This window comes from Pan troglodytes, chromosome 4 (genome assembly GCF_028858775.2).
Source record: "Pan troglodytes isolate AG18354 chromosome 4, NHGRI_mPanTro3-v2.0_pri, whole genome shotgun sequence".
Lineage (NCBI taxonomy): Eukaryota > Metazoa > Chordata > Mammalia > Primates > Hominidae > Pan > Pan troglodytes.
In genome coordinates, this window is record NC_072402.2 from 89240166 (window position 1) to 89384344 (window position 144179).

The 144179-nt window shown below is 37.0% G+C and overlaps 1 protein-coding gene and 1 long non-coding RNA gene across 7 annotated transcripts; one reads left to right on the forward strand and one right to left on the reverse strand.

Annotated features, from left to right (window-relative positions):
* Positions 1 to 6816: 6816 nt before the first annotated feature.
* Positions 6817 to 91649, reverse strand: PRDM9 (PR/SET domain 9). 6 transcript variants are annotated; one of them, XM_054684440.2, is made up of 14 exons: positions 91503 to 91588; positions 72332 to 72467; positions 41444 to 41588; positions 25781 to 25933; positions 25290 to 25413; positions 24856 to 24963; positions 16985 to 17034; positions 13734 to 13890; positions 12507 to 12608; positions 12027 to 12298; positions 11554 to 11621; positions 10381 to 10574; positions 9543 to 9626; positions 6817 to 8675 (listed from the first exon to the last, which is right to left on the reverse strand). In XM_054684440.2, the coding sequence occupies exons 4-14, from the start codon at positions 25847 to 25849 to the stop codon at positions 7156 to 7158; spliced, it is 2748 nt and encodes a 915-aa protein (XP_054540415.2). In that variant the 5' UTR covers positions 25850 to 25933; positions 41444 to 41588; positions 72332 to 72467; positions 91503 to 91588; the 3' UTR covers positions 6817 to 7155. The 6 variants fall into 6 exon arrangements, with proteins under 6 accessions (XP_054540415.2, XP_054540416.2, XP_054540418.2 ...); XM_054684441.2 differs by lacking the exon at positions 72332 to 72467 and having other exon boundaries at positions 91503 to 91649; XM_054684443.2 differs by lacking the exon at positions 9543 to 9626 and having other exon boundaries at positions 91503 to 91641.
* LOC104006486 (uncharacterized) lies at positions 77850 to 96085 on the forward strand. Its single transcript, XR_010157269.1, has 4 exons — positions 77850 to 77953; positions 79058 to 79179; positions 95069 to 95146; positions 95355 to 96085. It is a non-coding gene; the product is annotated as an uncharacterized LOC104006486 (long non-coding RNA).
* The last annotated feature ends 48094 nt before the right edge of the window (positions 96086 to 144179 follow it).

The window sequence follows — 144179 nt, forward strand, 5'->3', positions numbered from 1 at the left end:
ATAATTAAGGGCTAAATTTCTGATGTGCCTCGGGAAAATTTAAGAGGCTATTACTTGGACATCCTTTTGAACTTTCAAGTCAATGAAGTACCTAAAATTTTGAACTCTGGGTTTCTACTCCTACAAATGATGAGTGATTTTTAGAGTACCCGAAAATTTTCTGTATATCAGGTATTATTAGTAGAAATAAAGAATGCAAGCTTAACTAGTTCCATTCATGAATTATCATAGATAAATTACATTTATTATTGCAATAGAATTAAGCAGTAATTCAAAATTATACCTGAGTAGCAAGTGTTCTAGAATAGCATCATTTTTTTAAATAAAAGCTTTCTCCGCTTTGGTCATTATTTGAAGTTTTGAAATTTTATAACATATTATGTACCCTATAACCTGCCAAATTGAAAACTAAGAGCAATATTACTAATTACATTAAGGCAGGGCATAATAGTCATGATAAAAAAAATTACACAACTTTTAAGGACAGCAATCCATGATAAAAAAAATAATATGTAGAGTTTAGCTAGCATAGAAACTCACATTGAATTTCACAAAGTCCTATTGAGTAACATTCTTTTGTATGTAACACAACACTACATGTTTAGTATTCTAAAAATAAATGGTAAGCTTACAAAATAAGTAATAACTACAAATTATATGTATGATACTTGAAATACAGCTTACAATTTAAAAATGAATTCTGACACATAACATTTAAATTCATTATCCTTTTTTGTAAATAGATTTAAATATGTTCTGAGATACATGTCCTCTTCACTATTTAAACAATTTTGCTTTTCCCCAGGTTTGTAAATTATAATAAGTCCTTCATTTTGTTTACTTGTCACAACTTGTTCAGAGATATTCAAAATATAGTACTTAGTAAATACATGATTTAAGAAGAAAATCAATAATTTTTGACAGAATTTTCTTATGTTTGTTTATTCTTTTTTCCTTAATTTTTACAAGAGTTTACATTTCTAAAAAAGTAATTTATTGTCTGATTAAGGAAGGAATAATAGACTTTTAATTGTTCGTCTTGTTTTCATTTTTGTCACCCATCAGTCCATTCTCCAGACAGGATCCAAAGGGATTCTTTCAATAAAGTCAAAGCTCTGTATTGAAGTGTGCAGGGGTCTCTGGGTTCAGACTCCTCATTAGCCTACACCACATGTTTGTTAGATGTACTCTGCTTACATTCACTTTCTAACCCTTGATCAGGAGAGACTTTTTTCTACCCCGGGGACTTTGTACAACCTCTTGTATCTACATAGAACATTCTTTTCCCAGATCTTCGCAGCATGGCTGTTTCTTGTCACTTGGCCTCAACTCCTGACTCCCATTATAAAGTACATCCCTCAGCTTAGGTCTCTCATTCAGCTTTCTCACATTAGTATATTAATTTTTTCTCATAGAAATTATCACTGTAAGAAGTTATTAATTTATATTAATCTCTATCTCCACCAGAATAAAAGCACCGTAAGACAGTGACTAGTTTGCTCTTTGGACCCACATCAGAGACAGTCTTTGACATCTGTAAACCACTACAAAATTTAGGACAAATTAATGACAGTGAACAAGGAAAGGAAAAATTGGAGTGGGAATTAGATCTATGTACATATTAACTCTGTGAATGAGAAGCTAAGGAAAATAATTTAGTTTTGCTTGATTTCTTTTTGCTCACTATTAAAATGAGGATTTTTAATTAAGCAAATTTGAAAGTCTCTTCTTTAAGGAGTCTCCACACTCTTTTCCATAGTGGTTGTACTAGTTTATATTCCCACCAGCAGTCTAGAAGTGTTCCCTTTTCACTGCATCCATGCCAACATCTATTATTTTTTATTTTTTTCATTATTGCCATTCTCGCAGGAATAAGCTCATCTCTCTAAAATTGTAATACTAGACAATTTTAAGTTGGTAATAATGCTATCAGACAAAGTATAGACTTTAGTCACGTATCTTTTTTTCTGTAGAAGGCGGTTGGATAAAAGTAGTATAAAATGTCTTACAAAAAAAGGGAAATTATCATGTCATATATCTAAGGCGGAAGCACAATGCTTGCTCAGAGAATTTTTTGATGAAAATGTGCTAGTTAAGTAATATTTCACAGATAATGAATTTAAGTGATGGTCATTAAATATTCTGCCCCTTTACAGATAGGATGTTTAATTTAAATATATGGATTTGTTGAATAGGTTAATAAAAATCTTTCTTTGTTTTCTATTAACTTTCTCTACCTCTTATACCTATTATTAAGTCAAATCTTTTCTTTTTTGATTGAACATAGAGAAAGAATTTATTTTAGGACAACTTTTAAAGTATCGTAGATGTGATTTTTAACAAAAGGAGAAAAGCATAATCCGAAAATGTAAAGAGAAATGAAGGAAGTTCTCTGGAGTTCTCCTCTATAAAAAACTTGATTATGGATGAAGGATATAGATGAGATCTACCCTATGGATGTTCCAAGTTTATAGATTTCTTTTCTTCCCTTTTATTTTTAGTTTACATTTAATAATTGTACATATTAATGGAATACAAAAGGATAATTCAATACATGTATACAATGCATACATCTCAAATGTTTATTATTTCTTTGTGTTGGGAACATTCAAAATCCTTTTTTCCAGCTTTTTGGAAATTATTGTTAACTATATACACCCTACAGTGCTATAGTGCACTAGAGAGTATTCTTATCTAGCTATAATGTTGTATCCGTTAACTAACCTCTCTCTATCTTCTTCTCCCTGAAACCTTTCTAGCTTCTAGTAATATTTTTTCTGCTCTCTACTTCTGAGCTCAGCTATTTTTTTAGCTCCAACATATAAGTGAAAATATGTGGTATTTATCTTGCTGTACCTTGACTTATTTCACTTAACATAGTGTCCTCTATGCTTATCCATGTTTCTGGGAATGACAAGATTTCATTTTTTATAGCTCAATAATATTTCATTATATATAATCACATTTTCTTTATCCAATTATCTGTTGATGGGAATTTAGGTATATTTTGTATCTTAGCTATTGTGAATAGTGCTGCAATAAATATGGAGGGTACAGGTATATATTTGATATACTGATTTCTTTTCTTTTGAATAAATACAAAATAGTGGGAACCTGAGTCTTTCGGCAGTTCTATTTTTAGTTTGAGAAACCTCCATACTGTTTCTATAATGAATGTATTAATTTCTGTGTCCACTAACAATGTATAACAACCCCCTTTACTCCACATCCTTGCCAGCATTTGCTAGTTTTCATGTTCTTAATAGTCATTCTAACTGGGATGGGAGGTAGAATCTCATTTTGATTTTGATTTGCATTTCCCTGATGATTAGTGATGTTGAATTTTTTCTTCATCTGTTTATTGGCCATTTGTATGTCTTTCTATGAGAAATGTCTATTTATATTCTTTGCCCATTTTGTAATCAATTTTTTTTTATGTTGAGTTGTTTGAGTTCCTAGTATATTCTGAACAGAAATCCCTTGTCAGAGGAATAATTTACAAATATCTTCTCCTATTCTGCAGATTGTCTCTTCATTCTGTTGGCTGCTTCCTTTGCTGTGCAGAATGCTTTAAGTTTGATATAATCCCATTTGTCTATTTGTGTTTCTGTTGTTTGTACTTTCAAAGACTTATGCATGAAATATTTGCCTAGACTGATGTCCTGAAGCATTTCCCCCATAGAAGTATTTTTATAGTTTCAGGTCATAAATTTAAGTATTTAATTCATTTTGAGTTGATTTATGTATACAGTGAGAGATAAGAAGTTAGTTTATTCTTCTGCATATTGATATTTAGTTTTGCCCACATAATTTATTGAAGAATGTATTTTTCTCAATGCATATTTTTGGCAAATTTGTCAAAAATCAATTGCCTCTAAATACCTGAATTTATTTCTGAGTACTCTGCTCTGTTTCATGGGTCTGTGCATCTGTTTGTATACCAATACCATGCTGTTTTGGTTAAGATAGCTTTGTATATATTTTGAGGTGAAGTAGTGTAATGTCTCCTGCTTTGCTGTTTTGCTCAGGATTGCTTTGTCTATTCTGAGTCTTTTTTGATTCCATATAAATTTTAGGGCTATTTTTTTCTACCTCTGTGAGGAATGTCATTGGTATTTTAAGAGAGATTCTGCTGACCTTGTAGATTGCTTTGTGTAGTATGATTATCTTAACAATGTAATTCTTCCAATTCATAAGCATGATATGCCTTTTTATTTTAGGGGTTCTCTTCAATTTTTTTCATTGGTGGTTTTGAGTTTTATTGTAGAGATTTTCATTCACCTCCTCAGTTCAATTTATTCCTAAGTATTTTTTTCATAGCTACTATAAATGAGATCACTTTTTTGATTTATTTTTCTGGTAGTTTGTTATTGGAATATAGGAGTACTGAAGATTTGTGTGTACTGATACTGTATCCTGCAATTTTACTGAATTTATTTCTCAGTTTTAAGAGGATTTTTTTGTTGTTTTTTGGTAGAGTCTTTAGGCTTTTCTATGTATATAAGATTATATCATATGCAAATAGAAATAATTTGACTTCTTATTTTTCAATATGTATGCCATTTATTTATTTATATTGCCTAATTGCTTTGTCTAAAATTTTCAGTACCGTGGTGAATAACTGTTGTGATATTAGGTATCCTAATCTTACTTCATTTCTCAGAGGAAAGGCTTTTAAGCTTTTCCCCATTCTCTCCCCGTTCATCTGCATCTCGTTATTGGGCTGTGAGAACAAGCAGCCCGACCCTCGGTTTGATCCGGGAACATAGTCATGGCTTAGATCACTGCAGTGGAACAGAAAATATCATTATATTTAACTATAATGATAGTTAAATATAGATCTGAAGCTGCTTCACTTGAAATGCCTCTGAACTAGCTGATATGTAGGACAATCCTTTACATGTTCTAGATTGTAAAAGAAGACAAGAAAAGAAAAATAGCTCAGAGCAGTCTGAGCTATGAGAGGTGTGCAAATTTTATCGGGCCCAGAGTGACATAAGTGTGGGACTTCAATCATGATCTCTACACCTATGCCTGGGGGCAATTGTTTAAAGGCATCTAGAAATCCTCTCCACTGACTGCCCTGTGGACTCAGAAACTGAGTTTCCAACTATTAGCCTTTGTTTTTGTTTATTTTCATAGAAATGTCCTCTCATTAAATGCCTGATGGCTAGTACCATCTAGCAGATACCACCTACTACCAAGTCCCAACTGAGGATTCTGCTGGCTTTAACTGAATGAGAAAAGGGACTTAGATTGTTCAAAGCTGGGAACTGACTCGATTTTGAGCACTCCATTTCCCCTCTTGACTCTACATGCCCTGGGGACATTTTGGTCTGAGAACCCTTCTCTCACCTCAAGAATCAGATTCAGAATCAAAGGCTGAGCTTGTTCAAGGCAGCAAAGCTGATGGCCCGTGTATCTGGGGCACTTCCTGCTTCTCTGCACCACCCCTGTTCAACTTTCTTCTGAGGGAAACTTCAGCACATTTCAGTCATGTGTCTGCTGGGATGTATACGGAGGCTTGATTCCGAAGCCCTTCCAGGAGGACAGGAAGGCTTCTTCCTAGGCCTGCAGGGATGGTCTGTCTTCCCTCCTCGAGCTTGGCTGGGTCTTGACAGACAGTGTGGATCTTAATTAAAAAAAAAAAAATCCCTTTATTTATTTTCATAATCTTTTGTTAAAAAAGAGTAAGGTGTTTGTTTTTACATTTTTGTTGCTCTGTGGAAAGAGAATGAGGATCTAGGATTCCCCTGGAAGAAGCAGGGGCATTCCTTCTCTGATTGGTGCCCTCAACTGGACACACACATGCACACACAAGTACCTGCACATACGTGTGCAGATACACACACATGCACACACACCTGTGGGATATGATGAGGTTTCTCTTCAAATAATCTGATCAATCTTTTATTCTTTAATTCATAGTACCCCCCCTCCTTTCTCCTTTTTCTTCTGTTTTCCTTTCTGACTTTGTTAGATGCCCAGGCACACCACAGTACTAGGCGTTATGAGTACCACCAGCTCACATTCCTTTCCTTATTTGGAAAGAGGACTAACTTCCTAGCTCATTACAGACACCCCTTCCCCTTCGTCTCCATTTTTTTTTTTAACTTGCCCACCTTATCTAAAAAAATCAAATCTTTAGCCAACTGGGATTAGTTTAGATTGTACGACCCGACCCCAGCCAATGGAAAAAGGTACAGGGGCAGGACTTGTGTCAGGAATAAAGGCTCTCCTGCCTCTTTGTTCAGGTGTGCTCTCATGGCGACTGGCCAAGGAGGCACCCCTCTGCACAGAAGTAAAATTGCTTTGCTAAGAATCCTTTGTTCGAGTGTTCAATTTCCTTAGGATTTTGAGCGTTGTTCCTAACACACACTTGAAACCCCCCACACTCACACAGTTACCTACACGGAGGGCACATACCCCCACACCCGAACACATATATACACACACGGGTGTTCTTGTCTGGCTTTCACATCTTGGGCTACAGAGATTGGAGGAGATCAGGAGAGGAGACTGGGGAGCCAAGGGAGAGTATGGCAGCAGAGGAGAGGGGTCCATTAGGAGAAGAGGCCACACTTCCCAGGAGACCAGGGAACTCCCTTTCCTGCTGCGACTTTCTAGAATCTTACATTTCTCTTCCTGGACTTGGGAATTGATTCTCCAATAATTAAACCAGACGGACTCCAAGTTTATGTCTTTCTGGGGGTTGAATTCCTGTGGAGTCTTGAGCTGAACACATGAGTTCTCTGTGGCCCTTCTGGACTCTTCTTGCCTTCAGTGATAAGGGAATAATGAGGTACACACTTGGGGTTCAGATTTGTATGGAGACAAAATTTATTAGAACAGGAGCAAAAAACAAACAAAAAATGGAGGGGATTGGTGCGGGAAAGAACCACACATGCTGATGTCCCCCGAACACTTACAGAACTATCCCCTGTTCTTCCTCATCTCTAGTCATGAAAGTGGCGGATTTGTTTAATTAGTTATTTCCGATCTCTTTATACTCTCGGTGAATATAAGGGGTCAGCAGACTTCCGCTGAAGCCACCTCACAGCTGGGGTGTGCAAGTGTGTGGTGACCACATTTGTCTTCTTGTGGCTATTGAGATGAGGTTTTATTACTAATGACTTACTCATCCTCCCTGCAGACCTAGGGCTTCTCCCCTGTGTGTGTCCTCTGGTGAATGAGGAGGGCTGACTGCCGGCTAAAGCCCCGCCCACACTCCCTGCAGACATAGGGCTTCTCCCCTGTGTGTGTCCTCTGGTGTCTGAGGAGGTGTGACTGCTGGCTAAAGCCCCGCTCACACTCCCTGCAGACATAGGGCTTCTCCCCTGTGTGTGTCCTCTGGTGACTGAGGAGGCTTGACTTAACGCTAAAGCCCCGCCCACACTCCCTGCAGACATAGGGCTTCTCCCCTGTGTGTGTCCTCTGGTGTCTGAGGAGGTGTGACTGCTGGCTAAAGCCCCGCCCACACTCCCTGCAGACATAGGGCTTCTCCCCTGTGTGTGTCCTCTGGTGACTGAGGAGGTGTGACTGCTGGCTAAAGCCCCGCCCACACTCCCTGCAGACATAGGGCTTCTCCCCTGTGTGTGTCCTCTGGTGTCTGAGGAGGTGTGACTGCTGGCTAAAGCCCCGCTCACACTCCCTGCAGACATAGGGCTTCTCCCCTGTGTGTGTCCTCTGGTGACTGAGGAGGCTTGACTTAACGCTAAAGCCCCGCCCACACTCCCTGCAGACATAGGGCTTCTCCCCTGTGTGTGTCCTCTGGTGACTGAGGAGGCTTGACTTAACGCTAAAGCCCCGCCCACACTCCCTGCAGACATAGGGCTTCTCCCCTGTGTGTGTCCTCTGGTGACTGAGGAGGCTTGACTTAACGCTAAAGCCCCGCCCACACTCCCTGCATACGTAGGGCTTCTCCCCTGTGTGTGTCCTCTGGTGACTGAGGAGGTTTGACTGCTGGCTAAAGCCCCGCCCACACTCCCTGCAGACATAGGGCTTCTCCCCTGTGTGTGTCCTCTGGTGACTGAGGAGGCTTGACTTAACGCTAAAGCCCCGCCCACACTCCCTGCAGACATAGGGCTTCTCCCCTGTGTGTGTCCTCTGGTGACTGAGGAGGTGTGACTTCCAGCTAAAGCCCCGCCCACACTCCCTGCAGACATAGGGCTTCTCCCCTGTATGTGTTCTTTGGTGTGTAATAACATCTGATTTAACACTGAAACCTTGCCCACACTCTCCATACTTGACTTTTGCAATTCTTGAGATTCCTACCCCCACAAATAATTTGGCTGTGTTCCCTGGATTCACTTTCTGGCCTGTTCTGGACTCTTCTTCCATTATTCTTTTTCCCACTCTACAGCTCCCCATTTGTCCTTTGGGTGGGCTAGAAAAGGCCCTTGAAATCTCCCTCTGCCATGTCCTTTTATTCAAGAGTTTGGACCTTTCTTTGATCTCTTGACCTTTGGTTTTGTCATTACGGCTGCGTGGATCAGGATATTGCTGCTCCTGATTCTGATCCCCTGGGCAGGGATTCTCTGGTTGGAGGAGTTTTCTTGCAGATGGTCCTGGGAAGTTCTGAGAGGAGTGATTGCGTTCTACATGTTGACTGAGAAATTTCTGACTTGAAAAGGCCAGACAGCATGAGGGACATGGATGGATCTCTGGCTTTGGTTCTGAAAGAGGAAGTTTTTGGTCAGGGTAGATGTTTTGTTCAGGCCTTACCACATATGCAGGTATGAAGATCAAATGAAGAAACAATCATTCTTCATATGTTAACAATGCAAGCTGTTTCCCACCAAGTGCTGGATGGACCTTTACAGTCCATTTTTCCATTCCACTTTTATTCACTACATCTTAAAAAATCCAGAAATCCCACATCTTGGGCCTTTTCTACATATCTGCCAGACTAGGTAACCTCAACCAGCATCAGGGCAGTGTCACTCCTTACATAGATGGAACTGCAGTGACCTTTTCCCCACATTGCAGGTATTTTCCAAGTCCTATAAAGCCTTCCCTGATCACCCTCTGCCACATCCTCCCTCCCTGGTCCCTGGGCACTTTTGCTGACATGAGGTCTTCAGCTATTTTATTCTATTGAGAAATAACACTCTTGATGACTTAGGTGAGATTGTCCTTAGTGACTTCCTAAGAGGGGAAAAGGATCTATTAACAGCCCTCAGTCTGGAGATCCACAAATGTGGTTAAAGAGAAGATGTGCGAGCAAATCTGAATTTGAGTCTCCTCATTCAAAAGGACATATTTAATTGAGGACTGTTATGTGCCTGGTTCTCCATCAGGAAGTGGGATTCAGGTTGGCCAACACAGAGTGGTCCAGGTCCCACTGACTAAAGGACTCTGGGTCCTGCTACCCCAACTAGGTGCATGGATTCCATTTCAGATTCCACAAATCATGAAATGAGAATATGTTCTCTCTCAGGCTGCCCATCAAGTATTCATTTTTGACATATTTCATTCAGTCTGAGCCCATTTCAAATACAATAGGAAGTCTTGTTTCAAAATATATCCCTACTCAGACTTACCTCCGTGCTCCCCACCTTCATCCTGCCAACCATTCTCTCTCATCTGGAAACCGGAGCAGCTCTGAGGGGATGACCCACTGCAGCCTATTTTCCAAAAATGAACCAAAGCTGAACTCTTTCTGGCCTTAGGACCATTGCACTAGCTGCGCCCTGTGCCTGGAACCCTTGGCCCACAGGCACTTGCACTTCTCAAATGCTGTCTCCTAAGAGAAATCTTCCCTGACAATCCCCTGCAACACTCTACTCTCACCTCACACGGATCCCCAGGTATTCTTTCTGGATTCATTTTCTTCAAAGCACTAATCACTGTCTGATATTACACATATGTCTGTATGTAATCATATGGTTCCCTAATTCACATGTCAAGAGCAGTTTTTCTGATTGTCTTGATCAATCTGTATTTACACTTCCTGCAACATGGTCTGGCACTGAGTAGGAATTCACATGACAGCTAATTGAGGTAATTAATGAATGAATAACAACACATGCATATCATTAGGAAATATCAAGGAAATGCCAGAAGAAACTACCTTGTTGGGAGAGCTGGTAGGTATTTGAGAACTTGATTTTTCTCTTTAAGTCTTTCAGCACTATATGCTGTTATATACTTTGTGCATGAAGTACTTAGAATATAAAATCAGAACAAAGATTTAAAAATATAAAAATTGTTCCAAAGAGGCAAAGGTATATAACGTGAATGTTTAATTTTGGAAGCCACTGATTTGAAATCTTACTGACTTTAGATGGCATTTTACTGTACTTAAGAGTTAAACCATGAAAATTCTCTAGGATAATTCTTTCTTTCCTGTCCTTTTAAAAGAGTAATAGTGATGCCTACCTCTCCCTGCCATGAGCTCTTTCTTCCACTTGCTGCCCCACTTGATGCCCAGTTCCTGGCCATATTCATCCCCATACCAGACCAGCAGTTCACAGCCTGGCCTAATGACTCGGCAGGTTCTATAGAAGATCTGCCTGTGGTACTGGAAGGCCACCAGGTTCTGCTCTTCATCATCCCGGGCACAGTTCACATACCTGGGGTCAAGGCAGGCAAAGGGAAAGAAAAGAGGCAGTGAGTTCCCAGTATCTGTCAGATCCAGGTCTGGCCCATCACCTGCTGGTCTAGGCCTCCATGGTCTAGTGCTGACCACTCCCCCACCACTCCTCCGGGAACCTTCTGCTCATTCCTAAATCTCTTTCACAATGTCATATGAACTTGCACTTCTGACTACAGTGTTCATCCTGCCTAGAATGTTTCCCTGCCATGCCTAATCAACCATTTTTTCAAAGCCCAACTCCAGACTTACCTCCACCTTGACTGGCCATAAAACACATTGACTTCTAGCTTCTCTAAACTCTAAATTAATTCTGTTTTATACCACAGAACTTGGTGCTTGATCATGTACTCTGCTTCTAGATTAGTGCACATCATTCTATACTCAGCCCAAGTCCATCTTTCTTTGACAGGCCTTCCTCTAATCACCCTACAGTTCATTCAGGTGCCATTCACCTGACTTCCCCAGAATCCCAGAGAAACTTAGAAGTCTCTTTCTCTCGGCCCAATAACATAGAACAGTAATAGTTGATTCATTTTTCTATTCTCTGATAGAACGAGAGCCCATTGTGGAAAGGGGCTGAGTCATCCTGCAGCTCACTTCTGTTCAAGTAGTGAACCTCACTTCCTAACCTGGAACATACAAAGTGCTTAATGAACGTGGATTACATAAATTAAAGCATGAATTCAGAGTCCCCCGTGAATCTAGGCTTCTCAAGGTTTATCTTGGTGCCTCAATTTTGTCTAGCATACATATTTATGTTTTGATACCAATAAATCGTAATATCTATATTTTTATTTTTTATTTCTAAATGTTGATAGTATAAAACAGCATTATATGGAGAAAAATAGAAATAGGGAATGTGAAAATCATTGAGGGAGGCATAATGATAAGGAAGGAAATCCAGCTTTGTGAGAGATGAAGGTTCTCTCTGAAACTCAGAGAGCTACTGGCCTTACCTCATCCAGTTGGCCCAGGATTTATCTTTTCCGTCCACATACTCATAGCAGTTTCTCCCCTTGGTGATCTGAGTTTCAGAAAAATAAGGCAAAGGCTTTTTAGAGGGTAAAAATCAGAAGAATTATTTTACTCCACTGTCATCAATGGCCTTTGGGCCTGCATAGCTTCAGCTGCCAATTGAGACCACATGGTATGCACCTTAGTCATCATCTATCTACACATCTGAGTTGGTTTGTCCAATCAGAGCAGAAGCTCCACAGGGAGCATGCACTTCTTTGTCTTTGTACCACTCTGCTCCCATGTAACCTCTGATCTCTAAATAGGAGTTCCACGTTCATGCAAAGACCCTTGAGTATACAGAGCTAACCATGTTATCCTTACCTATATACTAACATGTAGAAGATTATGTCCCACCAAAGGCACAGAAGGGATGTGGGAAGACAGAACAGGGGAAATGGCAGGCTCTTCTTACCAGCCAGGAGTATCCATTGTTGGCCGCCTCTTCGTCTTCTGTAATTCGGCCCTTATAGGGGCCAAAGTGCAGACCCAGCGGCAGATCAGATGCCTCATTCCATACTCCAAGCCCAGCCTGAGGGATGCCTGATGGCCCAATTCTCAGCCCTGGGGGCAGACTGAGGGCTGAACGGTTGGGGTGCCCCTTGTCCACTGCACTGTCCTTTACAAATGTAGGGGGCCCATGGGCAGCACAGCTGTCAATGAAGAAGTTCTGACACATCTCACAATCTGGAAGTGAGGGAAGCAGAGATTAGGAAAGTTGTAATGCATGTTCCTTGATATAAGAGCTTCAGAAAGAGCTTGGCATTCACATTATTTAGCCCTAATCCTGTACTCTAATTCATTAGAGTAAGGGAATGATTTGTGGGCCAAATGATGAAATTATTGCACCAGGACATAACAGCAAGCTGTGTGAGTGGCCAAAAGTGTCACTTACAGAGGTAATCATCATCCTGCGGCTCGCTGACCTCTTTGTATGCATGACCCTTTCTTTCTCTCAGGCTATACATTTTTCCTTCAGTCTCCTTCTTCTTGAGTTCTAGGTTGGAGAAGAGTAGATGGGTAAAATTGGGAATCTGGGGTGTTTGTCCTTGTTTCATAAGAAAATGTGAAATCTACCATCAAATTAGCATCTACCTTTCTACATACTCTAGTGTCCCCCTCTTTAACGACTGCTTCAGAGAGACTTAGACCCCATACCCACACTGACTGCAGATGCCTATTTAATATTAGTTTCTGGCTGTTCTCATTATACCATTAACTTCCCAACATTCCTACTTACAAAATGGTTCATTCATGCATTTATTCATTTGGAAGATATTTCTTGAGGTCACATTACATCTTAGGCATTGAACAAAGGCCTGGACATACAACACTAAGATAAAGTATGATCTCTATAGGGGATCTTCTACAAACTAGTAGACATGTGATGGAAGAGGAAATGTAGAAATGCACAAAAGAATATCTATTATCAGAGAGGTACTTATTGGACACCTTGCATGTATCGGTTCATTTATATTTAATTTAATGCTTTCAAACAATATACTTGGTCTATATATACTTGGTCTCATTTTACAGATTACCATTCAGGAGCTCAGAGAATTTATAAGATTTGCCCAAGGCCCCAGTGCTTCTATGTAGATTATAACCCAAGTGAATGACTTCAAAGTTAATGTTCTTACATGCTATTCAATACTGTATCCAAGGCTGGGCATGGTGGCTCAAGTCTGTAATCCCAGCATTTTGGGAGGCTGAAGTGAGCAGATCTCTTGAGGCCAGGAGTTTGAGACCAGCCTGGTCAACAAGGTGAAACCCTGTCTCTACTAAAAATACAAAAATCAGCCGGGCACAGTGGCGCACGCCTATAATCCCAGCTACTCGGGTGACTGAGGCAAGAAAACATCTATTTTCATGGAGGCAGAGGTTGCAGTGAACCGAGATTGCGCCACTGCACTCCAGCCTGGGCAACAGAGTGAGACTCTGTCTCAGTGAACAAATAAATAAATAATTTTAACAAAATACTGCATCTACCTTCTGGTCTCACAGTTGAGTCCAGCTTAAGCCCAGGCCTATGCAAAGTCCACCCCACATGGGTAGACCATACTCATCAACCTTTCTAGAGGACATAGAGGGACTAAAGTCCCCCCCAAATATTTTTTCTTACCCAGTTTTAGTCTTGAGTGCTGTCCAGAGGTACTTGCTTCTCCAGGAGGGGACACTGGTTTCTGAGCCTGCTCTGAGCCACTTGCATTCAGTAAATTTGCTGTTCTTGACAATTCTTTCAAACTAGATTCATTACTGAATGATGCCTTGGGCATTCCCTTTAATGTGAGAGTCACATATTAAAAGACAACATGAATTTCTTTAGTTCTTTACGGTGCAACATGTTTTCATATGCATGACTCTAGTTAATGTTCAAACCTTGAAAATACCTAGAGTGTCTAAATACTAGAGGGAAAAGAGAAGGTCTAAGTGAGTAGTGAATCTGGGACTCTAACCCATGTCTTAAGGCTCTTTCTTTCAACTTTCTCTAAAATGTTCTGTGTAAGTCAAAGGGAAGGAGGAGGAATACTTGGGAAGACTAGCTGGAGAATCAACAAGATCTGTGAAAGAAGGGGGTAAGGGCTTACAAAGAGAAGGAGGGAATCTTCCATAAACTAGTAGACTTTTGATGGAAGGGGAAATGTAGAAAAGCACAGAGGGACAAAGCACATCTGGAAAATGAGGTAATAGAGCAGTAAGATTGGGAACAGAACAAAGAGACAATTGGCAAAAATATATCTAGACAACCAAGAAAATGATGTCAAAGTTGCATGTTGCCATATCCTGGAAAGAATATTTGGCTTTGGAATTAGATTAATTAGTTCCTGTACCAATTCTGCTTGTCTGCTTGAATAAGGGTGTATTGTTAGCTAATTCTCTTTAGTTTCCTGATCCAGAAATTGGCATACATGTTTTTTGTTTGTTTGTTTGTTTGTTTGTTTTTAGAAGGAGTCTCGCTCTGTTGCCTAGGCTGAAGTGCAGTGGCACGATATCAGCTCACTGCAGCCTCCACCTCCCAAGTTCAAGAGATTCTTCTACCTCAGCCTCCCGAGAAGCTAGGATTACAGGCATGTGCCACCATACCCAGCTAATTTTTGTATATTTATTAGAGATGGGGTTTCACTAGGTTGGCCAGGATGGTCTCGAACTCCTCACCTCAAGTGATCCACCCACCTCAACCTCCCAAAGTGCTGGGATTATAGGCATGAGCCCCCGCACTCAGACCATGCTAATTCTTTTTTTTTTTTTTTTTTGAGAGGGAGTCTCACTTTGTTGCCTAAGCTCTAGTGCAGTGGCACGATCTCAGCTCACTGCAGCCTCCACCTCCCAGGTTCAAGCAATTCTCCTGCTTCAGCCTCCCGAGTAGTTGGGATTACAGGTGTCCACCACCATGCCCAGCTGATTTTTGTAGTTTTAGTAGAGATGGGGTTTCACCATGTTGGCCAGGCTGGTCTCGAACTCCTGACTTTGGGTGATCTGCCCACCTCCACCTCTCAAAGTGCTGGGATTACAGGTGTAAGCCACTGCCCCTGGCGCTAAATCTTAATATTGTAGTGAACATGAAAGATAATAATGTTCACCAAAGTGTTTTTTGAACTACTTACTACAGTATGAATGTGAGATTAATAATTTTTCTCACCAGGTGCAGTGGCTCACACCTGTAATCCCAGCACTTTGGGAGGCCAAGGCAGGTGGATCACCTGAGGTCAGGAGTTTCAGACCAGTCTAGCCAACCCCGTATCTACAAAAAATACAAAAAACTAGCCAGGTGTGGTGGCAGGTGCCTGTAATCCCAGCTACTTGGGAGGCTGAGGCAGGAGAACAACTTGAACCCAGGAGGTGGAGGTTAAAGTGAGCCGAGATCACGCCACTGCACTCCAGCCTGGGTGACAAGAGTGAAACTCTGTCTCAAAAAAAGAAAAGAAAAAATAATTTTTCTCACAGACTGGGTGCAATGGTTCACATCTGTAATCCCAGCACTTTGGGAGGCCAAGGTGGGAGGATGGCTTGAGCCCAGAAGTTCAAGACCAGCCTGAGCTACATGGCAAAACCCTGTCTCTACAAAAAATGTAAAAATGAGCCAGGCATGGTGGTGCATGCCTATGGTCCCAGCTACTCAGGAGGCTGAGGCAGGAGGATCGCACTAATCTAGGAGATGGAGGCTGCAGTAAGCCGAGATTGAGTCATTGCACTCCAGCCTGGGCGAAAGAGCCAGACTCTGTCTCAAATCACCCCCCTACCACCCAGAAAAATAACAAACAAATGAAAATTATCTCATAGTCCTGATAACATCTCTACAGTTGAAATCTAACTCAAAGATATTTTCAGCATTCCTTGACCCTGTTACTTATCGTTTAATTCATAAACTTGGAATCAGTCATTCAGAAAACACTAAGGAGGCTCTCAGAGGCCCTGATCTGGGCTTGGGAGTTCTGAGAAGAATCAGATATGGACCAGACTCCTGAAGAGCTCACAATGAAGAGGCAGCAGGCAGGCTAAACAAATAATTCCAAACAACATGACAGTTCCCTAATTGGAGCCCAGAGGAAGGAGCTGTTACTGCCTTCTGCAGGAATGAGCATTTGAAATCAGTTCCAGAAGAATATATTTTTACTTAATAGGATGTAACCTATATGAAGTCCTAAACCATTTTCTTATTTGTTGTTTCTCAGTCTTCAAACCTGAAACTCCTCAGGGCTGGAAGCTGTTTCCTCTGATCAGAATGGGTCCCTTATGAGGGTAGGGACCCTATCTCCTTCTGGGACCAAACACAGTATGAACTGTCTATTTACCTGGAAGCTTCCCTTAATCAGAGTGTTTTAGTGCAAATCTCACTTTACCATAACAGAGAAAAACTGAAGTTGAAAAGTCAGTTGGACGAATGATGTAACACATACGGGTAAGACAGCATAAACTTTATAAAACTATGAAACTTTTAATGATCTTGTGTTAATGATCTTGTAAGTGCTTTAGAGAAGGAGTTTTGGATTAGACTGCACCAACATTGAATGTGAACCCAGGGATATAACTGAATATTTTTATACCTCAGTTTTCTCATCTGTAAAATGGCTATAGTTACAACATCTACTTAATAGGTACTATATATAAAGTTGAATAGGAACTATATGTAAAGTTTATTCATGTAAAATGCTTAAAATAAAGTCTGAAAATACTGAGAAAATAACACCATGGTAGCAATTATTGTTGCTGTTCTTATTAACTCTTAAAATAATGATGATGTCAGACACTGTGCTAAAGAGATCAGGAAAAGAAGGCATTAGTTCCTATGATAGTCTGTACATTCTCCTCCTCTTACCTGTGTTTGGATCCATGAGGAAGGTTTCTTGTCAATAGGATTTGGGAAATACTTACCTTCTGGTGTTTACGCTGTTCCACTCTTAAGGCCATCAAAGGAGGTTTGACTAAAAGGTGATGAGAAATCAGTGGTTTGGTTGGTAAATGTTTCCAAACACTAGAGATTCTCTCTTCTATTTTTTATTTTTATTTTTTATTTTTGAGACGGAGTCTCCCTCTGTCGCCCAGGCTGGAGTGCAGTGGCTCAATCTCCACTCACTGCAACCTCCCTCTCCCGGATTCAAGCGATTCTCCTGCCTCAGCCTTGCGAGTTGTTGGGAACTACAGGTGTACGCCACCACACCCGGCTAATTTTTGTATTTTTAGTAGAGACAGGGTTTCTCCATGTTGGCGATGCTGGTCTCAAACTCCTGACCTCAGGTGATCCACCTGCCTCCGCCTCCCAAAGTGCTGAGATTACAGGCGTGAGCCACCATGCCGGGCCTAACTCTGGAGTTTCTCATTAGAGACAGAGAATTCTGAATCAGAGAGTGATGATTCCAAGTATTATCCAAAGGCGATTTGGAAATGTTTTCTGAAGTATCATTAAGGCCTATGTTTCTATTAGAGGCATTGCTAATTTTCTTAAGACTTAAAAAAATAGATAAAACTTCATCTTTGTTTCATCCTGTCTATTAAGGTATACCTAATAAGGTATCTATTACATTAATTTTTAAAATGTAAATTGACCTTTCACGACAAACACACTGAACAAACTAGGAATAGAAGGAAATCACTTTAACATAAAAAGGTCATAAAAGAAAAGCCCCCCCAACCTTTTTTTTTTTGAGACGGAGTCTCGCTCTGTCACCCAGGCTGGAGTGCAGTGGTGCAATCTTGGCTCACTGCAAGCTCCGCCTCGTGGGTTCATGCCATTCTCCTGCCTCAGCCTCCTGAGTAGCTAGGACTACAGGCGCCCACCACCATGCCCAGCTAATTTTTTAAATTTTTAAATTTTTTATTTTTAGTAGAGACAGGGTTTCACCATGTTAGCCAGGATGGTCTTGATCTCCTGACCTCCTGATCTGCCCATCTTGGCCTCCCAAAGTGCTAGGATTACAGGTGTGGTGGTGGGCGCCTGTAGTCCCAGCTACTTGGGAGGCTGAGGCAGGAGAATCGCTTGAATCTGGGAGGCAGAGGTTGCAGTGAACCAAGATAGTGCCACTGCACTCCAGCCTGGGCAACAGAGCAAGACCCCATCTTAAAAATAAAAAAAAAGAAAACTATAAAGATTTTTACCAAAAAATTGTTAGAAGTAATACATGAATTCGGGCCGAGCATGGTGGCTCACGCCTGTAATCTCAGCACTTTGGGAGGTTGAGGTGCGCAGATCACGAGGTCAGGAGATCGAGACCATCCTGGCTAACACGGTGAAACCCCGTCTCTACTAAAAATACAAACAATTATCCAGGCATGGTGGCGGGTGCCTGTAGTCCCAGCTACTCGGGAGGCTGAGGCAGGAGAATGGCGTGAACCAGGGAAGTGGAGCTTGCGGTGAGCCAATATCACACCACTGCACTCCAGCCTGGGCAACAGAGCCAGATTCCGTCTAAAAAAAAAAAAAAATACATGAATTCACCATACAAGATCAACACCCCAAATCAGTTGTGTTTCTATTTAGTAACAATGAGCAATCCACAAAGGAAATTAAGAAAAATATCCCAACCACAATAGCATCAAAAAGAATAGAATAATTACAAATAAACTTAACCAAGGAGGCAAAAAACTTGAACACTAAAAACTACAAAACGGTGCCGACAGAAATTTAAGGAGACACAAATAAATGGAAGGACATCTTGTGTTCATGGATTTGAAGACTTAATATTGTTAACATGTTCATACTATCAAAATGATCTATAGATTCAATGCCATCTCTATCAAAATGCCAATGCCATTATTTTCAGAAATGGAAAAATATCCAAAAATTCATATAGAATCTCTAAGGACTCAGAATAGCTGAACCAATCTTGAAAAAGAAGAATAAAGTTAAAGGCCTCATAGTTCCTGATTTCAAAGCGTATTACAAAGCTACAGCAATCAGAAAAGTGTGGTACTGGTATAAAGACAGATATATAGACCAATGGAACAGAATAGAGAGGCCAGAAATAAACCCTTGTGTATACGGTCAAATGATCTTCAGCAAGGATGCCAAGACTACACAATGGAGGAAAGGACAGTCTGCAAGAAATGGTGTTGGGAAAATTGGATATACATATGCAAAAGAGAAGACAGACTCTTACCACATATCTCATATAAAAATTAACTCAAAATAGATTAAAGACTGAAATGTAAAACCTATAAGTACAGAACCTCAAGAAGAAAATACAGAGGAAAAGCTTATGACATTGAAATGAACAATAACTTCTTGTATATGACACCAAAAGCATAAGCAATAAAAGCAAAAATAGACAAATAAGACTACATCAAATTTAAAAACTTCTGTGTAGCAAAGAAAACATTCAACAGAGTGGGAAGGCATCCTGCAGAGTGGAAGAAAATATATGCAAACCATATATTTGATAAAGGGTTAATGTTGCTGAGTGCAGTGGCACATGACTATAGTTCAGCTATTCAGAGGCTCAGGTGGGAGGATAACTTGAACCCAGGAGTTCGAGACCAGCCAGAGCAACATAGTGAGACCTCTGACTCAAAAAAAGAAGATAAAGAGTTAATATCCAGGCCAGGCGCTGTGGCTCTTGCCTGTAATCCCAGCACTTTGGGTGGCCGAGGCAGATGGATCACTTGAGGTCAGGAGTTCATCACCAGCCTGGCCAACATGGTGAAACCCTGCCTCTACTAAAAATACAAAAAATTAGCTGGGCGTGGTGGTATGTGCCTGTAATCCCAGCTACTCGGGAGGCTGAGGCAGAATAATCGGTGGAACCTGGGAGGTGGAGGTTGCAGTGAGCTGAGATCGCTCCATTGCACTCCAGCCTGGGCGACAGGAGCGAAACTCTGTCCCAAAAAAAAAAAAAAAAAAAAAAGAGTTAATATTCAGAATATATGAAGAGCTCCTATAATACAACAACAACAAAACAAATAATTAAATAATGAGTGCTATGGACTGAATTTTGTTTCCCCCAAATTCATATGCAGAAGCATATTTAATACCTCAATATGATGGTATTTAAAGATGGAGCCACTGGTAGGTAATTAGGGATAGGTGATGTCATGAGGGTGGGACCCTTAGGATGACATTAGTGCTTTTGGCCTGGCGCAGTGGCTCATGCCTATAATCCCAGCACTTTGGGAGGCCGAGGAGGTGGGCAGATAATTTGAGGCCAGGAGTTTGAGACCAGCCTGGTCAACATGGTAAAACCCCATCTCTACTGAAAATACAAAAATTAGCTGGTGTGCCCCTGTAGTCCCAGCTACGTGGGGGGCTGAGGCAGGAGAATTGCTTGAACCCAGGAGGTGGAGTTTGCAGTGAGCTGAGATCGCACTACTGAACTCCAGCCTGGGGCAACAGCGTGAGGCTGTCTAAAAAAAAAAATCTTCTAGTAGATATTATTGCTTTTATAAGAAGAGGAAGAAATTCCTTCTCCTTCCTGATGTGGGAACACAAATAATTCACGTAAATACACAGTGAGATGGAGGTTGCCCACAAGTCAGGAAGAGACCCCTCACCAGAACCCAACCATGCTGGCACTCTGATTTTTTACTTCCAGGCTTCAGAAATGTCAGAAAATAAATTTCTGTTGTTTAAGCCACCCAGTGTGTGGTATTTTCTTGTGGCAGCCTGGGCTGACTAATACAATGGGCAAAAAACTCGAATAGACCTTTCTCAAAAGAAGATATGCAAATGGCTAAGAAGCATATAAAAATATGCTTAACATCACTAATCATCAGGGAAATGAAAATTAAAACCACAGCGAGATGTCACTTATCCTGTTATGATAGCCTCTGTCAAAAAAACAGAAAATAGCAAGTGTTGGCGAAGATGCGGAGAAATTTAGAACACTTGCTTATTGTTGGTAGGTGGCTTAGTCTGTTTTCTGCTGCTTTCCTAGAATGTAACAGAGTGGGTAATTTATGTGTGTGTGTGGTTTTTTTTGTTTTTGTTTTGACACGGCATCTCGTTCTGTTGCCCAGGCTGCAGTACAGTGGTGTGATCTCGGCTCACTGAAACCTCTGCCTCCCGGGTTCAAGTGATTCTTCTACTTCAGCCTACCGAGTAGCTGGGATTATAGGTGCATGCCACCATGCCCGGCTAATTTTGTATTTTTAGTAGAGATGGGGTTTCATCAAGCTGGCCAGGCTGGTCTCGAACTCCTGACCTCATGATCCACCTGCCTCGGCCTACCAAAGTGCTAGGATTACAGGCATGAGCCACCATGCCTGGCCCAGAGTGGGTAATTTATAAGGAGAAGAATTATTTGGCTTGTGGTTCTGGAGGCTGGGAAGTTGAAGAGCATGGCCCTGGCATCTTGCAAGGGGCTTCAAACCGCATCATGAAATGGTGGAAGGGTAAGTGTGCTTGTGAGACAGAGAGAAAGACAGGGAAGGGCCCAACTCATCCTTTTCATCAGGAACCCACTCCTGCAATAACTAACCCACTCCTGTGATAGTGTCATTAATCCATTCATGAGGTTGGAGCTATCATTACCTAATTCACCTCTTAAAGGCTCCACCTCTTAATACTGTTACAATGGCAATTAAGTTTCCCATACATGAACTTCCACACATTCAAACCATAGTAGTGGGAATGTAAAATGGTGCAGACACTGTAAAATACAGTATAGCACTTCCGCAAAAAATTAAAACCAGAACTACCTTATGATCCAGAAATTCCACTTCTGGGTATACAATATATTAAAAAGAATTAAAAACAGGATCTCAAAGAGATATTTGCACACTGATAGTTATTACAGCATTACTCACAATAGACAAGAGGTGAAGCAACCTAATATCCATTGACAAATGAATGGATTTTAAAAATGTGGTATATACATGGAGTGGAATATTATTCAGCCTTAAAAAAGAAGAAAATCTTGTCACATGCTATGACATGGGTGAATCTTGGGGACATTATGCTAAGTTATTAAATAAGCCAGTCACAAAAAGACAAATATTTAATGGCTGATTCCATGTATATGAGGTATCTAAAGTAATCAAATTTATAGAAACAGAATTGCAGTTGCCAGGAGCTGCAGGGAGGAGGAAATGGGGTGTTATTGTTCAATGGGTATAGGGTTTTAGTCATGCAAGATAAAAAGTTCTAGGGATCTATTTCACAACAATGTGCATATAATTAATAAAGTTGTACACTTAAAAATTGTTAGAAGAGTAAATATATGTTATATGATTTCTTATCACAGTAAAAAATAAATTAACTTAAATTGGGGATTTTAACTGAGTTCAGATAAAGATGTATAGATGTGTGGTAAACCACGGGAGATAGATTCCCTCTAAAGAGCCATTCTTTTCATGTCAAAACATTGGCAGAAAAGCAAACACTGGCCTTTCATACCTCTTACACCATTTTTAGGTCCTAAGGAATCTAAAATCCATAGATGGGGAAATCGTAGACCCAATCCAAGTTGCTTTCTCTAGTTTGGGCAGATTGACTCTTTTTACTTCTAAACTCTCCTAACCAAGCAGTAGAAGAGGAAATGAGCTTCACACTTCTATTTTATAATTATGATACATTATTTTATTTACCTGATGCTGTCTCTGGTCAGTGACATATGGGAAAGATCAGGGAAACTAAACAGCTCTCTCAAACCCGCTCCAGAATCGAGACAAAGAAGTAGATTCATTTTGGTATAAGAGGATTACATAGTATGATTAAATGTACATAAATGATATATCTTTACTTAATATTATTTCTTCTAAGAAATTTAAATCAATAACTAAACTATTATGAGATTGGTATTAGAAGGCTTTTTCGTGGATTTACAGTTTAATTAAGTTTGCTTTCATTGTTCTATGATGTATTAACAATGTTTAGCAAAAACAATTTAAAAAAATGACAAATTTTAAACATATAGAAAACAATGGAGAATGGTACTGGAAAACCTATACATCCATCACCATTCAGTCCAATGTCAACATTCTGTCACGATTGTTTCAGATCTTTTTATGTTTACTTCAAAATTTAAAAACAAAAATAAAAACATATAAAAAAAACTAACCAAGCCACAGTGAAGCCACCTGCCAGCCCTTCCTTCTTTTGTTGTGATGATAAATGTTCTGAATTTGGCACTCTTATTCACATTTAGGTTTTATACATTTACCACTTATTATTGTATCTATAAATACTATATATATTTTACAAGTTTTAAAACTTTATATGAGGCCTGGGGTGGTGGCTCATGTCTGTAATTCCAGCACTTTGGGAGACCAAGGCGGGTGGACTGAGGTGGGTAAGGAGTTAAAGACCAGCCTGGCTAATATGGCAAAACCCCATCTCCACCAAAAATACAAAAATTAGCCTGGCGCGGTGGCACATGCCTGTAGTCCCAGCTATTCAGGAGACTGAGACAGGAAAATCGCTTGAACTTGGGAGGTGGAGGTTGCAGTGAGCTGATATTGTGCCACTGCACTCCAGCCTGGGCAACAGAATGAGACTCTATCTCAAAAACAAAAACAAAAACAAAAAACAAACAAACAAACAACGTTATATGAATAACCTCTTACTGTATATACTGTCTTGCATTTTGCTTGTTTGTTGAACATTTATGCTTTTGAGGGAAGATTCTTTTTCCTTTGTTAAATTCTGAAATGTAGCTGAGACCTAAACCCAGGCTGGTTTCAGGAGGTCACTATTTTTCCCCGCCCTGAGATGGAGTCTTCTCATTCTGTTGCCCAGGCTGGAGGGTGGTGGCACAATTTAGGCACACTGCCACCTCTGCCTCACAGGTTCAAGCTATTCCCCAGCCTCAGCCTCCTGAGTAGTTGGGGTTATAGGCACCCACCACCAGACCCGGCTAATTTTTTTTTTTTTCTGTATTTTTAGTGCAGACGGGGTTTCACCATATTGGCCAGGCTTGTCTCAAATGCCAGACCTCAAGTGATACGACCACCTTGGCCTCCCAAAGTGCTGGGATTACAGGTGTGAGCCACGGTGCCTGGCCAGGAGGTCACTTCTAATTCTTCCTGGGGGCTATGCACGGTGCCTCATGCCTGTAATCCTAGCACTTTGGGAAGCTGAGGTGGGAGGATCGCTTAAGCCCAGGAGTTTGAGGCTGCAGTGAGTTATGACTGCACCACTGCACTCCAGCCTGGGTGACAGAGTGAGACCTTGTCTGTAATAATAGTAACAATCATCATCATCATCATCATCATCCCAGCACTTTGGGAGGCCAAGGCAGGCGGATCACTTGAGGCCAGGAATTCAAGACCAGCCTGGCCAACATGGTGAAACCCCAGCTCTACAAAAAATACAAAAATTAGCTGGGCATGGTGGTGCACATCTGTAGTCCCAGCTACTCGAGAAGCTGAGGTGGGAGAATTGTTTAACCCGGAAGGCAGAGGCTGCAGTGAGCCGAGATTGCACCACTGTACTCCAGCCTGGACAACAGAGGGAGACCCTGGTCTCAAAAAAATAAAAAATAAAAATAGGCCAGGTGTGGTGGCTCATGGCTGTAATCCCAGCACCTTGGAAGGCCAAGATGGGTAGATCACCTGAGGTCAGGAGTTCGAGACCAGCTTGACCAACACGGAGAAACCCCATCTCTACTAAAAAAAATTTACAAAAAATTAGCTGGGCGTAGTGGTGGATGCTTGTAATCCCAGTTACTTGGGAGGCTGAGGCAGGAGAATCGCTTGAACCTGGGAGGTGGAGACTGCAGTGAGCCAAGATCACGCCATTGCACCCCAGCCTGGGCAAAAAGAGCAAAACTCCATCTCAAAAAAAAAAAAAAAATCCTACTTCCCTTCCCTCTTACCTTGCTGCCTAGGGGTCCATTCTTCATCAGAATCTTCTGTGTCATCCACCTGGAGTTTGATGGCCTGCCTTCGGTGACACATGAAAGCTGGTCGAGTGGCTCTGAGACCTGAAAAGAAGCAAAAATTTTGTTCTAAAATGGAAGAGCTGGGAGAAGGAACAAAGGGCAGTGGCAATGGAAAGCACCACAAAGCCAGTGCTGCTCAGTCTGATGAGCTGGGAGAGTCTTGAACAAGGTCAAGATGTGACCTCTGCATGGTCAATATCCACACTCAGCCCCACACTGATGCAAAATAACAAAATTTCCCTCCAGATTTGTCTACATGGAAAAGGGAATTGTGGGCAGATGCCGCCACCTGAGAACTAAAATAATATAGGGACCAAAGACCTGTTTTATGTCTCCCAGGCTGGTCTGTTCCCAGAACTTCCTGTTACCTATAGTAATCAGTGCATTATAGTTCCTTTTCACATTCCTATAGCGAGTTTTCTCCCAGTCTCCCATCTCTGCCCATTCTTCCTTGGTGAAGTATATGGAAATGTCTTTGAAGGCATCTTTGACCTAGAGGAAGTAACAGATTCCATCAGTGATTTACTAGTACACATCAAGATGGTCCTTTTCCTCTACCCTGTGTGTAGGACATAGCCTGGGGCCTCTGGGAGTCTCTGTGAAACATAAAGATCTTCCCTCCTTCTCCAGATTGTGTCCCGTTTAACTGAGCAGACCCTGAGCATTTTCCTAGCTCTCTGCTAACACAGAGCAGTTGCTGATGCTAGTGTTCTTTTCTCCCCCATGTCCTGGCCAGGACCAGCTGCCCCCATTCCATGCACATTCAGATAGGGTCCCCCAAGGGTACAGGCCAGGAGTCTGCAGCACTCCAGAGATCAGCTCCTGCTAGGAGTCCAGCTTCGCCTCCTCCACTTCTCACCATGGGCTTCCGCTCTGTTCTCTCTGTGTCTTCTTCTGGGCTCTCCTCTTGGGACCTTTCAGGGCTCATGGTGCTGGGACTGTCTCGAAGGCCCTGCTCCAATTCTGAGTGTGAGAAGGGCCCTGAGTCTCCCAGCTCCTAGGCCAAAGGCTCCTGTGGAAGGAGAAGGTGCTGAGAGGGGGCAACAGCCCTGAGCACTACCCAGAACCAGGCTCTGTCTTCTCCATCTGGCTGGGTGTTCAGAGCAGGAAGATGTGGGTTCCTGGTGAGGTCTCGAGCACCCCAAGGAGATTTGAGGGTACTGATGGGATGGGAAGGCCTCCACTGGCCATGAGCTACCACCTAATGTAAGCTGGATTTTGTTCTTTTAGTTCCCCTGCAGCTAGGCTCATTTGGAGAAGGGTGGCACAGGTGCCTGGAGGGTTGTAGCTACCGGTGTTTGAGGGGAGTCCTGAGGTGTGAGAGCCAGAGGAGTCCCAAGGAGACCTTGAGGCCCCCCGACTGCTGAGACTTGGGTCAGACTGAGGGGCAGAGTTCTGTTTCAGCGAGGCAAAATGAACATTTCGCATAGACAGGATTTGGGGACCTCTACCTGAGGATTCTAGAAAAATCCAGGAGTAAAGCAGTCTGCATCTCTAAGGGGAAGTTATTTCTCAGGTTGAGATTTGGGGTCCCTCAGGCTGAGGGGATTTGAGATGTCTTAGACTAAAGAAATTGGGGTTTCTCAGGTTGAGGGAATTTGGGGTATCTCGAGCTGAGGAGCTTTGGTATCCCTCAGGCTGATAGTATCTGTGGTTTTTTCAGGATGAGATTTGGGGTCTTTTAAGCTGAAGAGATTTGGAGTGCTCAAGCTGACAGGATTTGAGATTCCTCAGGTTAAGGGGATTTGGGGTTCCTCAGGATGAAAGGATTTGGGATCTTTGAGGCTGAGGAAATTCTGGGTCTCAGGTAAAGGAGATTTGGATCTCTCATTAAGGGGTTTTAGGGTCTTTGACACTGAGGTTATTTGCTCCTTGAAGCTGAAGGGATTGAGTTTTCAGGCTATTTAGGTTATCTGAGGTTGGGGAAATTTGGTCTGTCTGTGGGTGAGATATTTAGGGTTCCTCAGGCTGAGGGATTTGGGTTGCCTTAGGGTGAGGGGAATTGCGGCTTCTCAGGCTCAGAATATTTGGTGCTCTAAGCATTAGGAGATTCGCTGTTCCCCTGGGTGAAGGGATTTGGAGTCTCTGAAGCTGAGGTACTTTGGGGGTTTCATGCTGAGGGGATTTTAAATCCCTCAAGGTGGCAGGATTTGGGGTCTCTTGAGGCTGAGAGAATTTGGAGCTTCCCAGGGTGAGGGGATCTGGGGTCTCCCAAGCTAAAATTTGAAGGTCTCGGGATGAGGGTTTACAAGGGTTTCACGCTGCACGACAAAGGCTCCCCATGCTCTTCACAGTCTCCCGTGCTCTCCTGCCGCGGTATTCACCCTGGCCGGGCGTCCTCTCAGAGTCCCTCACGAGGTGAGATGTGGTGGAGGGCGAAGTGCCAGGCTGTACAGCTGCCAGCCAATCAGCACGGAGACCAAGGCGAGCCCGCCATTCGGCAGTCAGGAGGCGCTAAATGGGCGGGGAGTAGGGCGGAGCCTTGCCTGTCAGTCACGGGCACAACCCGGTTTTGGGCTCAGGAGGTGGGGGAGGGGCCTGGCTCTTCTCGCCCCTGAGGAAGGTCCCTCGCCTCCCAGAGGCGATTGCGTGTAACCCTCCGGCGCACAGGCGCAGTTTCGAGGGTTTTATTACTTGGTTTTCCCCAACTCCGGTGTTTGCGACTGAGTCGGGAGTCGGGGCTGCTCCTCACGTCCCTCCGCAGGCCTGGGTCTTCTAAGGGGACACTGCGTCTTTTTGAATTGCCAGAGTTCTTGCACTGATTCTCATCTGGGAGGGTTGGTGTTCCTTTAACTGTGCTGTAAGTTGGGTATTGTCAGCTGGCTTCGTTTCTGGATGCTTCATAGGGCCAGGGTTCTGTACAGGACCCTTACGTGTGGGTGAATTGTGCTTGGTTTCACAGATGTTGTATTAGCTGGCCAATTTTGGTGTTGTAGTTAGGGCTGTGATCCAATAGATGGTGCTTAAGAGGAACGGCTGCTATCTCCGGTAGCAAGGCTCTTTTGTACTTTGCGTTCGCAGGCGTGCTTTGCGGTGAGACGGGAGAGCAATAGCCCTTTACCAGCTCCTGGGCCTTGGGGGAGCCTCCTGTGATCACTGGCGGCTGCCTGCGTTTCTTTTGTTAGGTGTTCTGGGCTGCGGGGCTCCCTCGGGCAGAGGCTGCATAGGTCGCCCCTTTTCTGGACTGGCCCTCTGGAGGGAGGCATGCCTCGCTCCCTCGCTGCCCAGTGTCCCAAATGTCTCACCTCTCTCAGTGCTCTGAGAGTGGGGGCTCCTCCCCCCGTTCAAGCGCTGGCCACAGATCTCCCCCCCCCCCGCCCCCGGTATCCCTAGCTACGTGCCACAGCCCTGGGGACACCAAGAAGTATGGCTTGAGGTTGGGCTCTCGCTGTGCTGGGGAATCCAATGTACTCCTGGGTCACGGGGAAGGTACTCAGGTGGAGCGATGCACTCAGGCTGGGCTGCAGAGGCTGCACTGTGTGTGCACCTGCTCTTGCAGAGTGGCTAGGCATGGGCCCTGGGAGGGGCCAGTGGGCAGGAGGACTTGCAGAACAGAGGCACCCAAGTCCCACAGGGAAGCTGCCCCTGCTGTCTCCTGGGTCAGAGGTCAGCTAATGCCAGAGTCTCCTGCAAGGAGATACGGAGCCTGGGGGATTGGCATCTGTATTAGTCCGTTCTCGCACTGCTATAAAGAAATACCTAAGACTGTAATTTCTAATGAAAATAGATTTAATTGGCTTATTGTTCGGCAGGCTGTACAGGAAGCATGATGCTGGCACCTGCTTGGCTTCTTGGGAGACTTACACTCATGGCGGAAGGTGAAAGGGGAGTCAGCACTTCACGTGGCCAGAGCAGGAGGAAGAGAGAAAGGCGGGGAGGTGCTATACACTTTTAAACAACCAGATCTCACTATACAGTTCCAAAGAGGGATGGTGCTAAACCATTCATAAGAAGTTTGTCCTGTGATCCAATCACCTCCCACCAGGCCCCACCTCCAACACTGGCGATTACATTTCAGCATAAGATTTGGACAGGGACACAGATCCAAACCATATCATTCCATTATATGGAATGCTACCGTATGATGCATTATCTATTATCATTAACTCAAAATAAATTAAAGACTGAAATCTAAGACCTAAAAGTACAGAACTCCAAGAAGAAAAAAAGTAAAATCTTTATAACATTGGAATGAGCAATTACTTTCTGGATATGACACCAAAAGCATAAGCAACCAAAGCAAAATTAGATAGATGGGAGTACGTCAAACTTAACGTCTGTGTAGCAAAGGAAACAATCAACAGTGACAAGGCAACCTATATAGAACGGGAGAAAACATTTGCAAATCATATAACTGATAAGGAGTTAATATCCAGAAACTTATAAAAAAAGTCTTAAAGCTCAAAAACAAAAAATAACTTGATTAAAACATCAAAGGTGGGATGCAGTGACCTATGCCTGTAATCCCAACACTTTGGGAGGCCAAGGAGGGAGGACTCTTTGAGGCCAGGAGTTTCAGATTAGCCTGGGCAACATATTGAGGCCCATCTCTACCAAATTATGTTTTTTTAATTAGCTGGGTGTTGTGGTCCGTGCCTTAAGTCCAAGCTACATGGGAGGCTGAGGTGGGAGGGTCACTTGAGCCCAGGAGTTCAAGACTAGCCTGGGCAACATAGGGAGATCCCGACTACAAAAAATTAAAAAATTAGCTGGGAGTGAGACTCCATCTCAAAACAAAACAAAAAACAAAACCAAACAAAAAACCCCCCAAAACCTAGGAGTGCCTCTATGGTGAGAGTATGTTTAACTTTAATAAAAACTGCCATATTGTTTTCTGAAGTTGCTGTATCATTATGCATTCCACTAGCATTGAACGAGAGTTCCTGTTGCAACTTATTTTAATTTTATTTATTTATTTGTTTTTTTGAGAGAGAGTCTTGCTCTGTAGCCCAGGCTGAGTGCAGTGGTGCGAACACTGCTCACTGCTGCCTCTACCTTCCAGGCTCAAGCAATTCTCCCACCTCAGCTGGGATTACAGGTGTGTGCCACCAGGGCTGGTTAATTTTATTTTATTTTTTAATTTTTGGTAAAGATGGGGGTCTCACATGTTGCCCAGGCTGGTCTTGAACTCCTGGTTTCAAGTGATCCTCCCGACTTTGCTTCTCAAAGTGATGGGATTACAGGGATGAGCCACTGTTCCCAGCCTCCTGTTGTAATTTTTATTACATTAAAAAAAGGTTTTAGTCACATTAGTAGATGCTCAGTGGTATACCATTGTTGCATTAATTTGCTTTTCCCTATGACAAGTGCCATGAGCATTCTTTTGGATGCTTGTTTGTTGTCTTATCTTTTTTAGTGAGGTGTCTACCTTTTAATTGTGTTGTCTTCTTGCTGAGCATTAGAATTTCTTTGTATATTTTGCATATAAATCCCTTTCAGGTTTGTTTTATAAATATTTTCTCTCAGTCTGTGGCTTGGTTTTTCATTCTCGTAGCAGGATGTTTCAGAGTAGACATTTCAAATTTTAATAAAGTCCACATCATCAATTTTTTTTCTTTTATGGACTTGCTTTTGCTATTGTATCTAAAAATTTATCACCAACCCAAATCCATGTAGGTTTTCTTCTATAACTTTTACAATTTTATATTTGGAAATTTAAGTCTATAGATTATCTTGAGTGATTTTTTGGTTGAGCCATGAAGTTTGTGTCTTTGTGGGTAATTTATAAAGAAAAGAGGTTTAATTGGCTCATGGTTCTGCAGGCTGTCCAGAAAGCATGGCTTGGGAGGCCTCAGGAAATTTACAATCACGGTGAAAGGCAAAGAGGAAGGAGGCATGTCTTACATGGCTGGAGCAGGAGGAAGAGGGTGAAGGCACAAGTTCTACCCATTTTTAAACAACCAGATCTAATGGGAACTTATTATCACAAGGACAGCAAGAGAGAATTTACCACCATGATGTAATTACCTGCCAACAGGTCCCTCCTTCAACATACGGGATTACAATACGACATGAGATTTGGGCAGGGACACCAATCCAAACCATATCACAAGCATAAGAGAAATGTGTTATCTTTCATTGCTTCAAGTATGTATGTGTGTGTTTCTTTGTAAAAAAAAAAAAAAACATTTTTATCTCTTGCCATGTCAGTGGGGGAATCTATACAGCTACAATTATAGACCATACTTTAAAAGAGTTAGTTGTAAGTTTAAGATGAATAAAACCTGAAGCAAATGAAAATCCATACTTTCTCCAGGATTTTATAAAGTGTTAGAGGATAGTGGTTTCATATCAGTCTCTTTAAGTGCAAACCGTATGCCAATTTTGTAAAAACCTGCATTAATAAAGCATTATTTTAAGGATCATTGGGGAGATGAAAAATAAAGGATAAATTATCTTATTTCTTAATGCACAATTTAGTAGATGAAAAGACATACTTCAATAAATTGGTATTTGTACTTTTTAGTTTGCTAATTTTATCTTTATTTTTCCAAATGAAGAGTAACCATGCTTTTTAATGTGTTAAACAAAACTGCTATTACCTTATATGTGAGATTCAAGTTCTAAAGATTCAAAAGCTTTAACTCAAATTTCAATAATGTTTGAAAATATCTTGCTGAACTTTAAAGAAATGTGTGCAATTTGTGCAATCAATAACAGTGTGGCAAACTTACTTTGCATATTGCTTTTTTTTTTTTTTTTTTTTTTAGATGGAGTCTCACTCAGTTGCCAGGCTGGAGTCCAGTGGCACAATCTCGGCTCACTGCAATCTCTGCCCCCTGGGTTCAAGTGATTCTCCTGCCTCAGCCTCCCGAGTAGCTGGGATTACAGGCACACACTACCACACTCAGCTAATTTGTGTATTTTTAGTACAGACGAGGTTTCACCATGTTGGCCAGGATGGTCTCAATCTCCTGACCTCGTGATCCGCCTACCTTGGCTTCCCAAAGTGCTGGGATTACAGGCGTGAACCACTATGCCTGGCCCACATACTGCTTTTATGTAACTTTGTTTTATATCAGTAAACTTCTGATTTATTTCTCCTACAACCCACCATGAAAAACATCAATGAGATAACTAGAATATCTGCTTTTCCTTATGACCAATTATTGTGTGTCCTAGAAGGATTAATCCTCCTGCAAAAACAAAGCCACACTAATGACCTTACCAGGTTCCACTTGAAAGAAAGAATAGGCAATACACAGAAGGGAGATTCAAGACCGTTCTTTTTTTTATCTCTTTCCCTGTCGTATACTCAGGCGACCAAAGAGCATATGAAGACATGATTAAATATCCTTTTGGTCATCAGCTTCCAAAACTTCCTGCCAGCCAAAGCTGGAATTTCCTTCTAAAAAGGAGGAGAAAATTATACTCTCAGACCTAAATATTAAAAAGTTGAAATTGCAAATGGTATACTGGGGGGCATCTTGAGTACCTTCAAGAAATAAAATTATCACTGCCCTAACTAAGGCATGAATGAAGCCACCAAAGGATGAATAATTACGGGTGAGTTTGGAGGGTCACATCAAAAGATGTAAGATAGAAGAATCAAAAGAACTTGGAGACCAATTAGGTATGGAATTTGAAGAGGAAGGTGTAATCAAGTATAATTCACATTTTCCATCATAGCTATTCACTAAGATGATGTTTCTTCAAAACAAATTTTAAAAGACATACATAAGCATTATTTATTTTAAACACTTGCATAGTAAGTCTTTTAGTACATAGTTGCACATACAGGAAGACAGGGACCATTTATTTATTTAAAGCTTGTCAAGAATTCAGCCATATATTTCCCAAATATTTACTGAAGGCAACTATGTACCAGGCACTGGTTTTGGTTTGGATATGAAACGGGCAACTAAGTTACAGTTTCTCTTTTACTTATAGTGCTTGTATTTTACTTAATACTACATTCTCAATCAAATTGTTACCCAAATAAATTTGTGTTAAATTCTATGAAGGAAGAATGTGTATTGTGCTAAAAGTTCATAACTGAAGGATCCTCTGCTAGTGGGGCAGGATAAAGGGTACAGGAAGCAACATTAGAACCAGGGTCTGAAAGATGACAATACACTAGCCTACAGGGTAAAATCAGTCTGATGGGAAGAGGGAGAGAAGGTGAAAGTATTTCACATGGCACCAATGTCATGGAAAATGTAAAAAAAGATGAAGATAAAAATGCAAGTGGGGGCCGGGCGCGGTGGCTCACGCCTGTAATCTCAGCACTTTGGGAGGCCGAGGCGGGCGGATCACGAGGTCAGGAGATCGAGACCATCCTGGCTAACACGGTGAAACCCCGTCTCCACTAAAAAAATACAAAAAATTAGCCGGGCGTGGTAGCGGGCGCCTGTAGTCCCAGCTACTCGGGAGGCTGAGGCAGGAGAATGGCGTGAACCCGGGAGGCGGAGCTTGCAGTGAGCCGAGATCGCGCCACTGCACTCCAGCCTGGGCGACAGAGCGAGACTCCATCTCAAAAAAAAAAAAAAAAAAAAAAAAAAAAAAAAAATGCAATTGGGAGATAGACCATATGGGTACATATAAATTTTATTCTCAGTTGTATTACAAGTAGTGTTTTGACTGGCAGTATAATACGCATAACCACAGCTTATGAATGTCAGAAACTGTACACTTGGCTATAAACAACCATATGCCAACAAATCGAAAAGCCTGAAGAAAATGGGTAAGTTTCTAGACACATTCAACCTGCCAAAAATGAACCAAGAAGAAATAACAAACCTGAATAGATGAATAAGTTGTAACAAGTTTGTGTCAGTAATAAAAAGTTTCCCAACAAAAAAAAGCCCAGGACCTGATGGCTTTACTTCTGAATTCTATCAAACTTTTAAAGAACTAACACCAATCCTCAAACTATTCAAAAATATTGAAGAGGAGGGAATTCTTCCTAATTCATCCTATGAGGCCAGCATTAGCCTGATACAAAAACTAAACAAGGACACAAAAACAACAAAAGCTAAAGGCTAATATCCATGATTAACATAGAAGTAAACATCCTTAACAAGATACTAGTAAACAAAATTCAACAGCACATCAACAAGACAATATACCAGGATCAAGATAATTTATTCTAGGGATGCAAGGATTCTTCAATATACACAAATAAATAAATACGATACACCATGTCAAAAGAATAAAGGACAAAAGCCGTAAGATCATCTCAATAGAAGCATGAAGAGCATTTGATAAAGTGCAAGACCTATTCATGAAAAAAACTCTCAATAAATTAGTTATAGAATAAACATACCTCAACACAGAGTGCAAAGTTTGGAATATGTGCAGTCTGGCAAAGTGGTAGGAAAAAAAATAAATTTCTGCAGAAGAATTCAAGCCAGATGCTGAAATCTGTGTAAGTAAAAAGTAGCCAAATGTTGATAACAAAGATAATGGAGAAAACGGGCATTTTAGAGACCTTCATGGCAGCTCCTCCCATTAGAGGCCTGGAGGCCTAGGAAGGAAGAAAGATTTCATGGGTCCAGGGCCCCACTGTTCTGTGAAGCCCCGGAACATGTGCCCTACAGCCCAGGCACACCAACTTTAGTCATTACTAAAAGGCCCCAGATACATCTCAGCCTGAAGCTCCAGAAGATGTAAACAATAAGCCTTGGTGGCTTCCAGGTGGTGCTAAGCCTATAGGTGCAGAGAGGGAAAGAGTTGAAGCTTGGGAGCCTCTGCTTAGGTTTCAGAAGATGTATGGAAATGCCTGGATGTCCAGGCAGAAGTCTACTGCAGGGGTAGAGCCTTCATTAAGAACCTACTTCAGCAGTTCAGAGGGGAATTGTGGGGATGGAGCCACCACACAGAATCCCCAATGGGGCACTGACTAGTGGAGCTGTCAGAAGTAGGCCACCATCTGCCAGATCCCAGAATGGTAGATTCATCATCAGCTTGCATAATGTGCCTGGGAAAGCCACAGGCAGTCAATGTCAGCCCGTAAAAGCAGCTGAGGAAGCTATACCCTGCAGAGCCCAAGGGGCAGAGCTGCCCAAGGTTTGGAATCTCACCCTTATATCACTGTGGCCGGGTGTGAAACATGGAGTCAAAGGAGATCATTTTGGAGTTTTAAGATTTAATTACTGCTCTGCTAGTTTTCAGACTTGCATGGAGCCTGTATCCATTTTGTTTGGCTGATTTCTCTCCTTTGGAATGGGTGTATTTACCCAATGCTTGCAACCCCATTGTATCTTGGAAGGAAGTAATTTGTTATTGATTTTACAGGCTCATAGGTGGAAGAAACTTTCCTTGCTTCAGATGAGATTCTGGATTGTGGAGTTTTGAGTTAATGCTGAACTGGGATAAGACTTGGAGGACTGTTCAGAAGGGATAAATGTATTTTGCAATGTGAGAAGGACATGAGATTTGAGAGGGGCTAGGGTCAGGATGATATGGTTTAGATTTGTTTCCCACTCAAATCTCATGTCAAGTTTTATTCCCCAGTGTTGGAGGAGAAGCCTTCTGGGAGGTGATTGGATTATGGGGATGGATTTCTCCCTTGCTGTTCTCATAATAGTGAGTGAGTTCTCCTGAGATCTGGTTGTTTGAAAGTCTGTAACACTTTACCTTTTGCCTCTTCCTCCTGCTTCAGCCATGTAAAACGTGCCTTGAACTGTGAGTCAATTAAACTTCTTTTCTTTATAAATTGCCCCATCTCAAGTAGTTCTTTATAGCAATGCAAGAACAGACTAATACAGCTTACTTATGTGTTATAATATATCTTGTATGTAAGGCTAACGTGTTGGGCCCTATTAACATGTTGAATAATCCGTTACTCAAAATCCCCCCAATGAACAAGCATATGTCATGTGAAACAAGCATATGTCCTGGGTCCATGTTATTTGACATGTAGATTATGAAAGATGGTAAGTTAAAACAACAAATCTTTGACTCTTCTTTGCCACATCTATTGTTTTTTCCTTTGGCCAGTTTGTTTATTTACAAAAAAATACCACATCAACCTCTCTACACACATATACCTTTCTGATTGAAAAATGTTATGAAGAAGAAAATTATTTCTTGAGGCTAAGAAGACGATTGTATGTTTCTCATATCTTAAGGACTCATTTAAGGGTTGCAAGTAAAGAACAATGTGCATAATCACATTCCAGTTGTCCGAAATCTAGCTGAAGTTAGGAATCATGTTTCCTTAATTTTTTTAAGGCTATGCTATTAATATTTTGAGTAAGTGCATTAATTTTTTAAAATTTATTAAAGACTGAGATTGTCATCTGTATTTAATAAAATAAACATTTAAATACTGATCAGTTTATAATTTGTATCATTATTTCTATTTTTATACCTACTTAAAGTATATATTTATATTATCTCTTTGGAGCATCTCTTTTACTAGCAGATTTTTTACTCAGTTTAAATTTCACAAACCAAATGGAGGATTTGTTGTGCTCCCTGTGTTGCCTCATAACTCTTAATTAAAGATTTATGCGTAGTCCATGGAAAGTAGAAAGCCTGTCATTAAAATTAAGAATCATCACCCTCCATTGAATTTTGTCAGGTGCATACTGTGTCACTGAGAAAGCATTCTGATTCTTATCAATGCAAATTTGCAAAGCTGAGAAATAACCAGGGGAAAAGAGAACATTCTTGAATAAAGAGCAAATATAGCAATCTTTGTTTTATCTAGATTAGCAAAAAATTACATTAAATAACCCATATAGATAATTACTAAATTCAGCACCCCAAAACATTTTGTCAGATTGAGTAACTAGCTTTAAGGTGGTTCTTTTACTTCTTTTTTCTTTACCAATTCTAGAAAAAAGATTAAAGAATATTGATAGAAAAATTTCTGGTAGCATGGGGAAACCATAAATGAGTTATAATAATGCCCTGGTTCCAAAGGACCCAATTTTTTTCTCCCCATTATTCATCACCATGTCCTAAGCCTTTAAAGCATTACCTGAATCATACTAGATTCCCATAAATATCTCTCTCATTGTTGGACCATCTGTTTATTTGGAGTATTTTTCTAAAATGCAAAATACGCTTTCTCGAACATAAGCACAATTTACATAGTAATATAAAAAGAAGCATAAGCAGAGAAGTTATGTCCTTGACTTTCCCTCTTCCTGTCTCTGCCAAATCACTGTCATGTGTATGCTATTTATTATTTTCTTTATTTTTCTCAAATATTTTAAGCAAATGAAATTATATTTTTATCTGTATACCTTTTGGAATAAAGGAGAACACTATATATAATATTTAGAAGCTGATCTTTCAGTTTATCAACATATCCTGGTGAGTTTTTCCTAGTAAAAATAAATTCCTATATTCATTTTTTTCTGCCTTTTTTTTCTTTTAGAGGACTATAACCCATTTTCTATTAATGAGCTCATGGAATCTTTATTGTATTTTTCTATTATAAACACTTCTACAATAATTGTGCCTGCATAAGATTTATTCTATATTTATACTGCTGTATTTCTGAAATAGAATTCCAAAATTCATAATTTTGTCAGGTACTGCCAGATATTCCTCAATAAATGCTGTTCTATTTTCTACCCACACAATGAACGCATTAAAATGCTGTCTCCCTAGAGTGTTACAGGTGTGAATTGCTGGGTTTTACTTGCATTTATCTTACCATGAGGCAACTTGACCACTTTTTCATATATATCAATGCTGTTGCTACTTTTTCTGCTTTCCTGTGCCTTCAGCCCATTATTTTTAAATCAGCATGTTGGTCAGTTTCTTCTGAATTGTAGGTGTTCTGTGCAATGTGGGAATATTACTCCTTTATTTGTAGTATGAATTGCGAATATTTTTCTAGTTTGTTATTTTTACCTATCTCTTTTTTGCTCGCGATGTTTTTAACAGCTTCTACATTGAAACAGATATTACATATTTCATTATTGTAAAAATGTCACAATACTTTTTATACTTCATGGTTTAATGTTTTACAAGTAAGTTCTTAACTATTTGACATTTATCTTATAATGTAGAAAGAAAAATTCTGAATCTAAATTACCTTCCAGTTATCTCAATATCTTTTACTAGGAAGTCATTTTACAAACTCACTGATTTTAAATGCTTTCTTTGTCTTATATAAATTGTCTATTTATGAATATATACATTTAAAAATATATGTATTAATTGTATTATATGAAATAGACATGTACTCTGTTCATGTTTCAATATCATAATGGCTTAAATATTGGTAAATTATACCATGTTTTAATTATTGAAGGTCTAATACTTCCCACCAACCACTTAACATTTTTTTTGTGCTAGAAAATTTCTAGAAAGGTTTCCTTGTTTACTTCTGCATGTGTCGGTGTCAGCTTGTCTACTTACAAAAACAGAGATTAATTAAATTAATTTAAATGAATGAATTCAAATTAAATTCATGAAATAATTAAATTAAATTAAATTAAAATTTAATTCATTAATTTATATTTGACTAATTTTAAATTATGTTATAGACCATTTCTTTATATACATTTTACATATATTTTGTAGTTTTTACTTGTTCTTGTTAATATTGATGATGTAACATAGATCTCCTTTATACTTTAAAGCCAGTTCTTGCTTGCATGCATGTGTATATCTGTGCATGTGTGTGCACTCACACGTTTGTAAAGTCTATTCATATTTATATGTAAAATCTATTGTTTATATTTTATCTATATATGTATGTATATATGATATATAAAAATCATATATGTGAAAATAACATATTTATATAGTTTATTGATGCTAGTATATTTGTTTTATATCTCACTAATAAAACATTTCTTGTCATTTTAATTTGGTCTTATAGAACTTCCACTTTTATTTTCATATGATCTAAAAGAAAGATATAATTTTATATTTTTCTAATTCTTTAATTGCAACTTTAATATCTATAAGTTGTTTATTGCATTCATTCTCTAACACTTCCATTATAGTCATGAATACATTACTTTTGAAAGCCTATCTCAAATAATCCTTTATTGATAAGAAAACTTGATTTTGAGATATACATATATATTTGGGTATACATGTATACACATATATATGTTACAGATATAGATATATGAAATAATGATTTAAAAGAATTTTCATTAACTTATATTGATGTAATAGTTATGACTCAACAGTTTTGGATATTGCCAAGTGACTTTTCAGTATATTAGGTAATATTTATGTGATTTTTTTTCCTCCTGGGATCTCTTAGTGTGATAAAGTATATTAAAACATTTTCAAATGTTGAGTTATCCTTTTGTTCCCAGACTAAATCCCACTTTAATATCATGCTGTATTGTTTCATCTACATGTAAGTGAGATGTACTTAACAGATTTTTAAGAACCAGTTAACAGAGTTTGTATAAATAGCACATTCACTTCTTATAAAGCTTTTAAATATTTATCTTTCTCTGTCTATCTCTTTCAACAAGATCTGGAATTCTTAATAGCACTGAGAAAATCTTCTCTTAAACTTTGATAGTGTATATTATAATCTAGTAAATATAAATGAGCCAGGCACATGGAGAAGGAAGCCTGTTCTAGGGATAGTAGTATTTGAAAAATATTATTTATTTATTCTAGATATTTTTCCCATATACATTTTGTCTCTTGTTCAACATTACGAAATTTATATTTTTCTAAAAATTATCTATTTTTTGCATATAGCTGTGCAAAGTATCTGATAATTTTTTAAATTTTCTCTATTTTCTTGATTAATTTTCTCTTCTCATTTTTATGAATGATGTGTATGTTTGTATACCCTTCCCCTTTAAGGCTGCCTAGATTAGCTTGTGATAGAACCATTTTGCAGAGTTTTCAAAGGACAAGCTTTATAATGTATTCACTTTACTTTTTTCTAGGTCTTTAATTTCTTCCTCATTCTTCATTAAATCTTTTGTCTTTTCTTTGGTTTGTTTTTTCTGTTTGTTATTGAAATTATGAAATTTTAAAATCATTTTTTACATTTTGCTTTATATTGATCTAAGATTTCAAGCTACAGGTTTTTTTCTGAATGAATTTTGTCTAAATACACTGTGTTTTCATTATCCCTGGCTTAGAGAAATATAACACTTTCAGTTTGAATTTCTATTTTGACCTAAAATGATCTGTTTAATAAAAGCATTTAAAAATTTGCATTAAAAAGTCTGAATTTTTTGAATATATATGTGGTAATATCCTGTTTTGATTTTCATTTCTACTTATTCTCTGTGTATTTTTGAGATAGTAGTATAGAGGTCGTAAGCTTAAATAAAGATGGAATGTGTTAAGAACTGCACCCTCACTCCCCAGGACAGCACCAGTAATATTGCTGGTACTGAATAAATGTTTTCTGATTCAATATTGACAAAGCAAATTACATTTTCTTCTGAACTTTCACCAATCATGTTAGCTTCCTAAGGGAAGAAATTTTGAATTCTGCATATATAGAATATTATTACTTTCTTTATCTCTATGTAAATATTGTTATACTTTACACACACACACACACAAACAAGAAAAAGCAAATAACAGTATTACTTAGAGGGATAGAATTCATTTTACCACAATATCTTTTCCATCATTGTTTGCTTTTTTCCTGTATTTTCTATACTAACATAAGTCAGACTACTAATTATGTACAAAGAATTAAAAATTGTCAGAGAAGGAATAAATACAGGTAAAATAAATGTTTTTTTAAAATATTAATTAACCAACCCATTAACCACTAAAAAATAACATTTGCTTAAAGCAGTGATAATAACAATGTATTATGTAAACATATAATGTGAATAAGTAAAATGAAAGGTACAATGTCAAAAGGATGGGAGGTAAGAATTAGAAACACTGTGTCATAGTGTCCCTGCACTATATGTGAAACGGTATTTTTATTTGAAAGTAGACTTATACGGATTACAAATCTATACCGTCAACTGTAGGGTAGCCACTAAAAAATTAAAAAATAAATACGTATATGTGATCTACTAAGAAAGAAGATAAAATAGAATCACATAAAATGCTCAACTGAAATTATTCAAGTCAGGAAAAGAAAAATAACAAAGAACAAATGCCACAAGTAGACAACAGTTACAAAAATAGATCTATTAATCCAATTTCATCAATATTGTGAATGATCAAAATATACCAATCAAGATAAAAAGATTGTAAGAGTGGACCAAAAAACAAAAAGACCCAATTGTGCTGTTACAAGAAACTCACTTTTCTATAATTACTAAAATAAGTTAAAAGTAGAGTTGAAGCCAATGGCAACTAGCACACATAGTGACCCATATTTTGATTTCCAACACTATTCTATGACAAAAAGACCCAGAGCTCCTTGGTGAAATGATTGATACCAGGTTTGAGTCAGGAAATATACAAGATAAGCATAGATCATAGTGTACCATCAGTAATTACACGATGCTGGTGGGGGTGGAGAAGATTATGATATGTCAAAAGGATACTGAGCACTTTGGAAAGCTGAGATGAGACGTTTGTTTGAGGCCAAGAGTTCAAGACAAACCTGGGCAACATAGAAAGTCCCCATCTCAACAGAAGATATACAAATTACCTGGGTATGGTGGCATGTGTCTGTAGTTTCAGCTATTCGGGAGGCTGCAGTGGGAGATTCACTTGAGCCCAGAGGTCGAGGCTGCAGTGAGCCGTGATGGTGCCAATGTGATCCAGCTCTGGCAACAGAGCAGCAGACACTGTCTCTTAAAAATAAAATAAAAAATGGTATAAAAGACATCTGAAAGACACCCCTGACCACCACCACCAATGGCCAAGCATTCTGAACAACATAAATAAAGTAGGTTGGCTTAAAACCTAAAATGTAAAACAAATATTAACAGAATCATTCTAATATTAATAAATGATTGAATAAAAAATTGATGGGAAAATAATCAAATATACTATGTAAAATTCCAAATAATTTATGAAAACACTCCCGTGGCAAGGAGGTAGAGAATAAATCCCCACTATTTAAGTGGGCTGTGCACAGTGCTTTTCTTCCAGCGAATACAGCACAGAAAGGGAAGAAAAACACAAAAGCAATTTCACATTGGGGAAAAATGAAAAATACTACCTCAAGCCAAATATAAGGTTCACATCAAAGTGATGTCATATGAAAAGTGTTGATCCCTGAGAAACCAGGAGCCAAGATGGCTGACTAGATGCAGCAAGGACAAATAGCTGTCCAAAGGAGACCAGGACATTGGGAAGACTAGTACACTCTAGACATATTCATGTAAGATGGACAGAGGACACCGTCGCTGATCTAGAGAGGAAGGAAGCTGGGAACCCTGCATGGGTCTACCAAGCATCAGGATTTGTTCCTGGCTCCCAGAGATTCCTGACGAAGGGGTGAATTAAACAGGCAAGGAGTGACTCACTCTTGTCACAGCCTTCCAGGATCCTGGCATCAGGGGACTCCACAACCCCAACAGACACCTGAGCTGCTACAAAGAACTGTTTGTCTAGGTGGTAGGGGTAGGACCCCACCCTCTGTGGAGCCCAGAGTGTTTGGTGCAGGAGTGTCTGCTATGGAGCACAGGCAGGGACACCCATCCCCCCAAGGCTTATCATGCTCCTCTAGGAAGGTTTAGTTTTGGAATGACTGTTGAACCTGAACAGGGCAGTAGAGGTCTTGCCCATGGGATGGGGCCAGTCTGATCTGAGGACGCCCCCATCTGCTGTCCTCTCCTGGGGCCTCAGCCTAGCTGCTTCCATGTGCAGTGCATCCTAGGACATCTAACCAGGGTGTTTCTTGGGGGCCCTCATCATAACTCGTTGGCTGGTAAACCACGCTTGACCATTGGAAAGCTCCAGCAGAGTGGCCCCTGCCAATGTTCACCAGGCCACCCACACTCTCCCTCCACAACAACCTCCCCCACACCTTGCTGGCACACACTCGCCCAAGGCCATCACCCACTGATATTACCCATGCCTGCATACACACACATGCAATTAGCTTCCTCTCACCAGTGGGCACACAAGCGCCACTCTGCACAACTCCTGCCACTACGAGATGATCACATCCCAAAGAGCCCCTACTCCATGACATGTGGGGACCCAGCTGCCATAGCTGGTACCAACAGGGAACAAACCCTAAAAATTCTGCCTCACTTGTGCTGACATGCAGCTGCAGCAAAGTGTGCACAGACACTGGCAACCCTGTCCTCACCTGCACCGTGCCCCCACCACACCACCAGTGCAAGCACACGGGAACACTGCAGCTCTGCTTCCCAGGTGACCACCCACCCAGTCAACACACATGCACAACTGCTGCACTGCTGTGGCTGCTGGCATGCACAAGTGAGAACAGATCCCACTGCCAGTGGGTGACAAAGCCCTTTAGCCATCATCACCCATCAGACTGCTGTGGCCAGCAGATTGGAAACACCTCGGATCTTCCAGTGCAGCATGTTTTTAAATTCAAGGGGCCAGATAACAAAGCTGGGACTCCGTGCCAATCCCCGAGAGTTAGAGTACATATTCCAGGAGTGCTGTGCTGAATCTTGGCCCCCTAAAATCTTTCAGAAATGGGGCCAGTCAACTGAACCCACCATATACCACAATCAAACCTCCAAGTGCACCAAAGAAGATAAAAGAAAAAAAAAAAACACACTCAAAGGACAACATAAAAGACTGAAGGAACACCAGGCCACAAAGATGAGAAAGAAACAGTACAAGAACTCTGAAAACTTGCAAAGCCAGACTGTCTTCTCACCTCCAGGCAATGACACTAGTTCCTCAGCAATGGTCCTTAACAATTAAAATGAATGAAGCAATAGAAATAGAATTCATAATATAAACAGAAAAAAGCTCATCAAGAATCAGGATGAAGTCTAAACTCAATCGAAAGACTTTAAGAATATAATAAAATGATCAGGAGATGAAAGAGAAAATGGTCATTTTTCAGAAAGAACCAAACTGATCTGATACTGCTTACAAACTTACTTCAAGAATTGCATAACACAATTGCAAGCATTAACAGCAGAATTGACCAAGCTGAGGAACTTCAGAGCTAGAAGACCGGTTGTCCAAAATAACTCAGACCAAAATAAAGAAAAAGCAATGAAGAAGAAAGAAAAACCTTCAAGAAATATGGAATTACGTAAAGAGACCAAATCTATGACATTGGCATCTCTGAAAGAGAGAGACAGCAAGCAACTTGGAAAAAAGACTTTTAGGAAATTGTCCATGAAAATTTCGCTAACCTTACTAGAGAGGCCAACATTCAAATTTAGGAAATGCAGACAACACCTGAGAGATGCCATTCAAGATGGCCATACCCAAGACACATTGGCATGAAATTTTTCACATTTGAAATTTAAAAAAAAAAAATGTTATGTGAAGCTAGATAAAAGAGGCAGGTCACTTTCAGAAGGAACACCCCTAGGCTAACAGCAGAACTTTCAGTAGAAACCCTACAAGCCAGAAGAGATTGAGACCCTACATTTAGCTTATTAAAAAAATAAATTCCACCCAAGAATTTCATATCCAGTCATACAAGCTTAATAATCAAAGAAGAAATATAATCCTTTTCAGACAGGTAGATTTTGAAATAATTCATTACCATTCAACCTGTCTTACAAGAGGTCCTTAAGGAAGTGCTAAATATGGAAAGACCATTATTGACCACCACAAAAATGCGCTTACATACATAGAGCATTGCCACTATAAAGCAACCCCACAATCAAGTCTGCACAAAAACCAGCTAACAACATAATGGCAAGATCAAATCTGCATATGTTAATATTAACCTTGAATGTAAATGGGATATATGCTTCAATTAAAAGGCACAGAGTAGCATATTGGATAAAGAAGCAAGACTCAAGAGATCCATTTCACATGCAATGATACCCATAGGCTCAAAGTAAAGGGATGAAGAAAAATCTGCCAACCAAACAGAAAACAGAAAAGAGCAGAAGTTGATATTCTAATTTTAGAAAAAAACCAGACTTTTAGCCATGATCAAAAAAGACAAAAAGAGGAGCATTACATAAAAGTGAAGTGTTCAACTGAACAGTAAGATCTAAATATCCTAAATATATATTCACCCAACACAGGAGCACCCAGATTCATAAAGTAAGTTCTTAGAGACCTATGAAGAGACTTATATAACCGCATAATAATAGTGGGAGACTTCACCACCACACTGACAATATTAGACAGATCATATAGGCAGAAAGCTAACAAAGATAGCTGGGACCTAAACTTGATATTTGACCAAATGGACTTAGGAGACATCTACAGAACTCTCTATTCAAAACCAACACATTACATACGTTCTTCTTTTTTCGCATATAGAAAATACTCTAAAGTCCACCACACAATCAAACATAAAACAATTCTCTAAAAATTAAAAAAAAAACTAAAATAACACCAAACAAACTCTCAGACCACAGTGCAACAAAAATAGAAATCAATACTAAGAAAATTGCTCAAAACCATTGCGTTGCATGGAAATCAAACAACCTGCCCCTGAATAACTTCTCAGTAAGTAATGAAATTGAGGGAGAAATCAAGAAGTTATCTGAAACTAATGAGAACAAAGATACAACATACCAGAATCTCTAGGACACAGGTAAAGCAGTGTTTAGAGGGAAACATTTAACTCTAAACACACACATCAAAAAGTTAGAAAGATCCCGGCCGGGCGCGGTGGCTCACGCCTGTAATCCCAGCACTTTGGGAGGCTAAGGCGGGCGGATCACGACATCAGGAGATCGAGACCACCCTGGCTAAGATGGTGAAACCCCGTCTCTACTAAAAATACAAAAAACTTAGCCGGGCGTCTTGGCGGGCTCCTGCAGTCCCAGCTACTTGGGAGGCTGAGGCAGGAGAATGGCGTGAACCCGGGAGGCGGAGCTTGCAGTGAGCCGAGATTGCGCCACTGCACTCCAGCCTGGGCGGCAGAGCGAGACTCCTTCTCAAAAAAAAAAAAAAAAAAAAAAGTTAGAAAGATCCCAAATTACCAACTTAACATTAAAACTAGAGAAACTGGAGAAACAAGAGCAACCCAGCCCCAAAGCTAGTAGGAGAAAAGAAATAACCTAAATCAGAACTGAAGTGAAGGAAATTGTGATATGAAAGAAAAACCATAAGAAAGGCCAATGAATCCAGTAGTTGGTTCTTTGAACGACTAATACGATAGATAGACCACTAGCTAGACTAATAAAGAAAAGACAGAGCAAGACTCCATCTCAAAAAAGAAAAAAAGAAAAAGAAAAAGAAAAACAGAATAACCAAATAAACACAATCATAAATGACAAAGGGCACATTACCATCAACCCCATAGAAATAAAAACACCCTCAGAGGCTACTATGAGCACCTCTTTGTACACAAACTAGAAAACCTAGAAGAGGTGGATACATTCCTCAAAATGTACAACCTTCCATGATCGAACCAGCAGGAAACTGAATCCCTGAATAGACCAACAACAAGTTCTGAAATTGAATCTGTAATAATAAGCCTACGGACCAGAAAAAGCTCAGGACCACATGGGTTTATAGCTTAATTCTTCAAAACATAAAGAGCTAGTATCATTCACACTGAAACTATTCCAAAAAATTGAGAAGATACTCCTCTGTAATTCATTCATTGACGCCAACATCACCTTGATACCAAAACTTGGCAAAGACACAAGAAAAAGAAAAAAAACTTAAGGCCAATAACCCTGAGGAACACTGATGCAAAAATCCTCAACAAAATACTTGCAACCAGAATCCAGCAGCACATCAAAACGCTAATCCACTAAAATTAAGTAGTCTTTATCCTGAGATTCAACATTGTTTTAACTCACATAAGTCTATAGACATGATATATCACACAAACAGAACTAAAAACAAAAACTACCTGATAACTTCAATAGACTTAAAAAAGCCTTTTGATAAAATTTAGCATCCCTTCATATTAAAAACCCTCAATGAACTAAGCATTGAAGGAACATACCTCAACATAGCAACAATCATCTATAACAAACCCACAGCCAACATCAAACTGAATGTGAAAAAGCTGGAAGCATTCCCCTTGAGAACAGGAACAATCCAAGGATGCCCAGTCTCACCACTCCCATAAAATATATACTGGAAATCTTAGCCAGAGCAATCAGGCAAGAGAAAGAAATAAAAGTTATCCAAAATAGAAAGAGAGAAAGTCAAACTGTCTCTGTTTTTACACAATATGATTTCATACTTAGAAAACTGAATAGTTTCTGCCCAAAAGCTCATAGATTTGATAAACAAGTTCAGCAAAGTTTTGGGATATAAATCAATATACAAAAATTAGCATTTCTATACACCAACAACATCCAAGCTGAAAGTAAAATCAAGACTGTAATCTGGTTCACTATAGCCACAAAAAGAATAAAATAGCTAGGGATACAACTAACTAAGGAGGAGAAAGATCTCTATAATGGGAATTATAAAATGTTGCTCAAAGAAATCAGAGCTAACATAAATAAATGGAAAAATATTTAATGCTCATGGATAGGAATAATCAACATTGTTAAAATGGCCATACTGCCCAAAGCAATTTACAGATTCAGTGTTTTTCCTCTCAAACTACCAGTGATATTTTTCATAGAATTAGGAAAAAAAATATTTTAAAATGTATATCAAACCAAATAAGATCCTGGATACTCAAGGCAATCCTAAGCAAAAAGAAAAAAGCTGGAGCCATCATGCTACCTGACTTCAAACTATACCACAAGGCTACAGTAACCAAGACAGCATGGTACTGGTACAAACACAGACACATAAATCAATGGAATAGAATAGAAAGCCCAGAAATAATGTTATACACCTACAACCATCTGATTTTCTACAACATTGACAAAAACAAGCAATGGGGAAAAGAATCCCTATTCAATAAATGATGTTGGGATAACTGGCTAAACATATGCAGAAGATTGAAACTGAATCCCTTCCTTACACCATATACAAAAAACAAAACAAACTAAACCACAAGATGGATTAGAGACTTAATAGTAAAATCTAAATCTATAAAAACCCAGGAAGGTAATCTTTGAAATATTATTCTAGACATAGGCCCTAGCAAAAATTTTATGATGAAGATACCAGAAGCAATTGCTACAAAAACAAAAATTGACAAAAGGGACCGAATTAAACTAAAGAGTTTCAGCAGATCAAAAGAAACTAACAGAGTAAACAGGCAATCTGTATGATGGGAGAAAATATTTTCAAATTATGCCTCTCACAAAGGTGTAATATCCAGAATCTACGGGAACTTAAATAAATTAACTAGCAAAAACAATCCCATTAAAAAGTGGACAAAGAGCACAGACACTTTTCTTTTTTTTTTTGAGACAGAGTCAGTCCATGACCCAAGCTGAAGTGCAGTGGCTTGATATCGACTCACTGCACTGCAACCTCAGCCTCCTGGGTTCAAGCAATTCTCCTGACTCAGCCTCCTGAGTAGCTAGGATTACAGGCACACGCCACCACACTCGGCTCTTCTTTTGTTTTTTGTAATTTTTTTTGTTTTTTATTTGTAGTAGAGACGGGGTTTAGCCATGTTAGCCAGGCTGGTCTCAAACTCCTGACCTCAAGTGATCCACCCGCCTTGGCCTCCCAAAATGCTGGGATTATAGGCATGAGCCACCACGCCCAGCCAGGAACAGATGCTTTTCAAAAGAAGACATACCCATGGCCAACAAGCACATGAAACAATGTTCAACATCACTAGTCATCAGAGCAACACAAATGAAAACCACAATGAGATACCATCTCATACTAGTCAGAATGACTATTATTAAAATGTCAAAAAATTACAGATGGCAAGTTTATGGGAATAAGGAATGCTTATACTGCTGGTGGGAATGTAAATTAGTTTAGCCATTGTAGAAAGCAGTTTTTGGAGATTTCTCAAAGAACTTAAAACAGAACTACTATTTGACCCAGCAATCATATACCCAAAGGACCATAAATTGTTCTACCATCAAGACATGCATGCATATGTGCATCACAGCACTAGTCACAATAGTGAAGACATGGAATCAACCTAGATTCCCATCAACAGTGGAATGGTTAAAGAAAATGTCATACCATATACATCATGGAATACTATATGGCCAGGAAAATAATGAAATCATGTTCTTGGAAGCCATACAAATGGCGCTAGAGGCCATTATCCTAAGTGAATTAATGCAGAAACAGTAAATCAAATACTGCATGCTCTCACTTATAAGTGGGATTTTAACCTTGAGTACACATGGACCCAAAGAAGAGATCAACAGACACTGGGTTGACTTGAGTGGAGGGTGTTAGAGGGTAAGGATCAAGAAACTACCTATTGGGTACTATGCTTATTGCCTGGGTGATAAAATAGTCTGTACACCAAACCTCCATTACATGCAATTTACCTATGTAACAAACGTACACGTATACCCCTGAACCTAAAATAAAAGTTAGAGACAAAAAAGATTATGTAGCCTTGATATAATGTGGTGAAAATACCACTTTATCTCTGTGGTCTTCCTCTGGAAAACACATTATTGCAGTGTATAGTTTCCCAGGGCGGCTAAATTCCTAAGAATTGAGTGTTTTAAAATAAGAGGAACTTATTCTCTTACAATTCTGGAGGCTAGATGTTTCAATAAGTTTTACTGGATTGAAATCCAGGTGTCCATAGGGCAGTACTTTCTTCAGGAGCCTAGTAGATAATCTGTTTTTTGCCTCTTTCATCTTCTGGTGGCTGCAGCATTCCTTTGCTTGTGGCTACACAGCTCCTATCTCTGCCTCTGTCTCCTCGTCTTCTATGTGTATAATGTCTCCATCTTATCTCTCCTAAAGAACATTTGTTATTGGATTTAGGTCCAAATAAATAATTCAGGATAATCTCCTTATGTCAGTGTTCTTAACTAAATGATATCTTTAAAAACTTTTTGTAGGAAGGTAATATTTTTATGTTCCAGTCATTGGAAACTGATATCTTTTGGTTTTTTTTTTTTTTTTTTTTTTGAGACAGCATCTCACTCTGTCACCCAGGCTAGAGTGCAGTAGTGCAATCCTGACTCACTGCAGCCTCCAACTCCCAGGATCAGGTGATCCTTCCACTTCAGCCTCCCAAGGATCTTGTACTACAGGCAAGTGTCACTACGCTTGGCAAATTTTTGTAGAGATGGGGTTTTGCCATGTTGCCCAGGCTGGTCTCGAACTCCTGAACTCAAGTGATGTGCCCATCTCAGCCTTCCAAGTGCTAGAATTACAGGCATGGACCACCAATGCATGGCCTGGGTGGTCATTATTAAATCTACTACCAAAAGTCTAACATGAGTGAAACATTTAAAAGATCTCAATTGAAAACACTCTCAGTAATCTACCAGTCATCAAGGTCATCAAAAATAAGAAAAGTCTGTGAAACTGTCACAACCAAGAGGAGACTGAGGACACACGACTACTAGATATAATGTAATATCCTGATTGTGATCTTGAAAAAATAACAACAAAAAAAGACATTAGGAAAAATGTGAAAATTCTGATTAAAATATGGATTTTAGTTAACAATGATGTAGAAATATTGTTTCATTGTTTATGACAAATTTACTATAATTATTTAAATAATTATAAAAAACTGGGTATGGATATATGAAAACTATACTATTTTTGTAATTATTCTGCAAATATAAAAATGTTCTAGTAATACTTATTAAAATAAAAAATTGTATTTAAATTTTCAAAAATTGAATCAGCATTTACAAGTATACTGGCTGTTTCTTGCAGGACTGCTATGAAACTATGTAGAACAGTAGCATGTGTTAGATGCCCTGCTTCTCTTTTGCCTTCTTCCCGCTGCAGCCCGCTCTCAGTGTGACAGCAGGAATTGTGACTAGTACGGTCTTACTGACTCACCATTGCCCCATATAGCCTTGTGTACAGAGGTGAAACATAATAATAAATGACAGGGAAAAGAAGTGAGAGTAGCTAAGAGAATGCAATTTTCTCAAATTGGATTACTAACCAGTGATAAATGAAGACATATGGACATTTTTTCCATCAACATAAATTGTGTCATCCTTTTAAATATAGGCCTTATAAATATAATATGTAGAATAAAATTATCAAATTTAAATGTAAAACTCTTGGTTGTAAAATAGTGATGATGCACTGCACATATATACATAAAATGAAAATGGGTACTGTTTATATGTTTCTTAATATTGTTATAGAAATAGATATTATAAATAAAATTTTCTCAAGATTCATAAAGGGGTTGAGATTTATTTGTACCTGCAAACTAATGAGTGAGCCACCTACAATAACAGTATTATGAATGCTGACAGAAGACACGGGACTCACGGGTCAGAGATAAATGAATTTATCATTCTTTACAATAGCAGTAGCCAGAGTATTAGTATTTGTACCAGTTCCTCAAGATTTAGTTTCCTCAGTTTCTCCCACTGATATGAAGAGAACAAAATGATAACAGAATGAATATAGTTACATATATTCAGAGAGACAGAGAGAAAAAAATTTTTGTAAGGACTTTGCTTACATTATTATGGAAACTGACAGATCCCAAGAACTGCAGGGTGCATTGGAAGGCTTGAGATTCAGGAGAAATGGTGTAGTTCTATCCCAAAAACTGGCAGGATCAATACTCAAGACGAGCCAATGTTTCAGTTCAAGTCAAAGGCAGAGAAAAAGCTGATGTCCCAATTCAAAGGTAGCTAGAGAATTTTCCTCTTAAACATCATTTTAGTTCTATTTAGTGCCTCAACTGATGAGATGAAGTGTTCCCACATTAGGGAGGGCAATCTACTTTACTCAGTATATCAATTCAAATGTTAATCTCAGCCAGAAATACTCTCACGGACACACCCAGAATAATATTTAATCAGATACAGTCATGCATAGCATAGCGATGTTTCAGTCTAGGATGAATTGCACATCCAACAGTGGTCCCGTAAGTTTATAAGACCATATTTTTACCAGAACTTTTCTGTGTTTAGACACACAAATATTTATAAATGTGTTACAATTGCCTACAGTATTGACTGCAGTAACACGCTGTTCAGATTTGTAGCCCAGGAGCAATAGGCTATACCATATAGGCCAGGTGTGCAGTAGGCTGCACCATCTAGGTTTGGTGATTATACTCTATAATGTTCACACAAAAATGGAATTGCCTAACAATGCATTTCTCAGAAGGTATCTCCATCATTAAATGGTGCATGACTGTATCTGGACACCCCATGGCACCGCTGAGTTGACATATAAAATTAACTGTCACAGGCTGTCAGCCTTCCTGAATTTGGCTCCAAAGGAGATATTAAGCTAATTTGACAAGTAAGCCTGTTATTGCCTCTAGTGGAGACACGATCTCTAATTTCAAGGCAGCTGTTGCCAAACACATCCTTGAAATGATGGTCTAGACCAAAGGCAGGCACTATCTCTGCTCACAAGACATGCAAAAATACAAGAGATTATGGAGAATTGTTTACCAACAAATTTGAGATCTTCTTGTCTCCATAACTAAAAATATCCAAATGGACAAGTATTTTATACGTGTAATGGAATGCTTTTGGCATTTGATTTGATGAGGTTAGAAGTACAAACTTACATACGTAGGAGAGATTGGGGAAAGTGCTTCCCAAACTACATATGCAAGTAATGATATAAGTTGTAAAAGTTTTAAAATTTGCCAGCAATTCCACACATAAACGTGAATATAGAACCATGGCTATGAAGAAGTGATTTGCCAGAACATTACAGAACTTAATTTTGAAACCCAGTTTTAGGTAAATTGTTCCCATAGTGTGGTATAAAAATACTTCATCATTTTTACTTGTACATAGTTTAATAGAAAGAATATCCAGTTAATATTACATAAATATTTTATGTTTCATTTGTATTAGATAATGAACAAATTAGGTCAGGTTGATGAATGTGTTCATTTTTCCAAATTATCTTCCTGAAAAATAAAAACAACAAACCAATAAGCCTTCTCCTAATAATACCTAAATTAAAAATAGTGAAGATTTCTTCACATCTTTAAGGGATACTTATTTATGTCTTTAAAGAATACCAGTCTCTCAACAGGTTTTGAAAGATCCATCAGCAAATTCACAATAGAGCAACATTTTTGTTAGAATTTATTTGAAGCTAATTTTCAAATTAACATTTTACTTTCTTACATACAGTATATTGCCTGCCAACTCTAAATTATAAAAACATTATTTTATTTTTATATAAATATATTCTCCAATACTATTGGCAATAAAAATAAATATACTAACTATAATGAAACATATTTCATTATTACCTGAGGTCCACATTTTTTTAAGGAAAAACCATCCAATTTACTACATAAAGCATGATAAAAACTTTCATGAAGACATCCCCAAAGTTATTTTCTTTTACACATTTATGAGCCATTACTCCTTGCTTTTTATTATTACTTTTTATATATGCGTGAAATCATAGTAAAATAGGATTATGGTTTGTATATTTGGAACATTGCATAATTGTATAATCCTGTATGTACACAGTACTGTGTACCAAGAAAGTGTATTGCAACTAATATTTTTAACCCAAAATTATATTGTAGATATATCTTTGATGAAGAAAACAGCTGCAATCCATTCATTTTCATTGTTACATTGTAACCTACTTTATGAATTCACCTCATTATATGAATCTGTTCTTCTGACAACAGACATTTGGTATGGTTCTACTACCTGTCATAACAAACGACATCTCTAAAAACATACTTGTATGCATATTAATGCACACGAGCAGTGATTTCTCTAGAGCTTATACCTAGGATACTTATTGCAGAGAATTAATTTACATGCATCTTTAATTTTACAAGCTAAATTCAAAGTGATCTCCAGATAGTTATAACAATTTACCAGCAGGGAGCAAGCATTTCCATATTCCTATATTCTTTCCAGTACCTAGAATTGCCTGGATTTTTAAAAATCTTTGACCAAGCTGTTATGCTCAACTTTTATATTTTATTTGCCATTTTTTATTCTTTTCTAAAACAATTGTTAGTTGTTTCTTAAACTTAACTCTCCAGGGCCCACATAAAACATTTCTACTATAACATGATGTTTTTCTCTCTCTAGAATGCTTTATGAGGATTTTTAAGTTATTTGTTAAATATATGATACTAGTATTATGCATGCATCAAAACTTTCATATTTTGAGAAATTTTATTTCATATTTTAAGAAGAATGATAATACTATTATTCATCATTCAGATTTAAATACTTTAAATATGTCCTAAAAAATTATGGAGCAAAGCTGGGCATGGTGGCTCATGCCCGCAATCCTAGCAATTTGGCAGACCAAGGCTTGAGGATCATTTGAAGTCAAGAGTTTCAGAACAGCCGGGATGGCAAAGTAAGACAACAACTCTACAAAGAAAAAACAAAAAACTAATTAAAAAATTAAAAAATTAGATGGGCATTGTGTCACATGCCTGTAGTCTTAGCTTCTTGGGAGGCAGAGGCGGGAGGATCACTTGAGCCCAGAAGTTTGATACTACAGTGAGGTATGATGGCTTCACTGCACTCCAGCCGAGGGAGTGTGCTATTCTATTTCATTATTTCCTTATATACCAATCTAATTTATCCATTCATAGCCTATTCTGATTACTTGTTCATATGAGGTCCTCCTCTTGTTTTATTTTGTATTTTTATTTTTGTTCTTATGTTTCCAACATTTACTCAATCTTCATGCTATAAATACTGAACTTGACAGTATCTTTGCAAATTATGTAGTATTCTCTTTAAAATAAAAATAATCTACAGCAATAGTCCATCATCCCAACCCTACTCTTTTACTAATTTTGTGATTCACCCTTGTGATATGCTTTCCTCTATCTGTCCAATCTATCTCTATCTATGTATCTCTATCTCATCTATCTATCTACCTATGTATCTATTTAGGTATTTAAAAAGAGAGAGAGAGGAAGAGATAGTTTGTAAATCTTACAATTATCTCCAATTCCTTGTCTTGCAAAATATGTTACAATAAAATAATCCTGTATTTCTCCTTATGAGAATTTTCTAGGATATGTATTAGAGATCAATACATCTGGATCAAATGGCAAAAATACATTTTATTTTATTAGAATAAATGAAACATCAACCCACATTCCATTCATACACTAAATATTTATAAGTACCCTACTATGTTCCAGGCATAATTATTAGTGCTAGGAATACTTCTGGAACAAATATTCTTAAAAAGAAAGAAACTGCTTTAGGAAGACTCACATATTAATAAGTGTATAAAAACATTAAACATAATTAAGTTTCAATATTTATTATAATGTTACAAGAGCCATAAAAAGTAGTAGAGAAGGTTTTGGAAGTCCTGGAATATAAGAGGAAGCGTGTTCATATTATGCCTCCTATAGTTTGACCGGAGACTTGATGGATTCATGCTGATATATGGAAGGGGAACATTCCTGGCACATGGAACAGACATTTCAAAAGCCCTGTGGTGGAAATATAGCTTAATGTTCAAATGACAGATATAAGCTGATGTGGCTGAAGCAGAGTGACCCAATGTAGAAGTGAAATACAAGAATACTGGAGAAGGTGGAAGAATGTGTGGAGCCTTGTAGGCTTTTACTTAGAAAGACATGAAGAGTCACTGGTGGAGTTCGAGCAGAAAAGTTACATCTTCTGACTCTTCTATCAACAACATCAATAAAGCTGCTGTGTTGAGAATATGTTGTACAATGAAGATGGTGGATATAGGAGAATGCAATAGGAGGCCATTTTAATAGTAGAGGAATAAAATCATTGTAGCATGGAAAGTATGATTTTAGTAGAAAATGGAAAGTGATTAAATTCTAAATATATTTCAAAATTTGATCCAAGAGAATCTTCGAAAGATGTAATGTGGGGTATCAGAAAAATATGACTCGAATATTTTTGAGCAGTAACTAAAGAAAGACCAATGAATAGTGCATATATTGCAGAGTGTGTGAAGAGGGTTGAAGAAGTTAACTTTTGGGTATGCTAACTTTGAGATTACTGCAGATGCCCCTTCATTTATGATGGGATTATTTCTCAAAAAGTCTATTGTAAGTTGAAAATATCATAAGTGGAAAATACATTTAACACACCTAACCTAACGAACACTATAGCCTAGCCTAGCCTAAATTAAACATACTCAGAACACGTCTATTAGTCTACAGTTAGACGATATTATCTACCACAAACCTATTTTCTAATAAAGTGTTGAGTAGCTCATGTAATTTATTGAATACTGTACTAAAAGCAAAAAACAGAATGGTTATGGGTACCCATAGTACAAGTTCTACTGAACATGTATCACTTTCACACCATCATAAAATCAAAACATCATAAACTGAACAGTTGTAAATCTCTACTAGCCATACACATAGAGATCTAAAATTAGAAAGTGAATATATATATATATATATATATATATATCCTGAATTCAGGAAGAGATCCCATAGATCATTTAAATATGTGAGCCATTAGTAAAAAGACAGTACTTAAAGCAAAGGATTAGATGAGATTACAGAGGCAAAGTACCTAGATAGAGAATATAGGAGGTCCAAAGATTGAACATTGAGGTAATCCCAAATGAAAAGGATGAAGTTTGCCAGCAAACAAAATAGCCATTGAGACTGAAAGAAAAGTACGTGTGTGTTGTCTTGGACACACTCTAACAAAAAACTGCTGATAAATAGAGTAAAACATGGACTAAGAAACAATGACTGGATTAAGAATGTGCATCAGCAGTACACATGAATTTGCATTGCCCTACTTTCTCACAAGCATATTGTGGACAATCTGATTTTTAAAAATTATTTAGTGCTGTTTATAATCGTGATCTTTCATTGCTAATGAGTTTGATAATTTTTTCATAATGTCATAAGATCATTTCCCTCGTTCTAGCACAGAAACCCTAAATTTTGATTTAATTCAGTATATCAATATATACCTTCTATTTCACACTTTTTGCGTCTTGTATTTTTTTTAAAAATGCTGTCCAAAATTTATTTTATCTGTTGTATTAGTATGTTTTCGTGCTGCTGATAAAGACATACCCAAGACTGGGTAATTTATAACAAAAAAGAGATTTAACGGACTCATGGTTCCACATAACTGAAGAGGCCTCACAATCATGGCAGAAGGTGAAAGGCATGTCTTACACGGAGGCAGGCAAAGACAGAATGAGAGCCAAGCAAAAGTAGAAACCCTTTATAAAATTATCAGCTATTGTGCGACTTATTCACTACCACGAGAACAGTGTAGGGGAAACCACCTCCGTGATTCAATTAGCTCCCTCTGGATTCCTCCTATGACACATGGGAATTATGGGACACATTAGTTTGAAATGAGATTTGGGTGGGGACACAGCCAAACCATATTACCTGTCCATATTTAATTATTATTACACTAGTAACCCAACCTTCATTTGAGGTGTAAAATCCAACCTACTTTTCTCTTTACTGAGAACCATTTTTGATAATGACATCTCTTAAATAATTCACTCTTATTAATTTGTGCACTTTTAATTTTATGTTAGATTCTCACATATGCATAGTTTTCTTTGGTATTCTCTATTCTGTTCTGTTGGTCTATTTTTCTTTTCCTGTGCCAATACCACATTGTTTTTCATTGATATACTTTTACAGTATTTCTTAATATCTTATATACAGAGTCCACAATTTTTGCTCTATTTCAAAATTGACTTAACTATTCATAGACATTTCCTCAAATATAATTTTGTACCAAGTTCCCAGGGTTAATTTTGGTGACATGTATATTGTTTATGGACTGATGCTGTGACAGAAAATAGAATCTTGGGACCCCAAACTCACTATGCCAAGGGAAAGTTAAGCTTGGGAACTGAGTCATGCAACACTGCCTTCCTTTTCTTCCCAAATAGCTGTAATTTTACAACCCTGTGTCACAGCCCCATCCATAAGCCATGTTCCCACAACACAGAAGGCCACATAACTCCCCAGATGGGCTCCCTCACAAATTGCTTGGAAGGAAATGCCTCGAACTTTGCTTAAATCAACCTCTATCAATTAAGACACCTGCTCCAGTCATTTTTTGGTTAACACTACAAACAGATTTTAATACCTTTAAAATGCTAGATCATTTTGTCTGTGTTCATATTGTACGTCTGATTTTTCATATGTTCTGTTATATCTTTCATAGATGTTTATATTTTTTGTATGAGGCCTATGCATTACTTACCATTAACTTTCAGCTAATTTATAGAGCTTCTTTGCTACTATAAATACATATTAATTTATATTACATTTTCTAGTAGGTTTTGCTGAGATGAAAACATCACTGCTGACTTTTTATAATTAATTTTGTATCTGAAATAATTGCTGAGCTTGTCATTTATTTCAATATTTTGTAAGTTAATCATGTTGGGATTTCTGAATAGATGATTATATCATCCTCCCCTTAAATCTCTCTCTCTTAGTTTTTATAATGTCCACCAAAATCTCCAGTGCCTTACTAAGTTGCCTTCACATTTTCCCGTTTTTTTCTGCTGCTCAATATTTAATGTTGATGAAAATGTGGAGAAAAGGGATCCCTTGTACACTGTAGGTGGGAAAGTAAACTTGGTATAGCCACTATGGAAAACAATACAGTGATTACTCAAAAAATTAAAAGGTAATTTCCATGAGAAGAGAAAGAAAGAAAGACTTCTGTCTACCTGATGAGGCCAGAATCATAACTCACTTCATCCACCATGAAGTTTCTCAAAGCATGCATGTATGTGTGTGTGCGCATGTGCATGTACTTTCCCTCAGACTCAATTTCCCTGTTACATCTGTCAGAGTTGCCTAGCCATATTATTTGGTTATCTTGTCTGCATCATGATACAAAATGTTAGCTCTGAAATTATTTGATAATACTGAAGCTCTTTTTAGTCTATTCATATTTTATACTATTTAAGTTTAATAAAAATATAAAGACTAATTCCAGGTATATCTCTATATATTTTCTAAATTTCAAAGAGAAATACGTAGTTTCCAATTTTTCTAACAAGTCATAAAGTTGAAATTTTTCAATGCCCTTTCCTCCAGTTGGCATGCTGATGTACTTCTCTTAAGCAACAAATACAATAGTATATAAATGAGTATAGTAAATAAGTAACAATTTTAAGGATTTAAAACTATATCTATAGATGTACAGTAAAATACTGCAATTAAAATAACTCTACATTTTGTAGAAATCTGCATACAAATCACAATTATGCAAATAAATCAGAAGTTGTGAACTTTCCTTGCAATGATTAAAGTTAAAAATAGGTTCCAGATCTAAAAAACAAATCATATTGATTTTCTTCAATGATTTTGTTTCCATACTGACACAGCATTCAAAGCAAAAAGTAAAACAAGAAATGAGGATGCCAAAAGACCATTTGAAAGGCAATCTTAGAAAAGAGGCAAGCAGAAAAAAAGCAATATAATTGCTCAACATCAATGTTACTGCTATTTAATTCATGAGACTGTATTCTCTAGCAATGACCGAGAAACATGCTTATGTCCTTCATATTTGTTCATATAAAGAACAGAAGACTAGAGCATTTACCCATCTACTACAGCACATATCAATTGAGGCTTATCGCTAAAAATATTAAGTCTTACATAGTTTCAAGTTGTGCCTCAGTAGGCTTGCATTGTTTCAAAGAAAGCCCTGTGACTGAAAATGAGACATACAGTGTGTATTCCAGGTGACATTATCAATATAAGGCAGAAATGTTATGGAATTGACCAGCTACAGCTAAAATCAGGTTAAGCCAAATGGATATGACTATGGTCTACCAAAAGAAAGAGCTATAATTCATCAATTACACTAAATTTACTATGACTTTATTTTATTATTTTGACACAGGGTCTCACTCTGCCACCCAGGCTGGAGTATGGCGGCACAATCATGGCTCACTGCAGATTCCACCTGCTAGGCCCAAATGAATGTCTCACCTCAGCCTCCTGAGTAGCTGGGACTATATACTACCACTTTAAATTCACTTTGTCATTGGGTCTTCAAGACATTGTTTACATCAAATTAAAAAAAAAAAAAACTTCATAAAGAAAGGTTATAACAGTCTCTGCTCTCATGAAAATTAGATGGATATGCAGGTAAGAATTACATATATACACACACACACAATGTGTCATTCTGATAGTAGATGAGAATAGGCATGACAATGAATATGCAGTAAGTATAAGGATAAAAAAATAGTGGTGATATTTGCGTGGATGTTCATGAGATTTAGTAATTCCAGCCCCCTTAAAAGACTAGCTTATTTAATGCTAGGTTTGACTTAATACTCAATCTCTAGGTCTAGAACATCTTCTAATGAAAACCTCAATAAATGTATATTGCCTAAAGAGGTTAGGATATAATAAAACCCATTTTGGATTATGGAAATAACAAGTCATCAGTGCATTCTGAAGAAGGTATATTTATCTTAAGCAAATGCATAGTGACATTTTCATTTTTAGTTTAGAAAATTTATGTATATAGTTCTTGCTGAAGGAAAAGAAGCAGAAAATTCACTATGTATTTACACTTGATCATCTGTTAGCAGAGCTGAAAAATATGTAAATAGAATGAGTTGGTTGCATATATTACAACCTCTTCTTATGATTCCACTTTCATTTCACCATAAAACTGAGAAGCTTCTGAGAATTGAAAGATCTCAGCTTGCTCTTGGTTACTTACTTTCATCGTTGATGAAGCACTTAGATTACAAAACACCTGCATATTTTTGAAACGTTTTGCTTTACAGTTTGCAATAGACTGTAAGAATGTGTGCATATGTTTATGGCCACAGGTAACAAGATGCAATAATGAGAAGGAGAATAATGCAATAAAATATTATTAGTGATCTCTCAGCAGAATTTCATATAGATGATAGCATATATTCTGTCACTACAGACAAGAGTATCTAGAAATCAACTACAGAACAATGGTTAACAGTTTATTTAATACCTGAAGTGTTTTCAGTAGCACTTTGGAAAGACACTGTTCTGAGTGAATGATAAGGCAGCTTTCATCTAGATAACCTTAGGGAAATAATGGTTTTCACTGCACACATAAATTTTTCTCACATCAATGAGGTGTTCTTAACACAGCTAAGAAATTGTCACTTTTTAAAATAAATTGAGTAACTTTCTGTTATCTATTAAATAAGTGAAATTACTCATCTGAAGTAAATAACAATTTACCATTTGTGACTGATCAAGAATAGAAATTTCAGTCTTGCCATCTGTGCCAAAATCAAAGTCAAATACAAAATAAAAATGAGCTTAGGAAGGAGCACCAAAGACAAACAGTAGATGTAATATGGCAACCTAAGGATAGATTGTACAGTACATATTGGCATATACACTGGCTTCAGGCCATCAGTTGATAGGCACTGTCATTTATTTTTGTGGCTAACAGAAGTCAGTTAAATTAAGGTTGGGCAATTCCCATGGAGAAATACACATAATTAGAGACAAGAAGAGGAATGAAGCATGTGTACGGTGATGAATTAATCAGTGTGAACCTGCCTCAGAATTCACTTATCTGGCTCTACCTTTTAAAACAATCCTGTATCTCTAGTCCAGGTGTTTACAAATTATACTCTCTGTTTTTAATTTTAACACTGTTTTGGAAACTGATACTACTTTTATATGATGATCTTTTCATAGCAAACTATCTCTGTTTTTTGAGGGTTTCTATCATTTGTACTCTCTGCTATTAATTATTGAAAATGATGAGACTCAGGCTGGGCATGGTGGCTCACGCCTGTAATCCCAGCACTTTGGGAGTCCAAGGCGGGTGGACACAAGGTCAGGAGATCTAGACCATCCTGGCCAACATGGTGAAACTCTGTCTCTACTTTAGATCTACTAAAAACGCATAATTAGCCAGGTGTGGTGGTGCACGCCTGTAGTCCCAGCTACTCAGGAGGCTGAGGCAGGAAAATCGCTTAAACCCTGGAGGCAGAGGTTGCAGTGAGCAAAGATCGCACCACTGCACTCCAGCCCGGGCAACAGTGTGAGATTCCATCTAAAAAAAAAAAAAAAAGAAAAGAAAAGAAAATGATTTGACTCTCACACTCCTTCTGAAATTAGATATATTTACTTTTAATATATTAAATTATATATATATACTTATGTATTCAATCTATATTTATTTATTAAACTTCTGTGAATTAGTCTTTTTCCCTTTCACCCTCTCAAAGCCAGTTTTTGAGAAAGTAGCCTCCATAGAAGTATGACTAGATTCTTTAAAGTTTTCCCCTAACTGGATACGTGGTTTACAAATATTTTCTGGCAATCTGTAGACTTTTTGTTTTGACTGTTTCCTTTGACTTGCAAAGTTATCTTGATGTATTATCACTGGTTTTATTTTTTTTTTGTTTTGTTGCTTATGCTTTGGGTGAAGTAGCCAAAGAAATCGTCTCCCAGATCAACATCGAGGAGCTTTTTCCCCATGTTTTCTTCTAGGAATATATTCCAAGTCTTATGTTCAGGACTTTAATTATTTTGAGTTCATTTTTTGTGCTTGGTGTAAGATATGTATTCAATTTTATTCTTTTGTGGGTGAATATTCAGTTTTCCCAGCACCATTTACTGAAGAGACTATTATTTACATATCGTGTTTCCTTGGGCCCTTGCTGTAAATTAGTAGACTGTATAATAAGCTTATGTTTATTTGGGGGCTATTATTCTGTTCCATTTTTCTAGTGTCTTTTTTTATGTCAGTGCCATATTATATTGATTACTGTAACTGTGTAATATTATATTGATTACTGTAACTGTGTAATATAACCTGAAATCAGAAAGTGTGATAACTCCAACTTTTTTCTTTTTTCTTAAAATAGTATTGGCTACTCAGGGTCTTTTGTGGCTCCATGTAACTTTTAAATTTATTTAAATTAAAAACTGTCATTGGAATTTTGATAGAGATTGCTTTGGGTAGTATGGACTTTCAAGAATATTAATCTTTTTAACCCATGAATATAAGAGACCTTTCCATTTATTTGTGTATTCTCCAATTTTGTATTAATGTTTTAAAGCAATAAAAACCTCAAAAATTATGCAAAAAACCAGAATAGACTTTTTTTAAAGAAGGCATAAAAATGGCCAACAGACAGATGAAAATCTGTTCAACATTACAAATCACCAAAGAAATGCAAACAAAAGTACATGAGATGTCGTGTTACATCTGTTAGCATGGCTATTACTTTTAAAAAGCCCTATAAATTAATGTTGGCAAGAGTGTGGGGAAAAGGGTACCCTTGTACACTCATGAAAAATAATATGAAGGTTTCTTACAAAATAAAAAATAAAACTAACATGTGAACCAGTAATCCCTTTTCTGGGTATACATTCAAAGGAAATGAGATCAGTACTTTGTGGAGATTTCTAAGTTCCCATGTTCATTGCAACATTATTCACAATAGCCAAGATACAGAATCAACCTAAGTGTACATCAACTAATAAATACAGAAAGAAAATGTGGTGTGTGTGTGTGTGTGTATATATATATATGTATATATATGTGTGTGTGTGTGTGTATACATATATATATATATATATATATAATGGGATATTAGTCAGCCTTTACAAAGAAAGAAATGCTGTCATTTGCAACAACATAGATCAAACTAGAGAACATTATGTTAATTGAAATAACACAGGTACAGAAAGACAAAAACTACATGATCTCACTTATATGGTATCTAAAAGTATCCAATCCATAGAAACAGACAGAGAGTGGAACCATGGTTAATAAGTGACATTCTATGAATATGTCCCTTAAAGTTCATGTGTAGGAAACTTAATCCTCAATGCTGTTAAGAGGTGGGATTTTAGGGGTGATTAGATCACAGAGTCTTTGTCCTCATTAACAGATTACTACCATTGTTGCAGAACTGAATTTTTTATCTCAAGAGTAAGGTCCTTATGAAGGATAAATGCAGCCCCCTTTCTCCATCTCTTGCTATGTGTACCATCAGCAATGTTATAATGTAGCAAGAAGGCCCTGTCAGATGCAAGCCCTCAATCTTGGACTTTCCAGTCTCCAGAGTTGCAAACCAATAAATTTCTGGTCTTTATAAATTACCTATTGTCAGATATTCTGTTACAGAAATACAGAACAGACTAAGACACCAGGAGTAAAGAGAAGGAGGAAATGAGGAGACACAGGTCAAAGGATCCAAAATTGCAGTTACGTATGATGAATAAGTTGAGTAATCGAAGGTACAGCATGATGGCTGTAGTTAAGAATAGTGCATTGTGTACCAATGAATTCCTAGGAGAGTAGATTTCAGGTGTGCTACCACCAAAATAAATGGTGGTAATTGTGAAGAGATGGATATGTTAATTCACTTGACTATAGTAATAATTTCACTATGGGTATGTATATTAAAGCATCATGCTGTACACCATCAATATCTACAATAAAATATAAAAGAAATGTGAATAACCTGTGTCCACCATGATGTGAGAAGCACAAGGACATGGAGGATAGATGGAATATCAGATATTGTGTGGACAGAAATATTAGCCAAGAGACTAGATATGTCAATAAAGAAGCAATTTTTGATGTCAGATCTCTAACATCAACCACCCTCTGCCTGCTTCAGAACCCTGACGGGTACACACCCCATGTGATGCCAGGTAGATAACAGATGAATGATGAAATGAGCCCATCCAAAATTCCTGACATATTGTGAGCAGCATTAAATCACTGTTTTAACCCATTATATTTACAGACAGGTTAGCATGGAGTAACATATAAGCAGACATTACTGATCTGATACAATTATCATACACAAATTTTGTTGCCACATGTTTCACTATATTCATTTATTTTCTAGTTTATTCACGATACAGAGGCCATTTTCTCCTTGAGTAGCTCATCAAAACATAAGTCCTAGGTCTGCACAATGATTCTGAAAAGTCTTGTCCCTATAATGACAAAATAAAGTATTTGACTCTATTTAACCCAGATCCTTGGTGTTGAATTTAATATCCGGGCCCGAAAGTCAGAGGCCAATCTTTAATTGTTACGAACATAAAATTCTAAGTTCTAGCTTTTGCTGTTCTTGGAACCCTAGCATTGCTAAAGGTTCTCCGTGGTTCAATCTTAAGCCCCTTGATGGAAACTATTAAGTACATTGTTGACAGATGGTGTTCCCTGTGTAAGACTTTTGAAAACTCTGACTTAAATGTTCTAATGGTACTTCAAATTCAGCATTTTCTAACTGAAAAAAAAACCTCTATATATTCACTTAATATTTTCTAACTTTTTCTTTTTTATTGCAGTTGCCTTGATTATTCAGTAACTATCAAATTTGTTACTGTTTTCCATATATTTTTCTTCTAAATATTTGTTTAATGCACTCTTTCTTCTCCATTACCACTGACTTCTTTCTGAGACATACAAGACATATTTATGTCTGTGTTACCATATAATCTATAGATTTTTATAGTTTTCAGTAGTCCATCTTTATGTAAACATGCCCAGCTATTTCAATTGTACAATTTTTATTATATTATATGTAGGTTGAAAGTCCATTCATAGTTACACTCTAACATTGACAGTTCAAACTTCATTAAATCAAACTAAAAAAACCAGCACGTGTCAGAATAACATCTCTTATGGATTGAATGTCCGTGTCCCCTGAAAACTCATAGGCTAACATTTCAATCCACAATATGCTGACATTAGAAGATGTGGCCTTTGGGACGTGATTAGGTGATTAGGTCATGAGGGGAGAATCCCCATGAATGGGACTAGTGCCCCATACAAGGAGGAATAAGAGCTCTCTCTTCTCCCCTGAACACCTCCTCTCCTGCCATGTGAGAATTCAATGAGAATTTGTCAGTCTGCAATCCAGGAGAGGGCACTCAACTGAACTTGACCATTGTGGCCCCCTAATCTCAGATTTCCAACCTTCAAAATTGTGAAAAATAATTTTCTATTGTTTGTGAGGCACCTTCAAGTTTATGGTTTTTTTGTTATACCAGCCTGAACTGACTGAGGTCACATCTAAAAACATTACTACTGCTTATGGCAACAACCACATATTTTTTGAAAAGTTTACCAGGCCTTTTATAATCTGCTCTTAGTTTATTTTTCCTCTCTCACATTATTTTCTTTGACTTGTTTGATCAACTCAAAGAAAAGTTTGTAATTCCTTAATCTTATCAAGTTCATCCACAGCTTCAGATCTTTGCATACCATGTTCTCTCGGCCTGGAGCATCCCTAGTTCTCTTCAACGCCTCTGTTTTTGACTTTGTAAATGTTATTCAATCAGTGTGGGTTTAGCTCCCGTTTCATGAAGAAAGCCTTCTCAGGTTTCCTGCATTTTGGTTTATTGCTCATCTAATGTATTATTTACTGTTAAGTAATCACAATAAAAATGGGAGTGACTTTATTTATTAATGTATCTTTATCATCTAGCCTCTGTGGTAAATTTTCAAACAATATTTGCTAAAGCACAGAATGAGTAAATTAATTGACTACTCTCTAAATTTTCTGAATGATTAATGTTCCAATAAGTAAATGAATTAATCTACTAATCAATACTTGGAAAGTGCTCACCTCTTTTAAACTTGGCAATAGTTCTCTCTCTCTCTCTCTCTGTGTCTTTCTTTTTTTTTTTTTTTGTTAGCTCTTACAGCGAAGGATAAATCTCTACAACTTTAAGGGATTTGGATATACTTAGCACGAAAACACCTCTTTATGCCTAGAGAAGTTAAATCTTTTGCCTAAGGCCATGTAACATATTAAAAGCAAACTGTATCACAACATTCCAGGGGGATTTCTCCACTGAAAGACATCGGTACATTAGTAGTTGCATTAGTGCTGTCTTGATGCTTCACAAATCACCACAAACTTAAGAGCTGAAAGCAACATGTATTTACTGTCAGGCCTCTGAGCCCAAGCTAAGCCATCACATCCCTTGTGACCTGCATGTATACATCCAGATGGCCTGAAGCAACTGAAGATCCACAAAAGAAGTGAAAATACCCTTAACTGATGACATTCCACCAATGCGATTTGTTCCTGCCCCACCCTAACTGATACAATATATTCTCCCCTGCCTTAAGAAGGTACTTTGTAATATTCTCCCCCGGCCCCATTAAGAAGGTACTTTGTAATAATATTCTCCTATTCTCCCCCGCCCTTAAGAAGGTATTTTGCAATATTCTCCCTGCCCTTGAGATTGTACTTTGTATGTCTATCCCAAACCTATAAGAACTAATGATAGTCCCAGCACCCTTTACTGACCCCTTTTTCGGACTCAGCCCACCTGCACCCACGTGAAATAAACAGCCTTGTTGCTCACACAAAGCCTGTTTGGTGGTCTCTTTACATGGATACGCGTCACATTTACTATCTTGCAAGTTCCATAGTCCTGTGCTTAGGATCTCACAAGGATGTATTCAGGGTGTCAGCTGGGGCTGAGGTTTTATCTTAGGCTCAAGATACTCTTTTAAGTTCACAAGGTTGTTGGCAGTACTCAGTTCCTTGGTTAGAAACTGATGACTTGTTTCTTTAATACCAGCAGAAGAGCACTTCTGTTCCTTCCAGGCTCTACACTTTAAAGGGTTCAACTCATTAGGAGGTGAGATCTACTCTGGATGATATTCCTTTTTGGAGGGAAGTAGGAGAGACCTGAGAATATAATGGGATATCAATTCCACTATTTTTTATCTTATATGTAAAGAGATTTTGCAGATGGAATTAATATCCTTAATTAGTTAAGTATTCTACTTGACTAATTTTAGTCAAGTGTAATACTCAGGTCTCTCCTACTTGCCAGGGAACGGGATTACACTAGGGCAGGAATCATTGGGCTTACAAGAGAGGTAGTAGGGTTTTCTTTTAAATATTTTTAATAAAACTTCTGTTAGTTTCATTTGTTTAATGAAAGAGAATATTGATGTTAAAGTTGATACACTTTTTGACCACCTATTTCTAGTAGCATTTGCCTTCAATCACACTGAGACAACCACTATCACAAATTTGATAGATATGCACAACAGCTTTATATATGAACAAATGATAGATAATAATATTACTTGTAATTATCTTAAATTATACAAAAAATACCATTTACTTTATGTTATTGTAATAGCCCAACTGGTTTATCTTGCCCACTGCCCAGAAAAGCTAATGCACTGAGAACAGCAGGTTTTTGCAGCAAAGAGAGTTTAATTAACACAGCACTAGCCAAGTGAAAGACAGAGTTTGTTATTCAAATTAGCCTCCCCAAGAATTCAGAGGTTAGGTTTTTTAATGGATAATTTGTCAGACAAGGGGCTAGGGAATGTGTGCTACTGATTGGTTGAGGATGAAATCATAGGGGTGTGGAAAACAGTGCTTATGCCCTGAATCAGACTGTGGGTGGAGGTCACGAGATTGATTGAATTATGAATCCCAGGTCCAGGATTGAGTCATAAATCACAGGTCCAGGCAGAGTCAGTGTGTAATCAGTTTAAAAAAAATTGCAAAATGCCAATCTTGGGTTTTACAATGGTGATATTATCCATAGGAACAAGTGGGGAAGTTACAAAGTTTTTGACCTATGGTGTGGTAAGCAATTATGTAAAGGCAAGCTATGCATGCATTCTGCTCTACCTGCCCAGTAATCCTAACATGTGGCCTTTCATTAGTCTTACAAAGGCAGTTTCAGTCCCTGAACAAGGAGTGAGTCAGTTTAGGGAGGGCCTACTATCATCCTTGCTTCAAAGGGAAACTATAATCTAAATTCCTGCCATGGTTAGCTTGGCTTAATGCCCAGGAATGTGAGAGGAAAGCCATCTTGTGAGGCTAGAAGCGATATGGAGTAAGCCATGCTAGACTCTTTCACTGTCATAATATTTGCAAAGGTGGTTTCATTATGTTGCTTTAAAATTGGTCTTTTTTTAAAAAATGTATATTTTGGGATAGTCTCTAGTGTATGTAAATTAAAATTATCTATGAAGTATTAGCTCAATGTTTTAATCTGGTGCATAGAAATTTTCTGCATTCCTAATGATTTCATAACTGCCTAACTGCTAACTTTCTTTTAAATAAGAGTTTTTTCAACATATCTGCAAATTTGTAACCTTCTGGTTTTTTGTTTGTTTGTTTGTTTGTTTGTTTTTGAGTCTTGCTGTGTTGCCCAGGCTGGAGTACAGTAGTGAGATCTTGGCTCACTGCAACATCTGCCTCCCGGGTTCAAACAATTCTACTCCCTCCTGAGTAGTTGGGATTACTAGCAGCTGTCACCTCACCTGGCTAATTTTTTGTATTTTTAGTAGAGATTAGGTTTCACCATGTTGGCCAGGCTGGTCTTGAACTCCTGATCTCAAATGATCTTCCTGCCTTGGCCTCCTAAAGTGCTGGATTACAAGGTGTGAGCCACCACACCTGGCAACTCCTAGTATTTTGCTGTGTTTTTCTAATTTCATATTTTGCCTCTGGAGTTAGGTGCACATACATTCATGGTTTCCACTTTTTAATTACTGTTTCTTTGTTAAATATGAAATTCTGTTGATCCATATGTATTCACAGATTTTGTATTTGCAAAATTCTACATGCTAAAATTTATCTGCAAACTCAAAATAAATTCTGATGACACTTTTTATTCTTATCTGTAGACATGCTGAGAGTGACACAAAATGTTAGTCTTCTGATGTGTCCATTCCTAGCTGAAGTCAAACAAAGTGATACTGTGCCTTCTTTTTTCAGCTCTCTGATGAGTTGACCAGAGTGTGGAGACTGTCCAATCAGGGTGCTGTAGTGTGCCAAGCTCCAGCTCTGGGAACCAGTGGGATGGGGTTTGGATCCCAACTCTGACTGACATCTGCTAATAGGATGTATTTATTTGTCAAACATATCTACCATTTTAATAGGCAACATATATTCCTTTATTTTCATTGCAATTACTGATATTTTTGTATAATTTCCACATGCTTATTTTTTCCAGTGATTAATATTTGCTACTTCTTCACGTTATTTTTATTTTTCTTGGCGTTTTTCCTAACCTGGTGAATGCTTTCTGCCCTTTTTCTGCTTCTTTCAAGTTAGAAATTTTTTTATATTCCCACTTTAAAAAAGTGCTACTATGTATTTTACTAATTATTGCTTGAGCAATTTAGTGCCATGGGAGGGAGGTGCAGGATGCATTTAAATACTTTTTGTATTTAATTTGCAAATAGTTAAAGAATATTTGTATATCAATAAATATTGTACATGTAAGTATAAAAACTGACAATAACAGTGATGCCAAAAGCATGCATAGAAAGGGTATAATTAGCTTTATCCCTGGATGACATATTTTAACTGGAAACAACTCTAGATATTACAGGTAAAAGAGATGAGGAGTTTAATTTCTTTTTTAAAAAAATTTTATTATTATTATACTTTAAGTTTTAGGGTACATGTGCACAATGTGCAGGTTAGTTACATATGTATACATGTGCCATGCTGGTGTGCTGCACCCATTAAGTAGTCATCCCTTCCCCCTCCCCCCTCCCCTCTCCTCCCATTCCACAACAGTTCCCAGAGTGTGATGTTCCCCTTCCTGTGTCCATGTGTTCTCATTGTTCAATTCCCACCTATGAGTGAGAACGTGTGGTGTTTGGTTTTTTGTCCTTGCGATAGTTTACTGAGAATGATGATTTCCAATTTCATCCATGTCCCTACAAAGGACATGAACTCATCATTTTTTATGGCTGCATAGTATTCCATGGTGTATATGTGCCACATTTTCTTAATCCAGTCTATCATTGTTGGACATTTGGGTTGGTTCCAAGTCTTTGCTATTGTGAAGAGTGCTGCAGTAAACATACGTGTGCATGTGTCTTTATAGCAGCATGATTTATAGTCCTTTTCTTATCACTTCAATACCTTTAATCGTTGGCTACAAGTATTGATGTCTTTTATATGAACTGTACAGATGTTAACAATCACTTTTATCACAGTCAGAAAGTGATTGGAGTTTAGCATGAATTGTTACTTCAGCTTTTAATGCTTTTTTTAGTAATTTATGCAATTATTTGGGTCAACTATAAGAATCTTTACTTTTCTTCTGATCTTAGTCATAACAAAATTTTGTTTATATCTCAAATAAATCATGAAAGTTTTTAGGTATTTTATCAGGAATACTTTATAAGAAAGTAACATAATTTAGAAACATTATAATTTATTTATCTATGTGTCAAGGCAATTCAATATAATTTATTTTAATAAGGTAAAGCCAAGTATTTGAGAAAAATCAATTATTAGTTTTAAGGGATTGGAAAATAAAAAATATTATGCTCAATTTTCTGTAATTATTTTAATAACTATGCTTTTTTACAACTCTCAGGCTTCTAAACTGGAAATTTAATTGGGTTTAAATGTTAAAAATCAAACACTTTCCAGTTATTTATTTACATATTTTTATTTTATTTATTTTTTTGAGATGGTATTTCACTCTTGTTGCCCAGGCTGGAGTGCAATGGCGCGATCTCAGCTCACCACAAACTCCGCCTCCCGGGTTCAAGCAATTCTCTTGCCACAGCCTCCCGAGTAGCTGGGATTACAGGCATGCACCACCATGCCCCGCTAATTTTGTATTTTTAGTAGAGATGGGGTTTCTCCATGTTGGTCAGGCTGGTCTTGAACTCATGACCTCAGGTGATCCCCTGCCTCGACCTCCCAGAGTGCTGGGATTACAGGTGTGAGCCACCGTGCCCAGCCACTCTCCAGTTATTAAGAAAATCTTAGAGATATATAAATTCTGTAATATGAAATTTGGGATATAGTTTCAAAATTATTTTTTTCAAATATTACCTTTTACTCTTCCTGCCACACATACATTGATAATAAAAGCATACAGTCTTCCCTTTCTTACACAAACAATATTTGAATCTTAAACTTCATATAGTTTATTGACCGCTCCAGCACTATAGTGCTGCCACAGGTTGTTTAAATGTAACGCTTATGTTGATCATTTATTTTCTTGCCTCTTAAAATCTTTAATTTTCATTTGTTAGTCACTATAGTAATGAAGCTGCAAAATGCTGTACTTACTCAGAATGATCTCTAAGTGAATTTAAAAGCATATGTTCTCATCTTAATTAGACATTCTGTTTCAATGAGATATATTGATGAAAAATGTCATTATGTAACATGTTGTCTTTATATTCTAGAAGAACATAATGTAGCATTGTATTTGGGAGTTAATTTTCATTTGCTTTCTCTAGGTTATGTTCAACTTTCTCTACTCTGCTCTACCTCGAAAGATACCTTGACTCCGCCAGAGAGCATCAGCCCAAATGTGCTTGATCTCTGGCTTCGTCTTGGGTTCAGTCAATCAGAGTTACAGATCAGAGACAAAGGCAAGAACTGTTAGAACCATCTCCTCTCCAATTCTCCCATCTTCATAGACCACCTCAGGATCTATATCATTACTTACCTTACTTCACGATCTAGTAACAAGATGTTTGCTTCCTGCCTCTGCAGGCCTAAGGGTGGTATAAAAAGCTTCACATTTTTTATATGCCCTGGATATTTCAACATTCTTGTGAGTCCTCTTGATACTGTCCAGATCTCTGTAAACAGACAGAGATCTTAGTCATAACAAAATTTTGTGTATGTCTCTCAAACAAATCGGGCCAGGCGCGGTGGCTCACGCCTGTAATCCCAGCACTTCGGGAGGCCGAGACGGCAGGATCACGAGGTCAGGAGATCAAGACCATCCTGGCTAACACGGTGAAACCCCGTTCCTACTAAGAATACAAAAAAAATTAGCTGGGCTTCGTGGCGGGCCCCTGTAGTCGCAGCTACTCGGGAGGCTGAGGCAGGAGAATGGCATGAACTCGGTAGGCGGAGCTTGCAGTGAACCGAGATCGCGCCACTGCACTGCAGCCTGGGTGACAGAGCGAGAAAAAAAAAATCACAAAAGTTATTGAATACTGGATCATGAGGAATAATCTACTAGAAAGTAACATTAAATTATGCTCAAATTCTACCCAGTCTGCATCCTGCTATTTGCCAAAAACCAGATTTAATTGATTTGGTAGGTATCCTCTCATGCTTCCCATCCCCTGCAATCAGAATAAAATAATCTCAGCCACGTCTTGTCACCTGATGTTCTTAGAAGTAAATAATTACATTAAATTTTATACAATTTGTCTTTAATCGAAATATGTTTTACACTTTAAATATAGGTCAAATCAAAAACTAATTTATAATAGGTCTAAAGTGTTTGAAAGTTAATGTGAACACATAATTGCCATGCCACTGTTAGCAATGCTTTTATTAAGTGCCTAATTTTTCGCTGTGCTTCATCAAATGCTTAATATGGAAAATATTTAGTAACAATTTATGTTATTTCCATAACTTATGATGTTATCCTGTTTCCCTACTTTTTTCCCAATGTACATATTATGCAATCTCTTATGTGATTGTTTCTACAGCTCAATGAATTACAAATGATTAACTCCAGTCTCTGAGGAAGGTCATAGTCCTTGTCATGTCATTTGGCATTACTTTAATATGGGAGGACACTACAAAACCAATACAAACTGTTCTAACTGGATTAGCTCATTCAGTTAATCTGTCTTAAAAGATGTTCTTCAAAATATATGTGCTCAAAATCTCAAACCCAGAGAGATCACTATTCCTCTAGATAGAGGTCCAAAGTAGTAGGGGTTGGAAATTAAAATATAAACACACACACACACACACATGCACTTTAACTAAAAATATTAATAAGATGTATGTACTCTTGTGATTTTTTTAACTTACATTTCTCTCCACTCAATATAAGTCTCCAACTGAAGAAACAGTTACTGAACAATGCATCAATATGGAGATCAGATTTTCATTAAGATGACAGTATGTTACTACGAAGATTAAAGAACAAATTGGAGCCTTTCACTCAAAACATGTAAAATCTATTCAAACTGCTGAGTTCTACTTCATCCTCCCCTGCCTCAACACTACATCATTGTCAGATCTTTTTCTTATTCAAGCAACTAAAGAGGGAATTGCTGTGTCTGAAATTAGATTGTCATAGTAATAGCATTAATCTTAATCTCAACTGTTTAAGAATGCTCTTCAAATTTTGATTTTCAACGTATATGAAGAATGAAATAATTTTTTACTGTTTGAAAAATCATGACAAAGACCACATAACATAAACTTTACCTTCTGAACTATTTTTGAGTGTACAGTTCAGTAATGGTAACTATATTAACGTTGTCGTGCAAAAGAGCTCTAGAACTTTTCCCTCTTGCAAAACTGAAACTCTATGTCCATTATAACAACTCCCATTCTTTCTCTCCTCTCAGCCCCAGAAGCTAAAATTCTGTTTTCTGTTTTGATGAGTTTGACTATTGTAGACACACTACAGCATTATTCACAATAGCCAAAGTGACAACAACCCAAATGTCTATCAACTGATACATTGATAAGGAAAATGTTTTCACACATTTTAGGTAAGAAAATGGCAGTTAGAGAGACGCCCCAACATATTTGTTCTTTCAAATGTACCTTAAAATCCCTTAATATTTTTCCTTACAAGATCCTTTTTGAAATTGTACAACTAAACAAATAATTAAATCCCTATGAAACTGGCTCCTTGACCTTGACCCTCTGTGGCAACTATTCAAATGTTGCATCCCATTCCAAAGAAAGTAGACACAAGATTTTCATTCATTCTTAAGTGTTCAATTCAAAATCTGCAGATATATTTTTCTATTTAAACACAAACTCCCACCAAGCATGCATGCATGCATGCATGCAGAAAAACACCTATACAAATAACACCACTTCATAAACTAAGACACAAACCAACAAACCAAAGGCAAATGAGAAAAGCAATCTCTATACATGTTTTTCTTGAATAGTCTCCTTGGCCATTATTTAATTTATATTTCCACTATTTCAGTATTTTAGCTCAAATTTCTCCAAAATTGTTCCTGACACCCTACACCAATCAAAACCACTTCATGTCTATAATTTGGCCAGAAAAAATATTAAAATTGTTATAGGCTATTATTTTCACACAATAAACATATACACAAAAAGAGAGAAAATCAATCATGAGCTTTGAAAACTTTTATTGATGACTATATTTTCCATGCCAGTGTTCTAATTCATCCTTAAAATAATTCATAGAGGCATCATGTATAATGCGGCTAAACACTCCCAACTGACTGCCTCCTCTACCCAAGACGATTACGTTAAATGTATTCTTTCCTCACACAAAGAACAGAGGATAAGATTTTTTTTCCTGTTAATGAAACTGTAACTATAATGACAATAAACTTAATTTTAGATAAATCACTGAATAAATACAGGCTACTTCTGACTAGTACTCATTTTTTAATTAAGCTAAGAAATATAACAAATAATAGGTGCAGATGATTATTTTATTCTATAGGATTTGTTACATTTTTGTACCCTGATGCGAGTACATAAACACAACCTTTTCCAGTAGTCTCAAAAAATGCACTGCTCTAAAGAATGTGTTCTTCTTGGAGAAATTTATTTTTTAAGTGTGATTAACAGTATTGAAATACCTTATAAATTACTGAAATTAGAATAATCTGTAGAAGATGTCGCTTTGAAGAGTAAAGTCATACCAGTAGAATACCATTTTCAAATTTTACTTGTTCCTTGAACTTCAGCACAGCTACTAGGAGGTTGGGTATGGTCATTAATTTGTGTTCAGTAGTGATATGGTTTGGCTCTGTGTCCCCACCTAAGTTTCACGTTGAATTGAAATCCCCATTGTTGGAGGTGGGGCCTGGTAGGAGGTGATTGAATCATAGGGGTGGTTTCTAATGGTTTAACATCATACCCCTCCAGCAATCTCGTGATAGAGGTCTCAGGAGATCTGGTTGTTTGAAAAGGTTTAGCATCTCCCTTTTCACTCTCTCTCTCTCTCAACTGACAGCTATGTGGGTATGTGCTTGCTTCCCCTTCACCATCCACCATGATTGTAAGTTTCCTGAGAGATCCCCAAAAGCAGATCCTTACAGAACAGTAAGCCAATGAAACCTCTTTTCTTTATAAATTAAGCAGTCTCAGGTAGTTCTTTTTTAGCAGTGTGAGAACAGACTAATAAAAGCAATATCAATGTACAAGGACTGACATAAAAGACCATCATTTTTGTAGAATTTTTATGTAAACACAGAGAAATTTTCTTTAATGGGGTCCATCCTGTAGAGTTGCCAAAAGAAAAAAAAAAAAGGAATTTCCAAGTGCAAAAGCCACAAGCCTGGTAAGCCTCTCACAATTTCATCAACTTTCAGTTTCTAAAATATAGTTTCATTCACCTATATTTTTGAGGAAAATTATAAAATTAATGTCACTGTTATTTATACTTTTACTACTACAGATATTATTAATGGTAACTATTCATGTAACATTGATTCTTGTGATGGAGTGATCATTATCCCTTAATATTCTTTATAGCCTTTTCCTAACTTTACAAAAATCTAGAGTTTCAGGTTGTCATCAGATCACTCAGAATAAATATTACATTTCCAAGCCTTTCTTGAAGCTAAGTGTCCCCAGATGTCCCAGTTTCACTCAGTAGGATATAATATAGGTGTCCTATGGCAGCTTCCAGGAATCTTTCTTAAGAAATAACTAATATTTGCCTTTCTCTTCCTTTTTGGATGCCAATACTTAGAATGAGTATGTCATAGCTATAGCCTGATCCCAAATTATATAATAAAGGCCCCCTAGAAAAAGCTGAAACCTGAGGAAGTGGGAATCCTCTGTTACAACACAGAGAAAATACTTTACTTTCCCACCAAAGTAATTATAGAATAATTAAGCTTATGAAGGAAGTTACCAGCTTACCTCTCTTGTATACAAGCACTTTTATTAAAATTCATTGATATAAATGTATGCTAATTTCACACTTAGACCTTGGTTGGTGAATTGTACTTTAAAAAATTCATTCAGCTGTGGATATTTGTGTCACACACACATAGATCTTCAGCTACATTTGGACACAGGATGCTTCTTTGTGTCCTAGCTGACTGAACATACCACAGGTGGAGTTTACCATATCTAAAGTTTTCTGAGAAAAGGTTCTTTCCCCAAATGCCAAGGTCTCAAGAAGCAGATCAGGCTTGGTTACTGACTAGACCAAGATAAACAATGGGGCCTAGAAAACCACAAGGTCTGGAATAATTGGTCTGTTTGGGAAGGATCATGGTAATTAGCTCAGCTGATGAGATAAACTTTTTCTTTAACTAGAAAGTAAGACGAATTGCTTGTTCTAAATGAGTGAATACGACAGTAAAGTCCTCTAGAGAAACAGAACTGCTTAGTGAGAGAGAGAGAAGGAAGAATCAGGTAGGTCCTCAAGTTGGTTTATTAGGTTGATGCAAAAGTTATTGTGGGTTTGTCATTACTCTTAATGGCAAAACACGTAATTACTTTTCTACTAACAAAATAGGTCCTGAATGACTTTTCATTCTCAGAATAAGTGATATATTTTTACATATTTTTAAATAAATATTTACTTTTTCTTATAACTAAAGGAAAGTCACACAGGGGACTGAGTAGAGTGACTATTGTAAATAAATATGGCACTAGCTGTGGTTTCAAGGCAGGGCATGACTCAATGAATAAATCTTCATTCTTATATGGCAAATGTAGTTTATACTGATGAAGGTGGTAATTAATCAGGTGTTTGTTATCACCTGGGACCAGAAAATCAGCCTGTTAATGGTGAGAATGGAAAAATGTTGTCTCTGCCTTTCATAAACACTAAAAGAATAAGGAGTAAAAATATCCTATCTAATGGCTTCTTCTCAGAGCAAAAGGCAATTAATAGCGAAATAAAGAAAAATTCCCAAACAGCTTGCCTGCTTACAAAGATAAGGGAATTCAGTATCACTTTGTGAGCAAAGCAGTATTCTTCTCTGTGACCTCATACAATAAGAAGAGAATATTACCCAATGTCCAGGACATCACTTGTCTGATTGTCATTACCATTCACGCCACTGCCTACTTTTGTGACACAGAGTTGTTCCTTGTGAGGCACCATGAACAGAAAATAAACCCAGAGGTAATTCTTCTCTCAGAGAGCAAAATCAGCTATCTTCCTGACTTTGGTCATGTCATACCAGTAGACTAAACAAGTCTTGACACCAAAAAAACCTTTTGACTTTTTCTGGCTGTAAGTTTCTTCCAAGTTTTTCACTGAAACTTCTCAACAATTTCCAGTGACCTCTGCAACTAATCTTATTTACAGAGATGTTTTCTCATTATTTATAAAGAGAAATATGAATAGGGCAGAAATATGAATAGGCAGATACGCGGCATAGATCTGAGTAGTTGTGCACCAGTTTCTACTAGCAATGTTTCTTCTGGTTTCTTGTGGTAATGTCAAATGCCTTCAATTCCTCCAGCTGGCTCTGCAGATGATTAGTGCTCCCTTGGAGGAACTGAATGGTTTGAGAAAGACTAAGAACATTTCGCTGTGAAGTATTGTTGCCAGTCAACAAGGTTTGCTTATCTTTCTTCCAGCTACCTTGCTAGGACATCTAATTGTAGGTATAACTTTGTGAGTGGTCCATTTATATGCCACAGAATCTCAGCTTTTTAAATCAATTACTCAGTGTCCTGGAAGTGCTCGGAATTGGTTGTGAACCTCTGAAAAGAATCCTACAACTCAAGATCTAATTCAGTAAGATGTTTCCGCAGACTGTCAAGCCGCAAATTTTGTTGGAGGTTGTGCTGGGAGTGGTCACACCAGTGCTTTTCCTCTATCTCAAGTGCCTTCCCCACCTGCCAGGTCCATCACCACGTCAGTTGCATCTTCCAGGGAAGCAGGCTCCCAGTACTTTAGTCAGCCCCAGTGGCTGCCCCATGTTTCCCAACAGGCTCTTCCATGTCAGGTGAGAACTGATTTCGGAGGCCCTTCTCTATCTAAGCTATGCCTCATAGGTGTAAGTACCACATCTCTCCCCACAGCCTGGAAATTACCAATTGCAAGTGGTTTTGCAAACTATTTACCACAATCCTATTAGAAAAACATCAAAAATTAACTGCATCAGAAAAATTATAGAAAATGGTTACTATGTAGAACAATGGCCTGTGCCAGCTTGAGAAGTGATTGAAATCACTTCTCATATATATGTCACTCATGTCACTGCATTCCTGGTTCCAGGTAGTTTGGTGGACAACCTAAGGAGGGAATGAACATTTGCTATTCCTCTCTCCATAATCCCTTTGCTGATGTTGTGTGTCTCATAAATCTTCTGCTTATTCTCCAAACCAAACAGCATACAAGTGAGTTTATAATTGTAGTTTAGAATATTTTCATAACAAGTAATAAATGTGTACTTTTATTCATATTGGATTACACTTTCTTTCATAAAATCATCTCCAGGAATTTATGAAGTGGTAAAAAGGAAAATGATTTGTAAGAATCTCTGGTCTTTTAAGTTAATTGACATCAAATAGCACTAAAAATCACCACAACTTGTAATCTATTGTAATCTACTGCATAGCCTTAGTAGGCTGAGTGAGGAGAATCAGAGACTGTGATAGGTGAAATTAAAAAGATAGATAGTTTTGTGACTAGAAGAGCTTTCTTAATACTTAAAACTGAGCGGGGAAGTGCCTAGTTTTGACTGATATTTAGACATTTTTCCTGCGAATGTCCTCAAAGAATTTAAATTTTTAATACAAAAATACTTCTCACAAACTTCAGAAAGAAAAACTTTTGCTAGATTCAGGAAAATCTTGCCTGAAACTTTTAAGTTTTTTGTTTGTTTGTTTTTGTTTTTTCTCTAATGGAGATGGAACTAGGAGAGTAGAACTGAGAAGAGTTTTAAGAGATTTTGGTCATCTAGGTGGCTGGAAGCTAAAAATTGCCTGCATGTCTATTTATCTTATCTTAACCAAAATTTTACTTGTTTTCCTTCTTAATTTGACTTTATTTTCAGCCTAAGGAAAGAATATCTTCTGTAGATAAAGCCGGGTAAGAAGAAGAAGGAAAAAATATAATATTAGTGCATATTTGCAATTAACTTGCTGTCGTGAAGGTTAATTAATAATCAGGGAATTAAAAGCTGAGGAGAAGCAAGATTTTGTCAAGAAGCATATGGCAAAAAGCATGTGACATACAGGGTGTCTTAAAAGATAGCATCCTGGGAATTACCATCAGCAATAGAATAGAGTTAAAGAAAACTTCATTGCTTTACTTAACATGCATTTAGTAAAGTCCACCTCATTTAAGTCAAGGTTACTCAACCTTTGTGTCATTGACATTCTGGGTCAAATAATTCTTTTTTTGTGGGGGTTGTTCTGTGCATTTCAGGATGCTGAACCACATTCCTGGCCTCTACTCAAGAGTTACCAATGTTTCCCTCCCTCATACCCCTCTAGTAGAGACAATCAAAAACGGACTTAAACGTGACCGTATGTTCCCTTTGGTACAAAATCACTCCATTTGAGAACTTTTAGTAAAAAATAATATGTGTTTTTCTCCAATTGGGTTTCTGCACATACAGAAGGAAAATTTGAAAGTATCGAGAAATCTACTTGCAGGAAAATTGACCAATCATTTTTATTTGTATAACCTTTTACGGAAGTATAATATACATACAAAAAAGTACATATATCCTCAATGAACAGACCAGTGAATTTTAACACACTGAGCACACCTGGGAAACTAGCACTGAGATCAAGAAATAGAACATAACCCACAACAGTTGGTTCACCTTGTGCCCTTTCCCACATTCCACCTTCCAGGGGTAACGATTTTCCTGACCTCTAACAGCCCAGATTGATTTTGCCTGCCTTTGTCCTTTCTGTGAATGAAATCAGAGGGTCAGTAGTCTTATGTCTGGGTGTTTTTCCTCTCAATATTGTTTTTATAAGATTCATTCTCCATGTGGTTTTACATTATTTTCATTAATGCTTAGTGTCAGATTCTATAAAGTAGCTCTATCTACATGCTATAAATAAGCATTTGAGTAGCTTTCTTTTCTTTGTTTATCATGAATGAAGCTGCGATAAATACATTTAGACAATGTTGTGTGTATGTGTGGGTGTGCATGTGCTGTGTGTATGTATAAATATGCTTCCATTTCTATTTAGCGTTCACTCAGGAGTAGAACTGCTAGACAATCAGAAATGTGTTTGTCCACATTCATAGCCAATATACCTAACACAATGTACGAAAAAGATTGGCTTTTCCCCACTGTAACAGTGTTGTCTTTTTGATAAATCAGGTAAACACATGTATATTGATCTATTTATAGACTTTCAATTCTTTTCCATTATTCAGTTTGATATTTGTTATTGTGAGTCTTTCTGCTTTGTTCTTCTTTGAGGCTGCCATGAAAATGTTTGCCTTCTAAAACACCATACAAATTTAGGAATCAGCTCGTCAATTTACACACAGACATACAAACTGTAGATTTCTGGCATTTTGATAATGATTGCATATACTGTACTCTAATTTATAGATCGTTTCCATCTTTAAAATATCAAGTCTTTCCATCTATTTGTGTGATATATACTCAATTTCTTTAAGTATTCTTATATTTGTTGAGTTTTATAGTTCTCAAGATAGAGCCCTAAATATGTTTTCTTGGATTTATTTCTCAGCATGTTATATTTTTGATGCTGCTATAAATATATCTTTTCAATTTGTATTCAATTTAATTGGTCTGTTCTTATCTTTATTATTTATTTTCTTCTACTTTCTATAAACATGTTTTGCTGTTTTTTGCTTAGTTTCTTATGGTGAAATCTTAAGTAATTTAATTTTAGCCTATGTTTTTTGAAAATATATAGCATTTATGGCCATGAATTTTTCCATAAGCACTTCTTTAGCTTTATGCCATTTATTTCAGTACATTATTTTTACTATAATCCACTTAAGAATATTTTCTAATTTTTGTTTTAGTATTTCAGCCATTCTTTATTTAGAAATGTGCATTTTGTCATATGGTCATTATGCCAGCAACCCTAGAAAATTCACTTTCGGATTCTAACATTTGTCTTTAGATTATTTTGAATTTTACATAGTGTACCATCACATACTCTGTGATTAATAACAGTTTTTACCCTTCTTTTCCAATTCTTATGTTTTTCTCCCCCTATTGTTCACACTACAATGGCTAGGACCTTAACTGTTAGGCAATACAATCTAGTTATCATTCCAATCCCATCAAATATGGAGCTGGATTGGAATGGATTGCAGGCTTAGTAAGAATTTTCTGGCTTGCTGTTCTTTCTAGAGTGGTACCCACCTAGACTTTTGACTGTGAGTATGAAGGCACCCTCACCTCAGCCATGAAGGAAGATTCAGTGATACCCTGTGATATTCCCAGGCCATTTCTCCGCTTGTCACCACACACTGCTGCAAATTCCAGCAAATATTTTACAAGGGATACAACGGTGAATATGTTGGAAGCACCACTCTTAGCATGTCTTTGTTTTCTGGGCATCTAATGACTACTGGAGATTTTATTCTGCCAGTTTGAAAGATTGGCCAGTCTTAAGTCTTCTCTGTGCTCCAGAACTCAGGAAACTACCACTGATAATCTTGGTAGTATGCTTGAAAGTCCTTGAGATTTTAGTTTTTTTTCTCCAGCCCTCCTCTAACACTTAGAGCTTTGCTGGCATCTGTCCCCTGGGAATGGACCTCTGCCTCAACTAAGCTAGACCTTTAGCTCCTGCCCAGGTGTGACCAGCGTCCCCTGGTTGGAAAAACTAGCCAATAACAATTAGCTCAATCCAGAAAGTTTCTTTTTCTTTGTAATTTTAGTTCAACAAGTCATCATAGTTTCTACAGATCTTGGATACCACAAAAAAAACCACAATTCTTGTCATTTATGTGACATAGTTTTCTGGTTCTTGCAACAAATATTGGCCTTCATCTTCCTACAGTACTCTTCTTTGGTAGCAGAAATCTCCCAATCACTTTTTTCTTAAATATTTCTGTCACTAAAGTGAAATTAATATAACAAAACCTATGAAAGAACACAATTTAGTGGCACTTATTTTCAGAATGGTGTGCAACTAGCACTTTTAATACTCCAAAAACGTTTTTATCACCTAAAAAGAAAATCTACTTATTAAGCACTCATTCCCACTTTCTCCCTCTTCACTCAAGCTCTGAGGACTACCAATCTGTCTAAAGATTAATGTACTCTGGATACCTCATGTCAAAGGAATTGTGAAAGGAAAATAAATCTTGGGGCCCCAAAATCACTAAATTAAAAGGAAAAGTCAAGCTGGGAACTGCTTAGGGCAAACCTGCCTCCCGTTCTATTCAAAGTCACCCCTCTGCTCACTGAGATCAACGCATATCTGATTGCCTCCTTTGCAGTGGATAATCAGAAACTCAAAAGAAGGCAACCATTTGTCTCTTATCTACCTATGACCTGGAAGCCTCCTCCCTGTTTCAAGTCTTCCAGCCTTTGCTTCAAGTTGTCCCATCTTGATTGATGTCTCATGTCTCCCTAAAATGTATAAAATCAAACTGTGCTCTAACCACCTTGGGCACATGTCATCAGGACATCCTGAGGCTATGTCACAGGCGCACGTCTTCAGCCTTGGCAAAATAAAGTGTGTAAATTAACTGAGTCCTGTCTTAAATTTTGGGGGTTCACATACAAGTGACCTTTTTACTTATTTTATTAGCATAATGTTTTCATTGTTCACCCATGTTGTATCAAGTATCAGAACTTCATTCCTTTTTGTAGTTGAATTTCATTGTATGTATATGCCAAATTATTCTTCTTCTAATGATGGACATGAGTTACTTCCACTATTTTGCTGTTGTAAATAATGCTGCCATAAACATCTTTGTACAAGTACTTCTTTGAATACCTGTTTTTGATTCTTTTGGGTTGATACATAGGAGTGATTCATAGGGGTGATACATAGAAGTAATGGGTCATGTGGTAAGTCTATGTGTAACTTTTGAAGAGCAGGCATATTTTTTTGTTTAACTTTTTTAAGGAAATAGTTGATTTGAAGTCTTTATCTAGTAAGTCCAAAGTCTGTGCTTCTGCAGGGACGTTTTCTATTAATTTATCCTGTGAAAGGATCATTTTATCTTGCTTCTTCAAACACTTTGCATTTTGTTGTTTTTGTTAAGAAAGAGGACTTTCTAAACAGTGTAATGTGCTAACTCTGGAAATCAAAATGATCCCCTTGCCCAGTGTTTTGTTGTTGTTTTTACCCTTTGGCCTGGGATGTAGTTGTTTGCTTGTTTAGTTATTTTTATAACTGTTAAAATGACCGTATTCCTCACATACGGTCTCTAAAATCTGTTTCTTTAGCTTGTGGACAAATAGTGTTTGCTCAGAGATTTCTTTGAACATCGGAGACAATAATAATAATGATGATTTAAAAAACAGTGTTGGGATACGTTTTCAGCTTTCAGCCAGGGCCTCTACATACCTGTCTTAGCCTTTGCTTCCTGCTTGCATTGAGCCTAAAGATCTGCCACAAATGAAAGCCTAGGTCTTTTCTAAGTATGTATGCTTTCCTAGGCTCTCTGTGGTTTACTAAATTTTTAGTACAGAAGAGTGCTTTATAACGCCCTAATTCTAAGAGTCTCTCATCCTCCTCCCACGTTTTCAGCATATCTCATTTGGCTCCGTAGTAACCATTTGCCCCAGGCAGCAGCAAATTGTTCATTTCCCTTTCACTATTTTTGAGTGATGCCCTCTGCCTAGTAGCTAGTTTTCTGCTCTGAGAGACTTCCAAATTAGGTGAAACAAAGACGAGCTTCTTGCTTCTGTCTTTCCGGTAGTCCCAAAACTGGTCAAAACAAATATGCAATTCTCTGAGAACAAGGTCTGCTCTGCTCCCTCTGGAACCGCGGACTGGAAACACAGATCGCTGTATTCAAGGCTACTGCCAAGCTGGGGTTGGGGGCAGCGACAAAGGAAAGCTAAACTGCTGCAAAACTTATTTTCTAAATCCACTGATTCTTGATTCAGCACTTGCTTGCTCTAAACCTTTGAACTTTTTGACTATTTTTCAGTTTCAACAAAGTTGATTGACAGTTTTTGATTTTTGCTTTTTGTGTGTGTGTGCATGTTGTTTCTGTGATGGGACAAGTTCTTGGAACTACCTGCTCTGCCATTTTCAGTGACTGCACTTCCTATTTTTGTTTCACCCAACTTCAAAGTCTTTGCCCTAGAGAGCTACTATTAACTTCTTATGAATCACTGCCCATTACTGACATGCAGTACCGAGGTTACTGTCTCCTAGCTCTCTCCTGATCCTTTCAGAATTCTCTAACAAATTTAAAGTGGTTAGTTGCATCTCCTCCCAACCATTTTTGAGTGCACAACTGGTACATACCAAACCGAATGACATAGTCTTACGACTTGGAAATGATATGGAAACATATATACCTATATATCTATATGGAAATTATGTATACACACAGACATATACACTCTCACACACACAGTACACACATACTTGGACATTAATTATGACTGGAATACATACATGGAAATTATATATGACTGGCAGCAAGGAGAGTTGGTACATGCTATATTACTAAATATTTTAAAAAGTTGTCTCAAATAAGATGATACTCTTAGCTGTCCTATTTATTCTTTGTAACTTTAGAGGACTGGGACATGAAAAGGTTTAATTGGTAACATATGCAGCAATTCCAACTAACTTTATTCAGTTTCTGAATCCCTGAAGGAGATTTGACTGTCAAATCTGTAGTAGTTTAAGAAGGAAACTTGAGTCACTCTTTCTCTTCCTCGTAGAGCAATGGCTGAGTTCAATCTGTAGAGATTAAGAAGGTTTAATAAAAAGAATAAAGATGCTGTACTTTGCATAATTTTTATTTAGGACATTCCAAAAATGGAGAAAAATTTTACATTGATTAAGATATCTCTATGAGAACTTTAATGAAGGGAAGAAATTTATATTTAATCTGGGGTAGAGCTCAATTTACTGTCTGGGCTTTGCTATCATGAAGGAATCTATATATGACTTCTTCCTTCATATCAGTCTCTATATGAGTGGTTAGGTTGTTCAGTGTAAGTAAATAAACAAAAGAATGCTCTCATGATATCAATAAGGCACCAAATAATTGTGTACATTTCTAATATAGTGACATCTGCACAGTAATGTTTAACAAACTTTTTGGAAAAAGATAATGCAAAGATGTCTAAAATTAGCAGCTTCTTTGCATAGAATGTAAATGCAAACCTAAAATTTTAGCAAAAACAATGAATTGTCATTACAAGTTTAGTATCAAAAAGCTGTTACTTCTGTTAGAAGAAACACTTTAGACAAATTTAATTTAACAATTTAATTGCATAAAGAATGATTTGCAAATTGGGTAGCCCTTCAACCAGAAGAGAGTCAAAGCTACTCTGGCACTGGTGTCATAAGCATTTGAACCAGAATGACACCATCTTGAATAAGGCCTGGGTGAAATAAGGCTGAGACCTACTGGGCTGCACTTCCAGGAGGTTAGGCATTCTAAGTCACAGGATGAGATAGGAGGTCAGCACAAAATACACATCATAAAGACCTTGCTGATAAGACAGATTGCACTAAAGAAGCCAGGTAAATCCCACCAAAACCATGATGGCAAGGAAAGTCACTTCTGGTCATCCTTATTGCCCATTATATGCTAATTATAATGCATCAGCATGGGAAAAGACACCCCCACCAGCACCATGACGGTTTACAAATGCCATGACAAGGTCAGGAAGCTACACAGTATGGTTTAAAAAGGGGAGGAACCCACAGTTCCAGGAATTGCCCACCCCTTTCCCAGAAAACTCATGAGTAATTTACCCCTTGTTTAACATATAATCAAGAACTAAGTATAAATATCCTTAGTCCAGCAGCCCAAGCTACTGCTCTGCCTATGGAGCAGCCAATCTTTTATTCCTTTAATTTCTGAATAAACTTGCTTTCACTTTATGGATTCTCCTCCAAATTTTTTCTTGCATGAGATCCAATAACCCTCTTTTGGGGTCTGGATCAGGACCCCTTTCCAGTAACACTGATGCTGAGTCAAAGAGGATTTATGGATAAAAAAAGAAAAATGATGTAAATAAATGGAAATGAGATACAGAAACAGCTGGATTGGTTACAACTTGGCGTTTGCCTTATTTGAACTTGGTTTAAACAGTTGGCTTCCTTTAATTGCCTGAAACTTGGTAATTGCTACAAGAATAGGGTACAGGTTGTTTGTACATTCAGATTGGCTATAGTTTGCTTTTACAAAGAAATCTTTATGTCAATCTTAAAATATATAAGGAAGCAACTTTAGGCTAAATTCAATTTAACACTTTTTATAGCTTAATATTAAATGTGGCAAAGTTAATATCCTTAAGTCTATCAACTTCTAGATTGTTCTTCTGATCACTATATTGAAAATACATAATAATAAATAGAAATTCACATTCATCTGAGTATGATGGAGGAAAAAACAAAATTTGGCTAGCTTTGCCCATACAGAGGCATCAACTTATAAGATTACTTTTATTTCTGATAACAGTAGGATCAAAGACAGACAGCTTCCCCTTTGTTCTATGAAGACTCACCAAAAATGAAGTGGCAATAGGCAGATTAATAGGAGAAAAGATATGCAAAATATATTTACCAAACATAACATGGAGGAATTACATGAGTATAATTACCCAATAACCCAATGAGGTCCAGATGTTTATCGGTTCTTCTTCTTAGGACAAGGGAACAGGAGAGGTATAGAAGTAAATGTATTTTAGGGAAAAAAGAATGAGCTCAAAGAATAATGACCTGGGACAAAGTTTCCCTGAGGTCTGGGGGAGGTGGCAGGAAGGTGAGTGGCAGAACTTTGCTTTGAACAAAGGTCGTCTTATTGTGAAAATAAAGGCCCTCAAGTAAACCCTTGGAGCAGCCCTTAGAGGAAGAGATGAAAAGTCTCTCTGGTCATGGTGAGGACTCCTAGCTTCTTCTCTTTGCTGTGGTAACTCTTTCCTGATTATTTGATGAGATTACTAGGAAAAGGGTCTTAAGACAATTGCATTTCTTTTATAGATAGGCTTTTTTTAGTCAGATAAGAAATTTATTTTTCCAGAAAGAATTCCTCCATGTGCTTCAGGAAAGAAAGGATCAGAGATGGGAAGGGGAAGGTCTTAGACTTTGGTTCTGAGGCATATTTCTGAAGCCTTTTAATTTTCTTTAATTCTAACACTTAAAATGCCAAAGCATTGTATTTTGAGGTATCATTTTCTGTGCCCCAACATAATCAAATTAAATCCTTACACCCTCAGCTTCAGGACTTGTAGTGGGTAAGGTGTTAGGGTTCTACCCTTGAAGCAATCAAAAGCAGTGTACAATACTTGATGAAGGTGCTTTTACGATATTATCAGAAACAGGCCTGAGATGGTTATAATCACATTGCAGAAGTTTTAAATATGGCCCTAAGGTTCTTCTCCACTCTTCACATTGAGAGAGGGGTTTTATATCTTCCCCGTCAGTCTAGGCCTCTATGGCCAATAGAATATGGGAGAAGTGACACTGTGCTGTGTCAATTTCCTGTCCAGACATTAAAAAAGCAAAACAAACAAACAACCCAGCAGTTTCAACTTTCTAAGTCTAAGGAATTTGTTCTTGGAATCCAGCCATGATGCTGTAAGAAGGCCAAGCTTCCCATGAGAAGTCCACATGGAGAGAAACCAAAAGCTATCACAAACTTGCCGGCTATGGTCACAACACGTGGAGGAGAGATGAGCTATCCCCATTAAGCCTTGCCCAGATGACAGATTGCTAAGCAAAATAAACAGTTATTGTTTTAAGATACAAGATATAGATTGTTTGTTACGGAGCAATAGATAACAAGAGCACACCTACACATACGCACACACATAAATTTCTTATTATGTCTCAAACATATGTTGCTAAGCAAATTTACTTGAGAAAAAAATATGTTCTTATAAACTTAAATCTGAAAATGTCACCATAAAGAAATGCACTAAACTTGCAAGATAAATCACAAAATTCTACTAAATTTCTAACTGAATATTATTTTCCATTGAAATTAATGTACAAAAAACATTAATTTCAACATATTATCTGCATAAGAAAGACCTTTATATCAAGTATCATGTAGAAAACCCTTGTACACTCAAAGAATGTTTATTTGGTATATTATTGAGATGGTTTTTCAAGTTAAAAACAAATCTACTTTCCTTGCAAGTTAACATTGGTTGTCTTTAAGTTTGGTTGAGAATTATTTGCAAGCATGTCATAGTTGTATTTTGTTGTTTCATTTGAACGTCTTCAGTGACAGCAGGATTCTCAGATCTCTTGTGTGACATCTTGTTTTTATTTGGCTGGAGAGTAATAATAAATGTAGCTAATAATTTCCTTTTCATAGCCAGTATTTGTAATACACTGCTCTGTGCTACAATTACTTTTGAAGCACACAATTGGAAGGTAAGAACAACTAATCACCCCTAGATTGCATCATATTTGTTCTATTTTCAATGAAAATCACATGACACATTTCTGTACCAATTCTTTAAATGCCTTTCCTACCAAATTCTCTGTTTATAACCATTTGCAACCTGATATATGTATCAGCAAATAATGCAAGTGGAAAGGTAGTTACATTATTATTAACACACTCTTATTCAACATTCAAAAGAAACTTGGCTTGTCTATTCATGTTCATTTTCATGCTTCATCTGATATTCATGATACAGAATAATAAATTTAATATCAGTGAACATATTTTTGCCTAAAAGAATAAAAATCAGAAGAAATTGCTCACTAATATATATTCTAGAAGTAATTCTATATCTAGTCCCAAGAGCTTGAGGAAAATGAAAGCAAATTTTTATTTTCAATAGTGACAATGAAACAATCATTTGAACAAACTTACTGATCAGATTTTAAATTTCATGTGCTCTTCCATAGATTTCACAGTTTAAACATTCTTCTAATTCTTCAGTGAAGATAGATGACAAATTTAATAGCATATTTTCCTTTTTTATTAAAAAATTATTGTACATGCTGCAATAAATAGCAACATTGATTCAGTGAAATGAAAATGCAATATATAAAATATCTTATTTTTATTGAAAGCTGTAGTAGTTATATTTGACATACAATGTAACACATATATTTAAAATTACAGCTTGAATTTTTTTTTTTTTTTTTTTTGAGAAGGAGTCTCACTCTGTCGCCCAGGCTGGAGTGTAGTGATGCCATCTCAGTTCACTGCAACCTCCGCCTCCTGGGTTCAAGCGTTTCTCCTGCCTCAGCCTCCTGAGTAGCTGGAATTACAGGCGTGAGCCACCCGCCCGGCCACATCTTAACATTTTTTTACACATGTATACACAGGTGAAACAATTATTCCCATCAAAATAATAAACATAGCAACCATCTACAAACTTTTCCTCCTACCCTTTTATTACTTCCTTCGTACTTCATTCCAGATTCCTCCAGATAACTAATAGATCTGCTTTCAACCACTATAACTATGTTTCATTATCTAAAACACATAGTTTATTTTATTTATTTATTTTTGTGATGGAGTCTTGCACTGTCGCCCAGGCTGGAGTGCAGTGGCACAATCTCGGCTCACTGCAACCTCCGCCTCCTAGGTTCAAGCGATTCTCCTGCCTCAGCCTCCCGAGTAGCTGGGATTACAAACGCATGCCACCACACCCAGCTAATTTTTTGTATTTTTACTGGAGAAGGGGTTTCACTATGTTGGCCAGGCTAGTCTTGAACTGACACCGTGATCCGCCCACCTCGGCGTCCCAAAGTCCTGGGGTTACAGGCCTGAGCCACCACACCTGGCCTAAGTATAGTTTATAAGAATCGAATTGTACAGGATACACTTTCTTCACATATTTGTCTTTTTAAAAACTTGTAGCTATCTTAGTGCGTGTGTGTATATGTATAAATGCTGGTATCGAACTCTGGGTCTACATTTTTCAAATGACTAACGACGTTGAGGAACTTTGCACATGCATATTTAATAGTCATCCATAGATCTACTCTGGTGAAGTGCTTGTTGAAATCTTTGGCCAGTTTTTCATTTGGTTGTTTATTTTCTTATTGTTGATCTTTGAGTCTTTTATGTATTCTGGATACAAATCTTTTGTCAGATATATACTTTGTAAAGATAATTTCCCAGGACATGGCTTGCATTTTTATTATCTTAAATTTTTACTTTTGATATGTGTTTTAGTCCATTTTCACACTGCTATAAAGATACTACTGAGGCTGAGCGCAGTGGCTCATGCCTGTTATCCCAGCACTTTGGGAGGCCGAGGGGAGTGGATTGCTTGAGGTCAGGGGTTGAAGACCAGCCTGACCAACATTGTGAAACCCCCTCTCTACTAAAAATACAAAAATATCTGGGCGTGGTGGCGGGCGCCTGTAGTCCCAGTTACTCACGAGGCTGAGGCAGGAGAATCGTTTGAACCTGGGAGGAGGAAGTTTCAGTGAGCCAAGATCGCGCCACTGCACTCTAGCCTGGGCGACAAGGCAAGACTCGGTTTCAAAAAAAAAAAAAAAAAAGAAAAAAGAAAAGAAAAAAGAAAAAGATGCTACTGAGACAGGGTAATTTATAAAGGAAAGAGATTAAATGGACTCACAGTTCTGCATGGCTGGGAGACCTCGGGAAACTTCCAGTCATGGCGGAAGGCAAAGGGGAAGCAACTACTGTCTTCACAAGGCAGCAGGAGAAAGAGAGAGAGCAGGAAAAACTGCCACTTTTAAACCATCAGATCTCCTGAGAACTCCCTATCACGAGAACTCCCTATCACGAGAACAGCATGGGGGAACCGCCCCCATGATTCAGTCACCTCCCACCAAGTCCCTCCCTTAACACCTGGGGATTACAATTCCAGATAAGATTTCAGTGGCGACACAGAGCCAAACCATATCCATGTGTATGATTTATCAACATTTTCCTTTCATGGATCTTGTTTTTGTTGACATATATGAAAATTCTACTTAACCAAAAGCCATAGGATTTTTTCACCTATGTTCTCTTATGTATTTTTTATAGTTTTATCATTGACATCTAGCTCTGTGATTAATTTTGAGTTTTTTTAATGTAAGTTTTGGTTTTGGTTTCTGTATTGTTTGTATTTTTTGCTTATTTGCCTATAGACATCTAATTTTCCCAGCACAAATTTTTTGTAATGTCTATTTTTTTTTTTTTTTTTTTTTTGCCCTTAAATTAACTTGGCATCTTTGTAGAAAATCAATTGACTGAAAAGGTAAGCCTTTATTTCTGGACTCTCAGTTATACTCATGGACCTATTTGATTATAATTTTGGTAATAACATGCTACCTTTATTATCCAAATTGTACAGTGTATTCAGACTTAAGGTGGTATAAGTCCTCCAATTTTTTTTTTTCAAAGTGGTTTTGGCTAGGCTCAATCTTTTACATTTCCACATAATTTTTAAAATCACCTTGTCATTTTCTATTATAAAATAACGTGCTGAGATTTTGACAGGAAGTTCGTGTAATCTACAGAACAGTTTGAGAAGAGTTCTCATCTTAACGATTCTGAGTCATTCCATGAACATGAGATACCTCATCATTTACTTAGGTCTTCTGTACTTTCAGCAATACTTTGTAGTTTTTAATTGTTGTCTTAAATATATTTTTATTGTAGCTTCTAATGTAAATGTGAATAAAGCTTTTTTCTGAGATTTTATTTTTATGTCTCTTATTGCTAGAATTCCACAGTGCATTATTGTACATTAATCTTGTATCCTGTGATTTTTGCAAACTGTATTTCTTTGTTTTCTTTCTGAGTGTATGTATTCCTTAGGATTTTCTATCTATAGGATTATGTCATTTGCAAATAATAACTATCTTACTTCTCCTTATTACTATGCATGCTTGTTATTTAAGTTCATTTTTATCATTTTATTTTTGCCATATAACACTGGCTAGACCCATAGCATGACATTTAATAGAATGGGAGGAGAAGACATTTTTTACTTTTTCTCTATAATAGGAAAAGGAGTGTTCAACCTTTCACAACTAAACATGATATTAATTGTCATTTTTTTGTTTGTTTGTGGTATGTGTCCTTTATCTAGTTGAGAAAGTTCACTTCCATTTCTTAACTTTGAGAGTTTTTACTATGAAGCAGTGTTAGATTTTCTTCAATTATCATTTTTTGGTGTCTTTTAAGATGATTATGTGTATTTTTGTGCTTCACTCTCTTAATATACTATACTAATAAATTTATAGATATTAAATTACCTGTTCAGTTCTTGAATTAACCCCATTTGGTATAGTATATAATTCTTTATTTGTTTCTTTCTTTTTTTTTTTTTGACAGAGTCTTGCTCTGTCACCAGGCTGGAGTGCAGCGGCGCGATCTCAGCTCACTGCAACCTCCCCCTCCTGGGTTCAAGTGATTCTCCTGCCTCAGCTGCCTGAGTAGCTGGGACTACAGGCACATGCCACCATGCCCAGCTAATTTTTTTGTATTTTTAGTAGAGACGAGATTTCACCATGTTAGCTAGGATGGTCTCAATCTCCTGACCTGGTGATCCGCCCACCTCGGCCCCCGAAAGTGCTGGGATTACAGGCATGAGCTACACGCCCGGCCAGTATAGTATATCATTCTTATATTATGCTGAATATAATTGGCTAATATCTTAAGATTTTACGCATTTATGTTTATAAGGTTATTGCACTATGAATTACTTTTCTTGTGATTTTTTGTTTGGTTTTGGAATACACTAACCTCTTGGAGATGTGATTAACACTGTCCCCTTCTGTTCTCTAGAAGTGTTTGAGTAGATATGGTATTTTTTCTTCTTTAAATATTTGATGAAATTTACCAGAGAAGCCATCTGGGCTGGCCTTATGTTTTGTTGTTGTTGTTGTTGTTGCTGTTGTTCTTTTCTTGAGAGGTTGGTTATGCTTTGGAAAAGATTTTTAATTTCAAACTTTTTTACGGATGTAAGTTTTATTCAGGTTTTCTATTTTTTCTTGAATTAGTTTTGGTAACTTCTTACTTTGTCAGACTTCGGGTGGATTAGACTCGGTATTGGTTAGAACCTAATAAAACCTTGCTGCAGTTTCATTAGAGGTCCACTCATAGTTTGTCCTGAAAGTTGGGAGAGGAGAAATTCTCCTAATGAGCAAATCTTTGGTCATTCACGTTATATGGAAAGAGAAGCAGACTAGTGACAGAATGTATGCAGAATCATGGGGTGTGGCAAATAGCTTAGCAGGTTTTTGGAAAGTCTGCAAAAAAAAAAATGAGACTAAGAACAAGAATGTCTGGAGAACCACATGTCAATTAACCTACAGGAGTGGACATGATATATGATCTTTGTAGTATATGATAATACCCAACAAAAGGCATGTGCCATTGACAATGCACTAAACAACCAGACAGAAACAATGACTCAGCCATTTGATGTAAGAAAGTCTCAATGGCCCCTTTAGTCCTGAAAGGATAAGTGCATAATAATAAAGTTGCTATAGTGGCAAGGGTGGTCATGAATGAACCTAGTGACATAGATTCCAACTCACTAAGGCTGACCTAGCTACTATGGCTTCAGAATGTCCAATATTCAAACATAAAAGCCCAATTCAGAACCCATGATATGCCCTCATACATGAAGAGACCACATGTACTCTACAGTAGCAAGTTAATTACAGTGGAGTCCTTTGACACCAGAGGTGAAAGCATCAAAACCTATCCCAGGTACAGTTCCTGCCTTCAGGGTCTCAATTAGCATCATCATTCAAGGAATTACAAATTGATATAGGACTAGCACAGCCTCAGAACCTACTTTAGAGCAAAACAGTGTATCAGTGTACAGTTTACTGTGGCATCAACTACTTCTGTTATGCACACATACGCACACACACACACACGCACATGCACCCCACCCAGAAGCTGTTAATCAGAGAGAGAAATATAAATGTAACAGTCTATGAAAAGCACAACTAATGTGCCTGTTTAAGGATAATACTCTGATAAGGTAGAACACTGTATTTCAAAATGCAATATATCCCCTAAATCAATAGCTCTCATATGGTGCTAGGATAAAAAAGTTGAGATATATGGATTTGATAGCTGAGAGTGGTTCTCAGTAAGTAACTGAACTTATTTTTATTTCCAGCTACCCAATTAAGAGGTTTTTACTTATTTCTTTTTTTTTTTTTTCCTCAGAGATCTGGGTTCCTGTGGAAGAAGACTTTCACCAGAGTACACAGCAAGAGTCCCTTTAAACTTCAATCCTTAGCTGTTGTACGTATACTTCAGGACTTGTTGTCAAAATACCAATAATCAAGAGAAGGTGTCACAATCTAAGTAGTAGTAATTATCTTGATCATCATAAAGAGATAGAAATGTTATGCAGTGAGGTCAGAAAACAACATGCTTGATACTGATGTCCTCCCTGAGATATCTCTTGACATTTTCTTACCCAATTTTATTGTTTAATGCTCATGTACAGTAGGCTGAGGGAAGCATGAAGACCTGGAGTTCAAACCCCCTTGGGAGTGAATAACTTCTTGGTCAACATACGAATAAGACCCTAAGCCAGTGAAGATGCTAGTTAAAATTGACGGGAATCTAGAACTGGTTTTTAAAAAAGAAAAAAAAAAGAGAGAGAGAGAGAGAAGCAAATTATGTCTTCAAGACCAGCTACAGTGGTGATGTTGAAGTTTTTTCCACTAAACTTCCTGTTGCAATTTACCCCAAGAAATATGAACAGTGCAAATCTTGAATGAAGAGTTTCCAAAATGTATTACATAAAGTATGTGGAGCTGAAGAAAGCAAAAGGTTGGACTATAATGGATGCTCTTTTGTGCCTCCAAGATACACCCTTCAGTTCTGAGGCTTTCATTTGTCCGCCCCCTGAGATTATTGCTGCCTGATGTCTTTCTCCTGAGCCTTGAGACTTATGAATTGTCCTTGGGCAAAGGGAGCTGCCTTACCAGAAGAGACCCTCTTTCTCTAGGACACTACTTATCAAATGGCTATTGATATGATAGTGTAAATGCTTGTGCCCCTATATAAAAGCAGAATTCTAAAGAACCATTTTAGCAGAGCTGCCCAAGAGATTGGCCAAGGCCTCCTTGAGACTGTTTCACAGTTCAAGTTCTTTTTCTCGATCTTAATTTTTTTATTTCTCAATAGGTATTAATCCTGAGAACTCTCCTTAATAAAATTATTATGTGCAAATTTTCATCTCCAGATCTGTTTACTGAGAAACTTTGCTATATCTGAACACAGCACATAACGAAATCATCACTCTATTCTAATCAATAAACAGAAAATAACAATGGACTATTTCCTCTGCTAGCATATCTGATAGGGCAATAGTGTATTTGGGTTAAAATATTATAAATTTAGACATAATAGGTCTAAATTTTAGATAAATTATAGGGTCTATTTATTCAAAATAAGAGGTTCAATACACTTGTGATTCTGTAATCATTATCCTACTTCATAATGTGGCTCACTAATGTTGATCACGTGGGGACAGTGGGCAAGAGTAAGCAAGACGTGTGCATTTTTATTGGCACTACTGGAAAGTAATCAAAAAGGTTATATATTAATGTTTTATGTCTCGTGGAAAAGTTACACATACGTTTTTGAGAGAAAATTTAAAGGGCAAACATGGTAAAAATAATTTAAGAAACAGAAACACTGTGGGAAATATGAGTTGCTGTATGTATTTAAAAATATAATTGTACAAACAAATATGTAATCACCCAAGGGGTTCTTCCTGCACACTGCACAAAAATCAATTGACTGAGACTGTAGTATTGCAGAAAATAAAGAATTTAATAGATGCAAGGACAGCCATGCAGGAGAACTGGAGCTATCACTCACATCAGTCTCCTCAAAGGCTCAGATGTTAGGGTTTTTCAAGGATAATTTGATGGGCAGAGGGCTAGGGAATGGGGAATGTTAATTGTTAGCGTAGGGGATACATTCACTGGGGGTCAAAGTGGGTTTTTCTTTCTGCTTTCGGTTCCTGGGTAGGATCACAGAACTAATTGAACCAGTTTACCAATCTGGGTGGTGCCAGCTGGTCCATCAGAATGCAGGGCCTGATGAATGTCTCTAACAACAATCTTAGGTTTTACAATAGTGATGTTATCCACAGGAGCAGTTGAGGAGGTTAGGAATCTTGTGGCCTCTGGCTGCGTGACTCCTGATCCATCATTTTTAATCTTGTGGCTAACCTGTTAGCCTTACGAAGGTGGTCTGGTCCCCAGCAAAGAGAGGGTTCATTTCAGGAAGGGGCTATCATCTTAGTTTCAAAGTTAAACTATAAGGTAAATTCCTACTATGGTAAGCTCAACCTACACCCAAGAATGAACAAGAGCAGCTTTTAGGTTAGAAGCAAGATGGGGTCAGTTAGGTCAGATTTCATTCACTGTCGTAATTTTCCTATGTTTTTTTCAGTGTCATAATTTTTGCAAAGGTGTTTTCAAATACACTTTTCTTTCTTCAACTCATAAATAGCAACTGGACAGCTAAGTAAATGCACTAGGATTCTCCAATTAACTAATCCCTTTACATGGTCCATTCCCTGCCAAAAAGCTCAAGTTTTCTTATATAAAATAATTCTCCCAGAGTTTTTGAGATTATTCTAATAAAAATTGTAAATAAAAAATTATTGTAAACGATAAAATTGAAAGTCGATATCTCGTCCCTTTAATCCCACTTAATCAATTTTTTTAAAGTTTCAAAAATCATTTGCTAACTGTGACTTAATATTATTGTTTTTATTTACTAAAAAGTTTTCAGGTTGTGCTTCAGTCAAAAAAATACAACCTACTGATAATACACTTACTGAATTCGTAAGTATTAGAGTCTAGGTCATTCACGTAGCTATACTAATAAATAGTATGGATTTGATAGAGAAAATGCTAAGCAATTTATTCTGGTGGGGGAAAAAAAAGAAGTCTTTGGTTATGGAGCATTGAGATAATTAGGGTGGAATTGGCAATACAGGGGATGATGCTTCAACTTCAAGTCCCTTAAGTGCAGAGCACAGATTGAACAGCTGTTGGCCAGAATCCAGGAGGTCAAAACTGGCCAGCTGTATCTTTGGCCAGCAGTGTTGAGTGGTACTCCATTTCCCCAAGCACAAAGGGCAAGAAAAGGTGAGGAAGTCTTAGCTTTTCAGCTGAAATGCATGTGGAAATTTCCCCAGTGGATGATACCTTCCTCTAGATGTTAAAGCTCAGGGCAGGCAGATGGTGGTTCTGTCAAATAGCTTGCATTAGAGACTCCATTCTTTTGAGAAAAATACAAACTTAAATTTTAGAGACATAGTACTTGATATAGGTTACCACTACATTAAATGACTGCATGATTTAGAGATGTTTGATGTCAAAGCATTTTAAAAATAAAACCATAAATTATACAATCTTTTACAAAGTGAGTTAGAAGCTTTATTTATGAGGATTGTGGTAATTAAAACAACTGAATTACAGGGAATTGCATCGAAGGAATTTTTCTGTGTTGCTTTTTAGCTTGTTTTCTGGCAGGTGTTATGAGATGGTCAGATAAATGCTCTAGTATATTATTCAATAATTATTAAAACATGTACTACATGACAAAAATAATAAAAGGAAGCTCTGAACACCTATGAGTTAGTGTAAAAAGTAATATTGGTCAGCAGGAGTGGTTACTCAAAGCAAAGCAGCGATGTACACTCAAGCAATATTTAACAATAGGGAAACCTGAGAAATGTATCGTTAGGCAATTTTGTCCTTGTGTGAACATAATAGATTGTACTTATACAACCTAGACAATATAGCTTACAACACACCTGGCATATACGGTATAGCATATTGCTTCCAGACTACAAACCTGTATGGTATGTTACTGTACTGAAGACTGTAGGTAATTGTAGCACAGTGGTGAGTATTTGTGTATCTCAACATAGAAAAGGTACAGTAAAAATCATAGTATAACAGATAGAGAAACATACACCTGTACAGGGCACTTACTGTGAATGGAGCTTGCAGGACTGCCAGTTGCTCTAGTGCATAAGAGAGTGGCAGGTAGATATGAAGGCCTGAAATTCTATGGTAGATGTCATTAACAGTGTACACTCAGGGTACACTGGATTATCAAGAAATATTTCTTCAATAATAAATTAACCTTATCTTACTGCTATGTTTTTACATCATAAGCTTTTAAAGTTTTTAACTTTTTGACTCTTTTTAGTAACATTTAGCTTAAAACATAAACACATTGTATAGCTCTACAAAATATTTTCTTTATATCCTTATTCTACAAGCATTTTTCTATTTTTAAAAATTTTTAGTTTATTTTTTCCTTTTTTTTTTTGTTAAAAACTAAGAAACACACACACATTAACCTTGCCCTACACTGGGTCAGGCTCTTCAATATTACTGCCTTTTACCTCCATATCTTGCCCCACTAAAAGGTCTTCAGTCACAATAACAAGCGTGTAATGATTATCTCCTATGATAAAAATGTCTTCTGAAATACTTCCTGAAGGACCTGCCTGAGGCTGTTTTATAGTTAACTTATTTATACTCTAAAATAACAATGAAATGTATAGTATATTAAATACATAAACCAATAGTATAGTTAGTTCTTATCATATCAACTATTAAGTATTGTACATAATTGTAAGTACTATATACTTTTATATGCCTGGCAGTTCAGTAGTTTTTTCTTACAGCAACATCACCGCAAACATAAGAGTAATTCATTGCACTGGGATGTTACAAGGACTATGATGCTACTAGGTGATAGGAATTTTTCAGCTCCATTATAATCTTAGGAGATTATGCAGTCAGTCATTTACTGAAACGTGGTTACATGGCACACGACTGCATTTCAAGCCAAGACCACAGCTCATCACAGGCAGCTGTGGAGTATGAATTACCCATCGTAATTGTTCTGTCTTAAGGCAAATATGCTGGGAGTTTATATCTTTTCATTCTCCAGTCATTGGATATGGGCAGTTGCCTAAAAACTGGCATGACTTTGGGCAAGGTTGCTCTCTTGGGCTAAAAGAAGCTTATTGGAGAGCGTTTCATCTGAGACGTGTCATTGACCAATGTTCTCCAGGTCCAGGTCCAGTAGTCTTATAAACCCAGAGAATCTATCGTGCCAGCTTCAAAATAACTTAAAATACAATATAAAAGTTTAAGTACCACTGTGACATGAATTATAAAAATATTGATATAACCCTTTGATTATTTAGTATAGATATTTTGCAATTTAACAATATACTGTTTGATGTATTTTTTTAATTTGCCAAGAATACTTAATGTAATGAGTATGAGCAAAATTTTTCCATTTTCTCTCAGTGCTGAAAGTCTATTTTCTGTTGCATTAGAAGAATATCACATTTTACGTGCTTTTTTTTTTTTTTTTTTTTTTTTTGAGACAGAGTCTCGCTCTGTTGCCCAGGCTGGAATGCAGTGGCGTGATCTCGGCTCACTGCAAGCTCCACCTCCCGGGTTCAGGCCACTCTCCTGCCTCAGCCTCCCAAGTAGCTGGAACTACGGGCACCCACCACCACGCTCGGCTAATTTTTTGTATTTTTAGTAGAGACAGGGTTTCACCGTGTTAGTCAGGATCTTCTGACCTCGTGATCCGCCCTCCTCGGCCTCCCAAAGTGCTGGGATTACAGGCATGAGCCACCGTGCCTGGCTTTTACGTGCTATTTATTTGTGATCAACAAATACAAGTGGAAGACTACATAGCAAAGTGGGAATCAGTATTGGAAATATATTTGCAAATAGATAATGGAATCCATGAGAGTAAATATTCAATAGGAATAAAATATATTATGAGAAAACGTTGTAATCCAAAGCTTGGTGGATATTTCACAGCTGGTAAAGGAAAAACAACACAAAACAAAATACATCAGAAGCAACAACAAAGAAAAATAGACTCATAAGTGGCCAAAGGTATAATTAAGCTAGCAAAAAAATAATGGTTTTGTGAAAACCAAGAGAGAAGAAATTTATATAGTTTATCAATAACATCAAAAATTACAGTGATGTCAAGTAGAATTCTTACTGAAAAAAAGACCTTAAATGTGCAGATTACAAGGATACTCATCCCAAATATTCAGGGTCACTCTGAAAGTGGTAGTGCTGATGTGACAAAATAGGGCTAAATTCAGATATGTCTCGGACGTATTTTACTATCTTCTAGGAGGTAAGCAAAATTCAAAAAATGGCCCCCACCACATTTTTTATCATTATTATTGGGAATGCCAATATAATGAAAATCACGCTATTGAATATGTTAACATACAAGGCCACAGGGACTTAGAGAATGTAATTAAGTGTACTAATCAGTTGACACTTATGATCGGGTAATGACCATGGTCCAATGTAATCACACACGCATTTGAAAAGCAGAGTTGCCAGCTGGTAGCAGAAGAGGAATTCAGAAAGATTAAAGTGTGAGAAAGACAAAACACATGGTTGTGGACTTTGAAGACAGAGAAGGTGACGTGAGAAGTACAGGTGGTCACTGCTTGCAGAGAGGCAATAAGGAAAGTGGAACCTCTAGATCTCCAACTGCATAGAACTGGATTCTGCCATTGATCTGAAAGAATCTGGAAGTGGATTCTTTTCCAATGTCTCTAGATAAAAGTTTAGCCTGATCAACACCATAATTTCAGCTTTGTGATAACCCCAACATAGAATTCAGTTGAGGTCACCCAGACTTGTGACCTGCAGGACTGTGAGCTAATGAATGGGTGTTGTTTGAAGTTATTAAATCTGTGGAAATTTGTTTTGCAGCAAAAGAAAAGAAATATACCCCTCTTACTTAAGGAATAAAACTATCCCAAATTTGTGAGTAGCATCCCCACCAACACATACATGATTTTTCTGGAAGTAGATATTAGAAATTATTCTTTCAAGAAAAATGAACATTTTCTTAATGAGACACAGATATATAACCATTAAAGTCAGCACATGATTGAGGGATGGAATGAATCACATTCTGAACTATTGCTTCTGATGAGCATGTGTATTTATGTATACTTATGCACAACTACATTCAAAGCCTAAATTCTCATTCATTTCTCATATTAAAAATTGGTGTGATCTCTCACTCCTGGAACTTCATCTGGATTTATTTCTGACCCTTGTTATTTTATATTATATATTACACACATTTGCTTAATTGGAATTCTAAAAACCTGAATTCAAATTTCAGTTTCAATAGCTATCAACTATACACACTTCAAGTTACTAATTTGTATCCTCACTGTATACCAGGTTGCTTATTTACGTTATTCAAAAGGTAAGTGAGACAATATATCAAAGACCACTTAGCCTAGTGTTTAACACTTGATGTATGCAAATATTATTAGTAGAATCTGAACTGTGTCAAAGATAAGAATAATGATTTAGTCATTACTGTTTCCTCTATAATATTTGCCAGATTTTATTACAGAAATGAAAAGTTCACATATTTTCATCTCAGAATGTTTGGCAAAAACAATATTCTTATAAAGTTTTCATATATAGAAAATAGTCTGACTTACATGAAAATGCAAAACCTTTAAAGAATGTACATGTAATAAGTTCATATATATTTGTATATGTAGTTATACAAAACTTAAAGAGACTAGAGAAACTTGGAAACAATATATTTGGATTCCGGCTGGAGAAAAATATCTATAAATGACTGTTTATTGACAAATTGTTGAAATTTGAATATTGAGTACAGATTATTTTTTAGTTTCTGATTTTGTTAACTATACTGTAGCTATTTAAGATAATAAGCTTACTCTTAGGCTGAGCACACTGAAGTATTTAGGGGTTAAGGGTAACACTATCTCCAACTTACTCTCAAATGATTTAAGAAGAAAAATAATATACGTATATGTATAAATAAATAGATAAATAGAACAAAACACAGAGAGAGAGAGGATGATAAAACAAGTGAGACAAAAATATAAGCAGCTAGTAAATTTAGGTAAGAGTATCTTGGAGATTCTTGTACTAATCTTGCAACTTTTCTGTAAGGTGAAAATATTATAAAATAATGATATATTTCGTAAAAACAGAGTAGTATGCAATAAATATATAACTTTCTAATGTATAATGATAATTGATATGAAATTTCAAAAGAACTTACTAAGGTATAATGGTAATTGATATGAAATTTTAAAAGACTCATTATTACAAACATTTCACTTAGTAAAATATTATAAATATGATGATTAATACAAAATATAAAAATTTTAAATGCTGAAGACATCTGTTACAATATACAGTTATGCTGTAATAAAATGTGATAAAACCCATAAAACCTCATAGCATTTTATTAATGCCTTAAAGCTTCTATCATTTAAGATGTATAATTATTTGATGGGGTAAATCAATATGAAGTCCTTGCTGCACTAGTAGTCATTTTGGAGAAGTTGCATTAATAGTGCTACACCTCCTAGTCTGCCAGCCACGATAATTTTTTTGTTGTTGATGTGAGACAGAGTCTCATTCTGTCTCCCAGGCTGGAGTGCGTTGGTGAGATCTCCACTCACTGCAACTTCCACCTCCCGGGTTCAAGCAATTCTCCTGCCTCAGCCTCCTAAGTAGCTGGGATTACAGGCGCGTGCCACCACACCAGGCTGGTTTTGAACTCCCGACCTCAAGTGACCCTCCTGCCTCGGCCTTCCAAAGTGCTAGGATTACAGCCTTGAGCCACCATGCCCAGCCCAGCCAAGATAGTTCTAAAGTCATAGAGGAACTTAGAAAACTAGTCAGTTAAGTTACATTACATCAATTTTATCTGCCACTTAACAATACCTTTCATACTTAAGTTTCATAGATAAATGTTCTTAATTCTTAACCCAAATTTTTCAATAACAAATGTATTTTCCAAGGATATAACAGAACTATCTAATGTCAATGACTATGAAAGGTTTCTAAGGAGCAAGAGTTGAAAGGGGTGGCAATAATAATTACTTCCAAAATATTAATTATAATCCTTTTGTAGATATTTCATCTTAAAGTTGAATTATGCCAGCCATTAGACACTGAAGTATGATATTAAACTTTTTTTTTGGTCATTGGCTTAACAGTATTGTACCTTCAATTTGTATCGCATTGCTATTTGAAACTAGTCTTGCACATTAAGAGAAGCATTTTACTGTTTTCATTCAGCACTTCACATGAAAAAACATACTGTGCTAAATTTGTAAAAGCCTTATTTTTTATTTTTTCTTTGGATACTCACCAGAATGATCAGATCTGATTTTGACACATGCTTTCATTAACAGAGTATACATTTAAAATGTGTATTGCTCCATGCACATGAACCTCTGCTTTCTTTTTACTCATTTTTAATTTTTTCTTTACTAATTTTGTAACTATCTTATTTCATGGCGACTGCATGTAGTTTTGTAAGCTCTATAAAATCTGTTTTTTAAAGAGATGAAGCAGGCTGGGCACAGTGACTCACCCTGTAATCCCAGCACTTCGGGAGGCAGAGGTGGGTGGATGCTTTAGGCCAGGAGTTTGAGATCAGCCTTGGTAAGATGGTGAAACCTCATTTTAGTCTCTACTACAGTTAAAAAATTAGCTGGACATGGTGGCACACACCTGTAATCCTAGCTAGTTGGGAAGCTAAGGCAGGAGAATTTCTTGAACCCAGGAGGCACAGGTTGCAGTGAGCCAAGATCGCACCACTGCACTCCAAGCTGGGCAACAGAGCAAGACTCTGTCTCAAAAAAAAAAAAAAAAAAAAAAGAAACGAAATGAAGTGTAATGGAAATAAAGCCTACCACTACGTGTCTCGGTATATACCAAGAAGCCATTTTGCCATAGTTCATCAGCAATGAAACTTTTCAGATATAGTGAGTTCTCATCTGACTACAGTCACCTTCCTCATTAAATTATCAGGTTTCCTTAATTCCTGCTTCTGCACCCATAATACCTGTATCATTTGGTACATATTTCCAAGAAAAGTGCATTCAATGCATGCATAGCTTCTTCATCATATTAATAATAGAAAGAAGTTATTCTGCACAGCAAAAGTTAGGTTATGAATATTAAGCATAACCTAGAACATTTACAGACAAACAGCACATCAAAGTGTAATCACTTTTTGTATTGCAATCTTCATGTTTCTTCTTTGAATCGGTAATCAAATATGTTTCACATTACTCAATCTACTGATAGTTGGGTACTATCTCCTTTTCTTAAGAGTCAAAATCCTTTATAAATTTAAATTTCATCATCCCCCACAATAGAAAGGAAAACATAAGTATATAAAAAGCACTATTTATCCTGTTATTTATATGACTAATGCACTGGCGAGAGGACATGTAAGAATCGGTGCTGGCTCTCTGAAACCAATGGAAGAATCACTTGGCCCTATGCAGAAGTTTATTATAATCATAAGTAGGTATGACTCCGCAATTTTCCTTGTATTTAGAGCACTGATAGGAAGTGAAAGATTATCCTCATTTACCATTCCAATATTCTTGGCAAAGTGGCTTTAAAACTGCTATGCTTTGTGACAGAAATGCCTTCAATGTTGAAAGCATTGACTTGGAGATGGTTCACTACAGCTGATTTAATTAGTTTTGAAATAGAATAGTGATTCAAGTCTAGTTCTGAACTCAGTGAGACTTCACAATTTTGTAAATGTATCAGTGTATTTTAATATCTCATTAATTAAATCATCTGTATGTAATTATCCCAGTTTGTCTCACAATTAAACTATTTTAGTATATCTACCATATCATTAACAATCCTTTAATGAATAATTTTGGTATCACACAATACAACAATAAAATAAAAATGTGCTCTGTTTTAAGATTTTAAAGAGCACTAAAATCCTTGTACCCTAAAACAAGATAAGTGAATTTAGCAGGACCCTTTGTGTCCTCCTTAGAAGAGTGGAATTGTATCGTTGCTCTTTCTTTTAAAAGATAAACACTTTAGCAGGATATAACACTGTTTTGAGCAAGCTGCTGTCATTTTATTGTGCACATTTGGGTTTCATAAATGCTAACTTTAATGATGCAGTATTTCCTTTGTAAAATTATCTTTTATGGTGAATGAAGTAGTCATTAATTTCACCGTAGAGATATAATTTGTACATTTTAATATATTTTTCAACTAATCTATTTGTGTGAGTGTAGCAGCTGGTAGCTCCCAAAAGAAGACAAGACAGTAAAAACCCTACCTGAGTTCTATAATATCTTTGATTCCTCTTCCCTACCACATAAAACCAAGCTTTAAAGTTTTATTTCTCTGTTATGCTGGTATCATAGCTATTTTGTACACAAGTATATCCACGGTATATGAGGGTTGCATGGGTAGAGCAATTACACCAGATTGCACAATAGTTTGTTAATGCTCTATTACTTTTACATGCAAATAGCTAAACTAAATAGTCTGGGACTCAGTCATTTTAGTTGTTCATCTCCAATTTAATATGCTGTTTTTAAAAGTCTGCTCATCCAAATTTTTACTACACATATTTCCCATTTTTTTTTTCTATTTTCTCTTCACAGGTATAATTGAATATTTCTGAACCCACTGGTTTGTGGGTATATAAGAAAACACATAATGTACTATTTTTTTCTCCAGCAGGACAAAAAGGTTAAAATACTCTAGAGTTTCATTGTAAATCCTATAAATGGATTTAAATTTAAAAAAAATTTTAATATATATTGGAGCAAAAATAACAAAAATAGCAAATGTGTGACAGGTATGTAACAAAAGCAAGTCAACTAAATGCAACACCTTCCAAAGAGAGTGCATGCTGGGTAAAAGAAAGTCGAATTACTTATAAATTCAAGACTACTATCTACTTTTGTCTTGAGTAGTTCTCTCATAAGCAAAGCAAATTAATACAAGTTATTTACTTAAATTTGTTTGGAAAAAAATGATTCTCATTTTAAGTTCAATATTTAGTTAGCTGCCTTTTAACAGAATTAAAACAAAAAAAGTAACCAAAACAGTCCACATCAAGTTGAGGAAAAAAAAAATCTATAATATCATATGACAATGCTTCTTGATGAATTCAAGAATGCACATTTATCAGCAGTTTAATCATGCTAAGTACTTTGGTGTCTTAATTCACTGGATGTTATCAAATTGCATTGATGAGGAACATTTCTGGGTACAAAGCTTTACTACTTACTAAAGAAAAGATGACATCTTCAAAGATCAAAATTTTTAAAAAATTGTTTTAATTGGTAAGATAAGAACTGATTTGTATTTCTTTTAAGTAAATGTCCTTGATAATCTAAATGTATTTATGAACAGTAGAAAAGGAAAGTTTAAAAACTACTGATAAAACTTAATCATCCTCTTGTTGCCCTCGGCTCTTGCCCCTTTGTGCCTTCTTGGTAAAATTGTAATTCGGATACTGCTAATTACTCTACTGCAGTTTCCCTGGGCTGTGGATGGCAGAATGCAGATTGATGTTAGAGAAGAAGTATTATAACACTGCATAAGGCAGGCTTTTTAAATCATAGAGCCCAAGCAGAACTGGACTCTACCACTGAAATAAGGTAGGGAACTCACTAAAACAAAGAGTATATTTATCCAGAAATAATGTCAGACATGGCAGATGGCACACAGATACAGAATACCCAGACAGAGAGGGAAAAACATGTTGCCTTTAACAGTCAGTGAAAACGCACAGAAACAGATGACAAGAGCTTGGGAAAGAGGAAATGCGGCTTGTATATACATAAAGGCTTTTCAACTCCTTACCATCTCCTTTGCAAAATTAAGTTGTTTGAAAACCCATTCATTGTTCACAGTATTTGCGTATGGATGCCTAAATTATTTATAAACATGTGCTTTTAATCTGGTTTCAATCTTTATTTTCTTCCAAAATTTTAAGGTAAATACATTAAGGCATCCAGGCAAGAAGAAAAATCTTGCACATGCTAGTCCTCCACACTCATATCCATCACAACTGCCAAAAAGGGCAAAAATGTAAAGGTAAGGAGTCAGTTGATGGACATTCCCAACTTTGGAAAACAAAACAGGTAGGAAGGACAGGCTCATTCTTGCCTCTTAAGCTGAGCAGTGCTGGAATTGCATCAGCAGCAAGAGAAGAAATAACTTTCTCCTTGTCTTAATCTGTTTTTTGCTGCTACAACCGAATAGCTGAGATTGGTTAATTTATAAAGAACAGAAAGTTATTTTGTGCGGTTCTGGAGGCTGAGAAGTCCAAGATCGAGGTGCCCATATCTGGCTAGGGGATTCTTACTATATCATTCCATGGTGGAAGGCAGAAACACAAGAATTTTTGCAGGTGAGATGAGAACAAAAGAGGAAGGCACCTAAATTCATTCATTAGGAACTCAACTCCCACAATAACACGATTAATCTTTTCATGTGGGCAGTGGCTTCATGGGCTAATCGACTCCCAAACGTGTTACCTCTCAAAACTGTTGCCTTTGGGATTAAATTTCCAACATATAACATTTAGGGGACACATTTAAATCATTGCACTTCACAGACAAATACTTATACCAAGTAGGAACTAGAGCACTGTAAGAGAAGAAATATTTAGTTATAGCTGTGAATTGTATTGATTGGGTAGAGATGAAACTCACCGATCTGATTCTAGCTACAATTAGGACTTTCTCTCAAATCTCTTCAGGTGTCTGGATTTCCAAGGGGAACTTTAATCTATTTGTTTCTTGGTATTTTAAGGCACAGTTTCCCCTTAAGCAGCCTCCTCAAATGTCACCCTGTTATTACAAACCATTTATTAAAAGCTCCTCTGTTTTCACTCACAGTTGTTGAATGAGAGAAGACCTAATAGCTTATATGACCTGGTCTCAGAAGTGATATGCAATCACTTCTGTTGTGTTCCACTGGTCACACAGACAGTCCCAGATATAATGCGGGATACTGCACAAGGTCATGAGTACCAGGAGGTAAGAATCACATGGGGCTATCTTAAAGCCTTGCTACCAAAAACTCCTTAATATTTTTGTTCCCTAGGAAAAGATGTGGACCTTTATGACTATTTTTTCTATAATGAAATGAGTAATGCTAAATGCATGTTATCAGCATATTTTTTATAGTTAGCTAATTTATCACTACAAGATTGATCTTGCCTGTTGTTAATTGTTATCACATCTCTTCTACTGACCTCTTGGCTGCAAATCAAAAAATTAATTTTTGGAGGAAAATAAGTCATTTTATGATACACTCATTATGATGGTTAATTTTGTTTGTCAACTTGACTGGGCTACAAGGTGCCATTTGGTCCTACACTCAATTTTCTGGATGTGTCTTTAAGGGTGTTTCGGAGTGAAGTTAACATTTGAATCTATAGAGTGAGGGAAGTATATTGGCCTCCTTAATGGACCGATGGGCTTCATCAATTCAGTTGAATGTCTGAATAAAACAAAAAAACTGATCCTTCTGGGAGTAAGAAGGAACTCCTCCTGCCTGACTGCCTTTCAGCTGAGACATTATGTTTTTCCTGCTCTCAGGTGTGAACTGAAGCATTGAATCTTCCCTCTAGGTCTCAGTTCTAATGGCTTTCAGACTGAAACTTATGCCATTGGCTCAGTTGGGTCTCCACCTTGCTGACTGCAGATCTTGGGATCTGTCAGCCTCCATAATTATACGAGTCAATTCCTTATGTCAGGTTGTCACTGAGGTCCAAGGGGGGTCTCTGGGCAAGTGGCAGATAGCTGGAAAAACACTCTAGGAATTGTAAACAGTTTCAACATGGCTTTTACTCTCTCTGTGGGTGCAAGGGAGCCATGAATGGCAGCAAGCTGTGGGTGCAAACAAGCCATGGGCACAAGCAATCCATGGACACATGCAAACTGTATGTACAGCATTAGCAGGGTAATTACACCTTTTACAGACAATAGTGACTCTGAGCCAAGCGCGAGTGCACGTGAGTGGTTACTTAATGCACCTCGTGTGGTGTGGTTACCTAATATGTGGGGTTGTGTACCTGCGCTCCAAACTTGCTGAGTCATGCTGGACCAGATGTCTGCCTCGGCCTATTCTGGACAGCAGTACATTCATTTTCCTTACACTCCACTTCCTAGGCTGAGGGAGACATAGGCCTTGGACACACAGGTCTGACATATAGGCCTTATACATAGCTTTTGGGCACACAGGTCCAACAAAGGCTGGAAACATAAGCCTAACAAATAGGCTCTGGGCACACAGGCCTGATACATACACACAGGCCTGTCACACAGACTTAACACATAAGCCTGACACATAAGCTCTGGGAACACCAGCCTGATACACAGGCTTGACTTATAGGTCTTGGCACACAGGTCTGATACAGAGGCTTGGCACACAGGCCCCTGACACACAGGTCCAACACATGTGGGCAACCACCCCATGGTTACATTACCCCAATGTTACTTTATACATTAAGCCAGGTTTTTTGTTCCCCTACCCTTTTTGTTCCCCTACCCTTAGGGACACTGGGGCAGGAAGCAACAGGTTACCGTTCATTCCCATAGCTGGTTGGAGGAGGTCATCCTTCTTCCTATAGGTTTTGCCACATGGGTTGGCCCTATATGGGCCAGTGACTAACTAGTCAATTCTGTAACTTCCAAGTTAACCTCCTTGGTGATCACCATCCATACTGCTCTAAATTTAGCCAATTGGCTACTTTGTCCACACCTGGTTTCAAACCAGATGGTGTCAGTACTAGGTTGGACTGCAACAGTGGTTCAGGCAGCAGTAGGACCTTGGCTGGACCCATCTGTGTACCATGCCCCATCAGGAATGGAGGGACGCCCTTTCTTAAATGGCGATGGCTCAGGCTCTAGGGATGCCTCAGGCCCAATGGCCTTCTCTTGCATTAGGACTACAGGTCCCAAACTTCTTGCAACTCTGGTGCTAAAGGACTTGAACTCAGCATACTCCACTGTTCTCAGTAATCGCCCCACTTTGCTAAAGTGGATGTCTGTGCTGTCCGAATCCAGGGGTTCATTACCTATGAATGTATCCACCCCAATATTGGGTAAGTCATCCTCATAATCACTGTAGCCCATCTTGCCATGCTCTTATAAGCCTAAAGGGCAGCATATGAAGTTACTAAGTGCTTCTCTATTGGTGAATACCAGAGCTCTTCTCACTCCCACAGTTGGGACAAAAAGCCAACTGGCATTCTCGAGTGCTTCATGCACTGCCACAGGCCCCAACCAAAACCATCTGTGGTCATGTGCACATCCAGCTCAAACAGGTGCCCCTGGTCAACTACCTGTAAGGCTTGGCCCTGCTGAATAGCCTGCTTGGCTGTCAGGAAGGATGTCTCAGCTGCATCATCTTAATTCTAGGCAAAAGGAGCACTGGCACTTCTAAATCGGCAAGAGAATCAGAAGTTAGCATAATATCATTAGCAAGACCACAACACATGGTGAGACTATGCACACAGCCCTGCAGCAACACTGTGAAAATCCATTGTTGCCCTCCCATGAAGGCAAACCATTCCTGGCTCTCTAGAGCAATGTCGATTGAGAAGAATGCATTGGCCAAATCTACCACATAGTGGCACCATCCCAATTCTGTAGTCAAATGGTCCATCAAATCCATGACAGATGGCACAGCTGCCAAGCTATGTAAAATATCCAACTCCCAGAATGTATTCAGGTATGGAAGAGACATACACAGTAGGTAAGCATGAAGCCAAACAGCCTATGCCAAGGTTCAAAAATACAGGTTTTACTTTCATTGACCAGCTTTCATAACTGTCTATGTATGCAGCTTTGCCCAGAAAATTATTTGGGTGCAGGGACTAGTGGATTGCTAAGTCCACATGTTGCCTCCGGTCATCTGGTGTCCCCCAAACCTGGGCACCTCAGCGACTTCCCTAATCAAGTAGAAAAGGCTCTACATTTCCTCCTGGCTGCAGCAAGTAGCCTTTGAGTTGAAGCATCCAGGCAGGACCAGGTCACATAGCAATGTCTTTCTCCCCCTTGGGCATTTTCTGAAATTTCTGGTCCACAGACAGCTGTCTCCATAAAGTTAAGAGTACTTCATTGGGCTGCTTATTGATTTTCTCTTAGTCAACCCCAGCCAAAACCAAATCTATCCACATCTGTGAGCATGTCACTCGTTGGGGCTCCCTTTTTACCCATGGTGGGGTGGCCCTGCAGGCAAGGCATCTTCCCCTTCTTTAAGGCATAGACCCCTTGGTCCTGCCAACAGCCTTCTGCTTCCCTGATAGCCACCATATCAGTGGTCACTTTACATATGTGGTGCCGTACATACAGGAGAGGACAGTAACTAGAGAGACAAAAGTGCTCGGGCGCACAGAGCCCAACATGAGATCCTTCATGTGGGAGGTGAAACGTCCATCAGCTGGCCCCGGGTATTCAGGTCAAATACAGCCTGTTGCATACCCATCTCCTGGATGACTTGCACCAAATCTGCATACAACTGCGAGTTTCAGGTATTTCACCAGCATCATTCCACACACTCCATATGACTGCCCACAGCCACTCGATCAGGGTGTGGTCACCTTGCCCTTATGCCAACCACCTACTTACTTGCAGCTGCTGATGGAGAGAGGAGTGAGTCTTGATAGCTGCCAGCTTCTCCATCTCAGAGGTGGAACAGGATATATTATCTGCTGCCTCATCCCAGCAATAGCCAATTCTCTGTCTGACAGTCATGCTAATTATTATTTTTTAAACTATAAATAATACAAACACACTTCTCTGTTTCCTGTCTCACAGGTGATCCTTTGGATGTTTTTTAGGGCTCATGGCCCTATGTGATACCTTCTACTTGTACCCACAAGCACACACTCCTCCTGACTGTACTCTTCTCATATAGCTCTCTTGCTCCATTCTTTTGCTCCAGTTATACCGGCTTTAATAATATTCCTCAATGCACCAACAGCATCCCTGCTTTGGAGTATTCTCTTGCTGCTCCCACTGCCTGGAATTGTTTCTGCCATTATGCATTGTTCTGTCATTTTATTTTTTTGCCTTTGTCCAACATAACAGTAGCAGAGAGGCTCTCTCTAACCACCCCATCTTAAATCGCACTTCATTCCCTCATCACTTTCTTTCCCCTTGCCCTTGATTATCCTTCTTCCTAAACCCTTTGGCTTCCAGACCTATTATATATTTATTTTCTGATTTAATTATTTGTATCTCTTTAATAGAGGCTATGCTTCATAAAAGCAGGAGCTTTTGTGGGACTTTTTCTTCCCAGAAGCAAGAGCGGTGTTTTCAGTCCTTCACCTTCTGTTCAGCCTTCAAGCAAAGCAATACAACGCTTGTCTTCTAATGTCTGTGATAGTTCTCATTGAGAGAAAAGCTGGAGTGATGGCAGAGACTGATGTCAGAGTGTGCTTTTCTGATCTGTACCTCTCTCCTGCCCCAACCAGTTATTTAAAAGGCAAAAAAAAAAAAAAAAAAAAAAAAAAAAAGTCAGATATCAGAGAGAACAGAGAACTGTTAGCTATTAGACATACATTTCTATTTAAATATGTATTTTATTTTGTAACTGTCATACGCGCCCATGTGAAGAGACCACCAAACAGGCTTTGTGTGAGCAATAAAGCTTTTCAATCACCTGGGTGCAGGTGGGCTGAGTCCAAAAAGAGAGTCAGTGAAGGGAGATAGGGGTGGGGCCATTTTATAGGATTTGGGTAGGTAGTGGAAAATTACAATCAAATGGGTTGTTTTGTGGCCAGCAGGGGCAGGAGTCACAAGGTGCTCAGTGGGGGAGCTTCTGACCCAGGAGAAGGAATTTCACAAGGTAATGTCATCAGTTAAGGCAGGAACTGACCGGTTTCACTTCTTTTGTGATTCTTCAGTTGCTTCAGGCCATCTGGATGTATATGGGCAAGTCACAGGGGATATGATGGCTTATCTTGGACTCAGAGGCCTGACAGTAACTCCATATGTAATTTTGCAGTTATAATAATTATTTTTCTTAAGGCCCTAAAACTGAGTATAAGTAGTTTGATTTTTGGTGGTTATATTTTTGAAGCATAGAAATAAATCGGGCATGCTACTCTATTTCACTAAAGAATCCTCTTCCAAAATGTGGTTCTCTAGGAAATACATTTTTAATTAGGACCTTTTGTGATTTATTTTTTAAATCTAGATTTGCTTTTATATCATTTACTTAATGTAGTATTTGGTTCTAATAATACTAAAAAAAGTAATCACATAACACCATGCTGTAGGCTGAAACAGAAGAGAGTTTTGGAAACTATCACGTATAATTTTGGATCTTTCCAGTTTAGCTTTTGATTCTAATTTAATTTTCAATTTATGCCTAATGTGCTTCTTAATAGGTAAGTAGATTTTTCTCCCTATAGTGCTGTTTGACTAGCTAAATATTTAGGTTCAGTTAAATCTTCCTAAAAAAGTTTTACCTAGGCAGACCTTTCTGTTATCTGCAGTTAAATTTGTTTCCATTGAAGTGATCTTCAGTTCTCAACATTTGTTATTTATGGGCTTTGTTTTCATAGTTCTCTACCCTGGCAGAACATGCTTTCTTTGAAGGCAGCTAGAGTTGGTATCATCTCAAGTATAAATGTAGGTGGAACATGACAAAGTTTGAGTAAACATTAGATATTAATTTCCACATTTGTTTAATAGAGAAGAACCCTGACTTTAATAGGCTCACTGTCTAGTAGTGACTATAAACATATACAATAGTTTACATTTAACTATTTGTAAAATAGTTATTAAAAAATACAAAAAGCTAATAACAATGTATGCCAATGAGGGAAGAGAGAGACCCTCTCATATTGTTTTATATTGTTTTATACTCAGTACCTGTTTTAAGAAAAAAACAAGGAAGTGAAATCAAAGACAGGCAGCCCCGCACGAGGCCCAAAACCAGGCCTGGGACTGCCTGGCCTAAACCCAGTAGCTAAAAATCAACTCATAACCTAGAAACTGATGTTATTCAGAGATTCCAGACACTGTATAGAAGAACATTGTGAAACTCCCTGCCCTGTTCTGTTTCTCTCTGATCACCAGTGCATGCAGCCCGTCATGTACCCTTTGCTTGCTCAAATCAATCACCACTCTTTCATGTGAAATCTTTAGTGTTGTCAGCCCTTAAAAGGGACAGAAATTGTGCACTCGGGGAGCTTGGATTTTAAGGCAGTAGCTTGCCGATGCTCCCAGCTGAATAAAGCCCTTCCTTCTACAACTCAGTGTCTGAGAGGATTTGTCTGTGGCTCATCCTGCTACACCAGATCCCTAGCATTCATCAGAAATTGTCTCGCTTTTAAGAACAGATTGTTCTCCAGTCAGTAACTGGAGAAAATGCATAATAAAATATTTAAATGCAGCATTTATTTTATATAAATATGAATAGATAATACCCCAAGGGTTGTTTTTCCTCAATCAATAATTAATTAATTAAATAACCCACTATCTAGCACTTAAGCACTAGCTAAAATGAGGGGCATATGAAAGAAAAACAGTGGTCATTCTACAGACCTTATTATAATTTCTATTTTTCACAAGAAATGGAAATATACTAACTTAAAGTACAAGACTGACACGATAATCATAATAGTAACACAAAGCTGAGATTTTAAAATTTCTGCAAGATGGTAAATTTACAAGGTTACAGTTCCTCTCAAATGAAATCAACTATTAAACATAACATTTGGTCAGAGGAGGTCATCTTCTTCCCATAGGTTTTGCCACATGGCTTGGCCCTATATGGCCAACACAGCATTGGGAATTTACAAATTTGAATTTATTGTTAAACAACAATAGCAAAAATTGTGGCAACACAGCATTGGGAATTTGTTGGTTCTGAAAGATGGTTGATTTAATCTGGAGCAGAGGTATCCAGGAAGAATTTTTTGACAAATTAGAATACAAGAATACATCTCCCTGGAAAAACACATGCTCACACCAAATTGCATAAATCAGCAGCATTAGCAAAAACTTTTATTCCAGACCAGTAACTCAGCAGTCTTGCTCTGTTCAAGTGTTGAGTAAACAGTTCGGTGATTAACTGCCCTGGGGCATTCACTCCCATGCACTTTCTCTTTTCAACCCCCAGGAGTAGTTCAGAGCTCACCCACCAAGCCATTTAACCTGAGGAGCTGGAGAGAATGTTCTGTCTCAAGGAATATTTGCTAGCCTTTTAGCAAATGAAAATGAGTCAGAGTTTTTTTCTGATGTCTAGGGTTTTGGTATCACTTTGTAGTTGCATACTCAAATAACAAGACATCTGAGGAGGCAAACTAATTTAAAACAAACAAAACGTGAAACAAAACAGGAACAACAATGATCAAAAGGAAAAATTTGATTACAGATACCACTAGATGTAGAAGTGTTCCATTATAGGCATCGATGATAAAATAATGAAAATATATCATCAATTTAAAGCAAAATATATGTCATTTTACAAATGGGGTTGTTTGTATACAAAATTATGTATAGTTGAAATTTGTTTACAAGATGGCAAAAATAGTGAAGCAAATGTATCTGAATACTAAATTATGGGTTAGAAAAACAAATGTAAGTTCTTTGTAGAAAAGGTTTCAATAAATTAAAAACACAAATTAAAATTAAGTAGAATAGATGTAGAAAAATTAATAACAGGGTAAAAAATTCAAAGATCTAAAAAAAATAAAATGGAAATATTTAAATAAATAACAGAGATAAATTATCTTGAAACAAAAGCACATAGGATGCCAAATAACAAAAATATGAAAAATTGTCACTGGAAAACATTTTAGTCAAATTTAAGACTATCAAGGACAATAAGAAAATTATAACAACTTTCAAGGTATGTTCCTATCACTTAGAAAAAATAGCAAGAATTAACATAATATTCACAGCAAAAACTTAAGATATGAAGCAATTGCAATTATATATAACATTATATATAAAGAATTATATAACATAAATAAATATAAAATATATAATTTGTATGTATAGAATATATATTATATATGTGTATATATGGCAGAATATAATATATAATATATCATATATTTTATATACATTTATAACATTATATATGATATATATTATGTAATTATGTATATATACCACATCTAAGATATATTTTATACAAATGAATTATATTTTTTATATTTATTTATATATATTAAACATTGTATGCATGAAAAAGAAAAATATGGTTGGGAGACTGAATCTAGCAGATATTTTGACATCTTATAAACATCACTCATCAAAGTAGTTTTGTGTGGATACAATAAAGATTTTGAAGCAGCAGTTGATATACATAATATCTTGCTATATGAGAGATCAGTGTAAAAGAGAGAATATTCCATAAATAATGTTGGAAAAATGTGTTATCTTGTATCAAAAAATAAAAATGGATTTCAAAAATTCATTCCATCTCACATATGCAAATTAAAGAGTGAAATGGGGATGTCAACATTAAAAATTTTAAATTGTAAAATAATACTTTATGACCTAGTGCTAAAGAAGTATTTTAAAACACACATGAAAATGTAAATAATGATATATTTGAGGACATTAACATTTCCTAAAAATGTGTCATGACTAGACAAGCCAAAGAATAGGAGAAAATAATTAGAATATGTTATTATATTTATGTTAAAATTGATTTTAACTTGTTCATTCAAGTTAACTAGGTATAAAGTTGAACTGTATAAAATGACTTAAAATCATCTGGGTGCGGTGGATCACGCCTGTAATTCTAGCACTTTGGGAGGCTGAGGCAGGCAGATCACAAGGTCAGGAGTTCAAGACCAGACTGGCCAATATGATTAAACCCCGTCTCTACTAAAAATACAAAAATTAGCCTGGCATGGTGGCAGGCACTTGTAGTCCCAGCTACTCAGGAGGCTGAGGCAGGAGAATCCCTTGAACCCAGGAGGTGGAGGTTGCAGTGAGCTGAGATCGCACCACTGCACCCCAGCCTGGGCGACAGAGTGAGACTCCATCTGAAATAAATAAATAAATAAAATACATAAAAACACTTAAAATTACTTCAAATATTTTAGGATAATAAATGATCAAATATTGTAAATTCTCCGTGCTTTAAATATATATATACTCTATGATCTGAGGATTTCTCTTCTAGGTATTTGCCAAAGAGAAATCCATGTGTGTGCACGCCCACCAGTCCATGAACAGAAATTGTCTTAGTATTAATATTTACAAATAAAATGCTAGGAATAACTCCTTTACAGATCAACAATAGAATGAATAAATACATTTTGCTATTTGTTTAACCAAGGTTATATATCAGGAAAACAAATTAACTCCAATACCATATAAGAAAATTGCATAAAACTGTTATGAAATTTTTAGAAAATCCACAGGAGAGTATGCAAGTATGACTTCATCAGTGCAGACAAAACCTGATAAAAATGACAAATGAAAGCAAGACATTTTTTAGAGGCTTGTAAATTTGTGATAAGGATATAATGATATGCAAGAGGATTATTAACGTGATAGTTGTTTTCTGCAGGAAACAGTATAGCCAGTGGTGTAAATTGGGAAGCATTTTCAAAGGCTTCAATGGCTCTCTTTTAGGTTGAGTGGTGGTCAATTATTCACTTTTATTTGTATGTATATTTTGTGTTTTTTTATATTTAAAATAGGTAAATGTGATTGATAAGCAGGGTTTATTATTTCAGGTGAAAAGAGTAATTTGCGGGGGGGTCAAAATTAGATAAAGGAATAAAAAAGGGACAGTGTGGCATCATAGATAAGAAATATAAGAAATTGAATTGTACTAGACCTTAGGCATCTTGTGAGTAGTAATAAAGAATTTACAGAGTTTAGATTTTACTCTAATCATAAAAGAGAGCAATAAACCAATTTAGATTTTTTAGAAATATGTCAATCTGGCTGCTGTATGGAAAAGTTTGTGTTTTGTTCTTCTCCAGAGTAAATAGTAGATGTGAAAATACCAATTTGGGAATTCTTACAGTAACCCATGTGGCAGATGTTGGCTTAGATTCATTTGATTGTCACAGGGTTGAAGGGAAATAGACGGCTTTGAGATATATATAGGAGCTATAATTTACAAGACTTCATGATGGATTGGATCTAGTGGTTTAAGCAGAAGCAGCTGTTGAACAATGTTTCAATGTCTTCAGCTTGAGTGACTGAAGGAAGGACAATCTATTAATGTAGAGAAACTAATAGGAATAATTGAATTGTGAATAGGGCTAGATTAAGATTTTCAGTTTGTATATGTTATATTTGGGCATATTATGTTGTGTTTAAATACTGACATGCTACTTTCTGTGAACTAGCTGAATGGAAAGATTAAGTAATCAGTTTGAATTATGTATCTGGAGAGCAGGAAAGAAACATAGCCTAAAAACAGAGTCATGGCTTGGAGAGACCCATGAAGGCCTGGGAATGAATGAAATCACCTAGAGAGAGGGCGAGGAAAGAAAGAAGTCAAGGTCTGAGGTGGTGATACTTAAGCAAGATGAAGTGGAAGAATTAGAAACAAAGAGAATGAGAAGGAATGGCCTGAGAAGTAAAAGAAACTAAATATGAAAACATAGTGTCAGAGAAGTCAAGAGAAAAGTATTTTCAAAAAGAATAATCTTGGACAAGTGCTACAGTGAAATTGGGATAAAGGAAGACTAGTAAGTGTCTACTAGATTTGGCAAATGCAAGTCACTGGTGGCAGTAATAAAGAAAAGTTTGAGTGGTACAGTCAGTGTGGAGTACTGAAGAGTGGATGATAGTTAAGGGAGAGAAGATGATGTGTGCAGTTAACCCTGTAAAGAAGCTTGAGTTTGAACCCCAGGTGGAAAACTTGACAGCTTGTTATACAATTGTGCAATGGAAAATCAGGTTTACTTTTTCTTTTTCACTATTTTTTTTCTCATGAATCCTAACCTTGCTGGATAGCATGGAGTAAAAAAGCCTTAAAATTCACAAGCTTTGTCTGGTTTAGGCAACCTGTTTCTGGTAGTTTATTTTCTTTTAAATAAATGTGTTCAGCAAATATTCTCTCCCCTCTTTACTTCCTTCCAAAGATGGAACATGAAAATCCGGGACTGTGTCCTGGTTGGGGGTAGTGGTTATAGCTACCTGCCCCTAGGGTAGAGGAAAAAGGACTCTTGGATTTGTATGTAAGCAGCATTTATTTTGTCTTCTGGGTCCATCATGTTGATACATCATGACAAAGCTAGATTCTGTCTGTGCACCTACCAGGCATTTCTATGTAAAGTCTACAGCTGGAATTCACAGCTACTTTGATCAATAAAGTCTTAGACAAGGGTGTCAAATATAGATAAAATAGCTATGATTAGTACATGGAGGATATTTAATAAAATAATTGTGGAAATTAGAAGTAAATTAATTTTCTGCCAATGTTTGTTACATGCTTTTAATTGTCAACCAAAACCCAGCTCTATCTATACAAGCCCAACCTTTGGTCAGTATCTTGTCAACAAGCAAACACTACTACTTTTTTTTTTTTTTTTTTTTTGAGACAGAGTCTTACTCTGTTGCCCAGGCTGTAGTGCAGTGGCGTGATCTTGGCTCACTGCAAGCTCCACCTCCCAGGTTCAATCGATTCTCCTGCCTCAGCCTCCCAAGTAGCTGGCACTACAGGCACCCACCACCACGCCTGGCGAATTTTTGTATTTTTAGTACAGACAGGGTTTCACCATATTGGCTAGGCTGGTCTTGAACTCCTGACCTTGTGATCTGCCTGCCTCGGCCTCCCAAAGTGCTGGGATTACAAGCATGAGCCGCCGCACCTGACTTACTACATTTTTTTATGTGAGGATAATAACCAAGCCTAATACACACAAACGCAATGTGCTTATTTTCTATGTATTCATTCATTCCTTGATTGATGCTTTTACTAAAAAATTTGGAAATCTAATATTGCTGAACTCCATACTAACTGATAATGACTGAAAAATGAGTAACAGTGGCCCTCTACAACAGAATGTTACAGAATGTAACACAAACAACAACAACAACAACAAACACTAAATGAATGAGTGAAGACTAGAAGAGAAACACTTACAAAATTTTAAGTTTGCTATAATGTATAAAACCACAAAATTGCCTGGAAATAACTAATACTATATGTCACCATATATTAATCCACTACCTGGTAATTCAATCACTTAGTAATTTGGATCACTGTGGATTGGTTTACGTTTAATTAATCTTTTCATTTACACTCCATGTATGAAAGTAAGTAGTATTTTATCAATGATAGGAAGTCACTAGCAAACCCACCGGCAGGCAAAGATCCTTATAGACACACACACACTGCTCTCAAAGCTTGACGTCTCTCTTAAAAATTAATTAGGAAAAAAGAACTCCAACTTAAAAGAGCTCATAGTCTCAATTTCAAGAAGCAGTTTCTGTCTCTTTAGCTAAATACATGGTGGGATGAAACTGCAGGGGAGATCAAATGCTGTTCCTAATGTTTTGGGATCTGTAATCCTATCCAATATTAAACAAGTCTCCATCAATGAGTGTATTAGTTTCCTAGGGCTACCATAGCTAAACAGTACAAATGTGGAGGAGAGGAGTAGGTATAAGAAGAGAAATATATTGTTTCACAGTTCTAGATATCGATAGTCCAAAATCAGTCAAGATATTGGCAGGGCCTTATTCCTTCTGAAATTTGTAGAGGACAATTCCTACCTTGCCACTGCCTAGTTTAGAGTGGTTTGCCAGTAACCTCTGCATCTTTTGGCTTGCAGCTGCAACACTTCAATGTAAGCCTCTGTTGTCACATGGCATCTCTCCTATGTGCCTCTGTCATCACAAGGAGTCTTTATCTTCTTAGAAGGATGCCTGTCGGCTGGATGGTCCCTGGATGGCCTTGGCTGACCAGTTTCTCCCCTTTTTAATTCCTGCCTGTAATTCTCAGAATAATTGTAGAATGCACTGGGAGTACAATATCCTGAGATAAGGAGGAACTGCCTGGGGGAGGCTACGTTTTGATTCTCTCTCCTCTGGAAGGAAGATGTTCTTCCGAGCAACGCCCAGTGACTTCCATGGACCCTGAGGTATGTAATCTGGGGTGGGCTACTTTCAGGGTTCCTCAGCTATGGTGCAATGGAGACTCCCTCTGCTTCCTTGGGGAGCTTCTTTCTTGAGCCTAAAGGAATGACTTACAATGGATTCTAGGCTTCCTTTGTCCCCTGCTGTCTCTGTAAGAAATAAATGTGCTTCATTTAACTTGTTGTGTGTGAGTGTGTTCTGTCTCACCAGACTCAGGCAATTGATAAAACTGCAGCCAGAATGTGGTGGAGGTGTTTGGACTCCTATTCTCAGTGGTTGGCTTAATGATAATCTTTGCCATCCCCCAGGCTGTGAGCCCTCCTTTGGGACCAATTATTAGTGAACCTTCTTCACACGGTCATATTAGATTAGAACCAATCTCTAATGACCTCTTCTTAACTTTATTATATCTGCAAAAATCCCGATTTCCTAATAAGGTAAAAATCTGAGATGGTGAGGACTTCAACATATGTTTCTGAGGGACACTAATCGGCCCATAAGAATCCACATTGACATGAAAAGATAGAAGGAGTGACAGGGAGGTTATCAATGTGAACAGATCTGTTCTCTTTTTCTGATAGACAGATCTGTAACTGGGGAAAGAAAAGTCCTTTCTTCACTGGTAGTTTTTCTTTCTCTTCCGCTTACTAATCATCAAAGGCTGCAAAATGAGTGTGTATGAATGTGTGTGTGTGTGTGTGTGTGTGTGTGTGTGGAGAGAGAGAGAGAGAGCAAGCGAGCAACCCTCATGTCTCCTTAGGCGCTTTTACTCTCTTTCTGTCTCTTCCCCTCCCTCTTTCTCTGTATACGTACATATGATACTATAGGAGAGGAATGTTAGTGTTTGATTAAGCAATGTTTCTGGATACAGATGACTATTCAAATTAAAAAGTCACTTTCCTGTTTGTCCACTTAGAAGTGATTTTGATCTTGCCACATCATTTACCATGAAGCCAACACTCCAATTCAAGAAGAATTGTTTTAAAAATGAAAAACATAACATTTTTACCTCCCTGAGCCTGGGAAAAAATTGCCAGGGTCAGTGCCTTGTGGACTTAGCTACAAAACCTTATTCCTTTTTCTTTTTGGTGAAAGGAGGGAGCCATCAATTCTTCTGAAATTGTTGCTGTCAGTAGCTTGCGGTTAAGATGTTTATATCTTAATCCAGAGGTTACTAACTATCAAATGTGAGTTACTTGCAAAGACATAAATGCTAGGAGATCATTAGAATATTTAACTAAAGTAACTGTGCTTAGAAATTTCGTTTCTAAATATTGAATTATTTACTATACAAAAAAAGAAAATGAAACTGACCTATGGTGGCAGGGCTTTTTGGTAGGTTCTATTGTTACCCGCGGGTCTCTGCTCCCAGAGCTCCCAAGATGGTGGCAAGCCTCTTGCTCTCTGACCTGGGGTTCTTGGCCTCAGGGATTCCAAGGAATGGAACCTTGGGCCGTGCGGTGAGTGTTATAGCTCTATTAGAAGCCGTGGGTCACTGAAGAGAACTGTGGAACCCAGCGTCTAGTGTTCGGCTCAATTAGGACCAACCTGGGCACTTAGCTGCGCAGGAACAATGACGAGCCTCTATCCCTATCCGGAGCAGCAATGGGCGCCTCCCTGGATCAGAAGCTCAGCGGACACCCTGCTGGATCCGGAGGGGTGGAAGTCAGTGATGGGTCTGCGACGACGGCGATCAGCAGTGGTGGACGGTGAGCAAAAGCTCAGCTCCAGCCAGAACAAACACGGAGGGGAAGAGCGTACAGCTGCAACATTTAATAGAGTGAAAACAGAGCTCCCATAAAATAGGAGGGGACCCAAAGGTGTACCCCGATTGGGCTCGAATGCCTGGGTTTATATCCCGATCATTGTCCCTCCCCCTGTGCTCTCAGGCGATACATGATTTGATTATTTCGTTACCCCCCGTTTTTAGCCTAATTTGTATTTTAGTGAGCCCTCTTTACTACCTGATTGGCCTGGTGTGTGCTTAGTTACAAGCCCTGTGTTTAAAGGTGGGTGCGGTCACCTTCCCCAGCTAGGCTTAGGAATTCTTAGTCAGCCTAGGAAATCCAGCTAGTCCTGTCTCTTACTATGACATCTGCTCCTACCTATAATTGAAATGAGCCAGGAAATTTAAAAACAATTTTTAAAGAATTCAGCTAAATAAAGCGAAACCATCTTATGATGAAGGTTTATGCAAGGCAGGCAATATTTGTAACAAATTATGATTAGATGTTAAATATATTGAAGAGATAACACTTAAAATTAGTGCTTTTTATGTTCTCACTTATAAGTGGGAGCTGAACAAAGAAAACACATGGACACAGGGAGGGGAACAACACACACTGGGGCCTGTTAGGGGCTGGCAGGGGGAGGGAGAGCATTAGGAAATATAGCTAATGCATGCTGGGCTTAATAATTCGGTGATGAGTTTATAGGTGCAGCAAACCACCATGGCACATGTTTACCTATGTAACAAACCTGCACATTAAAATGAAAATTAAAGTTAAAAAAATAAATAAGTGCTTTTACATTTGTCTGTAAATGAAATGCGTATAGAGGATGTAGCCCCTTCTTTTAAGTCAAAGCTATCTATGCAAAACTTCCCCAATTCCTAAATAAATATTCCTGAACCACAGAGGCTTCTCCTATTATGCATCATGAGAGTTTTCATGAAAAAGATCCATGAGATATCAGAATCTTTCTTTGAAGGCTCTATGTACAGAATTATTTTTGCTATGAATACACTACAGGTACTAAATGCTGGAATTGGAAAAAGTGAAAGATGAAACAATTCATATTATATCACTCTATTTGCTGTTCTTTAATCATGTGAAACATTACAGTATTTCCAGCTAGAAATTCCATTTGTGCTTATCTGCTCAACCCTACAATTTTGCAGATAAGTCAACTGAAATAGATATGTTTACTTTTTCTATCTAAGTGGATTGTAAAATATGAAATGTCAAAGAATGCATTTTACATGTTTTATAGTTTGGTAGAAAGAGTGCTGAACTGGGAATTAAGTAGAATAAGAAATGTATTTTTCAGTAAAATATGGGAAGTTTTTTCATTGTACTGTGAAATTTCCAGAAATGATTCTTATTTGCCTTCAATTTCTAACCTCATTGTAGTATCTCTTCTGAGATTTCTTTACTAACTGTTTATAAAATGATTACATGAATAATAACAGATTTCGGGCGTTATATAAGCACTTATTTATACACAAATTATAATGAAAATATTCCATTTATTTTTAAAATAAAATTGAATTTTAGAATAGTTAGACTTAAAGCATAGCTGTGACAATAGTCAGAGAGTTTCCATATAGTCACACCTGATTTCTCTTATTATTAACATCTTAATACAATGCATGGTACAATTGTCACAATTAATAAATCTTATTACTAACTTATACATTAATAATTTATATAAATCTTAATAATATTATTAACTCAAGGCTACTCTTCATTCAGATTTCCTATTTAATGTCCTTTTCTCTTCTAGAATTCCATAAATGATATGACATTACATTTAATTTTCATGACTCCTTAGACTTCTCATGGCTGTAGAACATCAAGTCAATTTCTCAGATTTTCCATGTTTTTTGTAACTTTGACAGTTTTGAGCAGCACTGTATTAGTCCGCTGGGTAGGACTGCCCTAATATTATACCATAAACTGGGTAGCTTAAATAAAATAAATTTATTTTCTCCCAGTTCTGGAGGCTGGAAAGTACAAGGTCAAGGTGTCAGCTGATTCAGTTTCTGGCAAAAGCTCTACTTTTTGCTTGTATACAGGTACTGTTTTTTCGTATAGTGAAGAGACAGAGAGAGCCCCTCTCTCTTCATCTGCTTAGAAGCTCACAGTCTTATCAGATTAAAGCCTTGCCCTTATAACGTCATTCAACCTTAATTAGCTCCCAAAGTTCCTTTCTCTAGATACAGTCGTATTGGGGGTTATGGCTTCAACATATGAAATTGTAAAGGGGGCAGAAGTCTATATCACTTATTGATCAAGTATTGTGTTTAATATTCCTTGATTGTGGTTTGCTTGATATTTTTCTCATTATTAGAGTGAGGTTACGTGTTTTGCAGAGGAAGAATAAGAAAGGAGAAGTGCCACTCTCATTATACCATATCAAGGGCACATGCTATGGACCTGACTCATTAATGTTGCTACTAACCTTGCCCATCTGGGGTACATAGCGTTTGTCATGTTTCTTCACTGTAAGTGTACTCATTTCTCCAGTTTCCATATTCTGTGCTTTGGAAGTAAGTCTCTATGAGCAGCTCACGCTCAAGGAATGGGAGTCATGCTTTATCTTTTTGAAGGCAAAATATCCACAATAGTTATTTGGAATTCTTTTGTACAGAAAATTAGCCAACTTTCCATTTGTTTACTTACTCATTTATTCACTAATTTGTTTTTCTCAGTTGGGATTCATGTATGTTTACTTTGTTAGTTGGGTTATAATTCAATATTACTTTATACTGTTGCTCAAACTGTTTCATTTATGGTCATTGAAAGTTTTTTCAAATGGGATTTGAGTTCTTTATCTCTTCACATATTTTTATTGTTTCATGGTGTGTGTGTGTGTGTGTGTGTCTGCATGTGCATATTTGCACATCAGCACTTACTAACTTTCTGGCTTTATAAGATAATCTGGGCTCATTTTGCTTATTTATTGCTCCAATTCTAGAACCCACTAATTCTCTAAGGAGACTTGGTTTCTTTTCATAGAGAATGGTATTAAAAATAAATATCTAAATGTAAGTTGATTCTATTAAATTTCGATGTAAATTTTACAAATTAGAAATGAACTCAGTTGTTACTTTGCATATTGAAAGTATTTTTAAAACACGTGTTATTCAAATACTGCTTTTGTCAAATTTTAATATTTTATTAACATTATGTCTTTCCCAATTTGTGTCAAACTGATAATTTTTCTATATATTTTAAAAAGCCGTCAGAATAAGACATACATTTCCTTAAAGTATACCATTTGATATATAAAGTATAAAGCATTAGGAAAAAATTAACTGGAACTTCCAGTTTTAACTCCAAAAGAAAAAAGTTAGAAGTAATTAATCTTTTCCTTAAAAAAAAGTGGGACGAACTTAAAATCAATGACTTCTCTTTGATCCATCAGAGAAATTAAGTCAAAGGTGAAAATGCCACCTTGAAATCTGGATACATAGGTGCAGAAAGTTACACCAAGTGCTGTTTTCCAGAAACATAAGCCACCGAAGCCATAAGCAGATAAATATACGTAAGGGATAATTTTTGGCAATTCACTAATAATTTTGATAATTTACCAGAGGCTGGGTGTAGTGTAGATTTTTATGAAAGCAAGAAACTTGTGGGTGCACCAACCTTTTTCTCTAGGAATCTCACGAGGTTCTCTCAGTGAAGAAGTAAAGATCCCAGAACTACTCACTTCCCTACTTTTGACATGGGGAGCAAAAGAATAAACATGTTTAAATATGCCTAGAACCTTTTCCAAAACAAATCCTTACGCTTTAGGAGCAAAGACTTCTCCAGGGCCTTGTCCCAGCTGGGAGAAAGGCATTCTTCCCACTTCACCATTCTTCAGCCTTCCTGTCTTACCTAAAGAGGAAAAATGTCAACAGGAGTCAACTCTTCAAAGAAATTGTTTAGAACCACTGTACCAGATAATTGATTAGGTGGCAAGGAAAATAAAAAGCTATACCCCTGTAGAAAAATTTGAATTTCACAAGTGCAAGAAAGAGGCCACTAAAAAGCTAAAATGTAATCAGAGGATTATGAAATGTTCCCCTGCCCTACATCTTGTCACTAAAGCAGGACTCCACTGTAATGGCATGTAATAGGGTTACATCAGAAAGAGCTTCAAGAGATACTATCTGAGAAACAATACATTAAGAAGTTCATTAATCAAAAGAGAAGACAAAAACAGGGAAGCCAGAAGAATTTTTAACCTCTAATACCTACATTTATAGCAAATATTAAGCACAGTTCAACCGTAAGACAGATGGCCATAACTTCCCACATTTACTTCATTTTCTGTTACTCAGTACAACCTGTTCAGTTTTCAACAAATAATTAAAAGATACAGCAAAGGGCAGGCAAAAACTGTCTGAAGGGACAATTATCAGAACCAGATTCAGATATAACATTGATGTTGAAATTATGAGGCAGGAAATTTGAAATAACTATGGCTAATACATTAATGGTCCTGTCTAAAAACAGACAACATGCAAGAATAGATAGGTAGTAAAGTCATACATGAAAAATCAAATAAACAATGGAAGTAAAGGTTCAAAATAAAAAACACTGTAATAGAAAGTAACACTGACTTTGATGGGCTCATCAGTAGGCGTGACACTGCTGAGGAAAGAATCAGTGAACCTGAAGATAGGTCAATAGAAATTTTCCAAATTGAAATGCAAAGAGATTAATGTGTATTTTGATAAGCTCCTTAGCTTTGAATATTTTATGAGAACGTCTTTCAGTGCTATTTCTTCCAAAGTCTAAATTGAGAAAGACTGTATTAAAATTGAATCTGTTGTGATTTGTTTTAACTACTCAATTTTATCCTAAGATATTCAATAAGGTATAAAATGATTGCATAATTGTCACCCTGTTTCATTTAATTTGTCAAAAAATTACTAAATTCATGCATAGTAAAATGGCACCAACCAATATCAGACAGCTCTTTAGTGTCAAACTTTCTACCAGTTAAATTAAAGGTGAGTAAATTAACTAAGTTTATCTTTTCCTTTTTATTTAAAGTAAAAAACTCAAAAACTATAATATAACCATGGTCCCAAAATAATTCCTATGCACCGAATAATGTAGAAGAGGATTTAAAGTGCATAAATCTATAAATAATTTTAGAAAGTTTTAATAGGTGTTATAAAACATGAATAAAATGGTCATCAAAACAAAAGCATCCTGAAGTGATAAAAATGCTAATAAGAGCCCACACGGAATACATACTAAAAGCTCTTCTTTTCATAATTTGCCCATCACATTGTATGAGGCTTTTTTTCTATGATATTTTACCTGAACATTAGAAGCTATTTAGTCAATGATGTATTGTATGTAGAATAACACTGTTGCTATGTTTGCTTCATACCCCCAGGAGGCATCATGCTTCTTTTCCTGGATGAAAATCCCCAAGTTTAGACAATAAGTTATATAGTCATTCTGATTTTATTGCTTATGGTCAATCACTGACACATAATTTTTAGGTCATGGAATCAATATCTTCTTATATTAATGTGAAAACCACAGTACTCATTCTACCTTTGGTTGTATATATTGCCTTTTTACTATTGCCATCAGCTCATGGTTGGTTTTCCCATTTTCAAGTTACTTTTTAAAATTATAATCTAATCAAATTCTTATTACAGTCCATCTCTCATTTAGTAAAGGGTACTGTATCAGCTTTAGTCATCCTTTTCATTCTTAATTTTGTTATTCTTGCTTAACAATTCCACTCCTTTCTTATTTCCCAATGTGTGGTCATAGGCTGAATCAGAAACGATACCGTCTCTGAAACCAGGCATTTATTGCTTGATTTCTCAAGACTTCAACAACTCAGCAATTATTTGAATAAAAACAACTCCTTTTACTTTATTTCACTTTTTAAGTAATATTACATCGAAATATAATGCATTTAAAGAAAAATGCTTACAAAAATAAAACCCAGAATAAGAAATTGTATAAATTAAATGACCCTGTGTCAACAAGTAGAATGTGTCTAATACCCCAGAGCCTCTGCATTTTTTACATTTCTTTTCCTATTCACGAATCATTCTCCTTCTCCCTTCTCTTCCTTTCTCTCTCTCTTCATATATATATTGACCCTTGAACAACATGACCCTTGAGCAATATATATGCTGACCCTTGAACAAAATGGTTTTAACTGAGTGAGGCCACTTACATGAACATTAAAAAAATATGTTGAAAACATTTTGGGGGATTTGCACCAATTTGAAAAAAACTCGAAGATGAAATGTATAGCTTAGAAATACTTTTTAAATTAAGTAAAAGTTAGGTATGTGATGAATACATAAAATACATGTAGATTGGTCTATTTTATTATTTAATACCAAAAAAATTAAACAAATCCATCAGAAAAATTTTAAATTGAACAAAACGTTTGCACACAAACACTTAAGGACCATACATGGCACCATTTGCCTTCAAGAGAAATGTAAACAAATATAAAGATGATGTATTAAATGATAACTGCATAAAATTAACCAAAGTGCATACTGCACTACTGTAATAATTTTTAACCACCTCCTATTGTTATTACAGTGGGCTTAAATGTTGCGAATATCTGCTTAAAATGCCATGTGATGCTATTCATCTCCCTTATGAACCGTTTCTTCCTCCAGTAAATTGTGTATCACAGTAAAGAGTGATCTAGTGCTGTTATTGCATATTTTTCATTGTGTTTAGTGCAACATCGTAAACCTTGAATCACACCATGGAACCCATAGGAAGTGCTGCTAATGATGCTCAGAGTGTTCCCAAGAAGCAGAGGAATGCTATGACATTACAAGAAGAAGCTGAATTGCTTGATAGGTACCATTGATTAAGGTCTGCAGCTGTGATTACCTATCATTTCAAGATAAATGAATCCAATGGAAGGCCCATTGTAAAAAGATAATAAAATGAAAATAAATAAAAAGGGAAAAAATCCATGAAGCTATCATTATAACTACACCAGCAGCATGAAAATCTTGAACATTTTGTGAAATACCTTTTTATCTTGTATTTAAAAAGCAGCTTTTATTTGGGAATAGGATTGCTATAAGAAAGGCATACTGATAGACTCATATAATTTAAGAAAATGCAAAGTCATTATATGAAAATGCAAAGCAAAGGAACGTGGAGAATTTAAAACTAGAGAATTTAATACCAATGAAAGGATGGTTTGATAATTTTAGAATGAGGTTTGGCTCTTGAAATATCAAAATAACAAGAGAAGTGGCTTCTGCTGACCAAGAGGCAGCAGACGAGCTCCTAGAGGCAACTAAGAAAATCATTGAGAGAAAGGATATCTACTTGAACAAGTTTTTAATGCATAAAAAAGTGTCCTGTTCTGAAAAAAAAAATAGACTATCACAAAGGACGTTTATTAGTACAAAAGAGAAGTGAGCCTCAGGATTTAAGGCAAGAAGAAATAGGCTAACTCCACTGTTTTGTGCAAATGCATTTGGTGTTATGATCAGGACTGTCCTTATGTATAAAGCTGCTAACGCTGAGCATTGTAGAGAAAAGAGAAAAAACAGCTACTAGTTTTTTGGTTGTACAAGAAGGCCTGGACAAGGAGAATCTTTTTTCTGGATTGGTTGCATTGATGCTTTGTTCCTGATTTCGGGAAGTAACTTGTCAGTAAGGAACTGCCTTTTAAAGTTTCTTTTATTGTTTAATTGGACAATGCCCTGGCCACTCAGAACCCCATTAGTTCAAAAACAAAGCTGTCAAAGGGGTCTATTTGTCCCCAAATACAATGTCTTTAGTTCAGTTTCTATATCATGGGGTCACAAGGACCTTTAAGGTTCATTACACTGAGTACTCTATGGAAAGGATTGCATGGCTATGAAAGAGAACCTAGATAGAACATCATGAAAGTCTGGAGCAATTACATCATTGAAGATGCTGTAGTTATTACAGAAAAAGTCTTGAAAGCCAGCAAGCCAGAAATAATAAATTCTTGCTGGAGGAAACTGTGTGCAGATATTGTGCAGGACTTCACAGAATTTACAAAAGAGCTAATCAAGGAAATTATGAAGGACTGTAAATATGGCAAAAAAAGGTGAGTAGTGAAGGCCTTCAAGGTGTGGACTTTGGAAAAGTTCAAGAGCTAGTAGATACCACACCAGATATATAAACAGAAGATGACTTGACAGAAATGAGTGCTTTCCAACCAGTGCCTGATGATTAGGAAGAAGACATAGAAGAAACAGCATTTATTTCGCTTGCATATGTTTGCAGAACTCCAGGAGTGGTAATGACTCAGACCTTGCATCTTCTGGTCTTCTTGGAGGTTCTGCTACAGTCTGCAGATCAGCTGAATTAACTTTGTTCCATGTTTCTCGTTCTCCAACTGTGGCTTGTGATACAACTGCTATGTTATCTTTTCAGAAAAGGCCTCTAAACCAATATATTAAGCACAACTTTATAAGCATAAGCTAATAATTGGTGTCATTTACAGCCACCAAAATCCCATTGGTCAATATAATCACGTGGTTAAAACTGAAACCTAGGTAATCCCAAAGATGTAGATATTAAATACTAGTAAAATAGAGTGAAAAATTAGAAAAATAATTCAATGTAATACAACAAGCATGTGCATATACTTAAACAGGAAAGACCTAGGCTATAGAGGTAGCTGGTGATATTAGTGATGTACAAAGGGAAGTGGGAGATCTCATTCCCTTTTCAATCAGTTTTATCATTACTTCCTTCCTTTTCCAAGTGAAAATGTGCTTTCCAAAAATAATTACCTTAGACTTTTATTATTGGAAGAGTTTTTTTTCGTTAGTATCTTCTTTAAAATATCTGTAGAATTTTGTATAGCTTTCAAACTTTCTTCCTTGAAGCTCTTGGTTCTCTTGGTTCTTTTCATATGACAGGCTTCTATTTTTGCCTCTTATTTTTCTCAGTTGTCTCATCTCACCTTTGATTTTTCTCCTGTTTTATCTGATATTTAAAGACAGGAGTACCTTTTATTACAACCCTATTGCAGCATTTTTCTTCTTTGTGTATTTTATCTCTACTTTATTTAAGTCCCATGTATTAAATATAAATTATATAAAAGTAGCAACAATCTCTGGTCTAGTCTAGGCCTGACTTATTAGATCTAGATATGCATCCAACCGTATACATGACCCCATCACAATCTCTCTAATTTTACTATCTGTATCTCCTTCTTCTGGCCAGGTAAGCTCGATACATACTCGTCTTAAGTTATTTCAAAACACAAAGGCCTGTTCTGCCAGAGTCTTTGTGTATATGTTGTTTTCTTTGTTAATGGTGTCTTTACTTACAGTCTGGACGTATTTGTCTTGTTCTTATTCCTCTGGTCTCTTATAAAATGTCAACTTCTTAAGTAAAACTTCTCTCGGCATCAAATCAAAAGAGATATTCTTTCACCTTCCACCACTAGTTTTGCTTTCTCAAATTCCAAAAGAAAAAAAAATCAATAGTACTTGTTAAAGCGTGGTAAGAAATGTTTTACACAGGACCATCATGATCATTCTTTTGGGAGACAGGCCAAGCTAATCTGACATCCTGGGGGATGGTGGAAAATAAAACTTTGATAAGATATTGAGGATGATCAGATATCGAGGATGAAGGAGTTTCTTGCTAAACTGAGTTAGGAAGTTTCTGTGTTAAAACTAAATTTTACAAATAAGTGCACAGATGGGCCTAGCAGAAGATTCAGAATCCTGTCTGAAGTTTGGCCAAGTGGAGAATCTTTGTCATTCTCGCTTGCTCAAGGAAAGAGAAACATTCTTTCTTCCTTTGAACAACGTAACTCCATTTTCTTGTTTATTAAGGATCAATTAAATCATCTGTTGGGACTTGGTAGTACAGGATATCTCCTGGATGGTGTGAACTATCAAACCTTTAATCACGACCGACTAATTTATATTACTTTTAGGTTTTTTTTAAAAAAGCAAATATTAATATTTGAAATAATCTGTAGACTCCGTTTCTGAGTCTAAAGGGCAGCCAGTTGAAAAGATTTCTAGATGCCGACCCTGAAGATTCTTTAGTTGAAATGAGGATAGGCAGTGGCCATCTGACAGATTTCCTGTGTTTGCAATTTGGACGTCATAAAGGTTGTTCTTGCATAAGCTGTTGTGGAGGTTTCTCTGAGTATTATATCAGGTCATCCAGCTTCAGCTTGCAGGGCATCAGAAAAAAAGCAGTTTGTATTATACCGTGTTGTTCAGCTTTAGCTTTCTTCCAGAGTTTCTGGAAAAGAGCAGTGATTCCAACCAAAAAGGATGGAAGAAAATTGAAAATGTTTGTATGAAAAGTCATAGCCAGATATTGAAGTAAACTAGAATTATTGAGACTGCAGTCCAGATTATAGATACATAATAAAACCTGAAAGAAGACAAACATGACTAAAATCTATTATTGAGTGTGCTGCAGTTTCCTTCTAAAACATAATTTTTGTCTCTATAGTCACTTCCATTTCCACCAAAGATAAAGTAAGATATTTGCAAAATAATTTGTTTTATTAAACTTTGCCTGATTATTTACATAAGTGCAGCAAGAGTAGTGATTGACAATATAGGCTCTTTTTATGTTTGTTTCACTAGAACTTTTCATTAAAAAATTTCAGATTAGAGTTGTAAAAGCCTCTTGAAGCTCTAAAGACAAGCCCAGGACCTGCCATCAGGATGCATCTGAAACACTTATATATTTTGGTGAATTCCTTTCTTATTGAGGTACCCAAAATATCCTGAGGTTCCTAGACCTACAAGGAAATGACATTCTTGATATGGCTAGGGCTGTGTCCCCACCCAAATATTTTGAATTGTAGCTCCCATAATTCGCACATGTCGTGGGAGAGACCCAGTGGGAGATAACTGAATCATGGGGGCAATTTCCTCCATACTGTTCTTGTGGTAGTGAACAAGTCTCATGAGATCTGATGGTTCTATAAGGAGTTTTCCCTTTCACTGGGCAATCTTAGTCTCTCTTGTCTGCCACCATATAAGACGTGCCTTTCACCTACTATGATTGTGAGGCCACCACAGCCACGTGGAACTGTGAGTCTATTAAGCCTCTTTTTCTTTATAAAAGCTGGGAATTCTCAGGCTGGTTTTCCAAAGGGGGCTTTATTGCCATAAAGTAAATCTTAGTTTCTTGAAGCTCTTTGGTCATATCTGAAAATGTGACATTCCAGTGAAAGTCTTAGTAATGTATCAGTTTTTTCAATTATGTCCTGTTATGAAGAAAGTATATTATTATTGAACTTATGCAAATTACTATCTTGACATAAAAATAAGAACACAAATAGTTGCCAAATTCTGGAGTAAATATGTAAGAAGAAAAAGTATTTCGTTTATTGATCCCAAACTATGCTTTACTGAGTTGCTGAAAGCAATTAGCTTAAAAGAAAAAGGTTTTCTTAAATCCGGACAACAAAACATTTAAGGAATGAACAATGTTTCAAACAAAGAATCATTAAAAATTATCCTTGTTAGTTCATTTAGTGTCATATTGTTAATTCTTGACCTTGGTTAGCAGCTTTATTAAACCTCAAGTTTCTTCTTTAGAGTTTTGGAAATTCTTATCCAGTGCAATGGCATGATCTCAAAGTTACCAGAAACCTATATTCCAGAGCACATGTTAGAGTATTTTTAATAAATGTCCTGAAAGAAGAGGGACTGTTAGACTGTAGTTGATTGCATGCTTTTTGGGAAGAATTAAAGTAAAACAATAGCTGTCTATGAAAACAAAGACTTGAAATTGTTATGGGTAAAATTCTTCTGAGAGTACATGTGTAATAATGACACAACTGACAAGGACATTTGGTTGTTTTAGTGGCATACAACATTTTAACATGATAAACAAAATTATAACTAACTGAGAACATGTTAGATTTCTAGAGATCTCATAGTATATTTGGAACAATGATATCAATAATATATCCACAAATACAATTTTTAAATTTTTTTAAAAAAATTAAGCATCATTTATTTGACAATGCTTCTCATATAATTTAACATATAAATAAGCATAGTTAGTTGAATATCTCTCTTCTACAAGGTTCGAGACATGTTCTTTGAGTTTTGAAGGTGACCAACAAGAAAATCCCAAAGTTAATTCAAAGTGAAAAGGCTTAAAACTTTATTTTGAGAAGTTTGTCAAAAGTGCCAAATGGTTTGAAACACTTAAATAAGTATGATTTTAGTTATCTATTTGTTCTAAGTGACAAGAAAAGATTTTAAAGAAATATACAGAAAGTTACATAGTTGTAAACAAAATTAATATTGAGAAGAATCATGTTGCTTAAGTAATCAAAGACCTAATAAAAGACAAAATGAGGTACAAGAATCTATCCTGATAAAATGCAAAGCCTTTATTTTATAGGCCAGATGCCTAAGAGGTAAAGAAAAATCTTCCACAATTTTCTGTTAAGAACAGATAAATATTTTCTAAATACTGTTGTTTTGACAGAAAAGGCTAAATTTTACTTTTACTAACTATTAAAATAATTTTAATAAAATTGTATACATAAATTTATCCAATCTCAGTCAGCTTTGCCAACACAAGTTAAGATTTTTACAACCCTTTTATCTCTCTCTTTTTTTTAACTTACATGCAGCAAGCAATCAACAATTTATTTCAGTCTGCATTCTACATTCTGCTCTCAGATTGGACTTATAATTTTGCAAGCGTAAACACCTAGCATAGAAAACACAAAGTTTTCTGACTAGCAAACCCAGGCAAAAATGCATGTCTATATTATATTTAATGCTCGCAATTCTGAAAACTTCCATATTTTTATTTTACACACAATTTTATACCTAGTTTTTATTTATCCCAGATTATGTTAACTTAAAAAAAAATTGGGGTCAGTTTTCTTCTTTTTCTGAGCATTTTATGAATGCTTAATTTGTTTTAGTGCTCATTTATCCCTCAACCAATTTGGGTATTTTAGCTTGGTAATATCACTGGGGGTAGAAAAATATTTTATATAAACAACACATAAATACAGACAGATACATATATAAATACATAAAGACACAAACAAATGAAACCAGATACTTAAAAAAATAAATCTTTAAAATTTGTAGTAATGAAGCAGTAAAAGACTCACTGATTTATCTTTATGTGAAAATAAATTCTGTTTATCTTCACTCTATATGAAGATAAATTCTGTTTAATCTTTACTCCATGTGAAGATAAATTCTGTTTTTGATGAAAATAAGATATGTTGAGTTTACCTACTCAATAAAAGCTAAAGCTTTTTAATGATATTTGTGAAGAAGGCGACTAAGATTTTTCATTTGCCCACTTTCCAAATAGTGTCCTGCTCTTGTCTCTTTTCAGCCACAGACGCTTGCCTTTGAGGAGACTTCGCATCCCTTGACAACTCTAAATGGAGGCTACATGACTCAAAGTTCCAGTGTTTGATGGGTTGGAGTGGGAGGGAAAATTGTCTCACAGGGGTAAATCGAGTTTGCAGAGCATATAATCAGCAGGTGTTTAAGAAGAAGGGTTTTCTGTAATCCCAGCACTTTGGGAGGCTGAGGCGGGTGGATCATGAGGTCAGGAGATCAAGACCATCCTGGTTAACACGGTGAAACCCTGTCTCTACTAAAAAAATTACAAAAAATTAGCCAGGCGTGGTGGCGGGCACCTGTAGTCCCAGCTACTCAGGAGGCTGAGGCAGGAGAATGGTGTGAACCCGGGGGGCGGAGCTTGCAGTCAGCCGAGATTGCGCCACTGCACTCGGGCCTGGGCGAAAGAGCCAGACTACGTCTCAAAAAAAAAAAAAAAAGAAGGGTTTTAGGTGACAGAGAATTTCCCATGGGAGAGACAGGGCCCAACAGAATAAAGAAGTCTTGCGGAGAGCCAGAAAGAAGGACTTTTAGCCCAGGGAGTCAGGGAATAATCTCTACTCAAAAATAGAGCGCCAAAAAAAAAAAAAAAAAAAAAAAGAAAAGATAATTACAGCCCAGCAATTCAGGGAATGGTTCCCACTCAGAACAAGGAGCCAAGAAAAGACCTTACATCCCACGGGGTATGTTTCAAAAAAGCCTGGGATTTTAAACCAGCTTTGGAGAGTATCCTCATATCTTAAGAATCAAAATTTGTTTTTACCAGCTGTAGCTGATGTTTGTCTGGGGCAACGTTTCAGGAGTCTGACTCTCCAATTGATTCTCACTCAGCCAGAAATGAAGACAAAAGCTTCAAAGGAGTGTACTTAGGGTCCTGGGTGAGAGACCTAGGAATCTAATGATAAATCTGGTCCTATCTGTCATCACACTATAACTGTTAAAGAATGATTAAATGATACTTGTTAAAGCACAATAAAAAAAGACTATAATCCAAACCATTATATTTGTTTTAGGGACCACTTGTAGTGTGGGAAGAGATATTGGACTCAATTCTAAATACAACATGGAGAAGTGAAAATGTATACCCATGAAACAGTGTACATATCAGTAGATAGAAAATTACTAACAGAAAACATCAGGGGTAAGAAAGATTCTGGCTAAACTGCTCAAACATGACGCTTGCTGAAGACAGGCCAAGGTGATCAGACAGCATTGAGAGGATAGTGAAGGATGAGAGATCTGATATGCTATCAAGGAGTGGGAGAGGAGAAGTGCTTGCTAAACTGACTTAGCAGGGTTCTTTGCTAAAACTGGAATTTGCAAGGAACTGCACAGATGGGCCTAGCAGAAGATTAAAAAGCCTGGCTACCATTTGGTTAAGAAAAAAATACTTGTCAAAATATTTTATTTCTTCGGTTTCTTAACAATCTTCCCACTTTGGAACCATACTTCCATTTGTTTCTTTATTTATGGTTATTCTCTTCCAGTAGCTGCAGGCTACATAAGGAGAACATAACTGATTGCTGTTCCATTCCATGCATAATGATTAGTAGAATAGTTAAAACTTAATAAACTATCGATATTTGTAGAATGTCTTAATGAGTTATTTTATATGACCTTTACTACTTAAAATGTTGAAGTAAAATATTTATCAGAGGTTAAAAAGTATGGCAATTAAAAAAATTGAAATAATATTCAATAATACTACTACTAACATTTGGAAATATCAATTTCCAGATATTAAAGGATGGACTATCAATGTAATTTATTTTATGACTGAAATGAGCACAATTATTAAATTGATCCAAATAAATATGGTGTCTTCAATCGATAAGAAACCAAGAAATGTACCTACTTTGACAAAATGTTTGTATAATATAGATATATTTTATTTAAGACATGGATAAAACTATGGAAAGTTTATAATGCTGAAATTACTCGAATAGTTTTTATTTAAGTAATTATACTATGTTATGGGCAGGAGTTATGTAACATCAAAAATATGTCTGTCAAAACATTCTAATCTGTGTTTAAATACTGGCACTACCACTTTCTACTTGTAGGAATGTAATCAAATTACAAAAATGATTTTGATTGTTAATTCATCAACGTATTAATTAAAAAGAACTGATAAAATATTACACATGATAAACAGATGTGAGAATTACAGTTACATTTTTGACAAATATAGAACTCAGTGAATAAAGTTATTGTTTTTAATATTTTTTTATTACTGGGAACATTGCCTTTATTATTTTCCATTCTAAATGATGATAATTTTATAGTAATTTTATCATTAAGCAAATGAAAAAAGAAAATATGCAATAAGTAATGTTAATCTTCAGTGTATCAGATAGTTTATACTATTTTTGTCTCTTTATTACATAAGAAAGAATTAGAAAGATAAGACAACTTGTTCATAGACTCACAACAATGGGAGAATTAGGGCAGAACTAATGCTTAAGGGCCAAGGTAAAGCTTTTCCTCTACTCTCTAAAGATTCACTGAAAATGAACTAAAACTGGACAGATGAATAGGCTAAAAAGCATGTGCAATACTTATTTAATTGGAGGAATAGCAGGAGAATGCTTACTCAATAACCGAATAGGTCCAGATGCTTATATACACTTCTTAATAGGGGGAGGGGAGATGAAGGATAGAAGAAAATTATTTTCAAAGGAGATGAATAAGCCAAAAGTACAATGTTCTGGAACAAAGTTATTCTGAGCTATGAGGGGAAGTGGCAGGAAGGTGAGATGTGAAACTTCGGTGTGAACAATGTTAGTCTTATTATGTAAATAAAGTTTTCCAGATAATCTCTTAAAGCTGCCTTCAGAATAAATAATAAGTATGTCTGGACATGGCGAAGACTCCCAACCTACGGAGAAGTTCTTAAGACAATTATATGTCTTCTGGAAATAAGTTTTCTTAGATAAAGAAATTCCATAGAGAGTCTGTCCTGTTTGCTTCAGAAAAGTGGATAAGAGAACAGGAAAGCAGGGGAAGGTCAGAAACCTTGAGGCTTCTTTAGTCCAGCATGTCAAAGTGCCACATTTTGGAGTATCATTTTCTAAATTGTCTAAGTCCCAATAATACAAACAGGAAAATAGCGAATTCAAAAGTAAGATTTGCATTGTCATATGTAGCATGTATACAAAGCTACCTTGATTAATGGAACATAAATAATTAGATACTGACTTTACTTTGAGGAAATCCTAATTTATATAAATCTCCATGGTAGTATTAAAGATTCCTCTCATTGTACCCAGTAGGTTCTTCTTGCCCACTGCACAGAAAAGCCAATACACTGAGACAAAAGGATTGCGGCAGAGGATGAGTTTAATAATCTCAAGGCAGCAGAGCCACAGGACACTAGATATTTCTCAAGTCCACCTCTCTCAGAACACATAGGCTAGAGTTTTTAAGGATAATTTGGCAGGCAGGGGCTAGGGAATGGGTGCTGCTGATGGGCTGGGGATAAAATCATAGGGATATCTAAACTATCATTGTGCACTGAGTCAGTTTCTGAGTGAAGGTCACATGATTGGTTGGGTTAATTCCTTGGTATAAGTCATGAGTCTGGACAGAGTCATTGGTAGCCATGATGCAAAAGTCTAAAAAACATCTCAAAAAACAGTCTTAGGTTTTACAGTAGTTATGTTATCTATAGAGACAGTTGGGGAAGTTACAAATCTGGCTACCTCAGGCTACAAGACCCCTGAGCAGTAAGCAGCTGTTAAAAGATTAGTTATAAAACAATCACTAGTTACAGTTTACCTATACCTAAATCCTAACAGAATTCAAGCCCCTAAAAGAATCCAAACTTGTGGTCAATTTATTAGTTTTAAAAAGGCGATTTTGATCCCTCAGCAAGGATGGAGTTACTTTGGGGAAGGAATGTTTTCATGTTAAACTTTAAATTTCCCTCATAATTAGCTTGGTCCATGCTCAGGAATGCGCAAGTAGAGTTAGGTTGTCAGGTGGAAGCAAGATGGAGTCAGCCATATTAGCTTTCTCTCACTGTCATAATTTTTGCAAAGGTGGTTTCACCATCAAAGAACCCAACACAATTGTTTATTTTTCAGAACAGACATTATAATATAAATGTGTGTGTAACTATTATGTCTAATATACTATAATAAGAATGAATAACTAAATAAATATATAAATATGTCTTTAACATGTACATAAAGTGAAACCCATGCAGCTTGCATCCTATATTTTGTTTAGAAATGATTCTACATTTTTCACTGTATGAGTACATAGTAGTATGTATGTTAAATTAAGTTTGTTGTATTAGAAAAATGTTGAGGCTTACCAAATAAGCTTTCTTGGGAATTTATATACCTACAACTTGTTAAATTAGGGAAATTAAATCAGTGAAAAAGCAGAGATTGTCGCAGATATTCTACTGTCTTGGGAAAAGAGCATAGACTAGTTATTATCGACTGGAATATGATTTTTTTTTAAAAAAGAATAATCTCCTAGGGAACTCATGTCAACTTATTTATTAAATATTTTTTGGAGAATGGATTTAAATTGTCTTACAATCTTTATATTCTGCCAGTCAACAAATAATCATAATACCTTCCATAGCTTATTAATATTGGTGAGCAGACATAGCCCAAGAGTTTCCATGGAAATTTTGGGGAGTCATAATTTTCATTTTCATTAAAGTCTTGCTTTACCAGAGGATATGTTACATTCTCAGTTGATTTGCATAAATTTGTGAATAACAATCCTTCTTTGGACAATAAAATATGGTTTTACTGAAGACAAAACGCATTTCCTCATACAAAATGTAAACCACAAATGATTTACACAATAAAAATTGAACTCAGTTATTAACTATATTTTAACATATTATATGTAAAATTATCCTCTGTGGAACAAATTGTTTTATACCTGTGCAAACTACCTCTTTCTGGTGTTCTATTTAGACAAACTAGCCTCCATTTTCAAGAGATTTATAGAGCAATTCATTGCCCATAATTGTTCAGATTTATCTCCATTCCTCTGCGTCAAAACACTACACATGGATGTGCTTTCTGAAATAATTTAAACATTTTTATTCAAAGCTTTTAATAATTTTTACAGCATAACTTTAACATTTGAATTTTGAAAGTGCTTCTAAATTAAAGCACCTTTAAAATGCTTCTAATGTAAAATATACATTTTTTGCCCTGAATACAAATATTATCATATTAAAAATAAAAAAGTATGAAAACCACAATTCCATGCATATGTTTAATGTAAGATTAGTCGGACTCTAAAATTAAAAATGTAAAAAGAACCATACATGTGACATTAAATGTTAATGCTTTGGTATCTAATCAAGTGAGGCATAATGGGATTATATAAGTCAGAACATTTTTAAAAGAAATAGAAGTATATTAGTAAATATTGAGAGAAATAAAAAATTAAGACCCTTGCATTGGTTATAACCAAGATGTTTAATTCTTGATAATATAAAATAGACTTGTACTTTTCAATAGTAGGTTTAATTGGTTGGGTTCCTTAATATTTAAGGAACTAGAAATAAACATTTAAATATTAGTTGAATAGAAACTTCTAAAATTAATTATTAAAATATCTATTTAAATAGTGGGTAAATATTTCAAATATAAAGTAAAATGCTTTATATTTTATTTTATTTTATTGTTTGAGACAGAATCTCACGCTGTCACCCAGGCTGGAGTGCAGTGTGGCAATCAGCTCATTGTAACCTCTGCCTCCAGGTTCAAGTGATTCTCCTGCCTCGGCTTCCCAAGTAGCTGGGACTCCAGGTACACACCACCATTCCTGGCTAATTTTTAAAGAAACTTCTGTAGAAACAGGGTTTCACCATATTGTCCAGGCTGGTGACAAACTTAATTTATAATTAAATACAGAAAAATATTTTTTTTTCATAAATTTAGTACAACCAAGTATACGGTGTTCATAAAGTGTACAATAGTGTGTGATAATGTCTTAGGCTTTCGTATTCAGTCACCATTGACTCACTGGCTCACCCAGAGCAATTTCCAGTCTTGTAACCTCTATTCATAGTAAGTGCCTTATACAGGTGTACAATTTTTTATTTTTTATACTGTATTTTTAATTGCTCATCTTCTATGTTTTCATATATTTAGGTTACAAATACCTCTCATTGTGTTACAGTTGACTACACTATTCTGTACAGTAACTTACTGTACAGATTTATATTCTGTACAGTAACTTACTGTACAGATTTATAGTTTAGGAGCAACATGCTATACTTTATAGCTTAGATGTGTGGTAGCCTATATATATACATACATATATATATATATGTAGTACAGGTATATAGTCTGTGGTATTTGCACAATGATGAAATTGTTTAAGGATGCATTTCTCAGAAAGTATCACAGTGGTTAGGTGAAGCATGACTGTAGATTAATGTTTTTTGTTGAGTTCAGGAATGATATAATGGGATTTATTACAATGTAAATATACATTAGTCCTTCGGTCCCTCACACTGCTAACTGGTCCCTCAATTTGTAATTAACACAGATTTGATTGGAATATTACTCATAAATTAATTCATCAGATAAAAATAGTCAATGCAGACTTCTAGAGACATTTTGATTTTTTCACTATTTAGGTTCGTTATATGGAGCCTCAGTTTTGCAGTAAATAAACTTATTTACTTACTTTCCTTTGTTATCTTTAATTTTATTTTTGAATACAACTATTTTTAAGTAAGATAATCAATTTCTTATTTTTAATTACATATTTAGGAAAAATACCACGTTCATAAACTAGCGATAATCTAATGGATTAGACAGACTGCTAAATTCACAATGAAAATAAATGTGAAGCTGTGAAAGAAGCATACTTGAATATGGACGTTGCAGAGTCTGTGGGCTTTACTGATCCATACTTCTGTATATAATTATAGATGTTTCAAATCAAGGTTTAGAAATTTCATAATGCTAACTGCTATAATTTGTATATTTGGTCTCTCCAAATCTCCTGTTGAAGTGTAATCCCCATTGTTTGACATGGGGCCTGGTAGGAGGTGTTGGGATAATGGGGATGCATCCCTCATGAATGGTTTTTTGCCTTCCTAAGGTAATAGGGATGTTCTTGCTCTGTTAGTTCATGTGAGATCTGGTTGTTTAAAAAATGGTGGCACCTCCCCTTCTGTCTCCTGCTTTCTCCCTCACCATGTGATACACTGGATTCCCCTTCACCTTCTGCCATGATTGTAATCTTCCTACAGGCCTCAC

Excerpts from the sequence above, each read along its gene's own strand:
- PRDM9 (XM_054684441.2), bottom strand. The coding sequence starts at position 25,849 with ATGAGCCCTGAAAGGTCCCAAGAGGAGAGCCCAGAAGAAGACACAGAG. Across the intron at positions 11,622-12,026 it reads ACAATGGATACTCCTGGCTG|ATCACCAAGGGGAGAAACTG; the intron begins GTAAGAAGAGCC and ends TCTGAAACTCAG. Across the intron at positions 10,575-11,553 it reads TCCTGGGCCAACTGGATGAG|GTATGTGAACTGTGCCCGGG; the intron begins GTAAGGCCAGTA and ends CCTTGACCCCAG.